Source organism: Lutra lutra, chromosome 16 (assembly GCF_902655055.1).
Source record: "Lutra lutra chromosome 16, mLutLut1.2, whole genome shotgun sequence".
NCBI lineage: Eukaryota > Metazoa > Chordata > Mammalia > Carnivora > Mustelidae > Lutra > Lutra lutra.
The window spans coordinates 53897735-54041913 of NC_062293.1; the positions used below are offsets into that span (position 1 = coordinate 53897735).

Genomic DNA, 144179 nt, shown 5'->3' on the forward strand with positions numbered 1-144179 from the left:
CAAACGGGGGCGTGGCGTGCCTCGGGGACTAGCAAAGGCAGCACAAAACTTCCAAAGGGCCGGGGAGGTGGCAGGGGGCGGGGCAGGGTGGGTAGGATGGAGCGACAGAGGCGGGAGCAGGGACTCCGAGGGAGTCAGGGCTGAGCAGAGGCTGCGGGGTGGGTCGGGAAGTCAGGCCCCCGGGGATCCGGCCGGCCCTAGCTGTCACTCAGACTACCCCGGAGCCCCGGCAGACGCCCCGCTCGCCGGAAAGGGGGCGAGGCAGCTGCGGTGCAGGGAGGGCGGAGTGGGGAAGGGGCGTCGCCCGGGTCGCCCCCGCCCTCTCCGATGTCATTGGGCCGACGCTGCGGGGTCCGCGCCACCTTTTCTCCATCCCACCCCGTCCGCTCGGCTGCGCTCGTCCGGGGGCCGGTGCGGCCCGGGTCGTTGACGTCACCGCCAAGTTTGCTGCCCTCCGCGCCCCACGTGTGGTGGCGGCGACGGTCGGGAGGCGGCGGGGGAGCGTCTGCGAGCACAGTGGCGCGGCCGCTGACAGGTCCCGCGCAGCCCGGCTCCGGCTCGCCGCTCCCAGGTGGGGACCGAAGGCAGTTTGGAGCAGCCGGGCGCGCGCGAAGAGGGGTGCACGGCCCGCCGCGGGCCTCGGGTTCCGCTGGGGCAGAGAGAGTCGGTGGGACCTCGCAGCGGGGCGCAGAGGGCGCGCCTAGGCGGCCACGGGCACGAAGGAAGGGACTATCGCTCGCAGCTGTCTGCAGCGCACGGAGCTCCGCGGCCCGGGAGCCTCGAGTGCCCTCCCCGGGACCGAGCGAGGGATGCAGGATCGCTGAGCGGGGACCCGCGCCGAGAGGCCGCTCGGGGCCGGCGCTGAGACGCACGCCTTCGCCGCCGCCGCTAGGACCCCGGCGACTCTCGGAGAACCCGGGCGCCGAGCGCGACCCCAAGGCTCGGGACTCGGGCGAGTCTAAGACGATGGTTTCTTAAGCACCGCACCACGATCCCCTCCCGCCCCCTCGACCGGAGGCAGGGATCCCGCGCGGGGCGCCCGGGGCTCAGTCCCCCCGGGGCAGCTCGCACGGCTGCAGGGACGCACGGGCGATGCGGGGCCCCCCGCAGGAGGTCGCGGCACCCGGCGGAGTCCCGGCCTAGCATGGCCCGCGCGCGGCCCGACGTCGCCTCCGGCTAGGATGGCCCCTCCGGGCCCGGCCGGCGCCCACCCCGCCTCCGCCGAGCCGCTGTCCCGCAGCATCTTCCGGAAGTTCTTGCTCATGCTCTGCTCCCTGCTCACGTCCCTGTACGTCTTCTACTGCCTGGCCGAGCGCTGCCAGAGCCTGGCGGGCCCGGCGGTGCGGCCGTCGGGCGGCGGCGACGAGGCGGGGGCGCCGGGACACGGCGCCCTGGCGGGAGGCCCGAGAAAGCTGGCGGTGTGGCCCGCGGCGGCGCACAGGAAGCGCCTCCTGCAGCTGCGGCAGTGGCGGGGACGCCGGCCGCCCGCGCCGCGCGACGACGGCGAGGAGGCGGCCTGGGAAGAGGAGCCCCCCGGGCTGGCCGGAGGTCCCGGCGGCTCCGGGGCCGGGAGCAGCGTGGCCGAGGCCCCGCCGGGGACCCTGGCCCTGCTGCTGGACGAAGGCAGCAAGCAGCTGCCGCAGGCCATCATCATCGGCGTGAAGAAGGGCGGCACGCGGGCGCTGCTCGAGTTCCTGCGCGTGCACCCCGATGTGCGCGCCGTGGGCGCCGAGCCCCACTTCTTCGACCGCAGCTACGACAAGGGCCTCGCCTGGTACCGGTGAGCGGGCGCGGGGCACAGCCGAAGCGTGGGATGGGGGGACCCCCGCTCCCCTCCCTCCGGGTTTCCTGCAGAGGGCAAAGGGTCCTCAGTGGTTGCTTTTGAGTTGAGGGGTCTCGTCCCCCCCCCCCCCCCCCCGTGCCTTCTGCTTCCAGAGAGGCGGGTGTCGAGGAAGGCGGTGGGAGGGAAATTCTGGCCTTCGTGATTTTTTCTTTAGTCCTGGGGACTTCTTTACCGTCACACAGCCAATGCCATCTTTTCCTCCTGCTCCCTGAAAGTGACCCTGTTGTTAGCTACAGGGGGGGAAAAGGAACTTCCTAAGTGAGAAACCTGTTCCTCAATCATTAGCCTTGCAGTCTACTCCATGCGCTCCCCAGAACGCCTAGTTTTTATTTCTTACTTTCTGCGGAACTAGCCCCTGGGGCTCCCGCAGTCTTTGCCCTCACGTCTTCATTTACCTTGACCCTTGGCCAGATCATTGTCCTGGGTGGTAAGTAATATCGAGACTTAGTAAAAATGTCAAGAACTCGGTAAAGTCTCGGTAGTTGGGAAATATATGTTCGCCCAAGTGCCAACAGCCAGTCAGGGGCTGTAAGGAGGGGCTCCTGGATAAAATAACTTTTGTTTGTGGTGAGGAAATGAGTTTTGGAAGGTGTTCTCTAAATTTAAAGGGAATGCTACCTTGTGTTTTTGGCCTGGCTGAAACTCCTACTAAAGATCTTCAAATAATTCTCTTTACACAAGAGGTAGCCAATTTTTTTTTTCCTTAAAAGAAGAAAAGGGGGAAAAATAAGGATACTGGTTACATTGTGAAAAAGCCTCCTAATAAAAGTTTAGGAAACAAGTGTGATTCGGATCTTAATCTTAAATTTGCCAGTCTTCTCAAATTTAGACCACCTTTAGTAATGGAATCAGCCACACGCCAATAAATCCTGGTGTCACCTGGATTTTATTTGCCATAAAATATTGGCCTGTTTCTTTCCTCTGAGAACAACCAAAAATCACGTGGCGGGAATTTTCATTTTACAAAGTTTCATCTTGTTCATTAAGCATGCATTCTCTGTTATTTTAACTGAAAAGAACATTGCGAAAGTGACAGTACAATTTAGATATATTTCAAAAGTCCACTAAACAAATAATTCATCTCCCAAACAGAAATGGACATGATCTGACAAGCTTATTTACTTGAGCCTGGTCAGGCCCGCCCCCAGGTTGATTTCGGGAGCCGAATTTACAGTAACCTAACTTAGGAGAAAACATTGGGTCCTAAAAGTCAAGTTCAAACATTAAACACTTTTAAAACAGTAACTTTCCATTTGTTGGAAAGAAAAACAACCACCTTCCCTCAATATAGAATATGAATCATTTAAAATCATCAGACACTTAAAAAATCCCCCTGTGTTTCTATCATTTATGTTGTATCCTCTGGGAAGTTCTTATAAAAATGACCTGTTGAATCTGAAAACAACAGGTCCTTCTTTTTAGCACAAAGGCAGCTCTGTTTTTTCCATCAAGGACACAAGAAAGAAGTGATTAAAGACTCCTAAAACTCTTATCTATAGTCGTTTGCATTGAATTGGGCCTGGTATAGTGCTGGAAAGGAACACATTTCAAGTCAGTTTCACGAAAGGTCTAAGACAATGTTTGGCTGTGAGGTGCCATTAAATACGGTGAAATATTTAGTACTAAAACCCTTTATTTTCGTTTTGCCATATAGACCCTATTTCCATAAAGTAGGATTGTTTCTTCTTATTCCAGAAATGAGTATTTGAGGGCACAGGATATCTACAGACCTGGATCTTATTTTCTGTGAGCCTTTCTGAGCTCACGTAAGAGAAGGAAGGTTTCAAGGTAACTAGAAACACAAGTACTAACCAAAAAAAAAAAAAAAAAAAAAAAGGGGAAGTAGACGAAGAAAGGAGAGTTATAAACTTTTAGGTCACTCTCTCTTTTGGAAACTAGATGCACGCTGTAAAGTAAATCTCTCCTTGAATTGTTTCTGCTGGATTCCAGCAGAGGAGTGTTTTAAAGCAATTTATGGTAGTTACAAAAATAACTGTACGGTAGACTTCATGGTTTGCTGAATTTAATTTTCTAAGTGTCGGAGCAATGTCTTTGTTTTACCATTTGCAGTGGTTTTTATTGGATGCATAAATTTAAGTTTAACTCAATTACATATAAAACTCTTACTTAAAAAAAAACTCCTCCACCTATGCAGCCTGGATTATGCAATTATTTAATGAAATTTTGCCACAGTTCTCTTTCATCTTGGCTCTGAACTTGGGAGTTTGACGTTTGCGAGAGAAACTGAAGACTAACTGAAAAAAAAATCTCTTGCACGGAATACTACTTAAACTATGTTAATCGCATGTTACTGCTTGTGTTTAGGTAGTATTTACAGTTAGGGATTTGGTGAGACCTTCCTGAGTCAGCCCCAAATTTGTAGTATGGGATTTTGACCACATACTGCTGACTCCCTATCCCCCCCCCCACGCCCCCACCCCCGCCAACAACAACATGAACAGAAAGAAAACTGCAGCGTTTGCACCCTGAAGTGAATTATGGAGGGAAAAAATGTGTAAAATATTTTTTAGATGCTCATTGACACGGGACAGTCCTATATGTCCAACTCATGCGTTTTTTTCCCCTGGTGACATCTCACAGTTGGCCATAATAGTTCGTTGTGGCAGTGCCCCCTACTGTCCAGACAAAGGGAGAAGTGTGTTGTTAGGAAAGCAGAGGGAAAAGCCATGGAGAATGAGTTTGAGAAAGAAAACAAGGAGGACACCATGGCTGGGATGTTTTGGTAAATTTCCCTCATCAATTTCCACTGGGAGAAAACATAAAGTACTTTGCAAATTGCACTGGGAGACCAGTATAATCAATTTCTTTCTTCCAGCAGGTTGGTAGTAAAGGCAAGAAAGTGAGTTTTTTTCAAAATCCCTTAAGAAAGGAAGTTACTCCGAATTAGTTTAAGATGTCCTAATGTTATTCTAGAACAAATGAAAACAGGCCGATATTTATATGCCAGGAAATTTCTTAACGATCACAGGGGATGCTTCACCCCAGTCTTCTGCATGTGAATGAAACTCCACCCTGATAGGTTTTAAAAAACATTCCACATTACTTAATTTAGCAGACATGATACCAGTGCAACAAATGTTTGCGGCTTGCATGTCATGGGAAAGCAATGCTTTGCAGTGAACAGTCTGCATTTCCATTGTATGGGTGGCGGGTTCATAAAGGAACGTAGGGGATTGTTGCATTTGCTTTAAAACTCTGGATCCTTTTCTGGAATGTCAAATGCCTCTATGGTAGTTCAAAAGCAGGTTAGACGTCAATAAGAAGGCCTCCCTCTCCCTGTGTATTTCTGCGCCAGCAAGGTGTGTTGTGTTGGGTTTTTTGTTGTTGCTGTTAGACAAACGATACCTATTTATAAAGTATTAAAGGTATATGTGTACCCACACATATATGTGTATATATAAGTAACGCTATTATTTTCTGTAACGTTTCCGTCTCGTCTCGAATTTGGGGGCAAGATAGTGTTCCATGTTTCTGAAAGTGCTAGTACTTTATGTGTTCATGTGTTTTCTTTAGGAATACTGGATAATTTGAGTGGAGAAGAGTATCACTAAAATATTTTACTCCATAGCATCCAGGAAGATCAAAGATCACTCAACTTGGGGTTTAGGAGTTGGTTCTCTTCTCCCCCATGTCCACCCCAACTTCATCATAATTTTAAAATTTTCTGGCCTCTAACGATCATTGCCTTGTTTTCCAAATCCACTGAGGAGGCAGATGGAACGGAGGAACTTTCGGTGCCTATCAGGAGAAACCAGCCTTTCTTAGCAGCTGGGAGCAGCTGCAAAGTACCTCCATGTACAGTTTCCCACCCTCCCGAGCGACGAGCCCCTTCTGCACGAAGGGGTGGAAATGAAATTCGAGCCAAGGGAGCTGCAGAGTCTGGCCACCCATGCAAGGTCATAGGGACTGAAGTCCAAAGAGAGCTCTTCTGTCCTTAGAGCAGCATTAAGAACAGTGGGACGGTATGTGGGGTGAGGAGGAAAGCGGGCAGAAGTTGCTTTGGATGGCGAGTCTAGGGTGCTCGTCTATAGGGGAAGAGGGTGCAGTTTCTCTTGGGTGTAAGAGTTCCCAGGAGCTCTCAGGGACGATACACTCTCTATCCCCCCAGAGGCTGCAAACAGCCCCTGTGAGAGGCCGCCGTGCTGTCATTTTGTTAGCTGAACTTCTCCCCTCTGGGCTTAGCATCCCAGTAGACGACTCCCTGTCGTCTGTCCCAGTTCAGACAGCCCAGTTCCTTTTGTGAGTATGTGTGTGTGTCCAAGTGTGCGGGTAAGAACAGGCACCGTATAGGTGTGTAAAGTGATGGAATTAGGAACAGGCAAGTTACTAAGTTACTGTCAAACTCCCGAGCACTATCAGCATTCAGGATATGCAACAGGCATATGCAAACAGCAACAACAAAAACCATGTTTGTTATGGCCTGGAACAGGGAATACCTCGCATGCTCCAATATTCCTTTATAACAATGAGATTTATCGTGTGTGGATACGTTTCATGTGAAAGGCATAACTGTCTCAGAGCAAAAAACGCTCCATAATATGGTCTGCTGCCCTCCCCTTGAAAAGAGAATCCTCCGGCCAAAATATGTGTCTCGCATACATAAGTCTGTTGATTGGCCAGCAAGGCATACATGCCGGATCTGTGTTTTGGAGGGGGTCATGGGAATAAAATAATAAGCCTGTGCAATTAATGACACGAGGGGGCTAACCTTACATAGACCAGATGCTCACATTGCGAGGGGAAGAGTGTCACAGAGCAAACAAACCTCCTTGATATAAACAACGAAAGGGCCTCCCATCTCTAAGGGGGAAACCATGTGAACAACTGCAAATTGCAATTAACCATCAGTCTAACTGCCTGGTCCTGCTGCGAACTTAACACACTTAGCACTTTTCCTTAGGGGGAGGACATCTTCCTCCCCCAAGTAATAGTAACTTGCCTGATAAAAAGTGTCCTTTCGGGGCACCTGGGTGGCTCAGTGGTTTAAAAAGTGTTCTTTCTTGGTAAGTTTCCTGGTGATCCTAGACTCCCCGCTTTTCGCAAATTGGTTTCTGCTGGGGTGATGAGTTACAATTGTGAAAAATGAGATTTCTTTCTGAAGCTATGCCTTTAATAGGGGAATCAGAGTGGTACTGTAACTACATAATGTTGTGACTCCCTGCTCCTCGCATTTGTGACAGTGTCTTAAGGTGCTGCACAGCACGTTTGCTAATTTGATACAGTTTTAAGAATCTCTGTGGCAGATCATAATACAGTTAACAGATAAACCTGTGTGAAACCAGAACTGAGAAATTGAGGAAATGCAGAGTTCAGTGACCTGACCTGAAGCATCTTCCCAGTTGCTGGTCTCTGGTGATGCAACACTTGATTTTTTTTTTTTTTTTTTTTTTTTTTTTTTTTGCATTAGTCAGAAAGGTCATGACCACTGTGCTGCCCCGTGATCCCTTGAGGACAGTATCCCAAAAGTCCAGGCTTGACCTGTTTCAGAAGCTGTCAGATGACAGTGAATGTTAAAAAAAGAAAAAAAAAGAGGGAGTGTTCATTATGAATGAAATCTAGTACTTGCCACGAGCTGTGTGATTTTCTTGCACAGTTGAAAAATAGAATCCTTTTCTGCAGACGGTGGAGGGCAGCCCACTGTGGAGGTGACATGTAGCGCCACCTAGTGGGAGGGAGAGTCAGCAAGGGACCCAGGCCGCCGCTTGAACTTGGAAAAACCTCAGTTATCAGAGAGAAAGTGCTGTTAATTAGGGAAAGCGGGACGGGTCACCTTGGGAAGCACCTGGAGTGCGGATCGCCTGTCTAGCGTGGCTGAGCTGTGCTTTGCCTGTCTGAGCTCACTCCTTCTAGGCAAAGAGTTTATTCTTTGGAGAGAAATAAAAGAGACTTGCCTTCACCATAAACCTGAGAAACAAGAAATAAATGATTAGGAGATTTTTATTAAAAATGCGCATGAGTAAAAAGGAACGCCAGATGCCCCAGATTAGTTTCGTTAGTGTATGTTTCCTCTGTTTCTGAAAGCTGGCCTCAAATGAAAATACTTCCAGATGATTTTATTTTGACAGCAGTAATGCAGCCTTATTCCTTCCTCTGTGGTGTACAGGCTCTAGAGGAGGGTCCCCAGATTCCTAACAGGCACCACATAGAAGCATGTTTAATCCCGAATGCACGGAGACACACTATGAAGATCCCACGCACAGGGGATGGTGTCACAGGAGGTTGCTTTCAGAGTCCCAAAGAGAGAATCCTTCCCGGGACGGCAGCTCCTCTGTGCCCGGGGAGGGCAGGTTGGGGGACAGGGGCGGTGGTCAGGTGAAAGTTACGCAGGGAGGAGGGGAAAAATAGGAACACTACAGAGGAGACCCTGGCAGACCCCATTATAGCCAGGTGTTAAGATTAATACCGCCTTGTTATCACACGGAGATCGTGCAGATCAGAGACAAGAGACTAACCACTAGTGACTAAACACTGTGCGGCACCCTTGATTAGATCCCGATGGAAGAATGGGAATTACAGGGCTAGTCTGTTCATGGAATGATACCAAGATCAGTTCTGGAGTTTGATCCCGGTACGAGAATAATGTGAGATGCTAACTTTAGGGGAGTCTGGGTGGAGGGGTATCGGAGAATTTTCTGCACTTTCTTTTTTTTTTTTTTTTTGTAGAGAGAGAGTGTGTGCGTGAGCAGGGGGGAGGGGCAGAGGGAAGATGCCCAACAGTCAGGGGGCTCAAGCCCAAGACCCCGGGATCATGACCTGAGCCAAAGGCAGACGTTTCACCAACTGAGCCACCCAGGCACCCTGGTGCTATTTTTTTTTTTTTAAAGAGTCTCACTATCTAATACTACTTTAAAACCAAAGGAAAAATAGCCACATCCACAAAGAAGGGAGGAGATGCCTTATGGCATCACGGGCGAGGGCTCTGATCGCAGGACTCTGCTCTGCCCGCCGGCTCCCGTCTCTGCCCTGTCCCTTCTTTCCTTCCGAAGGCCCCCGGCGTGGGCCTGCCGGCGTCCCCTGCCCCTGCCAACACCTGTCGCTTCCAGACATGCTGATCCTTCCCTCAGCTCATTCCCCAGTAGAACCGGCTCATGGCTCCCCTCCTAGTCTCCTGTCCCTGAAACAAACACAGAGACTGTTTCGTGTTTCCTTGCTTCTCTTCTCTTAGGGCTGGTGCATGTTAACGTGAAGACAAAATAAAAAGTCACCCATCCCTGGCCAAATCCTGCTTGTTCTGAAACTTTGGTGATGTCCAGGACAGGTTTAGATAGCACAGAGAACGGCAGTTAGGGGTCACAGGCAAATCCGTCGTGGGCGTCTGGCTCTTTGGCTGCAACACAGGAGAAGCAGTTGTTGGGTAGGGAAGCTGGTCATGGGGCTGAATGATTGCTCTCGTGGCTGAGGTCCGGCACATCTCAGATCTTCTTGCCAGCTTCCCTTTTCTGTCTGCTCACTTGACCTGGTGCCTTTGGTTTACACACTGTGGCTTAGGAGACCAGGCGTGGGAGCAACACAGACATGGAGTGATCCCAGGGTTCAAGGACAAGGAAGGACTGGAGAAAATCCAGCTTCTAGAACACTGGAGAGCCAGGACCTGGGCACCCAGGGGGGTTCTTCCCACTGGGACTACTGAGCCTGGATGTCCCGCGTCATCAGATTCAAACGTTCCGCCTGGGGGACACCCTGGCATTTTCTGCTTCTGGTTTTAAACACACAGTTGTGCATTGGAGATTCTGGTTTACCAGAGTAATGAAAATCTCCCTTGAAACATTGCCTTTGATATTTTTAACAACTGTAAAAATAGTGTTATCCACATTACATCTTTACTTAAGCAAAACAAAACCGGGCGCACTGACTCTTGAGACATGAAAAACCTAATGTTTCCTTTTAGTCGTTTTTCTCTTTCTTGATTGGATCAGTTTTTTTTGATTTTTAGAGACAGAGAGAGTGGTGGGGAGGGGCAGAGAGAGAGACTCCTATTAAACAGACTCCACAGAGCCCAGCACAGAGCCCCACGCAAGGCTTGATCTCAAGACCCTGTGACCATGACCTGAGCCAAAATCAAGTGTCAGGAGGCTTAACCAACTGAGCCACCCCGGTCCCCCACCAATTGGATTAGTTTTATGAACCCGTTTTGTGCAAAGAGCAGGCTAATAATGCTTGTTTCTGTGATTTAATACCATTCTCTATTTGGTGTTTGGCATCTTTCCATCTTAGTCGCTCTACACTTTTCTTCGTGCGTTTTGAACCTTTCTTAAAAATAGCAAAATATTTGAACCTTGAAATGGACGTTTGATGAAATAGAGTCTCCTAGTCTCTATTCCATTGATTTCTGCTCTGCTTTTTGTTCCTTTCTTCTGCTAACTCTGGGTGTGGAGGTTCTTTTCCTAGTTTCTTGAGATGTCACGTTAGGTTGCTCATTAGAGAACTTTCTTTCCTCTTAACGTAGGCACTCGTTGCTCTAAACTTCGTCTTAAAACTGCCTTAAGAGCACGGTGTTCTATCTCTCCATATCCATCATATTTCCAGTTTTCCCCTTGTTATTTTTTTTTTTAAAGATTTTATTTATTTATTTGACAGAGAGAGATCACAAGTAGACGGAGAGGCAGGCAGAGAGAGAGAGAGAGAGGGAAGCAGGCTTCTTGCTGAGCAGAGAGTCCGATGCGGGACTCGATCCCAGGACCCTGAGATCATGACCTGAGCCGAAGGCATAGCTTAACCCACTGAGCCACCCAGGCGCCCTTCCCCTTGTTATTGATCGCTAGTTTCACACCATTTGGTTGGAAAAGATACTTGACATGGTTTCATTCTTAAGTTTGTGAATACTTGTGTCGCGGACCAGCACGTGATGCGTCCTAGAGAACATTCTTCCTGTGCTGGAGGTGAATGTGTGTTTTTGCTACTCTGGTTGGAATGATCTGTGTATGTCTGTGAGGTCCAGCTGGTCTAAAGGATCGTCAAGGTCAGTGTTTCCTTTTTGATCTTCTGTCTGGACGGACGATCTTTTATTTTAAATGGACAGGAACGATTTAGTGACATTTGGTGAGGCCTTACCTTGTGCTGGATGTTACCGCATGTAGTCTGGATATCTTATTAATATGATGACTGTTATTAGATAAATCCTATCACTTTTTGCCTTCTAGAGATCAGGAAAGAGAGGCCGGGAAAGGTGAAGTAATTTGTCCAAGGTCATATAGCCAAGTCAATGGTAGGGCTGTGTGGGATCCTGGGCCAGCCCCTCCCCACCAGGGTATTTTGTTGGGTTCTCAGAATTACCCCTGTGTGGTTCTGCCAGTGGCTCCAAGATTGTGGGGATGGAAAGGCTGCCCATGGGATGGAACATGTCTGATCGTGGTCTTGGACATTTCGTTAGAAAATTGGGCAATGTACTGATATATGGTTGGAAAAATAAATTTTTCAAGGTAGTTCTAGACCTTTGTGAATCTTTTAATCCGTATGGAAAAACTAAAGCACTTGCGTGTTTGCTCAACTTCTCTCTCTCCAACTCTTTTTACAAAAGTAATTTGATGACAAAATCCATCTTCCTGAGTGTAGCAAAATCTTGGCCGTTCATTTGGTCCCCCTCCCCCCGTTAAATACAAACAATTTAACTATGAAAAAAAACCAAAACCAAAAACAAAACCTCTTAACTTTGAAGTGGTCCACATGAGTAAGTTTCCTCCTAAACTGCTGTATGGGAAAGCCAAGATGGTGTTGGACAAGCAGTCGGAAGGCTGGGAAGGCTATTTGCTGCTCCTGGCAGTTGGGGCCGGGTGAGCTGGGGGCTGTGTCTGGTGGCTCCCCTCATCCCGTCATTACATCCCGTCATTGCCTGTAAGAATCCACTGAACACGTGCCTGGTCCTCCTGAGTACGGCTGAGTCACTGCCAACGTCCTGATTTCTCACTCTTCCCTGTGTGTGTACATTTTTTCTCCCTCCCTCCCTCCCTCCCCCTCCCTTCCTTTCTCCCCCTCCTCCCTCCCCCTCCCTTCCTTCCTCCCCCTCCCTTCCTTCCTCCCCCCTCCCTTCCTTCCTTCCTCCCCCCTCCCTTCCTTCCTTCCTCCCTTCCTTCCTTCCTTCCTTCCTTCCTTCCTTCCTTCCTTCCTTCCTTCCTTCCTTGATTTTATTTACTTGAGAGAGAGGCAGAGAGAGCAGGAGTGAGGAGCACGGGGAGAGGGAGAAGCAGACTCCTCATGGAGCAGGGAGCCCAATGATGCCGATGATGCCGGGGCTTGATCCCAGGACCCTGAGATCATGACCTGAGCTGAAGGCAGATTAACCGACAGAGCCCCCCAGGAGAACCCCCTTGTGTACACCTTTTGTTTGACGTTTTTTTTGTTTTTAATTAATTGAGGTATGCTAATACTGCCCATCAGGGCACAACCTAATTGTCACCCCAAAGCATGATTCTGTCTATCTTCATTATTATTTTATTAATCACATCATCTAATTGCTTCACTGGCAGCCGGTCATCATGAGCGCCAAGCCCTTTACTCTAATGGTCAGGTCATTGCTACGTAAGACATCGCTGGTGATGTGAATTTCCTTTGGTTCCAGCCGATAGGATCATAGATTCTAAAGGTTGCTGGAATCAGAGGGTATCTGGGAGATAAAGACTGTCTTGCTTACAAAGAGTCCGCCATGCCTTGCTCAATGTTCAGCTAAAAGACAAGAAGGGGCTTCTAATTCTGCAGTACTGTTCTGGAGAGTACAATTAAGGAACAATTCCGGGGCGCCTGGGTGACTCAGTGGGTTAAAGCCTCTGCCTTAGGCTCAGGTCACGATCCCAGGGTTCTGGGATCGAGCCCCACATCCGGCTCTCTGCTCAGCGGGGAGCCTGCTTCCCTTCCTCTCTGCCTGCCTCTCTGCTTACTTGTGATCTCTGTCAAATAAATAAAGAAAATCTTTAAAAAAAAAAAAAAAAAAAAAAGAAAGAAACAATTCTGTATCCAGAAGACTAGAAGATACAAATTCGGTTTTGGAGACTTGGCAACTATGACAGAAACGTTCCAGAGAATGGAACAAGTTATAGCATTACATTTTGCTCTTTCCAGAATGCATGATTTAAAGCATTGAATTGAATTGAGTCAACGGTCAATTTGTCTTTCAGTGGCTGGTTTTCATCTCAGATGACTTACTTCCCCACTATTTCGGTGCGTATAGATTTGGGGACCCAGCTAGCATGATTGGCCCGTGGATCCTCATGAGTAATTTGTATTTTATGGTTGGTGCCTGCTTGGTAAAGATTAGTAGGGGAAATCCCAGTACAGACAGGAAGAAATTTGCTTTTTCTTTCTTCTTCTTCTTTTTTTTTTTTAAGTTTGCTTTTTCTCTCTTGAGTGTTCAGAGTAGGAAGTAATCAATCAAATTATGGGAATAAAATTCCTTTACCCTTTTTCAGTGTTCTTACTTGGATTAGATCTCTCCTTTCGATAAGAAATATCAAAGTTGCCAGGCGGGTTTGAAGGACAAAGTCAAAAACGATGAATGTGTTTGGTATGGTCATAAATCTTTGTAGATTCTTTCGAAGTTCATGAAGTTTAAAAAAAGAAAACCAAACAAAAAAAGGGTTAAGATATAACCAAAGCTAATTGTGTGCCTCATCATCTTTCTAAACAGGAGCCTCATCTGTTTTACCTTGATAGTTTAGAAGGTTGTGGCTCTAGGAAAATGCTGCAGATATGACATTATTTCATTTCCCAAACAAAGCTTTTGAGTAAACAAAATCTGGCCTCTGTTTCTTTTTTTTTCTTTCTTTTTTTTTTTTTTTTAAATTTCTGGTGGACTCTTAATTATTCTTGTTCTTTGATCAAATGCTGTGGGTTTTTCTTTCTTCTTTTTTTTTTTTTTTAGAAGAATTAAAAGCTACTTGTTTTTCTTTCTAATGAGATCTCACTCTTTCTTCTTGGTGTGGGAGGATTTGGGATACAAAAGTATCTGTTAAAAAACTCTCCCCAATGCCGGAGGGTTATTAGAAAGCCCTGCTAGGGTTTAATGATGGAAACAAAACAAATTGGATCTGTTTTATATTTATCTTGCGGGGAGGTCATGGGGAGCTAATGCCTGTGATAAAAATTCTTGGGATTTTCAGGTGCATTTGCCCTGTGGCAGAGGGTGGCAAGTTGGCGGCAAGCTGGGGAGAAATCGCTTCTCAGCTCTAGCTGGTGGTTACCAAGTAAGAAAGTAGACTCATTATTGCCATACCCTCTGATTTTTCAAAATAATCTCGGAATACTGACTTTTTAAAAAACATAATTGAGAAATGATATAATGATCATGAGAAACCCAAAACAATGCTAAAAACAAAATTGTGCATGGGGGGAGCTGACCAGTCTCATCTGAAGGTGAATGGTGGCTAGTTTATAACCTTTGGTCTGTGGTGAAGATGGAAGGAAGACAATCAAAAAAGCTGGGGTTAAACCCAGAGTTTCCTAAACTGTGAATTATAAGACATGAATTTATAATGAAATCCGTAGTTATTTTTTAATTTTTTTTTAAGATTTTATTTATTTGATAGAGAGAGACACAGCCAGAGAGGGAACACGAGCTGAGGAAGTGGGAGAGGGAGAAGCAGGCTCCCCGCTGAACAGGGAGCCCGATGTAGGGCTCAATCCCAGGACCCTGGGATCATGACCTGAGCTGAAGGCAGGCGCCCAACGACTGAGCCATCCAGGCACCCCCATTGTTAATTTTTAAATGAAAGCCACTATGATAGGATGAAATAGGAGTGTTGATCCCAGGTAGTAATAAGCAAGACAAGGATTATCTTGACAAAGTTGGTTCCGATGTTTACATAGCCATAGATGAGTGGGTGCAGAGAGGGTTAGTTGTAAAATGTATTTGTTACAGTGGCTCTTGTTGGGGAGAAAAGTTTGGAAGACGCTGGCTATTGTGAACAGAAGTCCTGTTAGAGAAATCCAAAATGAATGTGCCTCCGGGTCTCTAGAGAAACTAAGTGCTCCAGCTGTGGAATCACCACCTTAGTCTTCTTCAACCTTGTATCTCCAGGGCGTGAATCTCTCTGCCTGCCTCAAGAGAAACTGACTGCTAATTTAATGAAAAACTGGCCCTTGGGTCAGAGGTCAGCAATATACTATCAGAGGGCCTGATAGTAAATATTTTAGGTCCCCGCGGGCCTACCCCCCCCAACACCATGCCCGGGCGGAAGGTCTCAACCCTTGAGCCAAGCTTTTGTCGCGGAAAAGCACCCTTAGTTAGTATGTAAATGAACAGGCTGGGCTGTGTTCTGATAAAACTTTATTTGCCAGAACAGACCTTTGGCTCACTGCCAATAGTTTGCAGCCTTCTAGGGTGGGCGCAAGGCTTTGAACTGGTTGATTTCCCTTTCTTTACTTAATCTTGTTACTGGCTGGTGAGTGGCCTCCACCGACCTTCATGGTCGCAGCGCATGCGGGGTGTGGAAGTAACCTTGCACCTGAACCCAGCTCAGACGGAGCAGAGCTCCTACCTGCAGAGCAGTGAACTGCGAAAAGTTGGGTGAGATCTGCAGGTTTAGGATGGTGGCATTTCACGTCAACGGAGTTGATCATACACTCAACTACACACATTTTTTTGGAAGAGAGACCGCATGAACAAAAATCAAAGGGAACCTTTGGTCGTTTTCCCAAAAAGCTTAAGAATCTGTTCTGATGTTTCCTTGACCTTGTACTTGAGTGCATTTTCGGTTGATAGATCTACCTCTGTGTCTCCATTTTCCCTTTAGTCTTCTGGGTGCCCGGTGCATCCCGCAAAGCCTTTAGAGGGAGGACGCCAGGAGGTCATACTTCCCCAGCTGATCACCGTGAGGAGAAAGTATCCCGCTGTGTGGTTGAATTCAGTATTGTCTTTACAGATGAGGGGTGAGACATCACGGCTGGAACCAAGCATGGGGAAAGAGTTGTGAGGATTAGTAATTGGCGTGTGGGGAGGTGGGCTTTCTTCTAGATCAGCGCTAACAGAAGTATAATGGGAGGGGCGCTTGGGTGGCTTAACCTCCGATGCTTGACCTCAGGTCAGGTCTTGATCTCAGAGTCATGAGTTCAAGCCCCACACTGGGCTCTGTGCTGGGTGTGGAGTCTACTTAAAAATATATATAATATATTTATAATAATAATTAATATCAAATTAAGTATTAATTTATCATTTAATTAGAAATGATTAATATTAGTGATCATTGGTTGATTGTTAAATTATTGATAGCAATTAATATAAATGCTTATTAATATTATAATGAGTATTATACATAATATTTATATATATAAATGGGAACCACATTGGGCATATTAAATTTTCTAGGGGCCACCTTATAAGTAAGACTGAAGAGGTGAAATTATTTCAATAATTGTTTGATTGAAAGCCGAGACGTCAGAAATACGATAATTTCAACAGGTGATCAAAAACAAAGTCTTCTAGATGAGATATTTTGCATTTTTCCTGTAGAGTCTTCCAAATCTACTGTGTGTTTGATGTTTGCAACATGTCTTCCTGAGCCCCATGAAGCTGGTGGCCACCATATTGGACACTACAGCTCAGGAGAGGCTGGTGGCCGCCATATTGGACACTACAGCTCAGGAGGTGGGAATTGGGGAGTAGGTAGTGGGAGCTTCTAGTGGAGGACTGAACAGATGGCCTCAGGTTCTGCTGTGGACACCTAATCCCAGGTGGCATAAGAAAAAGGGGGAAGATGCAGATGGAGCTGGGTGGCTATCTCAGAATCCAGAGGACAATGACGGGGGCTTGATCTGGAGCTGGGCAGTGGGTATGGGAAACGGGAGAAAGATTTGCCAGAAATTTTGGTAGTAGGGATTACAAAACTTGGTATGGACTACAAGACATGAAGGAAGGAGGAGAAACTGGAGGGTATTTGAAGATTTCTGGCTCAGATGTGTTCCTGAGGACCTGCGACGATGGTAAGGAGCTTGGAAAGAAGTCACGGGCCCCGATGAGAGCAAACATCTGTGTGTTAGGCATGAACAGGAAGGGCTTCAGGGTAATAAGCAGGAGCTCATGACTGAGGTCGGACTTGGGAGCCACGTAAGGCATGACTGCTGAAGTTTTGTCAGCCGTCACATAGCCGAGAGGTGAAAATGTGCTTCAGAACACAAGGAGTGGGGCAAAGAGAACAGGACCAGGAAAACGTGTTTATATCTTTAAATTTTTTTTAAGATTTTATTTATTTATTTGACAGACAGAGATCACAAGCAGGCAGAGAGGCAGGCACAGAGAGAGGGGGAAGAAGGCTCACCGCCGAGCAGAGAGCCGATGTGGGGCTCGATCCCAGGACCCTGAGATCATGACCTGAGCCGAAGGCAGAGGCTTTAACCCACTGAGCCACCCACGTGCCCCCGTGTTTATATTTTTATACCAAGGGCATATAGTATCTATGCAGAAAGTGTAGAGTGGGAACCGTGCTGATGTCTATTAATTTTCTTTGAAACACATTAAAAAAGATACGAGGGTGAATGGATAAGGTGATGATACAAATAGAGATTTTTAAGGAAAATACATATTTAGAATTTAGTTGGAAGGCAGAGGGCGTTTGCTGCAGCATTCCTTCCAGTTTTTGCGGTGTCGAAAATTTTCCCAACAAAGTGTTAGCAGTGGAGGGGGCGCGTTTTGCGATCAGCGGTATCAGATGCTGCAAAAAGGGGGCAATAGAGGTTTGGGATGATGGAGGAGTGTTTGTCTCGTCGGGTAGGAAGTTACTGGTGACCCTGCCCCTGCGACCTGGTAGGTGGCTGTCACATGACAGACGCCAGCCAGCGGTGGGTTGATGAGTACATTGAAATGTGCCACAAGACTCAAGGTAGGTAATGAACTTGGCCCCTGTGTCTGTCTCCCTCTTCTTGTCTGGAATGGAGTCAGCTAGTGGGGTCTTCGTACAAGGCTTTCTGGCCATGACAGAGAGTCCTCATGTAGCTAAAACTGACCTTTGTAAAAGGAGGGCTTAAAACGTGCTCTGTGGGCTTTTCGTTTGGTGGTTGTATTTGTACATCCTGCCTTCTGCCTGTGGTTACTTAGGTGTGGTGACCTGATCATGACTTTCTTTTATCAGAGGCTCTTAGCTACGACTTTTTTTTTTTTTTTTTTAATGGATGCTTAAGGCTCTCAGCATTGATTATGGAACACAAGTAGTGTTGATATGCCTGTTTTCTTGGAAATCTTGGTAACTTTCCAAGGCAGTGCTGCACCAGCCTATTTGAAACTCCATTGCAAGTGTGGAAGGGAAAATGGACTTGCTTTACGAGCCTCCTTTTGCACACTCGCTTGAAAGTTCCGTGAGAGAAGCAAGACATTTAACTGCTTCGTGTTTCCTTGCTCTCTCATCAACGCTGAATTTTTTTTTAAGTTTCAGCCATCAAATAGTCTTCCCCATCAATGACATCATCTCATTTTTTCACTGTGCACACCAGGTAACAGACGAGTCATGTCCCACTCCTGATACTGTCTCCATGGTCAGATGATGATTCTTTAAGCCAGGGGTTTCCAGGAAATTTCCTGAGACCCTCAATTTACTCCCCTTTCAGTTTCCCCCATAACTGTTGTCCACTCAGTCTTTTTCAAAGAGAAACATTGCCCCTGTTTCTGGATACTGAATGGCTACACTGTCTTCATAGGATCTCATGAACTGTGTCATCTATGTACACATTATCAAAGTCGGTGCCCAGGGTTATTCTGTATGGTGATGCTAGTTTAAACATAAGGCGTTCGGAAAGACAGGTGGTATTTCAAATATGGTTTCTTATAATGATTGATTTCTCAGGGAGAGGAAACATGAAAATTACTAATCAAATCATACAATATATGAGTCATGCACTGCAAATGTTAAAAGGTGATGTTTGTGAAATGCTTAGAAATCCGCTTAGAAATCCGCTGGACCTTCTCATTCACAGGCATCCCCTTGATCGTGTAGCAGACTGCATCAGATGGATATATTGTAGTTTGGCTCTATTTTTAAAAGCATGCTTATCCCTCCTTTATAATAAAAAAAATACAGAAACAAAAACAGACAAACAATATTTCATTTAAAGGACTCTCTCCCCATATATCGGCTTGAACATGTGAATTGTTTGTGCCTGTTACCATAACCGTTGGAAAGGTTGGGTGAAATCATTGCCCTTCAAAACAGGAAGTTCTTAAAAAATTGAAAAGTAGTGAGCTATGGAAGCAATTTCGGTATATTGATTTGGGCGTCTGACTTATGTATGCCTGTTATCAGAATGTTGTAAAATATGCTAGCTTCGTTTTGAAGGGTTGGGCAAAATCATTTTCCTTGAAAACAGAAAGTTCTTTTTCTTCCTCCCCAAGGCCTCTAAAAATCTGAACTATTGAACTCAGATTTGAGTAATGATGTACGATACTTTGCCAAATGAGTCTCTTCCCTTTTTATAACATCCATCAGGAAAACGAGGAAGTGTCTCGCTGGACAAACGGTTTCCCAGGAAAAGCCTTTTTGTGTGTTTGCTTAAGTCAAGGTAACTTTAAAAATCAAAGGAAAACTTGATATGGTTCTCGGGTGACATTTACGGAGCGAAAAGGCTGGAGTTTCTGGCTTCCCTTCTGTAGCCACAGAGAAAGTAGGACAGTAGTTAAAGGAAATTAGTGTCGTCTATAATCAAAAGAAAGCAATTTGCACTGTTTCACAGCATGTGTTCATATAAAAATGACAGAGATAAGAGATATTTCACATATTTGTGGTTGTTTAAAATGCTACTTCAACAAAACATCAAATGTATTTTAAATATTTTTGTGTGTGTGAAAAATCTGAAATATTTAGGCTCAGAATGGCACGACTGGACTTGACCGTTATTATACTTAGTTCCTGTTTGGAATGCATGGAGCTCGCTAGTACTAAATCGCCGCCCCCTGGAACCTGAGCTTGTTTATTCTTGGTGCCCAAATAAATACCTTGTTATTAAGAAAAAAAGCGTCCTGTCGTAAAATCTCATCATTAGCATTGGAAATGACCCCCTGGGTTATCTAGTGCAATAGTTATCTGATAGACCAAAGTTTATTAAAACAGCTTCAGGGCTCTTATCAAGGAGTGCTGTACAGATAGGGCTTCAGAACACTGATAAAACACAACTTCTTTGAAGAGCTAAATATTTAGTCCCTCGGTTGCTGCTTTTGCAGACCCGGCTGCCAAGCTGATTCACATCTGTTTATTCTTTGTTCCTGGGACTAGGTGTTTTGAGACAGTGTAGGGTGTGTAGACGACTTTACAAATAGGATTTTATTAGCTCGTATTAAAGTTTATTTGCCTATCAGCAAGATAATACGGTCTGCTCTGCTGTGAGGCTTGTTTTGGAAACAGGAACGTGTGCCAACGTAATTAATATATTAGGAGCCCATTGTCGGATGATGCCAATCACGTTTGCTTATGCAGATTTTGGGGCACGAGGAGCGCGGCATGAATGCAGAAAACAGCAAGCGCTCAGCTGGCGCTAGCAGTGCAGGAACAGGCATGCCCGTGTGCACACACATGAGCTCAGCTCTCGCCAGCTACGTCCGTTCACTGCCCTCCACCCCAGTCACACGCACCCCTGCCTGGTAACCCGCTAGATGCAGCCCTTTGGTGCTCACTGCCACAAGCAAACTTTAGGGCTCTGTCAAGGTCAAGCATCCTATTGTAGGACGAATGACTTTCTTAACCATGGAAGTGTGTAAAACTGTACTACCGTTATTACTGGGTTCATATCTTTTTAAAAATGTGGCACGGACAAAGTTGAGAGCGTAATACTCTAACTCCGCTATCCCCACGGGCCCTGTGGTTTTTACTGTGTGATTTTATATAGTGCGGTGATTTTAGGAATGCGCCTGTTGGAGTTCACAGCGCCCCTGTGTGTGCGCTCACCCATTGCAGAAAATGCAGCAAAGGCACTAAAGACTGTCCTGGTAACCGGTCTGAAGTGCTGACTCCCAGAATCCCAGACATTTTATTCATTGTCACACAGTTTTTTAAAAATGGTTTACCTAATTTGGTTCAGGGTGTATGTATAATTTCTTATGATTTTATCATTTACAGGAACAGTTTAAATATTTTCTTTTATAGATTTTATTTATTTATTTGGGGGGGGGCATGAGCTCTGGGGCTAGGGGCAGAGGGTGAGGGAGAAGCAGACTCTCGACTGAGCAGGGTGCCTGATGTGGGGCTCGATCCCAGGACCCTGAGATCATGACCTGAGCCGAAGGCAGACACTTAACCAACTGAGACACCCAGGTGCCCCTAAACATTTTCTAACTACATTGTTAGTCCTCTTATAAATACTGTGATGACTTCTAAGTCCCCCTTTAAGAACATATCATAGGGGTGCCTGGGTGGCCTGCTCTGTTAAGTGTTGGACTCTTGATTTTGGCTCAGCTGGTGATCTCAGGGTCCTGGGGTTGAGCCCCACCTCTGGCTCCATGCCCAGCATGAAGTCGGCTTGGGATTCTCTCTTTCCCTGTCCCTCTGCTTCTATCCATGTGCTCGCTCGCTCTCTCAAATAAATACAATAATTTAAAAAGAACACCTCATTTACTTGTCATTTAGCCTTCAGGTACTTTTTAATTTGGGGCTACTATAAATAGCACTGTGATGGCTATCTTTGTTTACAGTTCTGTTCGTTACATGGAGTACAAGTTGTTTAGAAGGAACTCCCAGAAATAAGATCAAAAGGTCAAAGGCTTTGGATGTTTGATACATTTTGCTAAGTCGACTTTCAAAGTGATTGCACAAATGCATACTCCCAACAGTATTGAACAGGTGGAGTGTGGCAAACTTCCTATGTGTCCACCATTTTCAAACAACAGAGAGAAAAACTTCATTTAAATGGAAAAAGGTGTTCAGTTATACAAATGTCTTACATTTATTTTTATAAAAAGAGACACAGTGCTGGGCGTCTGGATATTTTAGAGTATATAGTTGTGCGGGATGGTCAATGAGTCTCCAACATATCTAATATTAATGTTAAAATCTTTTTCTAGGTATTTAGACATCCTACAGCTCATACATTTTGTATACTTAATATAAATGGCGAATTTCACTACCATAACGATGGAAAATCAATTTTTTTTAAGATTTTATTTATTTATTTGAGAGAGAGAACAAGTGAGAGAGAGTGTATGAGCAGAGGTGGGGGGAGCAGAAGCATAGGGAGAAGCAGGCTTCCTGCTGATCAGGAACCCCAATGTAGGGCTCAGTCCTGGACCCCAAGATCATGTCCTGAGCTAAAAGCAGATGCTTAACCGACTGAGCCACCTAGGTGCCCCCAATTTCTGTTTTTAATACATGAACTAATTCAAACGATTGCCATACTTGCAAATAATTATTTATGTTGCCATGGTGTTAACTCGATTCTGGTATTTTACTATAACAAAACTGTGGTGAATTCTTCTTTACTAATCCTTGAATGTTTACCCATGATTATTTCCTTAGGATAATTTCTCAGAAGAAAAATGTTGGGTAAAATGGCATATACATTTTTTACGGGTTTTGACAGAGAGTGCAGAATTAGCTTTGGGCAAAGTTACACCAAATGCTACTGGTGGGGGTGTGAGAGAGTACGTTTGATAGGGTTCTAGATTAACGGCCATTCTGAGAAATTCGTGGGTGTGTATACAGAAGAAATACATGTATACACAAAAGCTGTTGTCAGTATTTCTTGGGATCTTTACAAGAGTCATCAGACATGAGAGTTGAATTAGACTGTACCTGAACTTGATGTCTGTGGCAGTCATATTGACTGGGGTAGAAAAGTGTTTTGTGGTGAAGAGGTCTGGGTCTACTCTGGCTTTGTCATTGTTTAGTGAACTCATACCAGGCACTTGGTTTCCCTGGGACTGAGTTTTGTCAAAATAATGTCAAACTATGTGATTTCTGTTCACTCCCTTGGTCTACAGTTGAACCATTCTATGGGTATTCTGGACTGTGCTGTGTGAATAGAGGGGAAGCTTCTAGATTTTTCTCTCATGACCAGTATTCTCAAGCTCCCATTCTTCCTTTCTCTTAGGAGGGCAGTTGGCTTGGCTGGTTCCCTTCACAACCAGACCTAAAGGTTCTTCGAGGTGAAAGGCTGTGGGGAAGACATCTGGAAAACAACCCTGTGGACCTGTTGGAAACACAGCCCATAGTAGCTTAAAGGATCTCTCGCCTAGTCCAGGCTAGGCTGAATCAGGAGTAAGATACCTAAGTTCCACTAATTACCAGCATGCTGGGTGGGCCATTGCCCCAACACATGCCTGTTCTAGCATCTAATACTAGATAATGGAAATTGTGTTAGTGGCACTGGTCCATTTAATGGCCAAAAAAGAAAAAAAGAAGAAAAAGGTAAAGTAATTGCTTGTACTCAGAGTAACTGAGACAGCGTCCCTTGATCTCACATGCTGGAGAGATCTTAATTAAAATGGGTGCTGGGTGCTATTAATGGTTGTGGGATACGTCCAACACTGCTGTGGTGGTTTTGAAGATAGGTCTACAGATTCTTGATACTCCTTCCTTTAAGAGATGGATCTTGGTCCTCCTCCTCTTGAATGTGTGCTGGGCCCAGTGACTCACCCACAACAACAAATTCAGTATGGCAGAAAGGATAGAACGCTGCTTCTGGGGTTTCCTCATTCAGAGACTACACTTTCTAACTTGGGTGTGTTCTTGTCTCCGATGACTTGACATGGGGAAGTGAGCTGCTATGCTTTGTGAGTAACCCTGTAGATATGCCCATGTAGCAGGGAACTGAAGCCTCCTGCCAACAGCCCCATTAGTGACTTTAAAATGGATCTTTCAGCATAATCAAGCCTGTGACCTACCGCAGCCCTAGCTGATAACTCGCCTGCCATCTCAAGAGATACCCTGAGCCAGAATTACCCAGATAAGCTGCCCCAGGACTCCTGTCCTGTCAGAAACCCTGTGAGATAATCAGTCTCTGTTATTCTGAGTCAATAAGTTCTGGAGTCATGTTATATGGCCGTTCCTAACCCAACCCTCCCTTCCCCAGCACCATTCATGAAGCCAGGATTTCTCAAATCTAAGTGGGCATCAGAATTATCTAGAGAGTGCCTTAAAACACAGATTCCTTTGATGAAAGAAATTAAAGAAGACACAAAGAAGTGGGAAGATAGTCTATGTTCATGGATTGGAAGAATTGATACTGTTAAAATGTCCATATTACCCAATGCAATCTACAGATTCAGTGCATCCTGTATCAAATATCAGTGCATTTTTCACAGAAATAGCAGAAACAATTCAAAAATTCATATGTAGCCATGAAGGACCCTGAACTGCAAAAGCAATCTTGAGAAAGAAGACCAAAGATGGAGGCTTTACAGCTCACTCTTTACCAATACAGTCTCTCTCCTTTCTTTCCTCTTATTGGCAGGCTCCTTGCTAATCCTTGGCATGATCTTGCACCGTCTGGGAGTGGCTCAGGCAAATGCAGAAGGAGCTAAAATCTCTGAATGACCCATTGAATGGGCTGTCAGGTGCATGGGAGAGAGTTGAAGGTTAGGAAAGGTTTTCTAGGGCGCCTGGGTGGCTTAGTCGGTTAAGTGTCCACACTCTTGATTTCGGCTTCAGTCATGATCTCAGGGTTGTGAGATCAAAATCCGTGTCAGGCTCTGTGCTCAGTGGAGAATCTGCTTGAGATTCTCTCCCTCCACCCCTCTCCCCCCACTCACGCTCTCTCTCAAAAGAACAAAAAATCCGACGTTTTTCTCTGACAGAATCACCATAATTAGAGACAGAGAGAGAGCAAGAGCTCCGTGACTGAACTAGGAATCCACTGGGTGTGAACTCCTTTACACATTTGTGTGGTCTGGCTCCTTCTTGAGAGTGCACGCGGTTCCACTTATGATGTCTTGCAAATTTAGCAAAGGATAAAATCAGAACGGGAGCCTGGGAATTTAATTTCCTTCTGATCTCAAGTGCCATGACCCAACTTTTTGAGCCTCCAAAAGATACTTTCTTCCCTCTCAGCACAGAAGCTTGCCATTCGGTGGGGGGATTTGGGAAAGAGTCACAGTATGGGATAGCATATGCAATGTCAGGTGAGGGGGAGCAGACGGCACATAGCAGAGAATTTCAGAGCTTGAGTGAGCAGGGGAGATCCCTGTGTGGTGGGGCATTGAGGTAAAACCTCCCGAAGGAGGTAAGATCTTTAAAAATGGGTAGAAAGTAGATAAGCAAGAGGACTTTGGGAAGAATTCCGAGGTGAGGGAGGCAGGTACACTCGGGCGCTGTTGCACTGTGGAGGCGAGAAGATTCATGTAACTGGGTGGCTGTTTTGTTTATGGAGAGGATTAAGAGATAAGACAAGAAAGACAAAAATTAGAACCTCATGGTGGGGGATCTGGGACGTCAGTTGGAAAATTCTGAAATCCTTTTCTACGGAAATAGGGTAGCTTCAGAGCAGGGTAATGATGAATGCCCTTGCATGCCTTAGGAAGATGGATAGGGCCGTGAGTGTAGACTGAGTTAATCAAGGGGGTGTTGGGTATGGGGTAGAACTCCCACCAAGGAACCACTTCTGTCTTCGGGGCTAGAGCTAGTGAAGCGCGCTGTGGTAGGATACCTGTTGCATGCAAGAGGGCAAATCATCCCCATTTTGGGGTCTAGTTGGCTTGGGAGAATTATAAGGAATTAAAAGCAACTCTTCCCAATTTTTCATCCTAGAGGTATGGCGACGGGTGAAGGCAAGTGAGCATGGGTAAAGAGTTGTCGTTGTAGAGGCACAGAGTGGTCTGGGGGTGAGTTCCGGGGGGAACCTTCATCAGACAGAGGGGTCACGCTGCAGTGCAGACTTGGAGCGATCTGTTGGAAGTCTGAGAACACATGAGGCATGGATCGCACTTTGAAGAGAGGACGAGCAGGAAGCCTTGTAAGAAGTCTTAGTGGAGCCATTGGGATATTTTAAAATGCGTCCAGGAGGTCAGATGGAGGCTCAGTGGGATGCCAGGGAGGACGGTGTTCATCTTAAATGCAGACAGGCGGGAGCTAGGAGAACCAAGAACAATAAAGATCGAATGGGTCTGGCAATTAGGAGGTCAGGGTGAGCAATCTGAGGGGCATTCAGTATTTTGACTGAAATCCAAGTGTAAGAGGAAAACCTTTAATGGGAGCGGGTTGTACTCTTTCCCCAGGACCTCCCGAACTCCAAGGCCACACATAAAAATCCCCTCCTGCCCACTGGGATTGGGCTATTAAATAAGCAGGGTCTTGTGAAAAGGGTCATCACTGTTCTGCAATTCAATATGTAACCTTCTAACTCACTCTTTTCACGTCTCCTATAGCCTTAACAGGACAGTGAGTTCCTCGAGTCTGTGTTTTACTCAGTTTTTCTAAAAAAATATGTTTCCTGTGGTTTCTGGCCCAGTGCCTCACACCTGGTAGGAAATCAGAAACTAGCTGTGGAATTCCCTGGCTCCTTTATTCCTGCAAAATAAGAGCTTGGTCTGAAGATGAAGCAGGTGAGGTGACTTTAGCAGATGAAGATGACCTTAATCACTGCTGGGCAGTCTGGACATCTCCTCTAGGGAGCCCAGCCTCTATGAACAGAAGCCAGAGGTTCAGTAACAGCCCTTTATTAGCCATAGAATCGAATTCACTGGGGCAGCTCTCCCATCCCCTTGGCTAGCTCGTGGCTTTTCCTCAGCATCCTAACTTGCTTTAAGCCTCCACTGAAAGTTTCCAAACACGTTAGTTCTCCAGTTCCCTTCAGATTGAAGTCCCACAAGAAGGAGGTCCAACTGCTCATCCCCTAGGAAGGAAAGTGTACAGGGACACTGTGTCTTCTGGAACACAGGACACCTGTGTTCTGCTCCTGAACTGGCCTTGGCTTGTGCAATGGATTGATTTGGGACAAGTCAGTTCCCCTCTTTAGGACTCACTTTTGTCCTCCCCAAAAAGGGTTTGGCTCAATACTTATGGGCCACATTTGGTCATCTTTAGGGACACGGTCCGAAGAAATTCAAAGAAGTCAAAAGAACAGGGTAAGAGGATGAGGAGAACAAAGCTGAAGAGACATGGGAAAAAAGTACCCAGCAGCATTTTGTTACTTAGGAAAGCATTTTCCTGGGAAGCTCGCTCTTCTCTTCTTCTCTTCTCTTCTCTTCTCTTCTCTTCTCTTCTCTTCTCTTTTCTCCTCTTTCTTTCTTTTCTTCTCTTTCTTTTCTTATCTTTTCTTTTAAAGATTTTATTTACTTATTTGTCAGAGAGAGAGAGAGAGAGCACAAGCAGGGGGAGCAGCAGGAAGAGAGAGGAGCAGAGTCCCTACTGAGCAGAGAGCCCGATGTGGTACTTGACCCCAGGACCCTGAGATCATGACCTGAGCCGAAGGCAGAGGCTTAACCCACTATGCTACCCAGGCGCCCCTTGTTTTCTTTTTTTAAACAGCATTTTAGTATGAAAAATTGCAATATGTAGCAAAGCTGAAAGAATTTTACAGTGTGTGTGTACCAACTCATTGGCTAGATTGTCCTTAACATTTTATTTTACTTGTTGTATCACCTATCTTGCCATCTATTGATCCTCTGTCCAGAGAGAATTCTCTTCCATTTCCGTGATCCCTCAGGGCACTGGGAATCCTCAGGGCCATTGGAAAATTAGGGAAAGTTGTCAGTGAACCTCTGAGGCAAATTGGAGTTGGCAGATGGGTCACCAGCGCCATCTTGGATGTCCTCCGAGGGAGATTTTCTTCATGCAATCTTCAGAGGAGAGCATTTGCTAGAGTAGTGCATCAGCTGTGTAATATAAAATATAAAAATAAAGACACTGTGTTTTTTATAATTTGTCTTTTTAAGTGAGTAAATTTCACCAAAGCAGCCTCCAGTAGAGATATATATCTATTCCAATATTGCTGTTATGCAGAATATTGGGGTAGATTTTTTTCTTCTCACAACTGTCCAGCTCACAAGAAAACCAGTTTCATTGCTTCTGGATGGGCACACGCTGATTAGATTCGTAATCGACACTTCTCAAAGTCACCCCCCATCCCACCTCTCTCCCCTTAGTCTTGGTGGTGGCTTTCCTCTCAAAACCCATGAGTTTGTGTGGGCTGCAGTAGCAAATGAGCTTGCAGTTGGCCAAGAAGAGCTTTAATAATAAAGGGACACCTCCCGTCTCTCTCTGATGCTTGGCAAAGGTTCAAATGCCTGCATCTCCATTTCCTTTTCTGTAAGCTACAGCCAAGAATTTTTACCTTGTTCTAGTTTGAGGGTTGTTGTGATTGAAGAAAGAAAAGGAAGGGAGGGAGGAAGGTAGAGGAAGTTTAGGAACCCAAAACTCCTGTAAATACATGAAAAATTTGAACTGTATTGAAATAAAAATTATAAAGGAAAAAAATGACTGACGTACATTAGGAAACTAGTACGCTAGAATTAGTGGATGAGTGATTATTTCCTCTTCTGGTTTCTAAAATTATTTATAATGTGATGCTGTCATTCAAAAAAAGATAGTGCATGAGGACTAAGCATCCGTTCTTAGCACTTCAGGACAAAAAGCAAGAAATGATCTTTACAGTAGATAGTTGAAGAAGAAAATGACCAGTCATTTGGGAGAGAAATTGAAATACTATAGAGATGAACCTTCTTTGCTTAAGAGTAGCAGTGACTGCTGATTTATGGCTTCCATACCCTAAGAACATTCCTTTACTTCGCACCCTTGCAAAGGGGAAAGAGCGGGAATCTCTCAAATATGTTGAAAATATTTGAATGTCTAAACTTCTAGCAGATTTTATCACTTTTGAGCTATTAAGAAGACTTTTGTGAGGTGAGGTTAACTGTTGGGTAATGGGCTAACTGCTGTCTTCTGCCCTGAGCTACTTTCCGAGCAGGATTAGTGGTGACTCCCAGAATAGAATTTCCAGTGTACCCATCTAGGACACAGTTTATGTGCGCAGGAAGGTGGGAGGAATGTGGAATGTCTAAAGATCCAGTTTAGATTTCTAGAACACGCAACTCAAAAACCAGGGCAGGTCCCAAGGGAGGTGTCATTGAGATTCTTTGGGTGTGTATGATTCAGAAGTTCCATTTTTACCTTTTCCCCCCACGCCCATTTCCAAGGGATTGAATTTCCATCCGAATCTTACTTTCGGTCTTGTCTTCTGCATTAAAGTTTCAGAACCTGAGAGCTGTGAAAAATGAATGTCTTAAAAATCGTGAATGGTTATGGAGGGAGCTAGAAATTGCCGGAGTGGGCAAGGCATAGCTTGGGAACATGAGCAGTGAATCATCTGATTGATTTCATATCATCTCAGAACATCAGGCTTTGTGCACGGAGCTGCTGGACGCTTAGCCTCTCTGCTTCTGAGATGAGGGACAAATATAATCTTGTCATTAAAACCTTTAACTGTCTCAGAAACACTTCTGGCGATGAGATGGACAGAGCGGAGGAAAGATGCTATCTACTTCCCGCCTCCCTCTGACTATTAAACAATAAACATATAGGAATGTTGCATAAAATAGAACAACAGTCACAATAAAAACAAGTACACCCAGTCAAAGTTTAAAGAAAGGGAATTCTGCCAGAACAGCAAGGAGAGCTTGGGGCTGCAGGAACCCACAGAGGATAAGCAGGAAAAAGGACCTGCAGGCAGAAGGCTGGGGTTCTGGGGTTTGACTTGGGTTTGCCAGGAGATACAAATTTTGCCCCACACATAAAAGCAAATGCTTTGACACACTCCATGCTCTTTGACCTCATGGCTCTCCTGTCGGCTCAGACAAAAATGCCGAGGAAGCTTTCCCTCTCTATAGGATTTTGGGCAAAAGAAAAAAAATTCACCCACATGGAATTAAAACCACAGGTAATAAGAGTTGTATATTTGCATGTGGTCTGACTTAATACTTCCTGTAAAGTGGTAGAACCACAATCGAGGACTCAGGACCATGGAACCCTCCCTTCCCCAGCCCTGCCCCCATATCTTTGGCAGAAGAAAAACTGAAACTATTCTGGATGATTTTCATAATTTGGTTCCCTAACTTCCCCAGATGAACAACCATGATTGAGGATGCACCATTAGCAATTTCAGTTACTTGAAGAAAGATACCAACCATGAGGGAGAGGTTGTAATTCTAACAGATACTCTAGAGTGCCTGGGTGTCTGCCTTCGGCTCAGGTCATGATCTCAGGGTCCTGGGATCAAGTTCCCCATTGAGCTCCCCACTCAGCAGGGAGTCTGCATCTCCCTCTGCCCCTCTCCCTGGTCATGCATGCACATGCTCGCTCTCTCTCAAAAAATAAATAAGATCTTTTAAAAACCCAATACACGAAAAGATACAAATATGCTTATTTCAAGTTATTCAGGAAATGAAATATAAAAACCATAGTGAAAAAGCTGACAGCACAAAGAGGATTGGAAAAAGAACCAGAGAGAATATGAAACAAGAAGTAGACATGAAATGAACAACTCAATGGATAGGATAAACTGCAGATTAAAAGAACAGAAAAACCCAGTAATAATGAAAGATGAGTCTGATAAGTTTTCCAAACAGGAAAGCCAGACAGTTGAAAAATAGGAATAACTGAAAGATTTGATAAAATTATCAAAGAGATAAGGAGCTAGAAACTAAAAACGGGCAGTTTAGAGGCAAGAAGAGTAGGCTACATAGATCCAAGATCCATTTAATAAGATTTCCAAGGGAGGGGACACAGAGAACATGGACAGGGCGTTAACTACACACAGCCATTGACTGAGACCACTACTAGATGGCATACTTGGGCAAGAAAGACTTGTATCCAGAAGGGAAACGTGATGTCATACAGCAATGTTAAGGCAAAAAATTGTTAAATATGGTAGTACATCTAAATGAGCCATGAGTATAAAATTAACAAAGGGAAGAAATTGTCTGGATTATTAGTGAGAATGAAAGGAAGGTGAAGTGAGGGTCAGTGTCAAGGCATCTTAAAGTCTTTGTGTGGATTACAAGAAGGATAGCAATAATTAGCTTTTTGATTTTCTTAAGTCCATCATTGTACACAACATTTTGTGTACCACTAAAAGAATTAGAAGAATTGCCAGCTGGAGAGACAGTAGAACAAAATACAAATAAACATGGTCGTTCCAATAGAAGTTAAGGAAGGAGCAAAGAAAGAGACATAGGAAATAAAAAGCATCAAAGAAGATGGTAGAACACCAGTGCGGATTTATAACTTATCAAAATAAATGTAAATGGGTTAAACCCAAACATTGAAAGATTCGCAGATTGAGTGATTTCTGTAGAAAAACAGGTCGCTGTCAAAAAGAACCTGGGTCTTTGGGGAAGATCCTTAACTCCCTTCACAGTTTGGCAATGCCTTCCACTTCTCGTGTTTTCCACACCGAGGGATAAAAATACATGTTGTGCAGAGGCGTAATAAAATCAGCATATAGGAAAAAAAAAAAAAAGGCACTAACACATGTCCTGAAGTGTTGCTGATGGAAGAACAGCTTTTCTTGGATTAACATTAAAAACTTCCTAAAACCAATTCCAAACTCAAGCTTCCTACAGAGGGTAAGACAGCTTTTCGGTCAATGGGATGGGTCCAAAAGTTTCTTTGCATAAAAGACGATTGAGCTCCAGCTCTAATAGTTGACATGTTGTGATTTTCGCATTGCCCTCTGACCGTTAATTAAGAGCATTTAAAAAGTTCACAGACATATACTCAGGAAAGGAAGGAGCTCCAGCCATGTTGTCCAGGGAGAAACATCCAGAAAGGGAGGGAGAAGAGAACAGTGGTCTTCAGCATCACGGACATATATCTTGAGGGAAGGACATTTCCTCATGCTCTGATGGGCTTTAAAAAAAAAAAAAAAAAACAACAACCTCTGGACTCCACTTACTGATTCCTAGAGGCAGAGAACATCGGAGCTGGGAAGAACTTTCTGAATTTCCAACCCACCAACCTGCTATTGGGATGAAAAAAACTGTATGTCCTCCTACCCTGAATGCAATCGGCAGAACAGCTGGACATAAATGACATGTTCAATGTTTGCCCAGATGCCTACTACAAGATGACCTGCGAAAAAGTCCTCCTCGGCTGCCCTGTCTCCAGCTGACCTAAGGTCCTCTAAGGATGCATAGGGACAGAGTGATTCATGACATTGGTACAGACCCAACACGCAGACGCTTCAGGTTCCTGAAAGAGCAGAGAATTTGCTGCCTCCCTTCGAGGGCTGGTGCACCCCTGTCATGTACCCCCTCACATTGTGTTTTGGTTTTACCCCCTTTGAGTACCCCTGCCACCCTGAAAAGATGATCGTGCCTCTGATCTGTCCCAGGGTTCCGGTGACATGTTTGAGACATCCACAAACTGCCTTTCTTCCCTTCTAATTGGGATTCACACGTCCCTGGAGGAAGGGGAGTTAGAAAGATTGGGGAATGTGTTTCCCTTCCCCCCACCTTCCCTTCCCTCTGCAGCACACCCAGAACAGGTACATGTTTTCCCACTTCCAGCTCAACCCCTGACAATCTGTGGATTCTTGTTGAGGGACCGTTTTAAGTCTGACTCTGACTCCTCTACCCCAACCAGGTGAGCCAACAGCAGCTGCCTGCCTGAGCTTTTCAGGCTCTGTATCCGCTCCTGATACACAGTCTCCTTGTAAAAAGAAGCTAAGACCTTCCGGTCAACTGAAGTTCGACAAAAACCATCTTTTTTATGAACTCAAGTACTGTCCTGTCGTCGTAAATATAAGATGGTTTACGGTCTCGGGGTCCATCGATGGGCTTCATAAACCCTGCCTCCCGGACCCCAGCTGGGTGCCTTGATATTTGACTCTTTGGATGGAGTTTGGGCCAGTGGAAATGTTTGCCAGCGATTTCCATCATTGTAGAAAAACAGGACTTACAGCCCATAAATTCTCTTTGCCCAGCTGGGGGTTGGGGTGGGATCGGGGATGGGGGTTGGGTAGGTATGGTGGGGCTCCCAGAGAAAGGGCCTGAAGACAGAGGACGTTCAAGGACTGCCATCAGGATAATGTTTCTTTGGTTTCTGAATCTGTCTTTCACGCTGGACATTTTTATAGGGTCATTCAATCCCAGGATGTAAGGGAGATCAGAGGGGGCGGGAGGGGGCCGCAGTGTCAGGAATCGGATAGGGTTACTGTCCTGGCTCCGCTGTTTTCTCTGTGTGTGCCTGGGGCTGTCACACTGGGGACAGGATGTGAGGTGTCACAGAGTGGCCTGGGGTTGTCCCCACCTCTTGCTGCTTGAGGCCACGCCAGGGTCTGACTCATCTCCTGGCCTGTCTCATGGTGCAGAGCTCCCCTTCCCTGGAGAGGGAGCCAAAGTTACCACTCGCCTATTCCAGAAAAGACAGTGTGGCCGTGGGGATGGGCAGAAGGGGAAAAAGGGACAGAGTCCCATCTGTCCTGTGTTCTCATTTTTGGGTATTTGAAACAGCACAAACACGGGTCTTTGCTGAGGGATCCAACTGTCCCTGAGGGACACTTGGGTGCCTTTGTCAGCTACCGATTTCTCCTGCGGCTGAGCTCCCTGGCCCAGGGACCACCCATCATGGCCAAGGACTTCTCTTTGGAAGCTGTCCCTGGCCCCACATTGCCCCAGTACACGCTATCCTCAGTGGGCCCTTGGTTCCTCCTGTTCCAGCCTGCAATCCGGCCATTCGTGCTGGCAGGGTGCACGGCCCCGGTGTGCAAAACGGCTGCCATCGGCCGCCGCGTCCGTCCATCCTGCTCGAATTCCCCAGAGTCTCCAGCCTGGTGGGAGGTCCGCGGCCAAAGTGTGGAGGCATGGCAGCCCGTCAGGGTGAATGCTTGCGAGAAAATCAGCAGCGGGGAGAGAAGAATGCAGGCTGGTGTTACGTCCTGAGATAAGACACTCCACACTTGTTGGAGACGGATGGAAACGCACAGCTGTGCCCTGCCCGTGCCTGAGCTCCCGGTCCTCCAGGGCCTGGGGTCCCCATGCTCGATGCTTAGTAAAATCCCCTGGGACGCCTGTCAATACTGATGTCCTGGCCGGGGACGCCTATTGAACAGGCCAGAGGTGGGCTCCAAGGAGCCTGTGTGTCATTGACAAGGTCCCAAGATAGCTCCAGCGTGCACGAGGGACAGGGCCCCTCTGTATAGATGAGTTAAGAACCAAAACAGGGACCTGGCAACAGTATGCTCCCGGCCTCGTCACGAATCTGTTACACTCTCGTCCCCCCAGTTCAAGTTTGGGGCTCTGCCAGATGAATTTCAGTCCGGGTTTCTCCTCAGCCAGTGACCTTGAGGAATGTCCCTTTAATTTCCCGAACGTTGGTGTCTTGGTCTTGGAAAAAACAAAAAACAAACAAAAAACATTTACAAAGTTGTCCCTGAAGTGCGTGAGTTCGAAGTCCGTTTCTTCCGTGGAACTTGTGCTGTAGTGGTACGTAGAGTAAGATAGAATTATAATATTTAATATTATATATAATATTGTTATTATATATTGTATAATATTTAACTGCTTTGAGGTTCTTCTCCTTGGAGAGATGGAGTCGTCTGGTTTTGCCCCGAAAGAGGTCAGCTTACCCTAACGTGGGCAGAATAACACAAGGGTATCCAGACTAATGAAAATCCTATATTCTTTTTTTTAGTTGTAAACATCAATATTTATTTATTTTATTCTTATGTTCACTTAGCCAGCATATAGGACATTGTTAGTCTTTGATGTAGCATTCCAACAATTCATTAGTGGTGTGTAACACCCAGTGCTTATCACAACACGTGTCCTCCTTAATACCCATCACACTGTTACCCTATAGTCTAAACCCAAATCCAGACACATGTTATGACAAATAATAGTAATAATAATAATAAATTGTCTCGATGTTAAATATCCAGAGTAGGATCATGGTGTGGTTATGTGGGCGAATGTTTCTGTTCATCAGAGATACACTCAGGGGACAGCTCATGGATGGCTCATGGGGGCTCGGTCAGTTAAACATCTGCCTTTGGCTCAGATCGTGATCCCAGGGTCTTGGGATCAAGCCCTACATTGGGATCCCTGCTCAGTGGGGAATGTGCTTCTCCCTCTGCAGCTCCCCCTGCTTGTGCTCTCTCTCTCTCTCTCTCAAATAAATAAATAAAATCTTTTAAGAAGAAGATGCACCCAGAAGTATCTAGGGGTGTCTGGGTGGCTCAGTAGGTTAAGCATCCAGCTCTTGATTTCAGCTCAGGCTATGATCTCAGGGTCCTGGGGTCGCGTCCAGCCTCGGACTCCGTGCTCAGTGGGGAGTTTGCTTCTCCTTCTCCCTCTGCCTGCCCCTCCCCCTGTTCACTCACTCTCTCGCTCTAAAAATAAATAAATAAAACTTTAAGAAAAGACCATTAGTGTTGGTGGAATATAGCTTTCCTGAGCCGTCAATACTTTCTCCAGAAATCCTGCCGAAATCAGATTCCCGGCCTTAACAGCACTTAACCTTGTGCCAAAGATGCCTCAGACCATTTGCTGTGTCTTCCTTTCAGATAACTTGTAGGATTCTGTCTTTATTCTTAAAACTCAGAATGTTCACCAGGATACATCATGTGATTGTCCTTTTTCAGTAAGTGTGCCTCGTCTGTGACAAATCTCTTCCTCTCTGAGATCCCAGATTGTGAAAGCTTTTTCCAGAACATGAATTTGGCCTCTGATAGTTACCTTTTCCACTTGTTTTGTCTCTTTTAATGATTTTTTTTCACCTATCCCCTTTTTTCTTCGCTTCCTTCCTTCATTCTTTCCTTCCTTCCTTCTTCCTCCCTCCCTCTCTCTCTGTTTCCTTTTTTTTTTTTTTTTAAAGATTCTATGTATTTATTTGAGAGAGCAAGCGACAGAATGAGCAGGAGGGAGAGGGGCAGAAGTGGAGGGAGAAGCAGGCTCCCCAGTGAGCAGGGAGCCCTATTTGGGGCTTGATCCCAGGATCCTGGGATCATGACCCGAGCTGAAGGCAGATGCTTAACTGATTGAGCCACCCAGACGCCCCTCACCTATCCCCTTTTCATTTTTGTCTTTAGTCTGAGCGTTTCGCATTTTCTCTCTGCTTTTATAAAGTCCTTCCTCTATCTGGGCACATTGGGCACCTATCACTTAAATCTCATTTCGGGTTTTGTCGGTTTGCTGTACACTCTTTTTTCCTTTCCAAAATGTACCTTTGTTGTCTTCTTTCTATTTAGGTAGGGCTTTGTTCCTTCCCTTTAATTCTGTGGCTTCCCTTTCTAGAGCTCATGCCGGTGGTTATCTGTTGACTCATACTTGACGATTGAGCCTTTAATTTACTCAAAAGACGGGGTGCGTGATTCACCTCAGATAAACAGGAGGTCCAGTTCTAATTTGGTGATTCAGCAGCGGTGAGGAGGGGGAAAGAGGCCGCGGCCCAGAGCACCCACTGGGAAAACATTTCTGGGCTGTCCCTCCGACCCCTGGCCATCTTTGTGACTCTGCTGGCCAAGATGACTGGTTTCTGCTCAATGGGGATGTGTGGGTTTTGTTTGACTTGCTTGGCTGAGCCCTGTCCCTGGATATACGGTGTCGACTACCTGATCTTCCTATCCTGGCTGCTACCTTGAATTCCGGGACAGTTTCTGCCATTCTGTGGATTTTCTGCTGGGTGCAGACCCCAATACCATTGTGTTTCTGAGTGTGTGTGTGTGTGTGTGTTTTAGGACTTCTCCCTGCGTTCTAACCCTCCCTAAATTGAGGGGGATTCTACATGTTGTTCTAAGGTAGACTCTGTTCACTGCTGGCCGCAGTACACTGCTGGTTCAGGGAAGGTATGAGGTACCGTAACCCCACGACCAACCCCTAGCTTGAGTCCAACTGTGTCTGCTCTGCAGAGGGACCTGGACATCGGCTTTCTTTGAGGAGGGAGGTTTCCTGCATTTTGATCTTCCTGTGGTTGTTTTGCCTAGAATGGATGAAGGATGTGAGAAGGAGGCGTTTTCACGAAGCCAGAGGTCTCCTGTACTTTCGTGGCTTGTTTCTGTGCCTTTATACTGAGAAAAACTTCTCCAAGAATATCCGCGCCCTTGTCTCTGTTTCCAAGTCCTTGTATGTTAACATACTACAGGCACATGCGCAGTTAACTCTTCGCACACCCGCAACTCAACTTTGCCAAGAGCTTGGAGGGGCAGATGGAAATTTGTTTCCGATTTCACAGTTTCATGGTCATCCCAGCACCTTGGGCTGAAAAGAAATATTTTCATTTTCATTATTTCGCTAGAAAGTGCCCCATTTGGGACGCCTGGGGGGCTCAGTCGGTGAAGCGTCTGCCTTCGGCTCAGGTCATGATCCCAGCGTCCTGGGATCGAGCCCCCGCATCGGGCTTCTTGCTCAGTGGGGAGCCTGCTTCTGCCTCTGTCTCTGCCTCTGCCCCTCCCCGTGCTTGTGCTCGCTGTCCGTCAAAATGAACAAATAAAATCTTTTTTTGTTCAAGTGCCACATATATGTCGTAGGGGATTCATGTCTTGTTGGGGTGTTAGGTCTTAAACTCCGTAGGTAGGGGAAGTTCTTAGAGACTTAGACACGTACCTGAGACTCTCCTTAAGGTCTGGAGTGCTGGCGCGGGAGGGGATCCCCTTGGAGGGGTCCTGCGGGAAGCCAGTGTGCCTGCCGAGGAGGTGTGGACAGCATCAGCTCCCCTACCTGACTTCCTAGGGTCTGCAACCCCAGCCGAAGGTCAGTGTGGATCGCCTGCCCTATTTCGCTTATGCTCTTTTGCTGACAAGTTGAATCTAAGTGAAATGGGTGTTATTTAAGGGGAGGGTAATGCTTCTCTGTCTGCCTGTTGTCATCTACACACTGCAGGAAGCGGTGGGTTTAGAAGAGCAGGGAGCTGGGGGAGGTCTCCCAGAATGGAACCGGGGGGGACGGGGAGCTCCAGACAGACACAGGGCTCAGCAAAGAAGGAGGGTGAGGGTTCCGTCTGCGCTCAGGGAGCCGTAGGTGTTCTAGATCAGCAGAAATGTGGGTCGCACGCTGGGGAGGGGTGCGAGATAGGATTAGAGAGGCGCAGGCAGTCTGGGACTCCACTGGGGATAACGGTGAATTCCAGACTGAAATGTTCCATCAAGATCTGCTCATCACTGAATGGTTTGGAGTAATAATGCTCTCCCCAGGGGAATTAAGGAAGACAACTTTGACAGAACCCGGATGCAAGACGGACTGGAAAGGGGGGTGGTCTGCCTGCAGGGAAGCCATTTAGGAGGATATTGTCATAGTTTTCTTTCAAGATAGTAAGGCGGTCCTGGAGTTGGAGGGATGGGAGGGCAGTGGTACCTCGTAGAACCTCAGGGATGGCATCTTTTCCCACGCTGGCAGGTTTTGGGAAATCTGGGTGAACTTTTCCCCCTGCTTGGTTGAAAACTGGCACCCTGGCTCTCTTTCGAAGGAAGGCTGAACGTGCTTCGAACTAGATAGGCATCGTGGGTTTGGGGCTTGACTGGTTCCCGAGTCACCCGCGCTCAGCAGGGAAGGCTTTGATCACGGGACGGGGCTGCTCACTGATCCCTGAGCCTCTGTCCCTCAGGGACCGCACCCTGGTGACATCAGTGCCACGCAGGACCTCGCCTGGCGGGACGGCCAGTCTGGTCGTGGTGGTGACGTCTGGGAAAACTTAGTGGATTCGCCATGTCCCTTGTGATCACTTGTCTTTCTCATTTTTATTTTTAATAAGCTTGATACGTTTTTTTACATTGCTCGTTTGCTACTAAAGTTGGAACCAGTAGAGCAATAACTGGCAATTACCTCTTAGAATGCTGTGGATTTCCCAGCTGTTCTTCGGCCATCAGCAGAAGGCTTGGAACTGGGCAGACTGCTGTCCTGCCCGGAGCACAGGCTCCAGAAACGCCCAGAAACAAGCAGAACAAACACCCTCGCCCCTCACCCCCCTCCACCGCTCCGGAAATAAACCTACAATCGGATGGATAAGATGTCTTATTCATGAGGCCAGAAATCCCCTGCTCTGGTTAATTCACCAAGAATGTTGTTTTTCCTTCTGAACCTCTGATTTTCCTTGCCGAGTCCAGCCCCCCATCCTTGCAGGCGATCATGTCAGCCACGTCATGCGTGCATCTCGGGGGCTCCTTTTCCTTGAGATGCTTGCCTAAATTTTTTGTAGGAGAATGATTAGGTTATCCATTGCTCTGAAGAGCCTATATGTAAAGGGCACCAAAGGAATAAAATTCCCTCTGGATATCGTTGTTAGGGGACATTTGATAAAGATGTGGACAGGTAGGCCAAGAGTCTACTAACAGTTTTAAAAGGAAGTATTTGGGGGCCTGGGTGTCTCAGTCAATAAGCATCTGCTTTCAGCTCAGGTCATGATCCCGGAGTCCTGGGATCGAGACCTGCATCAGGCTCCCTGCTCCGCTAGGAGTCTGCTTCTCCCTCTGCCTCTGCCCCCCTGCCCCCACCCCGTGCTCTCTCTGTCAAATAAATAAATAAATCTTTCACACACACACACAAAAAAAATCTTAAAAAAAAAAGTAAGTACTTGAGGGGGCTCCTGGTGGCTCAGTCAGTTAAGCATCTGACTCTTGATTTTGGCTCAGGTCATGATCTCAGGGTCGTGAGATCGAGCCCAACATTGGGTTTCGTGCTGAGCGTGGAACCTGCTTGAGATTCTCTTCCTCTCCTTCTGCACCTGCCCCTTCACTTATGCTCTCTCTCCCTCTCTCTTCAAAAAAAAAAAAAAAAAAAAGAATAAAATAAAATAAAATGAAGTACTTGAATGAGTAAGAGTGGGGGTTAGGGATAAAGAGCTTGATTTTTTATTTTTTAATTTTTTAATCTTTTTAGAAATCAGTCTTATTTCATGTGCCTAGAAAGAACTCCGGGAGCACTGAGAATAGCAATGAGCTGTCCAGGGCACCTCAGACAAAAAGTCTCCAAAGCCAAAGTGTGCTGTGGATGGGAACTTGGAGATGTCATCTCTGAGATTTTTAGGGAGACTTGAACTGCTGCTTAGAATGTTGGTCCATGGGTGGTTTCTTGAGGAAGCAGTCTGACCTGGAGATGATGCTGTAGCAGGCACAGGACACAGGATGTGAGTTTTGGCAGCTAGGAGAGAAAGCAAGCATGCAAGGAATCTTCCTCAGAGGATCTTTACTGGTGGTTTGGTAAAACCACCGAACAGTGATGGCCTGTGGGAGCTCCCACATCCGCAGGTGCAGCGGCAGAGAGCTGCTCCTTCCTGCAAACTGGGGCTGCACCTGTTGGGGGTGGGAAGGTAGCAGCGTGTTTCTGGGCCCAGGACTTGCAGTGCCCCCTGCTGACTCTCCTGTCCCAAGTGCACGGGGAGTGCCCAGAAGGAGCCAGAGGAACGGGGCTCCAGCTCAATGGCGGAAAATATACTCAATAGTTAACAGGGCTCTGGAATTTGTATGTGCCTTTGCGCCAATAATAATTCGTGGTTACTGTGTAGACCCTGCCTTGTGGGAATAAAAAAAAAGAAGAAGAAGAAGAAGAATTTAAGTTAACTCAATTGTGGAAAGACTAGGAAGTCTTAGACCCTAGGAACCAGAAGTTCCAATGACACTAAAAGGCCTCTTTTAGAGGCAATCGATAGATCACTGTTCTCCCCGATAAAGGGGAAGGATAATGGCAGAGTCAGGAACCATGGAGGGAAGAACTCCTTGACTGGGTTTGCTCAAGGTTCAGATTGCTTGCTGTGAAAAGGTAACCCGTGGGAAGCCCTCACCCTAACCTACTGTTTTGATTCCCTCTTCTCAAGGACAAGGGCCGCTGATGAGGCTGGAAGTTGAAAAGTTTTAGCTACACTTTTCTTTGCTTTCATTTGCATTTGAAAGGGTCCCCCAGACCCGCCCAGGATGTTCCTAACAAACTGTGCACTGAGAAATCCTGAAGGTGATTTCTAACACTGTTTGTCCAGCCAGTGGGCAGAGTTCTGGAGAAAAATGCATTCCCGTACAGATTGGAACTCTTTTTTTTCCTTTCTTTTTTAATATATATAAATACATTTACAAATGAGAAAACAGAAACAGGCCCTCCCCCAGTGCACGTATCCCCTTTTGACATTGCCCTTGAGAATGCTTTCGTGGGGAAGCTATATTGATCAATGCCGCGATTGTATTTTCCCTGACGTACCCAGCACTTAGATTATAAGTCCTGTGGCCAGCCAAGGGAAAAGGAAAGTGTTCAAGAAGCAAATCCAACAGTTGCCGGTCAGACAGCCATGAATTGAAGGCGAAATCAAATCAGTACATGCCGGTCAATGGGCATCTGTGGGTGTGGGGAAAGAAGGAGGACTGAGACAAGATTCTTGACTTTCTCAAAGCCTTCAGCCAAGTTGGATAGAGTAGACTCAGACCTGGGATGTTAAATAGTGATTCCTGAATTCAATCAGATATGGAAAACATGAAAGCGAGCAAGGAAGTGCCACAAGGCAAATAGATGATTATGATAAAGTTGGTGGAGGCTGGTCCTTCACTGAGGAGGGTTCCGTATGATGGAGAAGGTTAAGAAGGAGAAGCTACGGATGGGAGGCAGTTCACGTACCAACGTACCACATAAAGATGGAAGCAAATGCAATTTATTCAATAGAATGTCTTTAAAAAAAATTTTTTTTTTTTCAGAGAATGAGAGATCTGTGTAAGCAGGAAAAAATAGTTTGGAGCCTGAGAGTGAAGGACTCTGGCTAAGCAGTTTACAGTTACCTGGGAGCCCTTTGCGCGGGACAGTTAATCTACAGCTGTGTGCACGGTGGGAGAACCCTCTCTTAGTTTTGGAAACAAGCTGCTGGAGCAAAGAAATGGGTGATCCTGTCTTTCTTTAAAATGTTGATAGTTTGCCCCCGATGGGTATTTTTTTGCACCAATTCTGATTTTAAAAAAAAATACTGCATTCAAATCTTACTTTGATCGCTGAATTTTTGGGTGCCTCCTCATAGGGTGCACCTGTGGAAAATTGTGTACTCGTCTCAGCCTGGTCCCGGCCTCGAATAAATCCCCAAATTTGATTGTCTGCATGAAACAGGGGTTTATTTTTCACTCAGATACCTGACAGTGCAGGTGTTTCGAATCAGGCGACTCTGCTCCACACAGTGATTCAGGAACCAAGGCTTCTCATCCGACACATGCCTCCAAGCTTGCTCTGGGGCTCATCCTCATTCCAGGAGCCAGAAATGGAAGAGCACGTGAAGGATAGTGGAGAAAAAGTCTTCACAGGCCAGGCTCGGAAGTGATGCACGCCATATTTGCTCTCCCACTGTTGGTGGGCGCTCAGTAACTTGCCGTACCATACTGGATTGGGTGGGTGGTAAATGAAGAGTAGCCATATTGTCAAAAAGTAAAGGGGTTCGGCTGGGTGAACTGCTAGCAGACTCCTGTGTCACAAGTTCTAGAAAGAAAATGTAACTGGAAAGAAAATACAAAATTTCAAGAGCAAAGAAAAGAAAATTTAAACTAACGCTATTCCGAGTTTGGTTCTTGCATTCTCAGTTTTTTAAAAAAATTCTGCTACCACCAGGTAGTAGTAGTGTCCTGGTAGATTACTAATAAATAGGTTTGAATATCAAATAAACTTCTAAATGTTTCATACTGCTGTATCCTTTAGCAGATTCATAATGCATGTTAGCATTTTAAAACTCTGAGAATAGGGATGCCTGGGTGGCTCAGTTGGTTAAGCCGCTGCCTTCGGCTCAGGTCATGATCCCAGGGTCCTGGGATCGAGTCCCGCATCGGGTTCTCTGCTCGGCGAGAAGCCTGCTTCCCTCTCTCTCTCTCTCTGCCTGCCTCTCCGTCTACTTGTGATCTCTCTCTGTCAAATAAATAAATAAAATCTTTAAAAAAAAAATAAAAATAAAACTCTGAGAATAAATGAAACAAGCTTGTTTTAATGACTTTATGTTCCCCCAAACATATATATGGCCATGGAACCTTCTTTTCATAGAATATCTATCAATATCCTGTGGACATTTTGGGAAATGGTGTGTCTAGAGAAAAGGGAAGTTTTCAGATAAAATCAATAAGAAATGAATAGAAGGCCCTCTAAATACCATTAGCCATTAACAGTCCTGTTAGATTTGTTGAAAAGAATTTATGGAGGGGGCACCTGGCTGGTTCAGTTGGTAGAACGTGTGACTCTTGATCTTGGGTTGTGAGTTTGAGCTCTGTGTTGTGGGTAGAGAATACATAAGAAAAAATAACAAAATGTTTTTTTTTTTTTAAGAAGAGAATTTATAGTGAGTTAATTTTATAGGCAAGTTTTGTGACTTTTTGCAGTAAATTTCCTAGAGGCTGGAATGGAAAAAGACCTGCCTAGCAAGTTCCAAGTATGACAACTACTAGAGCAAACAGTAGAGTCTTCATGGGGGTTGAGGGGATTTGCGAATGGCCCAGCTACAGAACCCAACAGAGTGAGGAACAATGGAGTTGGTTCGTGGAGAGGGATCAGTGGCAGGGAAATCTCCCTGGGTCAGTGGATTGTTGAATGTTGGGGAGCCAAGGGAATGCAGCAAGAGAAAATACCCCCATAAGAAGCAGAGACTGAGCAATGCTGTACATTATTAACTAAGTTTGTGCTGTTGTTGATGGGCGATAGGTGTAGAGTGGAGGCTATTAGGGAAGTCTTAGTCAAGATGGTAGACTAAAGGTCAAGGTTGTGGATGGTTCAGTCAACTGAAACTATTTAGGATGTTAAGAAACATGGCGGTTATGTGTTATGGGCTGAAGGTTTTCATCGCCCTCCCCCATCCTGTAATTCATATATGATGATATTTGGAGGGAACCTTCGGGATGTGATTAGGTTTAGATGAGGCCATGATGGGGGAACTACCCAGGTTGGTATTAGTGTCCTTATGAGAAGACGAAGAGACAGAGCCCTCTGTCCCCGTGCCGTGAGGGGAGGGGATACAGTAAGAAGGTAGGTATCCACAAAACAGCAAGAGCGCTCTCACTAAACACCAGCTCTCCTAGCACCTTGATTTTGAACCTTCCAGCCTCTACAACTGTGGAAAAGAAGTTTGTGGCTTCAGCCACCCAGACTGTGTATTTTATTATAATAGCCCAAACTATTGAAGACAATATATAAAAGCAATACAGGTACAGAATCGTTAAAGATGGCGGGAATGGCTATTGGAAACCATCAGAGTATGAAAAGGAGACTTGGACTTGTTAGTATAGTTCAATAATAGGGACTTTAAAAGGCAAGATGTAGGGTTAGATGCTGAAAGGAGAGAGATTGAGCTAAAGACTCCTTTCCTTCCTCTCTTATGGATGGGGATGGAGAGGTCACCTCCAGGTGGGAGACATGGTCGTGGAATCTAATAGGTCATAGAATCTACTAAATAAGAAATTTGGTAATCACTGAGTCCAATGCAGACTCTAAGAGGGCTCTCTACGAAACTTGCAGAACATGAACTCCCAGTTCAGTATGTTTGCTAAATGTTCCATATCATATGATCTTGGAGTTTCGTGTTGCTTATTAGCCCGCTACAGGGTCTGAAAGCCCGAGAGTCAAGATTAAACACATTTATCTCACCTCTCCCCAAACTTATTTGCCTATGAAATCCATTTTTTCTTTCATGGTACATGTATTTTCACTCATTGAACACATTATTTACCAAACATCTAGTCAGCACTATCACTATGAAAGGCTGGTGTTCTAGAGAACACAGTTTGAGAGATGATGATCTTGTCCAACCTCTCCATTATTCAGATGAGGAAATTAAGCCTGTGAATAGTCACTCGAGAGAGGTACAATTCCCTCCCCTAGGGAAGTCAGTGGGGGGCGGGGGGGGAATCAGTGGCACGATAATGGAAATTTGAGACGTGTGATACAGAACCAGTAGAAACAAAATTTGGGAAACAGCTACTTTTTTTTTTTTTTTTTTTGAAGATAGAGGGATTAGACAAGGTGAAAATACACACATCTTAGTGGTGAGAAGAGGGTCTGCCTCTTAGTGTCATGAACTTAGTGGAAAAGGACTAGTGGAAATTAAGTAGAGAACTACACCTACGTGATCACCCCAAATGACTAGAAGTTGGAGATAAATATTCGTTCATCTGAAACTTTTTGAGGTACTCTGCTAGATACTCTGTGTGACAAAGACACGAGGAAGAGAGCATCCCTTCCGTGGAAGAGAGGTCTTTTCTGTGACCTTCTGGAAGATGTCATGCGGCCTCAGGTCCAGGCTCGCCCACGTTCTGTGTCCCAAGCACAGCTGGGTCACTGGGGAGATCACCAGACCCCCAGTTCTAGGGCTCAGGGGACTGAGACAGAAAGTAAAAAACCTCTTCCCTCCAGAGAGATACTTCGTTCCCACGTGGAGATAGGCAGAAGGGAGAAAAGGTTTCTCAGATGTTAAAGGCAACCCAATGGAGGAAAAAATTCGAGAAAGGAAAGCTCTGCCATGATGACAGGCAAACCCCGGGACGAGCCACGGAGTGAGCAGAGAGCCTTGACGTCTCCATTCGTTGTGCACGGTCCCTCTCGTGGTGCTTTCATTATTTGAACACTATCTGGTGTCATTAAGATATCAGTGTTATTTAGGTATATCTGCATTGGCAGTTTAATTATGTCTGGGCAAGGCTTGGTATTTATTCATGGGGATCTTGGGGAGTTGTCAGACACCAGCCTGGAGATAAAGACGAGGTGCCTGGAGAATGCTAATGCCCCCCAGCTTGCCACTTGACAAACCCACACGCCAGTTATTACCAGACTGATTATTTCGATCATTAACAACCCATGCATCAGCCTCCTTCACCCAAGATCGCCACACGAATTCATCTTTTCATAAATGGTTATCTGACAAGGGCGCTGAGAATTGATGTTCTGGGGGGTGGGGGGATTGCCCGGTGCGGGTCAGCCATGGGGTGCAGCGAGCTAGACACCCTGTTAGCGACAACTTTTCATTAATCAGATTAAGACAATAAACCCGTGGAGGGGGCACCATGTTCCTAAACAATAACCAATCGGGGTGCCTTTGTGTTGCCCGCGGCAACGGCTGCCTTGCCTTTTAAGAGGATGTTGCTTTGCAGATCCCCGTGGAAAACCTGCATCTTTGCTCATCCTATCACTGCCTGCTCGCAATCATTACTCTTGTTCCAAGGAGCGGGGCACGAGGAGAGGCTCAGGGCTTGGGACACACCATCTGCTCCTGATTGCTCACCTGAGTCAGAGCTCCTGACATCACTTCTCTGCAGCAGCGTGAGCCAAGCAGAGTGAATAAAGAGGCTGGGTTTGCACCAGACACTGCGGGGCTTGCAAATGATGAGTGAGAGAGCCTTGGGGGAGAGCAGAACCGCTCCCGGGCAGGGAGCCCTTTCCTTCCAAGGAAAAAGGCAGAACGGGCAGTTATGCCCGAGTTAGAAAGGAGGCCCTCGACCCATCTAATGAAGGACTCATGTGTGTTTGCTCTGTGTCCACATCTGGTTTGGATGGTTCTCAACGGGGAAGAACCCTCCATCCAATTACATTTACAAGGATGATGTTTCCATTTAGACGATGTTCCGCTAATACGGTCTTCTTTGATTTTCATGAGAATTGGACTTGCTTTAAAAAAAATTTTTTTTTTTGGAAACTAAGTTTAAGAGACTTTATGCAACTTGCCCAAGATCACGGGCTCGTTAGTGGTAACTATTCCCGAGAGATCTCCTTAGTCGTCTTTTACCACCTTGACACTGTCATAGAGTCTTATTAGTGCAACATTACAAAATCCTATTAAATAGTGACTCATGTCAGGGCATCCTGCTTTTTTTGGGTATATAGCTCGTTTTTCTTTTGGATACCTTCAGCAGTTAAATACTCTTGTTTTATAATAAAGCCAAAGTCAGGGTGCCTGGGTGGCTCAGTGGGTTAAAGCCTCTGCCTTCGGCTCAGGTCATGATCTCAGGGTCCTGGGATGGAGCCCCACATCGGGCTCTCTGCTCAGCAGGGATCCTGCTTCCCTTTCTCTCTCTCAGCCTGCCTCTCTGCCTACTTGTGATCTCTGTCAAATAAATAAATAAAAGGGCGCCTGGGTGGCTCAGTGGGTTAGGCCGCTGCCTTCAGCTCAGGTCATGATCTCCGGGTCCTGGGATCGAGTCCCGCATCGGGCTCTCTGCTCGGCGAGAAGCCTGCTTCTCTCTCTCTCTCTCTCTCTCTCTCTCTGCCTTCCTCTCCGTCTACTTGTGATCTCTGTCAAATAAATATATAAAATCTTTAAAAAAAAAAAAAAAGAAAAAAAAATAAATAAATAAAATCTTTAAAATAAAAATAATAATAATAATAATAATAAAGCCAAAGTCTTTATCCTTCCCTGCTCCTTCTAGATTTCCTCCATGGGACACATAGAAAAATCTGATTCTCCACATGGTAGCCCCTCAGACATTTAAAGACAAAGATACGAGTCTAGAATTGTCTCCGCTTTAGGCTGATTCCAGGTATGGAGGGACGTGGTGCTGTCTCTGTCTTCTACGGTGGCCATAATGAAGTACCACAGAGATCTGTTGTCTCCCAAGCTCTGGAGGCTAGAAGTCCAAGCTCAAGGTGTCTCCTAGCAGGGCTGGTTTCACTGTGTCCTCACATGGCTTTGCCTCTCAGTGTGGCACCCTGGGGTCTCTCCCCCTTCTTACTAGAAGAGTCTCTAAGTCTTATTAGGACCTCATTTAACTTTAATCACCTCCTTAAAGACCCTATTTCCGAATACGTCACATTGGGGGTTAAGGGTTCAACACGTGAATTGGGAGCGCCATGACTCTATCCATAATAGGTACGATTAAGTCAAAGCCTCCCGTTTCTTCAGCCTAGTCTGTTACCTGTTCAGGAGGCAGAAAGCCAGCCCCATTCACTGGTGGAGAAGGACCTGAGCTGTCTGTCTGTCATTTGAGTAGCCTTCCGGATCTGTGTCCACTGCATGCGTTCTGTGTATAGCCAAGGGATGGCTACTTGGGCGTGACGCCCAAAGGCTCCACCTAAGTCAGCGATGAAAACCGTCACCCCTCAGGAAGGGGGTGTGATTCAACGAAGGGAAGAGAGCTGTCAAGGAGCACGGGTCTCCCAGAGCTGGAGATTTTGCAGCGCAGGATGGAAAATAGGAATACTTGCCCTCTCATATCTCAAAGCAACTAGACGCAGGCCTTGTTTTCTCAGAGTCCATTTGGGAAGGTGGTGAGGGTAATTTGAGCTACTGGCCCTTCCATTCCCAACGTGGATACCAAGAGTGAGTGAGACAGTGATGAATTACCCAAGATGAGGTTAGAATAATTTAATAAAAAGAGGTGGAAATGGGGTCTTTAATTCTTAACCTTTGGAGCTGTGGCTAGAATCCATTAATAGAACATGGATTAAGAAATCCAAAGTAAGATTAGTCAGCATCACCCACCAGTGAATCACTCTGGAGCTCGGGTCAGAATTAACATCTGAAAATTCTTTAAAACTTTACAGCTGAGATTGCCCCCCCTTCCCCTTGGCCTGACTTCTTTTGTAGTCTTGGCCTTTTTAGCCGGGGAGATAGAAAATGTTTGGCATCCATTCAAAGCTCATTCAAACCATAGGGTGGAACTCTAAAGGAGGCCTTTGGGGATATGTAGGGTCAGCGTGAATAGTTTATATCGTAGCTTTCAGTTAAAAAAAAAAAGAAAGAAAAAATTCTTTTACAGCATCAGTAGGGAGAATTATATCACAATATATAAGTAGATTTAGCAGAATTTACAAATCCACATGTGTTCCCTTAAGCTGTAGTTTTCAAATATTTGATGCCCTTGGAACTCTTGGCTCAAATGAAATTTTACACTGAAGGAAAACGGAACAAAACTCATACAAAGAAGTTGCTTTGCTCACAGAAGGATGTGGGGTCTCAGAGACCCTAGTGTTTCCGTTGCACTCTTTTGGGTAGCCCTTAATGGGAACAAATGCCAAGATTGTCCAAGAAGATAGATTGAATACTTTTTCTCTTGGAGAGTCTTACTCTACAGTGAATTTCTCCCCGTGAACCACAGAATATGTGTGAACGACAGCCGATCATTAAATAGTAAGTCACACCTCTCCTTGAGTTTTGAAAAATATTTTGAAAGCAATGTGGTCTTCCAACAAAAATGTAGACATTAAAGGTGATGACTTTTTCCCACAGCAGGAACGTTTAAAATGCAGACTGTTTAAAACAAACTGCTAAAAAAAAAAAAAAAAAAAAGCGAATTTTACCAACCGAGCATGTTTCTTAGACCATCAAATCATACACCATCGAAGATGGAAGAGACCCTGTATATTGAAATCAAATGAGATAATTACATAAAGGTGCTTTTAACCTATAAAACATTTTGCAAGAGTAAGCGTTGATGGTGAGGATATCCATCTCCTTTCCTTTAACCAGGGCTTTCGTATTTCTTTCTAAAACCCCTTAACTGGAGCTCAGAAAAGGCAAAATATCATGGCCAGCATCAAGCGGCCAGACACAGATAACGCTAGGATATAGATTGTTGTTTGAGGGCATTTAGATCAAGTTACAAAAGCCTAGTAATCAGGGGCCAGTCAGAAAGTACAGTACTTTCTCTTGCGTAAAAAAGCATGTTTGGGCACCTGGGTTGGCTCAGTCGTTTAAGCGTCTGCCTTTAGCTCAGGTCACAATGTCAGGGTCCTGGGTTTGAGCCCCCCACTGGGGTCTCTGCTCAACAGGGAGTCTGCTTCTCCCTCTCCTTCTGCCTCTCCCCCTGCTTGTGCTCTCTGACTCTCTTTCAAATAAATAAGTAAAATCTAGGGGGAAAAAAGGCACGTTATCTATCTATACCTGAGATGGATCCCAAGAAACTCTTCATTATCGGCACACAAAACACAAGTCTGTCATTCTGGACCTGTAAGTTTAAAACAGGTTCGTGGAGGGAATGAAGGCTTATTTGCCTAACCCCAAATGGGGGGGGCGGGCAGAGGGGCACCTCCTCTTTATAGCTCTTGAGTGAAATGTTTGGAGAATACCAAGTGGGCTTTCATCTTACATAGTTGGTGGTGAGTTTCTAAAATCAATACAAAAAACTAAACATGAAAATAAAATCAATATAGACCCTGGTTCCGTCCGTGGAGCATGTGATTCTTGATCTCGGGGTTGTGAGTTCAAGCCCCACGTTGGGCGTGGAGCCTACTTTAAATAATCCTGAACAAAAAAATAAATCTATGTTCTTTGCCACAGTGTAAGTGGCAGAGATCCTGCAGAATCAAATGATCTCCGAGAATCCTTTGGGCTCTTACAAACTCAAAGACATATCATCTATTACTTTTGTCTTTGGAAATTTGGCTGAGATGTTCCTTTTCCTGTGATGTTGGAAGCCAGGGTCTCTTTTGAACCAAGCAACATGACCTACGTATGTTCTGTGTTTTGTTTTGTGTGACCTTGATCGGCTGACTATGTGGAGGGAATTGCATAAGCTCTGATTCTGCTGTACAGATTTTCTGCTCTAGTCGCTGATTGATGGTGATCGAACTATCTAGTAACTTAAATGCAAAATGAGGACATGATAACAAATACACAGTAATGTTTATGTTTATGTTTAGTTCTTTGGTAGTGTTTCTAACTTGTTAATTGAAATTATGGAGAATCACCGTGTCTTCCCCTTCTATCTCCCACAAACTGGTCATTAGTACTCTCCCCTGAGCTAGGATCTGGATTTAGAAGAACACTGAGGATGGTTATGGGCTTATCTCCAAGGATGGCCACTAGCATTTCCTGCCGTCCGCATTCGTGCATTCTACTTCTCCCATCAAGAATCGAATTATTTCCTCCCCCTTGGAGCTGAGCTGGACTGTGACTTGTGATCCGTAGAATGAGACAGAAGGAGTGCTGTGTTGGTTCTTGACTTAGCCATGTGGAGGCCAGGTGATTTTCCCTTTTGCTCCCTTGGAGCCCTGAGCCACCGTATGTGGAGGCTGACCACCCCGCTGGAGAGAGAGGTTGGCCATCCCCCAGCTCTTCAGCCTCCCCGCTGAGGTGTCAGATGCATGAGGGAAGCCATCTTGGTCATTCTCGCCCCACCTGAGCTCCAGGACGAATAAAGCTCAGTGACTACAGTTGACATCCCATGGAGCAGAAGAACCACTTGGTCCAGCCTTTCTACAATACAGAAACATGAGCAAATGAATGTTTTGAATTGTTTCTTACGTTCCGAGTGCTTTGTTAAACAGCGGAAGATCATTGAGACAGTTGGCTAGGAAATTTCTAGGGCATTGAGTTTCGTAAACTCTTGCCAGCTATTTTTCCTTCTTCCAGATCGATTCTTCTGCTTTTCTAACCTCTGATGCTACCCAGACTTTTGGTAAAGAAACGTAAAACAGACAAAACAAAGTAAACCAGAAAAGACTTCCCCAGGATCCTGTAGAAGCTTCCCTTCTGCTCAAACATGGTGGAGCCAGTGGATGTGGCCGCCGTGTCTCGATGAGGCCCTCAGCTTTGTAGGTCACCAGTGCTGGGCGTGGTTTCATAAATTTCATTTTCTGTATTATTTTACTGGCGTTTGGTTTTCGATTCCTAGCGTGGAGGGAGACAGGGACAGGTGGCACACAATTGCTTGCCAAAGGGTTAAAATCCTCGGGGAGAAGGAGGCAGTGATAAGGATCAGAAATGGGAAATTGGACACTTAGAGGGAAAGGAAGGGTAAATGAGTTTCTAGGAAAATAAAGGACTACCACAAAAATCTCAAAAAACAACCTTTCCATGGCTTGTGTTTAAAATGGTGTATCCATCTCTCCTGGGCTACTCAGCTTTCCATCCCGATAGCTGGGAATAAGTCAGTCATAGAGCCACGTCAGCCAACGATAAAACATATTTTTTCTTGGGAGGGAGGTGGAATCACCATCTGTAAACACAAAGGATGGCTTACTCATGCAGGACCCCAGTGAGTTTAATTCCATGAAACACAGTTGCTGGATGTCTGAAGATTAACTAAGGAGACATGTCACTTCTGCTGGATAGGAAAACACTCCAAAATTGATGTGTCGCTTGAAATACACAAATGTAACACTTACAGGCCAAATAGATATTTCTTGATAGAAAACCTCTTTTAAGAGCTTGGCAGGGCCAAGCAATCTGCCCACGAATGTTTATTGTATTAGTGGGAAACTCAGTCAAATTCAGCCACGTTGTCACCCAAGGAAACACCAAAGCCCAGATTTTAACCTTACTGAAATATTGATGGCATAAAGTGGAGGCTGATAAGATAAATAATTCCTATGACTTTCAGTGCTTTGGAGTAACCTACCTGTGCAGGAGAGAAAAATGTTTCCCTCCCTCCCCAACTCCTCCCCCTCCTCTCTATCTAGGGCAAGAGTTTACCCTCTGTTGACAAGTGTCTGGTGGAAATTTTATAAGATTTTTTTTTAGTGAGGCACCAGTTGTCTTTAATACTTGAAAGAAAATTGAAGAGCCGGGTCCAGTTACTTCTATGAAAAATGAACATTCTCCCCAAGCTTTGGCCACTGCTGGTAGGCTTGTTTTAAAACTGAATTATAGGCGTAATACATTTGCCAGAGACAACGGGTATTAATTTTTCTTGAGCCGTTCAAGATCAGGAGGACAGAACAGGAGGGAGCAGAGAGAAAATAAGATAATCAGAGTTTCACGTTGATTTATTCATCCGTGTGCAAAGGAATGGGGACACGAGGGAGACTATTTCGGGGGCCTGAAGGAGAGAGGGGGGGACTGCAGAGAGAAAGCAGAGCGAGGGACAGCGGGGCAGTCTGCCAAACCCCAAGTCCCATTGTTGTTCTTAGATGATATAAGATTACTTTATTTCTCGAGCTGCTTTATAAAAACCCGTATGCATAAAACATGCCACACTGTGGATCCAGGAAACGACTGTGTTCCTAACCTGCCTGGCTCATTCCTTGAATAAAGATCAAGTGGGTCTGTGCAGAGCTGGGTAGAGGCTACGATTCCAGCGTGTTCAAGAGAGATTGGCTCACAGCCCGCCCGGGGCAGATGGGTGGGCTCTTGAGGCCCGAACTTGACTCCGTGCAGAAGTCTGTGTGTGTGTGACCTGTCTCACAGACCTAATGTCGAATCACTTAGCGGAGGTGGGAGAAGCCCTTAAACCAGGGATCTGTGGCATCCTCCCTCAGTCGGCGATGAGCTGCATGCTGGACCAGGTTTCTAATTTGCGAGCCTCCGTGCACGATGAAAGTGCAGGGCTCCTGGTTAAAAAACTGAATTTTGGGGGAGGAAGGGATGGCAGAGCATGAAACAAAGAGGGGGGCTCTTCCCAGCGTGGAGTCTGAGAGGTGATATTGGATTCCTGCCCCGAAAGCCCATCCAGGCTCCAAGACGTTGTGATAAGAATCTTCTCTCTCTCTTTTTAAATTTTATTTTATTTTTTCAGTGTTCCAAGATTCATTGTTTATGCACCACACCCAGTGCTCCATGCAATTTGTGCCCTCCTTAGTACCTGCCACCAGGCTCACCCAACCCTCCATGCCCCTCCCCTCCAAAACCCTCAGTTTGTTTCTCAGAGTCCACAGTCTCTCATGGTTCGTCTCCCCCTCTGATTTCCCCCAATTCACTTTTCCTTTCCTTCTCCTAATGTCCTCCATGTTATTCCTTATGCTCCACAAGTAAGCGAAACCATATGAGAATTGACTCTCTCTGCTTGACTTATTCCACTCAGCATAATCTCCTCCAGTGTCGTCCATGTTGCTACAAAAGTTGGGTATTCATCCTTTCTGATGGAGGCATCACACTCCATAGTATATATGGACTACATCTTCCTTATCCATTCGTCCGTTGAAGGGCATCTTGGTTCTTTCCACAGTTTGGCAACTGTGGCCATTGATGCTATGAACATTGGGGTACAGATGGCCCTTCTTTTCCCTACATCTGTATCTTTGGGGTATATAAATACCCAATAGGGCAATTGCAGGGTCCTAGGATAGCTCTATTTTTAATTTCTTGAGGAATCTCCAGACTGTTTTCCAAAGTGGCTGCACCAACTTGCATTCCCACCAACAGTGTAAGAGGGTTCCCATCTGATGTTGTCAGTTTCCATGTGTTAAATAAACCGATGGCGGTGGGGAAGGGGGACGTGGTGGAAGCTTGGTGAAGTCAGTTAGCAGTCATACTAAGTTGGATCTTCTCTCTTTTACGGAATTCAGGTCTTCATTCCAAAGAACCTCTCCCCATCCTGTTCTTTAAACCATGTGTCTCTGCAGAGAGCTGTGCCTATGGGACCTTCTTAGGTACCCAGGAGGTGGGAAACAGAAAGCTTGTGGCCATTGTTGTCTTGTAGAGCAAAGAAGAACTTAGGTAAAAAAAAAAAAAAGGAGCATTGGGGTGAAGTGTAGTAGTAGCTATCGGTGAAGTGTCTGCCTTCAGCTCAGGTCATGGTCCCCGGGTCCTAGGATTGAGCCCCACATCGGGCTCCCTGCTCAGTGAGGAGTCTGCTTCTTCCTCTGCATCCTGCTCCCCTAATTGTGCTTGCTTTCTCTCTGATAAATAAATAAATAAAAATAAAAAAAAATTTTTTTATCATATCCATAAGATAAATTCAAATCCATTCACTTGCCTTAAAAATGACTGCCTTTCTTCTAAGACCATGTAAACCTCTTCTCAGATCATGTAAACCTCTTCTCATCCCTCACACAGAAATTAAAAAAAAAAAAAAGGCGTAAGTTCATCTGTCTTAGAACTGACTTTGCAGGCAATGTTGGTAAGTTTATCTATTTGAAAAGAGACATTGAAACCCTAATGCCTTCTTTAAAGCCTGGGTTCTCAAGCTGAACCACGGGGAGATGACGGAGGGGATTCGGTCGTAGTATAACTTTTTTTTCTTGTTCTAAGCATAAAAGAATCACTAAACTTGAGCATACCAATTTGGCTTGTGAGTTTGAGAAACGTCACTCTGTGTCTGACAGCTGAAAAGTGAGGAACGCTGTGGTTCTCCAGGTCACTTGGGGAAGGTTCTGGAGTCCCCAGAAAAACATGCTTTTTTCCGTTTCTGGTCTTGAAGAGAGACTCTAACACAGTTCTGCGGATCTGCTATTTTTCCCCCTTTTCTTGCCCGGGAGAATAGACTATGAGGTCAGTGAACCCACTCGTTAGCATAAAGAAAGCAGTTTGACGTCAACTTGCTATTTTGTAGGAATGAGTGTGTTTCTGATCTGTAGCTGTTTTGCTTTTTTTGCAAGAAGGGAAAACCCGATTTGGAAGAACAGAAGCCCTGCGATACATTGGGTCTACTTTTATACATTTTTAATTTCTTTTTGCTCTTCTGCTGTCTAATCAATACAGCTGACCTTCACTACCCACAGGTTTGTCTCTGTGAACTCGTCTGCTGCTAAAATTGATTTGCAACCCCCAAAATTAATACCTATCTATCAGTTTTGGACATGCCCAGAGCAACAAGAAATTTGAGTCACTTGAATGCACATTCCCAGCCGAGGTCAAATAAAGCGACCTTCTGCCTTCCTGTTTTCAGCTCTCCTATTGTAAATAAGAATCCTTTTTCCCATCTTACGGAGTGCTGTGTTTTTCACATTCTTGTGGGTTTTTTGGTTGGTTGTGATTTCACTGTTCAAAGCGTCCCCCCTTCTCCCGCCCCGCCCCGGAGTGCTGAAGAACGCCCTTCTGTTTCTTAGTAAAGGACGGCTGTGTTGTGCTCTAGGGAGAAAATACGTGTGTTAGATAAGCTTTGTTCAGCGTGAGTTACAGTGCGGTTGACTGTGAGCTCCGTGTTAATGGGTCAGTAGTGCGTATTAAATAAGGGGGCTTTAAGCAGAAACTCATACAACAAGATTTTGTATTAATTGGTTGGCAAAAGTGTGACCACACGCTCATGAGAACCTAACCCTACATTTCCCCTGGGATCGATGGTTCAGTATTCAGCATATCCGGGGACTTTATGGAATACAAGGACCTCGGATAATGAGAATAGACTATATGGGTTGAGAGCCCACCTTGGTCAGGAACCCTAAAGTGTCACAGAATGAATCCCATCCTCAAGGAGTGTGTCTAATGGCAACAGGGACCGTGTTTAACCATTACTTATTCCAGGCACCTGAATACAGTATCTGCTTTAAATTATCTCAGTGATACCGTAAGCTGGGCATTAAACCATCTATAGGAACAAAGACTCAAGCTGGCCCAGCTCCTAAGTCGAACAGCCAGGATTGGGACCCGATTCGATTCATTGACTCCCCAAACTCATTCTCCCACATGCTTCTATTGAACTAGTCGAGAAGAAGACAAGTCAAGTGCGGTCACTCTTGGACCCAGAAAGGGAAGGGACCAAAATAGATATTTCTGCTTGGTTTTCTCGACAACACCAAGTCCATCCTAATTTCTCCCTCTGGCTTGCTTTGAGAGAGCAGCAAAAATGTTCTCAGAGAAGCTTTTCTAGAATTTACAGTCCTTAATATAAGTCCTTTGTCTTCTGATTTGTTGCAGTAAATATGAGACAAGAATTTTAAACAAGAAAAGAACTTTATTCTCTAGTCTGTGATGCTCTGTTACAATAAATAGCATTTAATGGTTTGTTTGGGGTTTTTTTGGTTATTGTTGCCCTGTTCGACCCATTTATAGACCACATCTAAAGCATTAGGAAGTTGTTTCTGTGAAAGCAACATCTTCTTATTACATACAGATTGCTCCTATTACTTATTATTTTGAATTAACCTATTTGCGATGGATGGAAGGAAGCTCCAGTAACAGATACAGAGTGGTTTCCGCTTTAAGAAAAGTTGAATAACTTTTCAGATTATGAGTTATTTGGGGGTTTTGCTGTGGTTACTGTTGTTGCCTTGAAAAGTCTGGAACACTTTTTTTTTTTTAAGAATTTTTATTTATTTTTATTTATTTATTTGACACAGAGATAGCACAAGCATGGGGAGCAGCAGGCAGAGCGAGATGCTGACTCCCCGCCTGGCAGGGAGCCCGATGCGGGACTTGATTCCAGGACCCCGTGATCATGACCTGAGCCAAAGGCAGATAGTTAACCCACCGAGCCCCCCAGGCATCCCATGGGGATTTTTTTTACAGTAGGGTCTGCGTGTCAGACCTTTCCCTTCCAAACAGAACTTAGGACAATGCCACTGTTTCCATGTTCTTCAAAGGTCGCTGTAAGGACAGAGCGGGATACATAAAAATCACCTTCAGCACTCCCCGTGTTAATAATGGGGCGCCTTCCATATTTGTTCCTTTTCTACTCCCCTTATTAAATGGTTATTTTTCTTTAGGAGTTAGGGTCCTTTATAAGGCTAGTAGTGCACATGAGCAAGCCTATCTTGTACAGCTCTTACCGTATATAATAACTTGACACGTGTAGAATTTTCTATAGCTTACAAAGCTTCCTCTCACTCTCAGATGTATTTCATTCAATGTGATCCTTGCAGCGTCCCTGAGAAAAGAACAGAGCAGGTGCCTTTGCCTTCTTCTAAGTAAGATGACCAGGCAGGGGTCTAGAGAGGGAGAGGTTATTGATTGCTGATGTCCCTGAAAATAACTCGGTATCATTCTTCCGTGATCATTATGGGTCCAGGTAAATAATGTCACCATACTGCTCCCTCGCCGCGAACGTTTCTTGGACACACAATCACCAAGACTCTAAAAACCACCAGCACTGGACTGTAGCCTGCTACTGTTCTTATCTCATGCTGCCCAGATGGCCCAGATTTCAGACTCGGATTCTAGGACGCCCGAGCACTGCTGTCTCTCCCCATCCTGTGTAGCCTGTCTGCAGAACCCCGAGAATTTCTTAATCCTTTCCTACACTCTGAAGATCCAGCTTCCTCTTCTGTGCGGATCGCTGCTTTTCCTCGTTCATTCTGACCTCTCGGGCTGTGGAGGCTCCTGGAAAACTTCTTTCCTGCCATTTTATGGTCTCCCCATCTCCTCGGTGCCAGGTCTGCTGCCTGCTTCTTCTGGAATTGGCTTCCAGTCCCCCGACGACAGCCCAAGGACCGTTTAGTGGCCAATTTGAGATCTTAACGAGGGCAAGGGAGCGCCGATGCCCCCCGCCCCGCTCTAGGCTCCCAGGCTCTTGCCAAAGAAGTCACTGCCGGGTCCATGCGGTCCGTGGCCTTTCCAGTTGAGCGTGGGCTGGCTGGGCTCGCAAAGGAACTTGATTCTCAACTCTAATTACAGCCGCTAATTCAGGCCTGGCCTTCTGATCATTCATCTTTTAAGTGTTCAGCTTCTGAATCCCATTTGGTTCTCTGTCCCCCTCTCTTTCCTACTACCTCCCCTTGATGTGGGCAGAATAGTTAACTCAGACAATTAGTAAATGCTGAATCATTGAGTCAGTGAATAATGCAAGTGTCTGTGTGAGGTATACAACTTCCTGAGTGGGTTTAATGGAAGTCTAAAGAGATTTTTCACAGATTCATGGGTTTTCAAAGGAGAAATTTGCATATTAATAAGAAGCTGTTCAGACTGATTCGCTTAATGTGTTTGGAGTAAGTATAATTAAATGTCAAGGGAGATATATCATGGAGTAATGAAGCTGAAGCCAATTTATCAAAAATAAGGTCTAGGGAGAGACATTTCAAATAATAAACAGTTCTCTAACCTTCCTTTTTAAGGTGATTTGCTTAGTCTGGGCCAAGATTTACATGTTTTTTGAGGCTCATGCAAACAAAGATTCCGGGAACGGGAGTGGGGGGCGGGGAAGGAGAATGGACATTTTTCCTATTCAGGTTTATAACAGATTCAAGGAGGTCTTTCCTGGCTGAAACACTTTAAAAGGGACCAAACCTATTTAGTTTTTCCCCTCGCAGATCATTGAGATGTGGTTAGGATCAGACCCCCACCCCACCCCCTCACATACGGCTGCCATTTGCAAACCCAGCCAGGGGAAAGGCCAGATAACGGGGGTGGCTGACCACTCAGAATTGCACCTAAAACAGAAATTGATGGGAAGTGGAAAACCCAACGCTGGGTTCTGGATTCTGAGCCCCGAGCATGTCCAAGGAGTTGGCCATTCCTGGAACAACACTCAGTCCACGCTGTGCTCTGAATTCACTTAGGAGAGAAGTCATGATAAAATTACATGGGGCCTCTTTGCATCCTTTATTCCTTAAGTTTTTGATTGAGTTAATCAGGAAGTTCGGGCTCGTGCAGAAGATGGATTCTCTTCAGTCGTCGATGACACCGAAGTGACCTCGGGAGAAGCTGCTTTCAAGCTGGGTCCAGTGGAAGTAAATACTCACAAGTGTTTCATTCTGTCGATGTGCATGTAAAAGCTGGTGAGTTGGGTCCTGGGCAGAACGGAGCCATCAGGACCCTCCCTGAGGTCTCCGGGAAAGAGAAGAGGGTTTGAATCAATGTTGTAAAACCATTGGGTGGAGGACAGCAGATGCTTCCCTCATACTCTCTTGTTCCACTAACCACGTGGAAAGCCACATTTAAAAACAGACATTGAGGGGTTCCTGGGTGGTTCCGTGGGTTAAGCCTCTGCCTTTGGTTCAGGTCATGATCTCAGGGTCCTGGGATTGAGTCCCGCATCAGACTCCTTGCTCAGCGGGGATTCTGCTTCTCCCTCTCCCACTGCCTGCCACTCCCCCTGCTTGTGCTCTCCCTGTCTCTGTCAAATGAATAAAAAACAAAAACAAAACAAAAAACCCAAAACCCTGAGAGATAGCGAGCCGACAATCCATTTTGTCTTATGTCTGGACAGATCATGGTACCCAGGGCTGTCAAAAGTTAGTTAATGTGACCCATGCCTTTGAAATCTGCCTGGCTTGGGTTTAAGTCCCAACACCCTTCCTGATCCCCTGGGGTAACTCTGAACAAGCGACTTAGCCTCTGTGAAAATGGAAATCATGATGTCTGCCTTGCTTGGCTTTGGTCAAGAGTACAGATGGCATGTATGAATTACATTGTTTTGATTATGGTGGTTTTTATCATTTGACCCTTGAGCCCACGAAGCCATCCTTTTTGGACACATCATTTGCGAGCGTCCTTCCCTCTTAAAGTGACGAGAGACATTGGACCCTGGAAACTCAACTTATTTTCAGAGTTAAAGTAAGAATAATATTGTAGGTGGGATTGTGTATATGGAACTGGGAGAATTCCTTGGGAACTTTGTTTTGGATCAATTCAGAGCAATGAGAAGGAGGGCATTTCTTTGCCAGTGATCAAGCCCCTGGTCACGTCTCTTTTTCCAATGACTGATTTACCTTCCTCTATGTGTTTGGGTAGATACATAGATTAAAGTTGTGGTTTTCAGTGTCTGTACCACTAGGACTCATTCTCAAAATTAAAAACAAACCCTGTTGCCAGCTCTATATAATAGAATCTGTGCTGATTGGAGGAAGGAGGGGATGTCTAGAACCCACCTGCTTATCCACTCTCTTCCTTAGTTGGGTTTCCCAAAAATATTTCCAGGAAGCCTCAGCCTGGTTTGAATGCATAGCTCACTGGCTTGCATTTTCCCTAGCTTTCCCTGTGTCAGACAGATTTGTATCACTGTTTTAGTAGTGTGTAATTTTTCAAGCACATCAGTGAAACTTAAAATGAGCATAAGAATATGGCACTGCAGTCCTAAAAGTCCCTTAATTTTATAGAATAGGAAATTCTTTCCCTAGATGGTTGTTCAGTACCTCAGCAAACTGTAGGCCTGGAACTTCTTCAGAGTGGGCTTCGGCTGTGAGCTTTTCTCTTTTGATCACAGAAACAGTAAATTGAACATTCCTGTCTCACCATTCACTGGACCTTCCACAACATGACCCGTTGGAAGGACTGTCCTCATATCTAGCTAGAGACAAACCCCTTTAACTTGCTAATCCGTGAGTCCAAAGGCAGCAAGTTCAAGAATAAGTTCAATCCTTTTGTTTATTGCCATCCCGTTTTGATATGAAATGCTTTTGAAACCCTCAAAGACAGCCTACGAAATGTATTCCTTATAATGTTACTTCTATAGTCTTTATAGATTTCATGAAGGAAGAGGGATTTTGCGGGCAGATACGCATGGGAAATGAATTCTTTGTTGAATGGATTTTTTTGACAGTGGACTTTTCATAGTTGTGTTTTAAGGTTCACTGTGACAAGCCAAAAGGGATTCGTCATGGGCGGTGTTTCCCCAGGACAGTGACCATGCCAGACATTTGTCATGAAAATCCGTAGGGCTGTGTGTTCCTTGGAACACAGTTTGGGAAATGCTACCTTTTTAAAAATTAGAGCAAGTTGTGATTTATAAAATCACAGGATAGTTAAACTTCGTTGTTGGAATTTGATACTGGTCTTTAGGAGGTTAATTTGGGACCAGTGCAGGTCCTTTTCTTCCCCTGAATAAGTAGACAGAGATAGGAATATTAACTGCCTATTTCTTTCCTGAAAACATTGGGCCTCGGGACTGAATTTTACATGATAGATTGGTGTGATGCTATGATGGATTCTTTTGTACCATGGGACAAGCAATTTATTTTCTCCCTAACAAATGGCAGGTGCTATTCGTTCAAGGAAACCACCTACATAGAAGTAAAATATCTTTTTTTTTTTAGGGCTGTCAAAAGTACTATGCTATGAAATTTTCCGTATTTTTATTGCTTTGGGTACCTCATTATTCTCCCACAGTTACCATTTCCCCATATCGGAATCTGCAAACCATTAAGACTGTATCAATAAGGCAGTTGTGACAGCTGTATATCTTGGACCCCTACTTTCCCAGCCACATGTCCCCAGCCCACCCTTCTGCCCCCACCACTGCACACAGCCGTACTCCATTCCTACACATGGCCTGTGACCCCATATCCAGCATCTTTATATCCTTGTGGCTTTGTGCATGTGTCCATCCCACTGACTGAAATCCCTGTTCTCTTTCTTCTACTCCCCAACTCCTCCTTCAAAGATAAATTCAGATGCCACTTCCTTCGTGACTTGGCTTGTCCCAGTGTGGTTCCAGTGGTTGGCCTTCCTTTTTGGAGTTGAACACCACATTGTTTATAATTTCTGCTTTGTCGCCATTTGGGTTTTCCACAAAGCAGATCCCTAGAGGGAGTGAGGAATATAAACAATGTCTTGGAACACTGGAACAGGAAAAGGGAAGGAAGCTGGATTGGGCAGACCCAACCTCGACCTGACAGTCTCTGCAAGCCCCACCTGGAGACCTGGAGTGAAGATTGCTCCTCAGGGGCAGTCCCAACTCGGGCAGATGGGGCTCAGCTCCTGTGCCGCCATCTTGTTCGGTCACTGACCAAGAGCCGCTTAGAGCAAAGTAGGTGCTCGTTGAGACTGGCCCCAAGGAAGGACTCCGGCAGCTAGAATCGGTCAGCTGATTATACCTCCCACAGCTGGGAGGTATCTGAAGGGGGATCAGAGTAGCCCATCATTGTCTTCTGGCTTTTTGGTGCCTTACTGGACTTTTTATTCCACGACCCATATACCCGGAATGCTAGCTTCGAAGGGGCTTTCAAGGTCATGCAAGCAAGGCTCCACATCTTACAGACAAGGAAACTGAACCCTTTGTCACCCCACTGGATCATGATTTCCTTCATTGTATCATCCATCAAATCCCCAGTCAGAAGCTGGTGGGTCAGCCCAGCTAATCCCGTTCTGGTGGCACCCAAGCATCCATTTATCTGGTCACCCAGGAAGCACCATCCTTTCTTGGGGGCCAAACGGAATAAATGCTGGTGGATGTTGGTTAGAAAATGAGGAGATCGGGCACCTGGGTGGCTCAGTTGGTTAAGCGACTGCTTTCAGCTCAGGTCATGATCCTGGAGTCCCGGGATCGAGTCCCACATCAGGCTCCCAGCTCCATGGGGAGTCTGCTTCTCCCTCTGACCTTCTCCTTGCTCATGCTCTCTCTCACTGTCTCTCTCTTCTCTCAAATAAATAAATAAATAAAATGTTAAAAAAAAAAAAGAAAATGAGGAGATTATTAGTGATATCGGTGGTAGGCTGTAGTGATTCCATAACACATTAAACAGACAAAAAACAGCACCGACGTTTTAAATATTAGGCTTTTACGATTCGAAGTCCGCAAATTACAGATGATGAAGGGACTTGAAACTCACAACAGGTCAGCAGCCGTTGGGAATCTGAACAAATTTTTGTTTGTAGAAGGAAGGAAATCAGTGGGCAGAATGGGAGTAAATGGCAAGAGAGCGTCTGTTTTCTTTTCTGTTTATCAGTTGCACTTTCTAGAAGCCGCCGTGGCTCCAAATGCACTTTTCAAGACTCTGCTCTCACTGGCGCTCGGTGCTCTTTGCAGGGGTGGTCGGGGGGGAAGGGGAGGCCTCCCCTCTCCCACAGGGGTCTGCCCCCCTCTACTGGTGACCCATAATGCCTTAATTACCAAACCCAAAGCAGGTGATGTCTGTCTCCTCGGTCCTGAGGGCTCTTGATGACTCAACTCCCTAAAAGGCAACACTTTCCACATCAATAATTAAACAGAGCAATTAGGGGAATTTAAAAAGTATAATTAGACAGAATCAACTCTCCAGTCCCTTGAGCATTCTTTTTCTTTTTCATGCTCCGTTCCCTCCCTCCCCTTCCCCTAAAGTGTTATTTTGTGGACATAGGAGGCCTCTGTTCTGTGTTTTTAAAGCCCAGGCAGAAAAGGGGGAAAAAAATGTCGATCGGAAGGGGAACTGCAGACCCAGACTGCCCGTTTCCAGTTCTTGTGACTTGTCACTTTCTCCTCCCAGCCGGCCCCAGCTCTTGGGGCTGGAGGAGTGGAAAGGGGGTAAAGTGTTTCAGGCTGACCTATCCAGTTGTGTCGGAAGTCTCTGGAAAGGGGACCCCCTGCCACCATCCTTGGAATAGTGACACGTACAACCAGAGTACGGTGTGTGGCTGCCCCAACGGGGCACCCATAAGATGTTCACTCTGTTCATGACCTTCCAGTTGACTTTGCTGTGATCTGTCGGGTGTCCTCAGGTGGAGAGAATCCCATTTTAACCCCCTACCTTGAGGTCGTGGAAATCCGTCGTGGGCCAAGCAGATAATATGAAAAATATGAAAACTGAAGATGTGTCCTCGTTCAGCACATTAATATGGGTGTAAGTTTCCCCTTCTCCTAAGTCCCTGGTGAAGGGGCCAAAGAAATGGTCAAACATTGTCAGCGATGGAGCAAGAGAAGGTCACCAGCAATGCAAGTTCATACACCAGCAAAAAATTCGTAAACTTCTCTAAGATAGAATGTGGGGAAATTGGGACTGGGGAGAGGACAGCCCATGAAGGGAAGAGAAGGGACCTTGTGGACATCCATGCGCTCAGGCACGGGGACTTAAGGGAAGGCCTGATGCTCTGCAGTGACAGGGGCAGACCCATGCCTACTCCGGGGACCACTTGGTCTACACCAAGTGCGTTCATGTCTGCAGACCACAAAGTCAGCCATGGGGCCCTGATCCTGTCCCCGGCCTGTGGCATGCCCCGGCTCAGCACAGCTCATTCCTGCTGTTGGCTTCCCCTGACTTGACTTTCCAGTAGACAAAGTAAAGCCCAGATAATATGTAGCATTTCTCTTCTCCCTTCTTCTGGCCCTGGTGGATCTCAACGGGAATCCAGAAAAACAAAAGCCATCTCAGCCCTAACTAGGGACATATACAGATTTCACCTCCAGTTCGCTGTAGGGGCAGCCTGCAGACCCAGGATCCAACCCAAGTCTCAGTCTCTTAAAAGAATCTAACCAGTTGGGGGAATGGGAACAAGCGTCTCCCTTCCTGCTCCTCCATGATATAGAGAGCTTTAGCGTGAAACAGGAGAAGACTTGAAAAAAATCTCTTATTTATTTTCTCAACAAAATTTAGTCTTCCAAGGCCATCCAAATACCACACAGAAGTAGTGAACATGGCCTTACAGGTAACCTATAAGAAAAGTTTCCCAAGGGAGGAAGGGAGAAAACAGCAAAACAAAAATCTTACAGTCATCTAGATGACAAATACAGGTTCCCCCAAAAGAAGATAAAGGAAGCTTCGGTGAGATGTCTTCCTTAAAATACCATCTTTCGGAAAGCACTGGACTCATGTTACAGAATTTTGAGGGAGAAAAAGGTTGTGACCTAAGAATTTTTAACCATTCAGATGAGCTCAAATGGCTAATGTAAAGAAAGTTAAGTTTACAGTAAAAACGAGTGAAGAAAATTGTATAGTAGAAAAGGGAATTAATAATCTGTGATGGCTGTTTGTTGTTTGCAAGAGACGTATGGAAACAGTGTGAAATAATGTTTGCAAATAGAAGAACAGCCAAACCCGACTCAGATGCATGGGCGAATGTGAAAATATGGGCACGCAGACACACACGTGTACGCATGTGTGCGCGGACACATACATGTGTGCGCACGTGCAGATATACACGTGTGCACACACAGATGCGCGCACACACACACTCCCTCAAAGAAGAAAGAGAAAGGAAATAAAAATAAGCAAGCTGGCATGACAAAACTCGCATCAGACAATGCAGAAATCCAAGCGAAAACACTTAAAATGAAACAAAAAGATCCGTTTTTAGTAAGCTTTCAACCCATCGCTTAATTTCCATGAACCTTTATGTACCAGGTGGCGTAACCACGTAGCATCAAGATAAATGAAGGGAAAGCTGTTAGTTATGCAAATAGATGCCATGGGTTGGGTTTTTAAATTTTTTTTATTTTTAAAATTTTTTTTAAAGTTTTCATTTATTTATTTGACAGAGAGAGACAGCGAGAGAGGGAACACAAGCAGGGCATGTGGGAGAGGGAGAAGCAGGCTTCCCACTGAGCAGGGAGCCCAATGCAGAGCTCGATCCCAGGACCCCGAGGATCATGACCTGAGCTGAAGGCAGACGCTCGACAATTGAACCACCCAGGTGCCCCTTTACTTTTTATTTGGAAATAATTATAGATCTGCAGGATTGCAAATAAGTGGACAGAAAAAGTTCTGTGTACCCTTCACCCAGCTTCCCTCAATAGAAACATCTTGTATGTTGTAGTTCAATATCATAACCATGACTGACATTGATAAATTTCACAGAACAGAGATTGCTTAAAAGATCACAGTACTGGTAAAATATTCCAACACATCCGTCTGAATCTTTGCCAGAGTAGTTGGGGAAGTATGAATAAACACATGGAACCCTTCAAAATACACTTACTTTTTATTTAAAAAAGAGCTATCAGAAGGCTACCTATCCTACAAACAGAAAACAGGTGGTCTTTTCAAAAGCCTGTGAAACATTTGCAGGAGTGTTTATATACGTGGCCATAGTAAGTATCTTGAAAGTTTAAATAATACTAAACTCACACTTTGACCACAAGTGAAAAATAATAATAAAAGGGAAAATAAAATTAATAGAATGCCGAGATTAAAAACTACTTTCTTTAAAATCCTTGAGTGAGAGAGGAAATCAAATCTTTGGTTAAAGGTCATTAAGATAAAAGCCAAATGATAAACTAAATTCCTACCATACTTGTGTAGTCAGTGATGTAAATAGAATGAATTCATGTCTGTGTATTTTAAGATCACACTCGGAAGGAATGAGCAAAATCAGCATTCAAATCCAAGACCTAGAAAAGGAACAGAATACAATAATTAGCAGAGATACAGCCAGAAATATCAAAGACATTAGAAATCATCCAGCATTAACATTAGAATAATGAATTTTAAATAGACTAGACATAAATTATCTACCAAAAAGAAACCCGTCAGCCAAACCGTCTGCAGGAAACAGAATGGCTTCACCTATTAGTGAAGGACAATCCAAATTCAGTTAAAAACAACCACATAAGAGCAGACAAAACTAAGCTTCAAGGAAACCATGCTTTCTGAGGGCGACAGCATTCGCCATCTTTATCATGACTTTGCTGCATTTGGTATTTGACATTTGATCAGAACGAGTTTTTAAAATGCACCCCCTTGGTTTTTTACCTCGTTGACTTCACCGTCCTTCTGTGCTGTCTTCTTCCTGAGTTCACCCCAAGTGGACCCTCAAAGGTCCAAGCTTCGTCCTACCGGTTGTTAACGCCCTTTGTCTCAAGGAAACCATCCTGTTTTCCTCTCGAGAAAATAAGGGGGACTGGCCTGATTCTTTATCTCTTCCTTATTATTCACCCATTTTCTGTGTAACTACACAACGAGATCTTGAAATCATTTTTTGCTAGAAAGGAACCTACAGAAGGAGGGAATGGACAGAACTTCCCTTGATCTTTTGCTGAGATCTTAGAGGCTGGACCCTTGAGGTCCAGTTCCTTCTCTCTCCTTTATGAACCTCCTGGCTTGTGTAACTTCTTGCTTTGACTACACCTTCTGCCTCTAGTTCCCATCTCCACCCCCATTTCTGTTTTGTTTCCAAACACTCAACATTTCTACTTCATTCCAGATGTCTGTTTCAGCGTAAGAACGTGCTCTACCACTGCCTACAAAACTCCAATTCCATGTTCTACAGTAATATGGCGTCAGCCAGGAGTGTCCCTTCTGTACTCAGTGTGTGTGTGTGTGTGTATGTGTGTGTGTGTGTTTGTGTACACACGTGTGGTCTATGAAGCTTGACTTGAAACAAGCTTTGGTGTTGTTAAACATTATTTGATCATTCTACACTTGTTTCAGTGTTTACAGGTTTACGTCCTATGTGCCTAACTGAGCAAAACCCATTTCTTATATGACTCCCAATACTCCCAATACTCCCAATACTCACCAGCAAATTCTGTGTGATTTCTTGGCAAAGTCAGGCATACATACGTGTTACTTACTAGATTTTTATATCAAAATAGATGATAAATCCTGACACAGAGAGGTCTGGCTTCACACATTTTCCTTTAGCACATAGTAGAGACTCACTAAATTGCTAGATGATCTGTGACGTTCTGTTTTGGTAATTTTGTGTACCTAAGGGGCACATATATTACCACAGTTGCCTTAATATGACAGGAAGACTAAATTTCATTAGTTTTGATAGAAAACTATATTAAATTAAAAACAACTCAAAGCATGCAGTAAACTTTTGAGGAAAAATTGGAGATTTTTTTTTTTAATTTATTTGACAGAGAGAGAGATCACAAGTAAGCAGAGAGGCAGGCAGAGGGAGAGGGGGAAGCAGGCTCCCTGCTGAGCAGAGAGTCCAATGTGGGGCTCGATCCTAGGACCCTGAGATCATGACCTAAGCTTAAGGCAGAGGCTTAACCCACTGAGCCACCCAGGCGTCCCAAAATCGGAGATTTCTAAGTGGGAGAGGAATACCCATCTCTTAAGCAGTAACACAAATAAATATTTTTTGAGAGTCAAGATACTCTATCTGTATTTTTCAAACTTTTAAAATTGTGATTCATAAACATCCAAACAAGTATGAAATATATGTTTATGAAAGAAAACTTACTCTTACTTGATTCTGTCTGATAATTTCTATCCTATCCTATTTTTTTTTTAATTCTGTTCTTTTTAATGCAGGTAATAATCTTGTAAAGCAATGATTCTGAATGGAGGGTAGTTTTGCTTCCCGGAAGGGGACAGTTGGCAGTGTCTGGAGACATTTTTGGTCGTTGTCATGCTCTGGGGATGGGAGGGAAGAAGCTACTGGCATCGGCTGGGTCGAGGCTGGGGAGGCTGCTGAAACCCCTCATTAAACTGCACATTACACAGGACAGCCCCACAACAAAGAATGACCCATCCCAAAATGTCAATAGTGTTGAGATTGAGAGACACTGATCGTGAAAGAGTTGTACCCACAAACCTAAAAACATTTCTTTGCTAGCGTTAACCAAGAAAGGGGGAACATGGCTTATAATAACATCTCGGGGTTCTTTCCAGGGAATCATAAGAACAATTTTTGTCTTTATGGGCTCCCCTCAAAGTAGACCCATTTCTTCTTACTATAGTGCTCAGTGGACGCTTTTTTAGCATTTATGCCAACTTGTGAGACTTGGGTCATCAAAGCCATGCAGGGCACTTTGAGGTTAAAACGTTAACAAATGCGTCTCTTAAGTGTCCCTGAAAGCTGATTCAGTGTTCGGGGCGATTAGCAATGTTGGGTCAGAGCTAATGAGCTCTGGGTGCCAGTAATTGGTATTTGAGCTTAAGTGGGGCATTAAGACCCAACGGCAGTCAACTTCTTTCTGACCTGCTTGGGCCTCTGTGTCTTCAAAACCCAGTAGGGAAAAAATCGCTGACATGGCAGTTTATTCCCCATCGGGCTAATTACTTCTTTTCCCAAGATCAAGACTATGGTCTGGCAACGCCGTGACCCATCTGAAAGCAGAGAACATCCTGCCTACTGGGGTGGGGAAGCCGAGGCAGGTTTTGTGCCCTTCAAAAGAATCAGGCGATTAGCAAAGAATATGAAAGCGGGGCACACGGTGGAGGGACTTCTAATGTGGTCTGGAGAATGACACAGCCAGCAGGCACATTGTGGCTCTAACCCAGAAGCGTGGGTTTTGGGAGTGTGCCACCGCGGACAGCTGCGCCATGGAGAAAGGGGACAACAGTTCGTGTGTGCACAATGGAGAGTCTGGAAGGAAGCATATGAAGTTGCTTTTATTTGAAAGGTTTGAGGCTGTCTCAACAAGCCCAGTAGAGAGGAATGTTGTTCTAGTGCTTCCTTGAAAAGCAATCTATTTTATTTATCTAAATGGAAATGTTGGGGCACCTGGTGGCTCAGCTGGTTAAGCGACTGCCTTCAGCTCAGCTCATGATCCTGGGGTCCTGGGATCAAGTCCTGCGTTGGGAATCTCTGCTCAGTGGGGAGTCTGCTTTCCTTCTCCCTGTGCCCCTCCCCGATGTGTGCATGCTCTCTCTCTCCAAAATAAATAAATAAAATTTTTTAAAAAATGAAAATATTTTGCATCTTCTTTAGCGTTCTTAGCTCTCATCACCATGGATCTCTTCTGCAGACATATACCGGTTGGGGAATGTTGGAGAAGCTGCTCTGGCCTAGAGGATAGGGTCCTAGACTTTTGTCCCTATTTGACTTATATCATGTTGGGCAAATTATCTCACGTCTCCTAGTCAGGTACTTGTAAGTATAAATTTACCTTTATGTTTAAGTGCAAATGTGAGTGTATGGTTGGGTGGTATCATCCATAAAGGTGTCTTCCCCCTTGACTATATTATGGATTTAAGAGAACTGGGTCTCAGTGGAACTGTCCTGACTACAGCAGATCTTTTATATCTCCATTCAAGTGGACACTGAAGATAAAAGCATGGCAAGAAAGGGTCCTTAATAATGAATCAAAACTTTCTGGTTCTAAGAGATAGGGAGAGGGGGCACTTGGGTGGTTCAGTCGGTTGGGCAACGGGCTCTTGATTTTGGCTCAGGTCATGATCTCAGGATCCTGGGATCGAGCCCCCTAGTGGGCTCCACACTTAGCAGGACATCTGCTGGGGATTGTCTCTCTCTCTCTCTGTCTGTCCCTCCCCCACCCACACATGTGCTCTCTCTCTAAAATGAATAAATAAATCTTTAAAAAAGAGAGAGAGATGGAGAGTGTCAGTAGCATAGTGTGTCAGTTTTTATTGATCCTTCGCCAGACTTATTTTGAAGGCAGAAGTAAGGAGATGATGGCAAATGAAAATGAATTTGATTTTCATAATGAGAGTACTTTGGTTATTTCCATTAAACAGATGGGGAAACTGAGCCACAGAGAAATTAAGACACTTATGGGTCACCTGCCTGCTAGAAAATGGGGCCATACTTTCAGTCCCCAAACCTGACCTGTTTCCAAGGTATTTTCCCATCCTACTACCTCTGAGTTCTGTGCTTCTCAACAAGGGATGATCCCTTGAGATTTTGGATTTCTGAAGTTACTTTAAATGCCCTGCAGGCAGTTAACTGTACTTGTTGAAGCTTAATGTGGGGAGAGCAATCCAAGCAAATTAATAGTGGTTTATAATTACTTTCTTTTTTTAAGACATGATAAAGGTTAAGCATTAACCACATCTTCTCCCAGAGAGTTGGTATGAATGAATGAAATGATGATATACATCAGTATCCAGCCACCTGTAAAACATCTGATTTAATTTGATCATCTGAAAGTCCAAACTAGAAGAGATCAGTTAGTTGAATGTTGCTGGGTCTAAAAATACACATGTCATCATCATCACCATCATCACCATCATCGTCACCATCATCATCACCATCAACATCATCACCATCATCACCACCACCGCCACCACCATCATCATCATCATCACCATGCTCAATACTCTCAGATTATTTGCTCATTGGTACAGATTTCAGGTAGCTTTAACAGTTTCTCATCATGGCTTCTTCCATTCATAGCAGACAATAATGATTATCTCAGTGACCCCACTCCCAGCAGAAGCCACTTGCCTCTTTACAAAAGAAAAATGGGCTAAAAAGTAGAGGTTAGTGACTCGTTCACCGATGTTCTATTAGTGTTGCAGACGGGAGCTATTCTAACGATTTTAACACTTCAGCGAATAAAGTAAGCGCTGTAACCATTTAGACTTACTCTTCTGGCAGCTTCCAGAATCAGGACCTAATTTCTTATCTAGCCCACTTTTGACATCGAAAGAACAAGTTAAAGAAGGCAAATGAATCAGATCAGGAGTACCAGTTCTGTTTCTTAGAGAGTACAGCAGGCCTTTCAGTGTTTGGAAGTACAGGCTGACCGTCAATTCCATTCCCTAGAGGTAACCACTATTAATAGTTGGATGTGCATCTGTCCAATCATTTGGTAAGCCTGTATTATAGACAAATACAGTGTATTAGTTATCTATGGCTAAAATAATATTCCATGGCACTACCACAAAACCTCAGAGACATAGAGTTCTTTATTTTACAAGGCTGCTGGGTTCCATGCTTGGTTTGAGATCTGAGCCGGCCTTGTTCATGTGTCTGTGGTCAGCTGTGAGTCGGCCAGATGGCTCTTCTGATCTTGTCTGAGTCTGGTCTCATGTATGGGAATCTGCTGGCTGAAGGCTGATTTTGGGTAGTCTTTGCTTGGATAACTTGGGTGACTCAGCTTTGTTCCATTTGTCCTTCATCTTCCAGAAGCCTGATCCAGACATGTCCTCATAGTGATGGCCAGGCACAAGAGCATGAGTGGAATAGACAAGAGGCTTTTTGAGCCTCTTCTTGAAATAACTGTACACTGGCTGGTGTCCATTGGCCAAAAGCAGGTCACATGGTTGAACTCAGTATCAGGAATGGGAAAAGAGATTCCACCACATTGAAAAGCTGCAGAATCCATGGCAAAAGGCAAGGATTGGAGAAAGGGGCAAAAAATTGGGGCCATCAACACAATCAGCCTAACAATCACTGAAACATATTTAAACACACAAGCATTTTTTTATATTGTATGTTTTTAAAAATTTATGAGATAATATCCTGTTGCTTTATGGCTTATACTATTGCGAAATTTCAGACTCAGATTTTGGTGATCTTACTTAACTTGAAATTGATTTGAAAAGATCTTAATTTGAAAAGCTGTAACTTGATCTTTTGAACATTGCAAAATGTTCCATTATATGGGTGTACCAGAAAATTCTATCCAGTCTCCTGGTGGTGGACATTTAAGTCGTTTCCTGTTTTGGAGACCTTTTTGACAGTGCTGTGGTGGATACCCGTTTGCATTAATGCTTAGGTATTTATACTGGTATTTCTGGAAATTTCCGAACCAGTAGATGTAGAACGGTGGTATCCCTCACACTTCATCCTCCAATAAGACTAAGACACTTGGAACCCCCCCACACCATGATCTCTTACACCTCTGTGTCTTCAAATGCTTTCTTCTAGAATCCTCCTGCCTCTCCTATTGACTTTGATAAACTGTCCTGAAAGCCATGATAAAGAGAGTCTGTATATAACTGGTGATGGGTTCCCAGGCTCCATATCATGCTCACTCTTCAATAACCTTAGGTCCCAGCATTTGCAGTTGAAGGGTTCTGCAGGCCACTTAGAGCTCTGCTGTCATCAACATTCTCATCTGCACTCAAGCACCACTGTATTTGGGGAGATTTCTCCACAGTCTTTAGGCAGATCCAGTGCTCCTTCTCTGAACTTAATGAATGGAGATTCCCATTCTGGAGCTTCTCCCACTGAAATACACTTGCTGTTATGTCTTTCTCCTTGAGAGCAAAAACATTGCCCTTTTATCCATAGAGTTCCATATTCTACTTGGGTGCTTGGCCAAAGGAGGCACTGCATAAATGCTAAATAAAAATATTAAACTTGAGGTCAGACCTAAAGTTTTACTGTATCATGATAGTTCAAGAAACATTTATTTGTTCAGTCATTCAATAAATATTTATTGAATGTGTACAGTGAGTTGGATATGTTTGAAATGAGAGAATGGGGAGAACATGAGTGTGCCTTCTTGGAATGGAATGGTATTTTTAGAGAGTCTGATGAGATTTCAGACTTTTTACCCAGCATAATGCACATATGCTCATGTTCACATTTTTGTACACACTTAACAGTGATTTTATTACCTCCCAATACTCATTCTTGGAGCTTAGGTTAAAAACCTCTGCCTTCAGGTGGTGGGCCTGTGTCACCTGCCAAAGGGCAGATCTGAGGACTTAAGGTTAGACCATCATCATGACTGACCCACCCATCACAGTCCTCATTCTTACCTCATGCCAAATATCCAAGTGGCCAGATTATATGGATTCTGCCATATCTAGATCTTCATCTATATTTTTGATATCTTGCCTATCCCTAAAATATTTTTTCACACTCACATATTATTTTTATAATGAGATACATATGAATGGAAACATCTATCGCAAATATGCCTCATGACTTATTTGCCATTACATTACCATAATTCTGTGTAAACACATGATCTGTTCTATTTATTGGAAGAAAGATTCGAATAACATTGCCAAATAAGAAATAAGATTTTGCATCTTCATAAACAATTTAAGGTTTGGATAAAATGTTTAGGTTTAGATAAACAATTTTAGGATTTAGATAAAATGAAAAATCAGTAATCCACTTAAAATAGCATGAAATAGAAGCTATTCAGGGATAATAGCAACAAGAAGTATACACAACTAGTCTGTAAAAAGCTTTACTGAGGATTTGTAACCAAGAGTTCGTAGATATGGTACCAAAAGCATAATCCGTGAAATACATGGGTAAATTGAACTACATCAAAATTAAAACTTTTGTTCTGCCAGAGACATTGCTAAAAGAAGGCAAATACTGTGTGGTATCACTTTTATGGGGAATCTGAAAAGAAAAGTCAAAATTGTGAAACAGAGAGTAGAAAAGTACTTACCAAGGGCTTGGGTTGGAGAAGTAGGGACAGGATGGCAAAAGGGTACAAACGGTCACTTGCAAGATAAATAAACTCTGAGAATATAATGTAAAACATGGTGACTATGGTTGGTAACACTGTTGAAACTTACTAAGAGAGTACAACTTAAATGTTCTCACCAAAAACCAAAAAAAAAGTTGGGGGGGGATCCAAACAATGTTCAAAATTTAATCATCACAGAATAGTCAAGCAATTATGAAAAAAAATAATGAAAAGACAAATTGCAGACTGGGAAAACATTTAAAAATTCTGTTGCCAACAGAGGACTTCTAGTTATAATATACAAAGAACTTTCAAAATTCAACAGTAAGAAAATTAACAGCCCAATTTTAAAAATGGGCAAAAGGCTTTCACAAACATTCAACAAAGAAGGGTATTAAGTAAAGGAAAAGATATTCAATAGCGTTAGCCATTAAGAAGATGTAGATGAAAACCAGTATGAGATATCACTGTGTATCTGTAAGAAAGGAAAAACAAAGAAAGCCTGACAGTACCAAGTGATGACAAGGATTAGAGCAAATGGAACTCTCATACATTGCTTCGGGAATGTGCATGAGAGGGCCACTCTTTAAAAATTGGCAGTTTTTTATGAAGTTAAATATATAACTCATCAAATAACCCAGGAATACATCTTTTTGCTAGTTACCTGACAGAAAAACTGCTATTCACACAAAAACCTATATGCCAAATGTTTTTAATAGTTCTAGTCATGACTGTTGAAAGCTGGAACCAAACCAACTGTCCTCAATGTGTGGATGAATAAAAAACATTCCACACAGTGGAATACTATGCAGTAGTGAAAAGGAACTGACTCTTGATGCATGCAGGAGCTTGAATGGATCTCAGAGGCATTAAGCTGAGTGAAAGAAGCCAGGCTTAAAAAGTTATGTGTCATAATTCTGGGGTGCCTGGGTGGCTCAGTTGGTTAAGCATCCAACTCTTGATCTCAGCTCAGGTCTTGCTTTCAGGGTGGTGAGTTCAGGCCCTGTGTTGGGCTCCATGTTGGGCATGGAACCTAATTCCAAAAAAGTTACTTGTCATAATTCCACTTATATGATATTCTCAAAAAGTCAACACTATAGTGATGGAGAACAGATCAACATTTGCCAGGAGGTGGGGAGGAAGAGAGGGTAAGACTACAAAGTAAGAGCACAATGTGGGAGCGATGGATCTGTTTTACACTCTGATTGAGGTGGTAGCCAAACAGACCTAGATACATACTGAATTTGATAGACCCCTGCTCCAAAAAATTCAGTTTTCGTACATGTCCATTTAAATATAAAGTTTTTTAGGAGTGTAAAGATCTGTGCACATGAAAACCATGTCGTCTTTCTAGACTGACAGACTCAGTATAGCAAGATGTCCTTTCTTCCTGAATCAGTCCTTAGCGTGTAATGACATTCCAGTGCCAAGTGGAAGTGAAGTTGATGAAAATATTTTATAATTCCTTCTTTTGGAAGAAAACCCACTTACTAAAAAATACTCAAGGATAGGGGCACGTGGGTGGCTCAGTGGGTTAGGCCTCTGCCTTTGGCTCAGGGTCCTGGGATCAAGCCCCACATCGGGCTCTCTGCTCAGCAGGGAGTCTGCTTCCTCCTCTCTCTCTCTGCCTCTCTGCCTACTTGTGCTATCTCTCTCTGTCAAATAAATAAATAAAATCTTCAAAAAAAAATACTAAAGAATAGAATATACAGGCAATTTCATGTGAGATTGGAGACATAGCCTAAAATTACAATAATTGAAAACGTGTTCTCCTGGTGCAAAAATAAATCTAGAATAGGTTATAAACTTTATATATAAACGTTATGTATAAAGTAACGAAGGTTACATAGGAATTCAGTATATGGAGTAGATGGCCTATCAGGACTGGATAAAAAGCCAATTATCTGTCATTTTTTAAAAAGGAAAAAAGTCTAGAATTCAGTATCAGCAAGCATTTCAAATGAATTTCAAAATAAAATAAAAATCAGAGGTGAATACTTATTTAATGTTAACAGAAGAACAACCGTACTTAGAAAACATTGTGAGGGCAGAGGGAATGTCGTAAGAAAAAAATCTGACAGATTGGAGAACATTACAAAAATTTGAAGTACTATAAACAAAGAGGACATGAAAAATGATAAACTGGAATTTTTGCTACATTAAAATGTGTAAATATTGTAAAGAAAATTTAATGGTGATTAAATTAAATCTTACTAAACATTTTCTGAAAATTGGAACTATTCTGAAGTCTAGCTTTCCATGTCCCATCTGGCTGCCCAGGGAAAGACTTCAGCGTTGTGCTTTTCTGCCTTTTGGACCTTGACCTGTATACACATTTAAAAAGTTTTGCATAGCCCCTTTTGCTTAATAGTACAAAATGTCCCTCTGCCTCCGGGTGTAACTGTTGCAAGCAGCAGGCTAGTGTGTGAGCACCTCCAGGACCATGAATTGGAACAGGAAACAAAGCAAAGGAATGATCACTCAGTAACACTAGCAAATGATACTTCATACCACGAAGGTATACCATGCTATCTGATTTGCTCTATTTGATAACTGACTTGTTCTTTCCCTCCATGACCCACTTCTCTCACTCAGATCTTCCCCAAAACGGATCCGTGTCCCCCCTCCAGTGTCCGCAGTGACTCAAAGCCATGTCCTGTGTCAGCATTCAGACATTTGCTTGGAAGACACAGGGCAAGAGTTAGGGAGAAGCTTTTCCCTGGAACCTGAGTAGGGTTAGTCATGAGAGTGGTTACTTAGGGTCGTGGGTTGCCTAAATGGGACCACAAAGTTAGGTCTGTCACAGGAGGACCTCCTGCATGGCGGGGCTCTGAGCAAGGATGCTTCTTGTCCAAGGGCACTGCTGATGCTGTGCCCCGGGGTCCCTAGTAGAGCGGCGAGAGTGCCCTATGGCATGTCCACGCTGACGGACTGTGTCTAATGGATGCTCATTGATTGCTTTCCCAAAGTTTGTTTTGCCTGCACGCCTCATTTCACGATGAGGTCATATTCTGGAGGCTTTCTTTATAGCATACAAGTGAGATGATTTGGGAAGTTCCGTTCGTGGGACAGAAGGTGTATCTTTTTCTGCTGTACGAAACTGGGGACTGGGTCACCTGCTGGCAATTTTATTTATTTGTCTATTATTTATTTATTTATTTGAGAGAGAGAGGAGAGATCACACAGAGAGGGAGAAGCAGGCTCCCCGCTGAGCAGGACCCTGAGCCCAATGCAGGACCCGGGAATCAGGACCTGAGCCAAGGCAGACGCTTAACCCACTTGAGCCCCCCAGGCCCACACCTGCTGGCAATTTTAGAAAGAACATCCAGGCAGTCTGGCACCCTGGACCATGTTAAAACCACAGGTTCGAGTCGCCTTTCCTGTTTTAAACTTGAAAGACCTACTGACTTAGCAGCTACTCTGCGTCCAGAACCTAAAACAAAACAAAACAATAACAGAAGGAAAAAAAAATCAAAGACACCAAAAGAAGCACACGCCCCACTGATCCAAAATGTAACAAAGGACCGTCCTTCAGGTTTCCCTGCACCTGTCTTAGTATCCCCCACTGTCCTTAGTTTCCATTCCCAGGCAAGGAAAGCACGATTCTTCCCTTATCTCCAGCAACACATCTGCAAAGAGCTGATAATTCCGGGTTAGGAGAGGGCTCTGCTCGGAAGCAGCTGTCCACAGTAGCATGGAGCTGATAGCCCGGGTCTCCCACGAATCATTTATAAAACTCCCGTCAGGGCCAAGAGGAACCTTGATGGGGCTTTGTCGGGGCGGCCGCCACAGAGCGGGGAGGGGGTGCCCACCCTCCGCCCACACCTGCCCACGTCCATGAGGAACTCCATATTCCCCTTCTAGACCGTTCATCTTCTATCATCGGTTAAAGTACCAGATAGGAGGACAAAGAAAACCCGATTCTCCTTCTACTCAGGGTTCAAGTTCAGTGTCACTTTCTGGTGTCAGACACAATGGAAGGGAATTTACCCTCCACGAGGGAAGTTTCTTTTCCAGGGGCTTGAAATGTGAAGGTGGTCCAGCCCAGTGCATCTTGTTTCTAGAAACAGGGAAGAAAGCTCTGTCACAGAAAGAGAGTGAACCAGTGGCAGCGGAGGGAGGCCAGTGGACCAGCATCTAAGCTAAGCTTTGTGTCCCCTGGGCCGCCTGACTTCTCGGACCGTTTGCATCTGAAATGAAGGGGCTGGATTCGGGGATTTCTGAGACTCCTCCCATTCTCACGTCCAGGGGTTCTGCTGCCCAGCAGAGTAGTCCTCCCACTTTTTTTAAATCCAGAACATTCTCCTTTTAATCCCACCTTCGTCTTCTCTGTAATCAGTCTTCCCCTACCCACCCCACACCTCCCTTTCCCTCTCCCTCTCTCTGTTTTCTTTCTCTCTTTCTCTCTCTCACACACTCTTCTAAGGGTTTGTAAATATTTATCAGACTTCCGATCCCGACTAATTTAATTATGCTTCATCTCTGCTCTTTGTAGTCATTTCTTTACAACTAGCTGCTGAATCACTCTTTAAGACTTATTTCTATTCTGATTGTAGATGTCCCCTCGGTTTTCTTATACATGGACTTCTTTATTCTTGAGCTTTTAATTTTGCCCTGTTGTTCAACCGACGTGAAACTTCAGGGTTTTTTCCCCAAGGTCACGTCGATGCTAAGGTTTCTGAATCATTGAATATCTGAAAATGTTGTGTTGATATGACTTTAAATGAAATACAGCTTAGCTCAGGATAGGAGTTCTTCTCTTTTTAATCTTTAACAACCTTTGGACACTTCCTACAGAAGTGTAATTTCAACCCTCCCCCCACAACCCCCCGGCCTTGACCTTCGTTTTTTAAGTAGCTAGTTCTAGTGTTACTGCATTTGCCTTTCTATATGAATGCCTATGAAATGCTTTCTTTCTCAAACACCCAGAATTTTGCAAATAGTTTTCAAAGTGTGGATCTCTACAAGGGCTTTCTGTGATGGTTGTCACTTTTTAGTTTGGTGCCTCAGGAGTGTCTAAGGTTCAGGGTCCTTGGTGGCTTAGTCGGTTGAGTGTCTGACTGGTGATTTTGACTCAGGTCATGACTTCATGGGTAGTGAGATTGAGCCCCTTGTCTGTGTGTATGTGGGCGGGGGGGGTTCCATGCTCGGTGGGGGGTCTGCTTGGAATTCTTTCTTGCCCCTTCCCTCTGCCTCCCCCCCCACTGGAATAAATAAATAAATCTTTAAAATATATATTTAAAAAAGAAAATAATGTCTAAAGTTCAGAGACAGACCCACTGTGGAGAGGCATGACAGGTTCCTGTCTTTCTCTAGATGATTTCTTAGAAAAAGAGAGAGTTGTATGTGAATTTCAGGTTTTTTTAAAAGATTTTATTTATTTATTTGACAGAGATCACAAGGAGGCAGAGAGGCAGGCAGAGAGAGAGAGGGGGAAGCAGGCTCCCCGTAGAGCAGAGAGCCTGATGTGGGACTCGATCCCAGGACCCTGGGATCATGACCTGAGCCGAAGGCAGAGGCTTTTAACCCACTGAGCCATCCAGGCGCCCTGAATTTCAGTTTTTCTTGTAGTTAGGTTTTGTTTTTGTTTTTGTTTTTTTTCCCCCCTGGATATTTTTTGGCATCTTGATAGGACATTGGGAGAAGCACATCAGTTCTCGAGAACCAGACCCCCTTTTAAAACAGAATTTGGGATCCATGGATATAGAGTTAAAAATTATATTTTAAATCTTACAAATGCACAAATTCCCCCAATGGAGTAAACCTGGAAGGAGAAAATCAGGGTGAGGCATGGAGCCTTGGGAAACACTGGTCTATTTCTGTATTTTCTCAGTCCATGGATGAGATAATTCGTGGCCTGGCTTGGGGAAACCAAGGCATGCAGAGACATAAAGGATTCATGCTTGAATCTATGATGTAAGATAACTCTTGTTCCTTCCCTGTCAGGGTTCTTCTCCTCTCTGACCCAGATACAGATGTATTTTCTGCCCTATTATGATCCCCCCCCCCCCCAAAAAAAAAAAACCCGATCAACCAAGAATACTTGACTTCTCTCTCCTTCCCTGGAGCACTAAGGAACACAATGGGGCTTTGTTTGGTTGGTTGGTTGGTTGGTTGTTTTTCAAAGAAGCTTTCTTCCTTTGTCATAGAGCCTGGGGAGAGTTAGAATGCTTTCTCTTTCTTTACTTTATCGTTCACAGTTTTACCGGGAGTCGCCCATCAATGGCCGTGGGACACCTACCAGCCTTTACACGTGATGTTGACATACCTTGACGAGGGTTGGGTTATTAGAATCGTACATCTAGACTGGGTCAGCGTGGGGGCTGGTTCAGAAACATAAGCCTTCCTCCCCGACAGAAGCCAACTCAAACAACTCAAGGGAGTTTTCTTTCCAGCCTTGCAAGTCACGTTTAGAGTGGGGTCCCACATCACAACAGCAGGAAAAGAAATACTGATGCGGTTGGACCTTGGCCTGAGGGATGGCGGGCTGACAGCGCTGGGAGTTTGCTGGAAACTTCCCCTGCTCCAGGCTCACGCCGTCGGGGACCCCTGGGAGCCACCTTCACGCCAGGGCCATGCAAAGAGCATGTTTTTCCTAGAATTTCCTGCTGCCAGAGGCTTCCAAAAACAGACATGTTGTTTCTGTTGGGTTGTATAGACAAAGCAAATGTGTGCTTGCGAGAGCCAGATTTATTGACTCCTCAAGGTAAATTACCTTTGTGTTACAACTCCGGGGACATTTCCTTGTAGTGTGACCTTCCCTGACGGAAGAAAGCCTTTGACAAACATGTTCCGTCTCTTGCCTGTTTGCAAGATTCCAAGCAGAATGATTTGCGCTATGTGATACATAGAGAAGTAAGTGCATTGAATGCTCATATGTTTTGACAGAATATCGAAGATTGCCAATAACCCCCACCACAGGGGTCCTGCTTGTGCTGCCTGGGTGTCTGGGGAGGTTCAAAGAAGATGCACATGAAAGCTGAACAAACCTAGATTTTCATTCTGTCTGTTTCCCTCATTGCTGTGTGTCCTTGGACAAGTCGCATGACCTCTCTGAACCTATCTCTGCAACCGTGCAATTACGTTAGTAATTCCAGCTTTTCCCTGCTGTTAATGACGCGAGAAATCTTTATCGGATCTGGGTCTGTGGTAAATGCTTGGTGAGTGTCCATTGGCTTCTGTCTCCAGACACCTCCATTTGAATTCTTGGTTGCCCCTGCTTTGAGACCACTCATCTCCTGGACTTCCTGGTCTTTCTTCTGCCTCCAAGCACCAAGGGAACAGCAAGGGAATCTTCATTGGGACTAACCCCATTCTTTCAGATCTCATTGATTTTGAATGAATTCTGTTGATGCAGATTTGTCCTAATGATTTATACAAATCTTTTTTTTTTTTTTAGATTTTTATTTATTTATTTGAGAGAGAACAAGAGAGATCACAGAGGGAGAAACAGATCCACAACTGAACAGGGAGTCCCATGCGGGGCTCGATCCCTTTTCCCCCAGATCATGACCTGAACTGAGGGCAGATGCTTAACCGACCGAGTCACCCAGGTGCCCCTGATTTATACAAATCTTTTGATGTGATTGGTAGGGTTACACTTCAGAACAGAGCAGTTGTGAGGCTGTGCAGAGTCGTAAGCCTGACAAATTAACAATGAATTTAAGTTCTGAGCCATACATGGAGTCTTAGAGGTGGGAAGACCCTAGAGACCCGGAGGACAATAGTCTTACTGTTTTGCTTATGAAGCAGCCAAGGCCCAGAGTAAGAAAGTGATTTGCTCAAGATCACACAGTTTAGGAACAGCAGACTCAAGATGGGTCCACATTCCTATTCCCAGTTTTGAGTTTCTTATAAAATGATGTTGTCTTTATGGAGACATAGATGATCCCTCGGTATTATATTTTATAATAAAATCAATAATGTTTTGCCCTCATCAGAATTCTTAGGGAGAAATCTTAACTTTAAAAAATAAAAAAATTTAGCCTCTTGGCACCTGGGTGGCTCAGTCGGTTAAGCGGCTGCCTTTGACCCAGATCATGATGCTGGAGTCCTTCAGTCAAGCCCCATGTCAGGATCCTCCCTTAGCAGGTCCTTGCTCCTTCTCTCTTCGCTGTTCCCCCTCCTTGTGCTCGCTCGCTCTTTGCCAAATAAATAAAATCTTGTTAAAAATTTAAAAATATATAAAAATCAGTCTCAACTCTCCTTAAAGAGAAACATTCTCCCCCCCCCCCTTTTTTTAGAGGAAGGGGAGCTTCCTTCTTTTTTCAAAACAACTTTTTATTGAAGTATAACCAAATTCAGAAAAGAACACAAATCCCACGTTACACAGTGGGACATGCCCACCTCTCCAGAAGCACCTTGTGCCCACTTCCAGTCACTCATTCTCCTAAGGGTAGCCACTGTACCTGACATCTAACACTGTAGGTGGGGTTTGGCTGTTTTTGAAATTTTATAAGAGAAATCATACAGTACATACATTTTTGTGACTGGCTATGTGTGTCAAACACAATGGTGTTTATGGGATTCATTCACAAATGTTGAGTCATTCATGCCAATTCTGTATTTCATATATATCTTATTTATATATACATATATGTATGTAATACATTGATTATGTCATCAAAAAAGATATACACACACACACATATATAGACACGTATCTACATAGACATACATAAATATATACATACATCCTTCTGTTTTTGATGGGTCTTTAGGGAGCTTGCCTTTGGGGCTGTGATGATTAACTATGAGCATTCATGACCATGTCTTTTGATGGGCATATGTGTGATGTCTGTTGCATATACTCCTGGGAGCAAAATAGCTGGGCCATATGTATATATATGTGCAGCTTTGGTAGATCGTTCCAAATAGTTTTCCAAAAGTCATTATGCTAATTTATACTCAGACCAACAGTCAATTGTTCCGCATCTTTGCCACATTTGGAATTCACTGTGGTTTTTATTTTAAGCCATTCAGGTTGGTGTAGGTTACTGTGTTTTAATTTGCAGTCCCTTGGAGACTAATGAAGTGCAGTATGTTTTCATACATTGATGGACTCTTTGATACTGCTTTTCGTGTGCAGTGCCTGTTCAAGACATTTGCCCATTTCTCTTTCCTGATGTCTAGTTTTTTAACTCATTGATTTGTAGAAACTCTTTACATATGATGGATGTAAATCTCTAGTCAGGTATTTGTATTTTAAATATTTTCTATCATTCTCATGCTTGTCTTTTTACTCTCTTATTGGTATCATTTGGTGAACAGACATTCTTATTTTTCATATAGTCCAACTCATCATTCTTTTCTTTGTGGTTCTTCCTTTAAGAAACTTAAGAGGCTCTCCTAGGTCTCCTTCCAAAAGTTTTATTATTTTATCATTCGTATTTATATGTACCAGCGATCTGGAGTTGATTTTTCTATATGGTGAGATATCAAGATTTATTTTTCCATGTGGATAATGCAATGAAGGAGGGCAATTTTTTAAGGAAGAAGTACCTGAAGTGAGGGCTAATAGCAGTTCTGGTGGAAGGTTGCAGGCATGGGAGGACAGTATGAGGACAGAGGGAATTTGGAACAAAGGAGTAGGGTGAAGCACATGAGGTAGGTTCTTTCTTACCCATTCTTGAACGTGTGGTATGTGCAATGAATATGTGTTGTTCATTGCCTTCGAGGGCTGCCTCTTGGTGGTGCCCCTGACCATGCAAATCATGGTGATGCAGATGGTGGTGACCTTGCCTCTGGGACTATCAGTGGGGTGCTGTCATGGAGGCAGATCTGTCCTGTCCACAGTGTGGCAGGAGGAAGGCCTTCTGGGTCACCTTAGTACTCCTACCATAAAGTACTCAGTCGACTTAGGGCTTAAGTAAAAATAAATTATTTGGCAGGTGTCTCTTGGTTCGTACTTGGCCATTTCCTATACCATAGACCACTAGAAAACTATTCGAATATCTGTAGGCCCACAATGATTCAACCCAATGTGATTGGTTGGATCCAAGATGAAACCCCCAGGACATCCAGGAGGCACAATATCCTGAGTCACATGGAAGTGTTACCAAACAGTTCCCTTCTGGAAATAACTGTGCCACATGGCATGGGAAGAAACTGATTCCCCTTAAAAACTGAGCTCCCGTCTCCCACTGTAATAGGCAAATAACTTGATTTTGACAGTTTGTGGCCTTCAAACCAGGCACTGTCACTGCTGGAATGTCGTACATATAGGGTCTCTAATGGACAGGTGTGTGGCTGTCCCAGGAACATTTCAGAGGGGCTCTGACCTTCTCTTTACTCTTGTGATCTGGACTAGATGGGGCTCTTCTGGCAGCTGAAAATTCTAAACACCAGGCATCACCTTCTTTTTTTTTTTTTTTAAAGATTTTATTTATTTATTTGACAGAGAGAGAGAGAGAGATCACAAGTAGGCAGAGAGGCAGGCAGAGAGAGAGAGAGGGAAGCAGACTCCCCGTTCAGCAGAGAGCTTGATGCGGGGCTCGACCCCAGGACACTGAGCTGAAGGCAGAGGCTTAACCCACTGAACCACCCAGGCGCCCCAGGCATCACCTTCTTGAAGAACAGTTCTTGGTATGCTCCTTCCCCTAATGGTCATGTCAACTCTGCTTATGGTCCAGATTGCCCAGCCCCTTGGCTTGATTTTTCGGGTAAAGTGAGCTGAGATTGGAGAGGTTGGATGACTAGCTCGCAGTCACCCACCCAGTGGTGAGCAGACGCAGGCTAAAGAACATTATTTCCTAGTCAGACAGTTCCATAATAGCGCATAAATTATTATATTCCCCTTTGGTCCAGCAAGAGGAAAGCAAAACTGTAGCCTCTTTCAGCATCTTGTGCTAAATGTTTAATTATCTGCAAAATCAAAAAGGCTCTTTTGTCTAATTAAATTCTACTGATGCAGTTGAAGACCTTGTCTTCTTGGTGAGTTTTTTTTTTTTTTAAACGATAATACAATAAAAATAGATGTAACGTAATGTTTACCATTTTTAAGTGTGCCATTCGGTAGTCCTAAGTGCATTCACACTGTGGAGCAATCATTTTACAGAACTCTACCTCTCGCAAAACTAAAACTCCATCCCATTAAACAACTCCCTCCCCATCTCTCAGCGTCTGGTAACCACCATTCTACTTTCTGTCTTTATGAACGTGACGACTCTAGGGGCCTCATATATGTGAAGTCACATAATGTTTGTCCTTCTGTGACAGGCTAGTTTCCCAGAGCAGAATGTCCTCAGGGTTCCCCCATGTTGGAGCAGGTGTCAGAATTCCCTTCCTTTTTAATGACCGAATACTATTCCATTATGTGGAATATTTTGTTTCTCTGTTCATCTGCTTATGAACTGTTGGGTTGCTTCTACTTTTGGACTGTTGTGTTCTTTGGGGAGAAAGAGCACATGTGTGCAACCCACTCTGTAATAATCCTTAATTTGCTTGTGAGATCCCTTCTTAACCCTTGCCTTCGGAGCAAAGAACAAATAAGTTTTCCTGATTTTTCCTTATCATTCTGGTTTCTATCCATTTCCACATCCCCATACCTACCCTTAACATCTCCAGATCTGCATCACTATTTAGAAGTGAAGTTACGTTAGCATCACCTGGTTAGCCAGGATATTAGGGCCTCCTAGGAGCCACTCCTCCCATCGTCCAGTCGGATTTCTCACTCCCCACCCCAACTTGTCCCATCTTTAGGGAAACTTGATGTATCTTACTATACACACCTTTCTTCTCCCTTATTAGCCTGTCTGGTATCTTTTCCAAGCTTTCACGATACTGGGATGGCTTTTTTTCTGACCATTCGGGCCCAAGTCCTGGCACAGAGTAGAGTCACAGTGTGTGTCTCTCTCAGGTAAGGAAGGACGATTTGCAAGTTTTCAACACTTTGAAAAACAGTATTCCAAATGACACACGCATTTCGGTTTTTGTGATAGATGAGCTCTACTCTAAACATGGAAATTCAAATTGCGGTAAGAAAATGAATAAAGAAATGAAAAAGGAGATGACGATTTAAAGAATCCTATTGTGAGTCCTTCTACAATATAAGCTTCATTAAGGATTTATTTAGACTATCACTTCTTCCTTTTTGAAAAAATCAGCTTGCAGGCAGCTTCTGGTTTGCTGGGACTCCCCACTGTTGCCCTGTCCCCCCACCACCCCATGCCAAACCAGTCCGTTTTCCACATCCCAGAGATGACAGTCATTAATGTGTTTTTCTTCTGAAATCCTATTTTAGCTCTTTCCTCTTCAAATGCCTATTTTGGATTGCTCTTTCCCCACTCTATTGAAAGGATGGAAAATATGGTTTCTTTTTTCAGAGATGTTAGTGGGATTTCCTCTCATGCAGCACAATCTCTGGCCAGAATCTGGGCTGAAAAGGGCTGCTGGAGATCTCTGTGTTCCTCTGAGACAGGAGAGAGGAAGATTGAGATCCCCAACCAGTAGCTTCTGAGCAAAGTATTTTCTCTCTATCTTATGGGCCAAAAAAAGGAGGTTGAGTAGTTAAAAGTCAGAGATCACAAGAAAAGAGGCAAGAATGCTGACTTTTTTTTTTCTGTTTTAATCACCAAATATTCTTTCTTATCACTTTTGCTGGTGCTTAGTGTTTGCTTTTGCTAACCCAGACTTTTTTCACAGAGTTGATCAAATTTCCTTCACCAAATTATTCCAACAATGTCTGTATGGATCTCCTGGCTCATCTCGTAAAGGTGTAAGCTAAGCTTCCACAGAGGGTTGGCCTCGCCAGTTTCTCAGTTCTCTGTGGGGAGAGGCACAGTGATGAGGCCATGAATTCAAGTCGTGCAGTGACACCAGTGTGAGCGTGGGCAGTGACTGCTACCTGGGTCTGCTTTGCGGCAACGCTGAATTTTGGTTGCTGCTTGATCTTCCCCAGACCCAAAGGTATATTTAGGGAGTGGGGGATGGGTGACATGAAAGGTTCTTTTGCAAAAAGAATTGCAGGTTTCTGGAAACAGCAAAAAGCAAGAGAAATCAGATATCTAATTATCATGTCCTTCCCTAAGGATAAAAGCAAACATAACCAGACTAAAATACCAAAGACAACAAAAATCTGAGAATCCCAGCATCACTGAACTAGCCAAGGGTCAATGGCTTATTGTACAGATGTTGAGGAATTTGTGCCAAAAATAATGACAATGGGAAGCAGAATGGGTCTTTTAAAAGTTCTTACATAAATTCCAGTTAGGTAACATATGGTGTAATATTCATTTCAGGGGTACGCTAGAGTGATACAGCACTTCCATAGGTTACCTTCTGCTCATCACAAGTGCGCTCCTTAATCCCCATCACCTGTTTCATCCGCTGCCCCCCACTCACCTCCCCTTTCAGTTTGTTCTCTATATTTAAGAGTCTGTTTCTCAGTTTGTCTCCCTCTCTTTTTCCTTTGCTCATTTGTTTTGTTTCTTAAATTCTGCATATGAGTAAAATCATGTAGTATTTACCTTTCTCTGATTGGCTTATCTCCCTCAGCATAATCCTTTCTAGTTCCATCCACATCACTGCAAATGTCAAGATTCCATTCTTTTTGATGGCTGCGTAATATTCCACTGTGTGTATAGATCACATCTTTAGCCATTCAGCAATCAGTGGACATTGGGCTACTTCCATCATTAGGCTGTAAGCATGGGCATGCATATATCTCTTTGAAAATTAGCATTTTTGTATTTTGTGGGTAAATACCTAGTGGTGCAGTTGCTAGGTTTTAGGGTAGCTCTATTTTTAACTTTTTGAGGAACCTCCATTCTCTTTTCTAGAGTGGCTGCACCAGTTTGCATTCCCACCAACGGTGCAAGAGGGTTCCCCTTTCTCCGCATCCTCCTAGCACCTGTTGGGGGACCAGAATGTCTATGAACCAGTTGATGTGATGTCTGAGACAGACTTGAAAGTAGCTCATTTGTGGAGGAGGGAGTAGAAAGGGAGGGGGTTATGAATGAAATGAAATTGGCCACCGGTTGTTTTTTGAAGTTGAATGTAAGGTATACAAGATTGACATTACAATTCTCTCTACTTGGGGTTGTGTCTGAAATTTTTCTTAATATAAAGTTAGCAAATAGTGTAAGTGGGACTAAATTATAGGAAGTCAACAAAGGCAAATTCACATAACACAAAGTACATTATTTTCCAACCATTAGAATTAAAAGTAAAAACAAAAGCAATCCTAGATCACACCAGGGTTATAAAGGAGATTAAAAGTACAAAACACAATTAACTAAGTAAATATTTATGAAAATGACAATAGTACATGTCAAAACATGAAGTTTGACCAAGTTTGTAGGTAAAGAGGTAAATAATAGCTTCAAAATGCTTTTATTATGTGCAAAAAGGGATTGAAAATAAATGAAGCATCCTGCTAAATAAATTAGGAGAACAGCAGATCGTTAGGTAGAAGAAGAATAAAGGGGAGCATTAGGAAGGTAAAATGCAAATAAGTGAATTTAAAAAGATAACAGAATAGGGCACCTGGTGGCTCAGTGGGTTGAGCCTCTGCCTTCGGCTCAGGTCATGGTATCAGGGTCCTGGGATCGAGCCCCACATCAGACTCTCTGCTCAGCAGGAAGCCTGCTTCCCTCTCTCTCTCTCTGCCTGACTCTCTGCCTACTTGTGATCTCTGTCTGTCAAATGAATAAATAAAATCTTAAAACAAAAAAGAAAGAGAAAATTATTTTGCCAGGCGCTTGGGTGGCTCAGTCAGTTAAAGGTCTGACTCTTGATTTCAGCTCAGGTCATGATCTCAGGGTCTTGAGACTGAACCCCAGGTTGGGCTCCATGCTCAGCTGGGAGTCTACTTCTCTCTCTCTCTCCCTCTGCCCCCACCATGATCTGTCTCTCTCTCAAAGAAATAAATTTTAAAAATCTTTTAAAAAATTATTTTGCTACTTACACTCCTCTAGGATAAAGAAAAATGTGAAACATTTCTCAACTCATTTTATTGGTGGAATAATTCATATTTTAGCCAATGATTAAGCTATTGATCTCAAGAAAAACTACAGGAACATCCCATTAGTGAATATGAATGAAAAATGGAACAAAATAATTATGAACCAAATCCAGGGTAATATTAGAAGAAAAATCTATCAGAATCAAACGGAAATGGCTTGTATTCCAGGAATAAAAGTGAATCCTGTATAAGAATATGTAGAAGTTTGATTCTTCTCACAATGGATCAGAGGACAAATTTAGTGTGGTTATTGAAATAAGTCCCAGCTATATTTATTCTAATACTGATTTGAGCCGAGCTATTTCTTATAAAACTTGGGATTAGAAAGACAGTGGGTTACTATCGAATAGTGGATGTAATGGTAGTATGTTTAAATTGGAAGAGTAAATAGTTTTGTCTTTCTGGCTCATCCTTTTTGACTGGCCCTGACACCCACCAGTTCTCAGTAGGTACTGTTTGCTTGACCTAGGTGGGAAAGTATGCTCTGTCAAGACCCCAGTGGCGTATTTTTCTTTCCACGGGGCAAAGTGATCCTAACGTTCGTTCATCAGGAAAAATAAGCAGACAAGATTCAAGAATGTTTAGAACGGCAAAGAGCCAGAATTCACTTTGTCGTGGGGAAAATACATGATAATAACAACAACCGGGCCCAGTCGAGAGGAACCAAGATCTGCAGACTGTCGCAGTGATGGCGTTTCAGGTTCGATAAATGATGGATTGTTTAATAAGTTTTGTTTGTTAACAGGAAAATTTAGAAATTCTAAAGAAAAGTAGTGTTGCGAACCAGGCAGTGGCTTTATGTTAAATAGAACTCCTTTGTTTGTAAGAAAAGTACAGAATAGGGGGCACCTGGGTGGCTCAGTGGATTAAGCCTCTGCCTTCCGCTCAGGTCATGCTCTCAGGGTCCTGGGATCGAGCCCCACATCAGGCTCTCTGCTCAGCAGGGAGCCTACCTCCCCCTCCCCCTCTGCCTGCCTCTCTGCCTACGTGTGATCTCTGTCAAATAAGTAAATAAATAAATTCTTTATATATATAAAAAAAGAAAACTGTAGAATAGGCTCAGGGTATTTTAATACCATCTCCTAGTAGTGTGATCGTGTTATTATTAGGATAGTCTAATTTACCTAAAGAATTTGATGAAGGTGACTTTCTGACAGCAGTGTGGGTTACAGATAAAAATAAAATAAAGAATTACGTAGCACTTAAACTCTGTGCCAGGCCCGCTTCTGAAATATTGAAGGATATTATATTAATTTAATCGTCCCAACAATCGTATGAGATGAATATTACTATTTCCCATTAAATACCCAAGGAATGGGCTCCTGGGTGGGCCGAGGGTCTGCCTTGGGCTCAGGTCCTCAGCCCAGTGTCCTGGGATTGAGCCCCATGTCGGGCTCCCCACTCAGTGAGGGAACTTGCTTCTACCTCTCCTCTTGGCGGGTGCACTCTCTCTCTCTCTCAAATAAATAAATAAATAAATAAAATCCTTAAAATAAATAAATGAATACACGAGGAACCTGAGAAGTCTGTGCAACTTCTCCATCTAGGAAGTGGGAGGGTGGGCACCGCAGCTCAGGCCCCCCCACCAGGCTCCAGAGTCTCGAGGACACTCCCCTCCCTGCAGTTCGCTTTCTCTCTGTACAGCAGGGAAGGTCGCTCCCTTTGCAGCCTCTAACAGGCCCTTTTGCTTTTTCCCCAGGGACCTGATGCCGAGGACCCTGGAGGGCCAGATCACCATGGAGAAGACCCCCAGTTACTTCGTCACCCGCGAAGCGCCCGCGCGCATCTCGGCCATGTCCAAGGACACCAAGCTCATCGTGGTGGTGCGGGACCCGGTGACCCGCGCCATCTCGGACTACACGCAGACGCTGTCCAAGCGGCCCGACATCCCCACCTTCGAGAGCCTGACGTTCAAGAACCGCACGACGGGCCTCATCGACACGTCGTGGAGCGCCATCCAGATCGGCATCTACGCCAAGCACCTGGAGCACTGGCTGCGCCACTTCCCCATCGGCCAGATGCTCTTCGTGAGCGGCGAGCGGCTCATCAGCGACCCGGCCGGCGAGCTGGGCCGCGTGCAGGACTTCCTGGGCCTCAAGAGGATCATCACGGACAAGCACTTCTACTTCAACAAGACCAAGGGCTTCCCCTGCCTCAAGAAGGCCGAGGGCAGCAGCAAGCCCCACTGCCTGGGCAAGACCAAGGGCAGGACCCACCCCGAGATCGACCGCGAGGTGGTGCGCAGGCTGCGCGAGTTCTACCGGCCGTTCAACCTGAAGTTCTACCAGATGACCGGCCAGGACTTCGGCTGGGATGGATAACCGTCTAATTTAAAAAGAAAAAAAAAATATCAAAATATAATATATTTTTTTACCAATCGGTAGAGGAAAGGCAGTTTAATATTTGTGCTGAAAATGTTTGTTTCAGTATTTTTTTGTTTTTTGTTTTTTGTTTTTTTCCCAATGAATGTTAAGAGTGTTCTCACCTCTGCTCCCATCTTTGTGGGTCACCGGCACGGAACATTTGGATAAACAAAAAAGGAAAACCTCACGCATTGAAATACTTGGCAATTTTCGATTTCTGTTTTATGTTTTATATGCACAGTTCTAGGCTCTGAGCATCGGTCGCCGTGAAAACTTTCAAAGAAGTCCTAAGGGTAAATCAGTCTCTGTTTCTGTCTCTGCTTCTCTCTTTCTGTCTCTTTTCACAGGTCCCAGATAAAACTCTCTCTCTTTATATTTCCTCCCTTTTAGTTTTTTTCCTTTTCTCGAAAACCATTTCCCAGTTAATAATACTGCACGTTTGCCCACCATCTCACAGTTAACCACGGTGTTTTCAAATAAAACACCTTCTTCCATCTTTATGCGATGCGGTAGAAGAACGTAGCAGAGATGATGATCCCCATTTTACAGATAAGGAAACCGAGTCTCAGGGAGGTTGGGCAGAAACCCCATCGTCCACTTGTTCCCTTTTCCATGCCCCTTTTTTCAGAGAGAATGAGAAGTAACACAGCTCTACGTTTAGAAACGGTTGGCTAGTTTGTGAGGCAGGACAGAGAGGGTTTCCTGTTGCCTTCGAAAGTTCCTGGCCAGCCCTATGACGCTCTGTCATGAGGAGTCACCAGGGTTCAAGGACACCTGGGCATAGTATCTTTTAAGAGCCAATCTTGGCAAGTTGAAATGCCCTGAGCTTGGAACTCTTGGCTTGTTTGAGGCTCAGAGAAATTACTGGATTCTTATTTGGAAAACGAAATGGACAATCACACTAAGAACAGGACAAAAAGTATTAGGAACATAACCTAGTTTTGGTTTTGACTTTTTTTTTTTCTAAAAGAAAAACCCACTTCAGTAAGAGCTTACTGAATGAATCTCATTTTCCTTTACCTCTTTATTTAACAAAGAAAATCTGCTTCTCTTTGTAATATCTCATTTCTCATCTTGGAGCTAATACTAAAAAGATGATTAAATGTTATTATTTTTCATGGGCAGAGGACTGTCACTTTGTCACTTTATTTTTCCCCACTTCCTGTTCACACCAAGAATAACGGAATATTCATGAATATTTGGAAAATATTCTAAGAAATACAGATGTGGGTAAAAACGGAGGTTTTTCTTCTCCCTTCTAGTTCTCTCATTCCCCATTTAAATAGCTCGAATAAATCAATAGTTTATTAACAGTATTCCTTTCCTCTCTGAGTGGGCATTAACAAGATTAGCATTAATGGGAATTAAATTGGTTTAGAGAGAAGCACATATGCACAAAATATATAAAACATTTATAATTAGTCTGTCAGCAACATTTTATTACAGGTTTAAACCCAAGAGGAAAACGTCTCCTATCTTGTGGAAGTTTTCCATATCTGCTGAAAATTTAAAGGCGCAGACACTATGGTATTCTTAAGTAATTATTGTTTATTTCTCCGGGGTTGTCAGTCCAAGGAAACTAAAGTTGCTGGAAAACATGCAGAGTGCAAATGTGCATCGACCCTAAAAGCTGCATCAGGTGAAATAAATCTTTCCTGAGAGGGCTAACACGGGATTAAAATGCAGGGAAAAAGGGAAAAAATTTCTTAAGTGTCTAGATATTCCAACATTGCTCCCAACCCTTGAATTTCTGTGTGACTATTCCATTTATGAGAAAAAGAAAAATAATTCCCAGGTCTCCTTTGTCCAGTAGATTTTCTTCCCTTCTGGTGCCCTTAGTTTTCCAATGCAACACCCTGTTTTCACTGTACTTAAATCATCACTTCTAGAAACAAGATACTCCTCTTAAACTCTTTGCATTTTTTTCTCTTAACTCATTTTGTTTGTGCCTCTGATCCTTTTGTAAGCATTTGCTTGGCAATAGGCAGATGAGGCTTGCACAAGGAAAGGAGTGCATCTAACAATTGTATTGGGCAATCTTCCTCTTTCTGTGTGAATAATAAAAGAACAGAATTGAGTTCAAAGCTCCTCTTCTTGTACGTAGATTTTTTTTTTAATTCTTATTTTATTTTTTTAAGATTTTATTTGTTTATTTGACAGAGAGAGATCACGAGTAGACGGAGAGGCAGGCAGAGAGAGAGAGAAGCAGGCTCCCTGCTGAGCAGAGAGCCCAATGTGGGACTCGATCCCAGGACCCTGAGATCATGACCTGAGCCGAAGGCAGCGGCCCAACCCACTGAGCCACCCAGGCGCCCCTTTAATTCTTATTTTTTTAAATAATGAATGACTCTAGAGCCTTCTAGGAAAACTTTGTAACTTAAAGGTTGTACGAGTGTCGAAAGTTGTAGATCGCAGCAGAACATCTAGAGACCTAGAGTCCATTCACTCGAGTTCTTCCAGAACAGGAATTCTACTTAGTCCTGCTATGTGTGGCTTCAGATTTCTTTTGTCCACGTAGCTGTACCAATTAAAAGGTGTGGTTCTTGATTTGAACGTCTTAGCCATGCTTCCTCTGAGCCATCGCCTCCATGGCCATGCCACTGACCTATGTTCTTGGTTGGGGTAGAACATTCTTTCTCTCTAGAAGAGCAACTAAGGTCTGGAGTTTTATCCTGAACAGTTTGCCCTTGAAGCCCCATCTATGGTGTAAAAATTTGTCTCAGTCACTTAGTAACTTTTAGGGGAAATTCATTTATTCTAAGAACTGGAGGTTAATAAGCTGCTAGAGAATGAATATTTATTACCCAAGGAGTATTACTCCTCCGTAGTTTTCTTAATTTCCAAGATCTTCAAAGTCAGAATACATCTAGTGGATCAAATCGCCATTTGGCCCTCAAATCCTTTCTTTAACCAGTCGCATGGGGGTTTCGAACACAGACGTGTCTGGGAATTCTCCTCTCTTGATTTTGCTGTTGTAAAGAGGATCAGCTTTCCCCCACACCGTCTTCCGGTTCCAAGGGCTGAGATCAACCAAATCTGTTACACGTGAAGATACTTACAACTCAACGTGTGGATACCTACAGGTGCACGTATAATAATGGTGCATTACATTCATCTAGCAGATTATCCTTTCATTGCCCCCTTAAACCGACAGCCACTCTCCGCTCTCCACGAGTTGTATTTTCCAGACGAGCAAGTGAACACTTGGGAGAACAGTGGTTCCCCACCAAAGACCACTCTGCCTCCCAAGGGGATCTCTGGAAATACTTTGGTTTTCCCAATGCTGGTGAAGTGTAGGGTGCTTCTAATGGGCGGTGATGCCCAGGAGAGCCACCCCATAGCATGAATCATCCTACACACCACCAGCTAGTGCGTGTCTGAAACAGGTCTACAAACCGGATTCTAATGAATGCTTGGCTGGGAATTCTTAACCTCATCACCCTAAGTTTTTCCCTTGCAACCTTTTCATTCTCCCTCTCACTCCGTGAATGATTCCATCATAGTAAGCAGATGAGTGTTGACCGTCATGTCTTGCCAAGAGGAGCGCTAACAAGAAACTTCATCGAACTGGGTTTTTACAGCCAAGATCCAGGAGCCACTTCCAACAAACAGATAATTGAGTTTCTGTGAAGTGGAATCTGTCAACTTCAAGTGGGAACCTCACAGGCTGATAAAAAATTTCTAAAAGTGTTCTCAAGTTCAAGTCCTGCAGTTTCAATTTGCCTCCACAACAGTGCCGTTGACTGTATTTCATGCTACCTGACACAACCATCGTGTCGAGAGAGCGAGAAATAAACACGTCCCACTTCTGTTAAACAGCAGAATTCAGATGGATGTGTTAGGACTTACAAAGGGCCCCGAGCTGCCAAGTAAATTGCAGAGGAAGGCAAATTCTTTCTGCCGTATTTTCTAGAAACCCCAGGACTTTGTGTCTAATTTCCATTGAATCAGGGAAAGGGAAGAGCTTATGATCACCAAACATGGGGAAGTGTTGCTGGGGTTCGGTCCAAGAAAATTCTTTTTGTAGAAATAAAAGACCCTACCTATTCTCCTGGTGTATCCTGTAATCACGAAAGAAAAATGACTCTTTTCAAACCCAAACCTCAAGGCCTGTTGGGGAAACATCCCCATTATCAAAGCCTGTCTGGTCCTTGAAACATCTTCAATGTGCAAACGGATTTGCATTTTAGAGTCTCAATTCTCTGGGTGAAAAATAGAGAGGGGGAAATCTATAAACCCGTGTGTCCCATCATGGAATGTTAGAGTGGTAGGCCTTCCCTTTAAAGCTTGAAGAAAGGGTGAATTTGGAGAGTTCACAAGGCAGTGCAACTTTATACGCAGTCATAAAATTGTGGATTTTCACTATGCCAGGAGGAAAGAAAACTGAAAATAGAAATTGCTTCTAATATATGGACCCATTGTGGGGTATTGGGAAATGTCAGTATGTCTCAGACTCTTTTCAGTTCCTTTTAACTGTCTATTGTGTTCTTTTAATAGCTATACGCTCAACAACTTAGCCTCCTTCCATTTTACCGTCAAAATAAAAGCTAGCAATAAATGGGGAACATGCTTTCTGCTAGGACTCCTTTCCATCCCACAGTTCCTGGGTCTGATGTTTTAGGTGGTTCTGAAGGACCGGATGTGATCGGGCTGGATTTTTAGCGTGGTGTTAGCTGATGACTCAGAAGACGTTTAGGGCACCGTCTGGTTCACATAGGGACAAGAACTACTCTCTGCTTCACGTCCCTCCCAAAGTCACTTTCTAGTAAGCCCCAAGGGTTTAGACACCCCTGGGGGGCTGTCTTCATTGAAAACAGGACTAATGTGCCTTTTTCCTTTCTCACTTCCTCTCCGTGCTTCCTACGCTTTCTAGTGCCTTCTCTCCATGTCCTGCCTGTGTTCTGTGATTGCTTGTATCCCAGCCTCTACCGACCTAAGCCTTTTTGTCTTCAAACGCACTGTGCTCTATGGTGTCTACTTCCTACCTCAGATTCCTGGGAGAAATGGCTCTCAGCTTCGACAGCTCTAGAGAAAGTAGTGGGACTGATGGAGACACTGGGATGGGTGGAGAGCAGATGGATTTAACCTGCCCCAAGAGTGTCTATATGAGGAGAAAAGGGCCCAGAGGAAGACGAATGAAGCCAAATAAGAACCAGGGCGCTTCTTTTGACAGGGGACGGTGGTGCTGTTGGAAGGACACCTCCCAGTCCGGTTTCCAGCACCCCACCCCTCACCACACACCTGAAGAACAGGGTTGGCACCTTGGCTTTCCCCTTCTGAAGGCCTATTTGCCTCTGGTCTGGGCAGTAGCATTTTTCTCCCACCTGTTTTCCAAGAAGTCTTATCCAAGCTCATATTTCTTTATTTCAAACCCACAACAGCTGGTCAGCCAAAGAACAGGAGGAAGCAAGAAAACCTTCACTGCCATTTTTCAGCATGAACAAAAGTTCTTAATTGCCTTCCATCAACTGATGCCTTTAGAGCTCCAACCCGATTCTCCTTTCAGACTATTTGATACTGCTCTTCAAATCCCAGATCAGTGCTCTACTAGGAAAGATGCGACTAACTATTCTGTCATAGCAATAACTTACTTTATATAAAATGATTCAAAGCATTTTTATATCCAACTTTAGCCTGGAATATCTTTTCCTTTGTTGGTTTTCCTCTATTTTCCAGATGAGAAAAAAAGAGTTTATAATTATCACATTTTCTCATTTCTAACAAACCACATTTCCCCTCAACTGAACGACTTGCAAATCATATCATTTCTTCTGACCGTATCATTTTTCTTCTGCCTGAAATTTTACCCTTTAACATTTTCATATTTTCCTGTACTCAAACCCTTCAGTGAAAAGCCATCTTGCGTATTTATTTTTGTGTATTCCTCTTCGCTTTTCAACGAGACCAGTAACTGTGCCTTCCCCCACTTTTTGCTAACCATCTGGCCCCAGAATTATACCTTATTTTTCATTTCAAAAGTTGGCCATCATTCTACCTGCTTGGATTCCCCTTTACTTTTTCTCAGATGGTGCCTCTCCATTTTAGGGCAAGTTCTCTTTAGAGAACCATCTCCTTTCCACCAGTCTTCCAGCCTATGGCATTTGGAACTCTCAGGGGCTGGAGATGCGAGACCCCCTCCTTACCCACGAAAGCACAGAAGAAGCAAACAGCATTGGCTTCCAACTATAAAATGATTTCCGTTATTGAACACCCTAAACTCTTCTACCTAGCCATAAATAATGAGCTCTTTTTCAGGACTCTTAAGCCCCTGCTATTTGAGGAGGCCATCAAAAAGAAATTCTGTATCAAACCCCACTTGCCCAAGCCATATATAATAAATATCCAGGGAAAAAATGGAAGCAGATCTGGTTCTACCAGCTGCATCTTGTCTTCCAACTTGGATTGCAAATCTCCCACGTGGGGTGGATGCCCAGTGTCTGGTTTTCAAGTCAGTCCTTCAATGTGTGTGCTGAGGTTTCCCAACCAGTCTTCTGTGCTTTTCCATGCCCATTTATTCCCACCATGTTTTCACTGAATTTACTCTAGCTCTCATTTCTCCAGCCTAATGACCATCCATTTCAGAATCATTGCTTTATTTCTACTCTTACCACTATGACAACTTTTTAGGTGTCTGTGCTGAGTGTGCCTTTCCCTGACGCTCTCGCATCTTCACCAACACCTCCTTCATCAACATCAAATAAATAAAGTATTTAAAATGTTCGTCCATTTGCTGAGTCCTGGGATCTAACCACATGATAAATCATGTGATTATGTATTCATTAGACTTTCCTGGCACGTCACACCTCTATGTACCTCAAAAGGAAGCCAGACTTTGTTCAAACCAACCATTTTCTTGATCCTACTTATTTTTTTTTTCAAAAGATGATGTTCCTTTAATCCTTCAGCTCTTCCTGTGCCTTAATGATGAAACCCCATATCTTGTGGATAATTTGGGGGATAGTCTTAATTCGACCACAAATAAGGAAGTCTTACATGAATCATTCAGACTGCTAAACTTCAGTGTGTGTGTGTGTGTGTTTTTTTTTTTAACTAAATAAAAAAATGCAGAAAATAAACTGTTCATTGCAATCAAAATGTCTGGAAACATTTTATGGCAGGGGTCATCACTAATTATTTTTCTTCTCTCTTAAAACGGTTATCATTAGATCAATCACTTTACCTCTTTATCATAGGCCACTGGAAACTATAACCAAACTGTGTTTTTATTAGTAAGATTTAGTGCTGGCTGGCCACCAAAATTTTCTTCCCTCTACCACTTGGGTCACATTTGTCAACGTTGGAGGAGTGGTAACTGCATTTGAATTGTGGGTTTCTTCCTACTTTCCTTAAAGTCCAGGCATTATCATTGCTTCTCAACTCCGAGGCTGTATCTTTTCTGGATTTTGAAAAAGTTCTGTTGGGGAAAAAAAAGTCCTTAATCACAGTTTCTAAATTGGGCCTATCTTAATCCATCCATATTAGCCTCTTTAATTTACAGACCACCTCCCACCTGGAACAGTAAAATATAAAGAAACTCATTCTTTCTTGTGCTAACCATTGCTTCCATCATTACTTTGATCTGGTCCAGATAAAACATGTCTTCCCTTGGACATCTGCTATTTTCTGCAAATTTTTATACCATGTTTTCCCCACCCCCTGCTCCCTTCCTTGCTTTTGCAAAAGAAGGATGTAGCTCTCTTCCTCTTTTATAACCTTTTATAACCACTTGAAATTGGAGAGAGTGCTTCTGGCTTCCTGGTCAACCCTCAAAATGCCTTCTGAGTCTAGGATTTGCACAAGGAGTGTCATCGATTAATAGAAAAGGCAATTATATGTTGCTTTGGGTCCTTGCCTATATGGTCCTTACAATAAAATCCAGCCGGCTTTCATTTGTGGCAATTTACTTAGGTCCCAATGTGTCTTTTGAATTCCCTTTTACAAAGAAAGGAGGGTCATTTAAAAAAATTTTGGTAAAATACACATCCCATAAAATTTACCCTCTTAACCATTAAGTGTATAATTCAGTGACATTAAGTACATTTGCCATGTGGTTCTGCAACTGTCACCCCCATCCATCTCTAGATCTTTTTCATCATCCCTAACAGAAATTTTGTACCCATTGGACAATGACTCCCCATCCCATGGCTTTCAGCCCCAGGTAATTTCTATTCTACTTTCTAACCCTAACCCTTCCTTCCTTCCCTCCCTCCCTTCCTCTTTCCTTCCTTCCTTCTTCTCTTCCTCCCTCTTTTCCTTCCTTGCATCCTTCTTTCCTTCCTTCCATCCTTCCCTACCTCCTTCCCTCCCAAATAATTATCATCATCCTAGTAGGTGTGAAGAAAAAAGGTGGGGTTTTTTTTCCTGTTCTTATTCCTTAACTTAAAATCTTTGGATGCCCTTTTACTTCTTCTTCTTCTTGATCGTTTTTCCAAAAATAATACCATCCAGACTCACCTCTCATTTTCCTTGCCTTTTTGTGTCCTCCTTCCCCTTCCTTCAGATGAAATAAGCTTCTCCCTTTTCTTTCAACAGCAGGAAACTGCAGCTGCTCTACTTTTTAAAAACTGCTTCCTCCGCTTTCTCTCACACTTCCCACACCTTGTAACCTCCCCCCGGTCATCTATCATGAAAGCATGTGGTGGCTTCATTTGGATGGACCCTGATTTCACCCCATTCTGGACTCCTGAAGCTGACCAACTTGTTCCTTTTTCCTTCTCATCACAGTAAGCCTGTGGTAAGGGTACCCACATTCATGAGCGCACACACAGCCTTCCCCCAAAGACCACGTTCAGTCTCACTTTTACTCCAAGTATTGCCAGATTCTTGTTTTGAACATTGGAGATGATTTTTTGTTGGCATAAAACACTCAAGAGACCTCTTCAGCCTCCTCTGGACGTTGAGTCCATTAATGAGTGAGTGGTCTAGGTCTTTGACTACCAGCCATGACCAAGCAAGTTCCAGAGAACAGACATGATTTCCTTCCTGCCACAGTCCTTTTGCATGTAATACATTCATCAATACAGTCTCGGGGATGACTTCTTGACCTCACCAGAATTGTAAACATAGTCAGTGCTTCTTTCCTGGGTCACAGTATCTCCTTTATTCCGAAGGGATAAGCAAAATTTAAACCTACTTAGTAGGATCACTATGAATAGAAGTGATTCATCATTTTCACTTAAAAACAACCAAGTATTACCATGAATAAAGAATCTGCATGAGGGGCGCCTGGGTGGCTCAGTGGGTTAAGCGTGTGCCTTCGGCTCAGGTGGTGATCTCAGGGTCCTGGGATCAAGCTCCGCATTGGGCTTTCTGCTCAGCCGGGAGCCTGCTTCCCCCTCTCTCTCTGCCTACTGCTCTGCCTAATTGTGATCTCTCCATCAAACAAATAAAAAAATCTTAAAAAAAAAAGAATCTGCATGAATTCTTGCTGCTGTCTCTTGAAAAATGTATCTCAGAAAAATGCCACTAGGAACAAATTCAGAGCCACCCCAGGTTCATAGCCCAATCCTGTCTTCAGATGGGAATAGATGCCTACATCCTAAGTAGGCAACCACACCCACTGAGGTCCCACCTGCCTTGACTCCTTGTTCAACTTCTAACAAGTAGGCTCATTTTGATTTTCTGTAGTCAAGCTTCCAATCTCAAAATTCAGCCCAGTTCCTAAATGTTGTCTTCTACCTCTACGATTGGGTGTCTGCCTTTCTACTCTCTTCCTCCAGTTAGTTCAGGCTCAGGAGGTATGTCCAAATCTGTCTCTTTGACCACATTCCTGATGTCACCTTCCTGGCTTTATCTACCTAGGCAGGTCAGGTGATGGGACAGTAAATTTCCATTTGAGTTTGCTGGGGCACCTGACCTGTGCCTTTAGTATTCTCTATTTATTTGATTATCTAAGTGATGTCACTGTTGACCTGTGCTAAATTCAGGAAGCCTAATTCTAAAGAGCATGTTTCAATGACCATGGCTCATTTCCTTTCTCATACATTTTCTAAGGCAAATATGTTTCCACTCTCAAGTTGAATGTTTCTTGTAGGAGTTTGAAGGGTAGCTTATGTGGCTTTGGCTCCTTCCAAATTCGTTGATATTCCCTGGGAGGCTGTTGATTCTCTTGAAGGGTGTTCTTGCAGAAAGCTCCTGTCTACCTGGGTGCACAGACCGCAGTGCTTTCTGTCCTCTCCTACCTTTACCCTCGAGTGGGTGAATTTACCATGAAGGAAATAAAATTCAAACTTCAGGTCCCTCATTGGTGGTAAGACCCTTAAAGAGTCTTTACGCAACTTTAGATCTACAAAATTGTCTGAGTCTCAGGCCCCATGAAACCTGTCTCCACTTCTGCCTGTGTGATTCTTGGGGAGGATACATTTGCCACATCAGCCAGATGTGATTTCTTTCCCATCACCCCCCTCTTGGTAGCACACCTCAAATTCAACCCTTCCTTAACCCCTCAGTTATATTGTCCAGTTCCTCATCCTCTCTCTACAGCACCTAGAGGTAGCTCTGACTTACAGAGAGACCTATGGATCCATGTTAGAAACAATGCCAGTGGGCTCCTGGGTGGCTCAGGTGGTTAGGCATCTGCCTTTAGCTCAGGTCATGATCCCAGGGTGCTGGGATTGAGTCCCGCATTGGAATCCCTGCTCAGCGGGGAGTCTGCTTCTCCCTCTTCCTCTCACTCTGTGATCTCTCTTGCTCTTGCTCTCTTCAAATAAATGAATGAATCTTAAAAAAAAAAAAAAAAGAGTGTGGGCTTTTGATTTGAATTCTAAATTTGCCAGTTTCTAGCTGTGTGACTTTGGGAAGCATATTAATCTTTCTGATCCTCAGTCTTCTAACGTGTAAAGAAGGGGTGATAATAGTAACACTCACAGAATAAGGATGGTAGGAGGACTGAAGTGTTAGGAGAAGTGCTTATATCAATGCCTGGGACACAGTAAATAAGATATTAGTTCCAGCTTTTATTTAGAAGATTTATGTGGGTTCCAGAGAATGACTGTAGTTTGCATGAATATATTTACACACACAAGCATCCTATCTTCCTGTGCACTCCCAGGCCACTTCATACGGAGATTACGCAACCAGGAATCACAGCATTACACTTTAATATTGTTTTCCCTTGAATTAAAAGACAGCTCAGATACGCACCAAAGGTTTCCAAATCTTAAATCTGCCTAATAACTAAGTAGAAATCAAAAGGAGCAGGATGGGGGAAAAATAAAAGGAAAAACAAGAGCAAGTAATAATTTAAATTCACAACAGAGTTGATGTTTGTCATTCTATATTTGCATCCCCATATTTTGCAGAAACAAGTCATGGGCAGGAAAGACACCAGCTAGGCTTCTTTGTCAAGTCATCCAATAGAAGGGGAACACCTGGGGCCTCTGGCTGGCTCCGTGGGGAGAACATGTGACTCTGAATCTCAGAGTTGTGAGTTTGAACCCCACCATAGGGGTACAATTTATTTTTAATTAAAAAAAAAAAAAGAAAGAAAAGAAGGCAAACACTCAGGGTTACTTGGTAGAGTGACCCACGGTTCTCCCCACTGCGAAGCTGTGAGGCTTTGGATGGAGAAGCCTGTAACCAGCCCTGGAGTTTTGCTCTGTCTGGCATGATCCTGTGACTTCCCATAAATCCTCAGAGTTTCCGTTTGCTCATCAGGGAGTAGATTAAATAGTTTTGAAGGTCCCTTCCAGCTGTGAGCAAATATAAATGCAAGTTTCATCAGACTGTTTACTTGGGGAATTCTAGTTGATGACACATTTCATTTGTAGAACACTTCAGGGTTTGCACAAGTCTTTTAATGGCACAGGCTACGCTTTTTTCTTTCTTTAAAAAGATTTTATTTATGGGGCGCCTGGGTGGCACAGTGGGTTAAAGCCTCTGCCTTTGGCTCAGTCATGATCTCAGGGTCCTGGGATTGAGCCCCCCATCCAGCTCTGTGCTCAGCGGGGAGCCTGCTTCGTCCTCTCTCTCTGCCTGCCTCTCTGCCTACTTGTGATCTCTGTCAAATAAATAAATAAAATCTTTAAAAAATTTATATTTATTTAAGAGAGAGAGGGCATGAGCAGAGGGAGAGGGAGAAGCAGACTTCCTGCTCAGTGGAGAGCCTGATGCAGGGCTCTATTCCTGGGATCATGACCTGAGCCAAAGGCAGATGCCTAACCAACTGAGCCACCCAGGCAACCCCCACTCCCTTTTTTTTCTTTCACAGTCAGTGTTCCTAAAGGTGGGATATTTCCATCTCCCTCACTCTACACTCCTAAAACACCTGAGTTCAATATTTCCCAGTAACGCCTTGGTAGCAATATGGCAGAGTATTTTCTTTACTTAAAAAATCACTTCATGTGCACAGCAATCAGGTAGATTAAACCGTCCATGCCACACCATAGTTCCGCAATCATCTAGTCTAGAAACAACTTAAATGCAGATTGTATATGTTGGTTAGCAGAGGAAGAAAGATGGTGATACTGAAGTTAAAAATCTGTTGATTTTTCAAGTGATAAGCTTTAGGGGAAAAATGAGTGATGGGATGTGATTCATACTCTGGCAAGGGTGTTGTTCAAACCCAACTACTACAAAAAGTACATTAATCGGGGTACCTGGGTGGCTCAGCGGATTAAGTGACAGATGCTTGATTTCGACTCGTCATGATCTAGGGTCCTGGGATGGAGCAAGCATCCCGTCACCTTACATCGGATTCTATGATCCATGGAGAGCCTGTTTCTCCCTCTGCCCCTCCCCCTGCTAGTGCTTACTCTCTCTCTCTCTCTCTCACAGATAAATAAATAGAAATCTTTAAAACTAAGTTATTCAAATGCGGATGCTCTGTTTGTCAGAATGTTTTGAGGTCATGGAACAAATTCACACCTACAGTTGCACAATTTCCACAGGATGAAATAGTTGTTAGCAGTGGTTTCATAAGATGACAATACTTACCATGAAGTCAGACTTCTATGCTGTGAAATAAAGCTTTACAAGGCTCTCAGCTTTATAGACTAGGGAGATTAGCATTTTATGTATCTATCAAGTTGGTTTAAACAGTTTTAGCTTCCCTCCCTTTTTTTAAATTTAAGTTACAGCTTTCCAAGGGCAAATGTGGGCTTCCCAGGGATTTTTGCAAATATATTAAAGTTTATTAAAAAACAAGCAAATTAATAGTTTCCCTTAATGGTTTGGTTCAGTTAAACCAATTGTGCATTTTTGTTTATTTTCTTCGCCCTATAGTGGAAAAGGAACTGAAAGATCGTTTGTGGTGGTGGCTGGTGATTTGATGCAATTTGTTTTCTCATATTTGTTGAAGTAGTAATTATATTTATGCATATGCTATGTTAAGGAGGCACTGTATTTGAAGTTCCAAGTTGTTTGACCATATTTGATGATGATTTACATTTTAAAAAGCTCTTTTCAAAGCTCCTTTAAAATATTTTTCTATGACTAAGTCATCAAAAAGGTAGCTTTCATGTGTTTCAAGTCTTTGATTTTTTTTTTTTTTTTAAGTATTGCAAATTTTGTCCCATCTGAGAGAACTCACCAGTTTCTTTCTCTGAGGAAATACAAATTCTTCTCTGGTTTTATGTTGATCATTCTTGATTATTTCTTACAATAGTTGCAAAGGTCTTTTATTCAAAATGCTTCTCTCAGAATGTTCTTAATTCTGTGACTTTTCCACTCTAGTAATTTAAACTGGGAACTGTTTCATCTATTAAATGTAAATTCACTGTGACAAAACTACCAAGAAAAGTATAGACAATAGCAACAAATTACAAATTTAAACTTAAAATTGGAAAAATCCCATTTTAAAAGTATTTATTAAATTGCATCATGACACCAGGTTTTCTGTCTCCTCTTATGTAAACAAAAATATGTATGTTTTCTATGATAAAGGTTTAAAGAGTTTAAAACATGTGTCTTCATATAATGTTTTGTTGGACATTTTCCCTCAGTGTTATTTCTGTTTAAGAAAATAAATTTGACTTGTGTTTTTATTTTACTTAATAAAAGGCACCTGTTCAATACAACACAGTTTAGTTGCTCTCATCTATTGATTCCTGTTTATACAACATAATGCTTAAGGATCCTAATATTACTGCTGGGGTAAACATTATTTCAAAATTAAAATTAATCTTACTTTCTTTGAAATGAAAATTACCAGAACTTTAGACTTGCATATATTCTTATCCTTCCTTAAAATCAACTGTCTAATTTTCCTTTGACTCAAAAGCAAGACATGGGAGCGTTTGGGGTTTTCGATAAAGCAATAATGTTGATTTATTTATTTTTTGTTCATGTTATTCTTTTGGATATCGAAAATACTTTTTAACAGCTCTATTGAAATACAGTTGAACGTAATAAACTATGCATATTTAAAGCATTTGACCTGATAAGTTTTGAGATATGTAAAAACCCATGAAACCATCACCATACTCAAAATAAAAAATATACCCAACATTCCAAAAAGTTTTTTATTTCTTCTTGTAGTTCTATCAGATTTTGTTTTATACATTTTGAAGTTCTGTTATTAGGTATGTGCACATTTAAGATTATTATATACCTTTGATGAATTTACCTTTTCACCATTATGAAATAGCTTTCTTTATCCCTGGTAATATTATTTTCTTGGAAATACATTTTGTCTAAAATTAATAGTCATTCAAGTTTTATTTTGATTAGTTTGGTAAGCCTTCCCCCCATCCCAATCTTTTTCTTTTAATCCATTTGTGTCAAAATATTTCAAATATTTGTCTTGTAGGTAGCATATTGTTGGGTCTTCCTTTTTTAGCCATTATGTCAGTCTCTGGAGTTTAACTGAGGTATTAGACCATTTACATTTAATGTGGTTATTGATATAGTTAGGTTTAAATATATCCTCTTGATATTTGTTTACTATTTGACTTTTCCTTATGTAGTTATACCTTCTTTTGGATTAGTTGACTATTATTTATGATGCCATCTTGTCTTTGTTGGCTTTTGGAGTGGATTATTTAGCATAATGAGTCTTGTTTTCTTCTTATGTGAGATGTCCAAGAAGTGGGATTGTCACATTGTCTAGTCTTTATAGTTTCATGACAAAAATATTTCTTCCATGTGACATCTGGCCTTAAATCCTACCTTCCCATCTGCTCCTTATTGAGGTTGATCACATGTGGTTTAAATGAACATGTGTACATACACACGCACGCAGACACGCACACACTTTATCTCTCCACTGCTCTCATTTGGTCTTGCACATCTCTAACTCTATCCTGGGATCTCATCACTTTAAAGAACTCAGTCTAAGGAACCTTGAGAATTTGGGTCAGTAAGTTTACTATCAAGGTATTAAGGCTGTCCTAACAAATTACCACAAAATGAATAGCTTAAAACAACAAAAATTTAATTTATTCTCTTATACTTAAGGAGTCCAGAAGTCTGAAACCAAAGTTTTGGCAGAATTAATTCCTTCTGTAGACTCTGAAGGAGAATCTGTTCAATGCCACTCCTAAGTTCTGGTGGTTTCCAGAATTCGTGTCGTTCCTTGGTGTATCACTGAAATTTCTGTTTCTGTCTTCATATAGCCATCTTCCCTCTCTCTGTGTCTGTATCCCTCTTTGTCCAAATTGCCCTATCCTTAAAAAACACGAGTCATTATGTTCAAGGCCCACTCTAATCTAGTATGCCCTTAGCTTTGCTTTTTTAATTGATATATGTGTATATATATATACACATGTGTATATATATATATATATATATATATATAAAATTGATATATAACATTATGTTAGTTTTAGGTATACACCATAATAATTCAATAATTGTATATATTGTGAAATGATCACCACAATCAGTTATCACACAACCATTATCAGTTAATCTAGCTAACATCCATCATCATACACAGTTAAAATTTTTCTTATGATAAGAACTTTTAAGATCTACTTCCCTAGCCAACTTTTAAATATATAATACAGTATGATTAACTTAGTCACCATGCTGTAAGTTACATCTCCATAACTTATTTATTTTATAACTAGAAGTTTGTACCTTTTGATCACCTTCATCCATTTCACTTACTCCCCACCCCATGGCCTTGGCAACTACCAATCTAGTCTCTGTATCTGTGGGCTTATTTTTTGTTTATTTGTTTGCTTGCTTGCTTAGATTCCACATATAAATGAAATTATATGGTATTTGTCTTTCTCTGTCTGACTTATTTCATAATGCCCACTAGGTCCATCTGTATGGTCAGAAATGGCAAGATTTCATTCTTTTTTAGGGCCAAAGAGTATCCATTGTGCATGTTGTCCATGTTTGCTTTATCCACCCATCCATCGATGGACACTTAGGTTGTTTCCATATCTCGGCTATTATAAATAATGTTGCAATGAATATGGAGTTGCACATATTGTTTGGAGTTAGTGTTTTCATTTTCTTCAGATAAATACCTAGAGGTGGAATTGCTGGATCATATGGTGGTTCTCTTTCAAATTTTCATCATTTTTAAATAGGATGACCTCATCTTAACTTGATTATATTCTCAAAGACCAAAGAGTCCTATTCACAGGTAAGTGGATTTCATCAGATCTTGATGGGGAAGCATAATTCAGTCCCAAGCAGTACCATAAATTCAGAGGACTTAAAGTAAATATTTACTGAGTTACACTGAATTCACCATAGACTAATGATTTGTTCTTTGGGGCTGTGTGTGTGTGTGTGTGTGTGTGTGTGTGTGTGTGTTATCTATTGCTGCAGAACAAGTTGTCACAAGTTCATTACCTCATAGTTTCTGTGGATCAGAAGTCTAAGCAGAGCTTAGTTGGGACTTCTGGGGTCTCACAAAGTCATAATCAGGCAGGCTACCCTCTTATTTGGAGGCTAGTCTGAGAAAGGATCTGCTTCCAAACTCATACAAGGTGTCGGCAGAATTTTTTTTAGGTGCACCAAGGACCCAGTTCTTGCTGTCAGCTGGAAGTCACTCAGCTCTTAGAAGCCTCCACAGTTTCTTGCCATGAAGATTTTCTCAACATGCCTATGTACTTCATCAAGTCAGCAAGGAGAGTCTCGAGAGTGAGTCAGCTAGCAAGGTGAAATCTTATATCGTGTAACATAATGACAGGAAGGAGATCTGTAACCTTTGCCATAGTCTGTTGGCTAGAAGGAAGTCCTGACCACACTCGAGGGGAGGGGATTACCAAAGGCATGTACACCAGGAAGTGGGGGTCTTGGGGGACCCCTTAGAGTCTGTCTGCCATGTGTTTCCTCACCTGATGAATGAAGGGACTAAAGTTGGTGTGAAGATTTCCTTCAGCCCTTGTATCTAAATGTCTAGGGAGATCCTTCACCCCTAAGTTTGCATCTGCTGGTAAACTCTTCCTCCATCCATCACGTCCCGCTTTTGACTTCTAAGCACAGAGCCATTCATAACCGTGTCCATGTTTTCATCAATAAAAGACTCAGACTTCTCAGCTACATTTGCTAAGACGGGTAAGCATTCACAGAAAGGCTTCTTCAACCAACATACGGGGATTTTTAATTCCTGCATAAAACAAGACTTTCACTTTCCTCTGACTGAGTGGAATAACTTAAATTTAGAGCACTCTTGACTTGTTTATTTTTTTCTTGATACTCTCTCTTGTGTAGTCTCTTGAGTAATAAGAGCACTTTCTTTGCTGATCTGAGGTTATCCTCAAATCCCTTGCTTCTGAAAAGGTGAATTACAGAACTACGACTTTTTGAAGTAACTTACTGATGGCCAAGAAGGTCACTATCATATTGTTTTTCCTCTCCCTGGGCTGTTTTTAATCAGACCTGGTCTCCACGTGACTTGTTTAGAAGGCTTGTTTCATAATCCTCCTCTGATCACTTGCCACCAGATTCCCTTTGCTTACTCTGCTACCTTCTTTCCTCCTATTTTCTCTTCTCTCCAGCTACAGCATTCAAATAAAAACAGTAGCAAAATAACACACACACACACACACACACACACACACACACACACACACACATACACACATACAATCCTGAAGTGCCCACTGCCTTTATCTTTTCTTATATCTGTGTTGGTGCCCTTAATCTTCATCCTTTCCCAGCACCTAGTTATATGCCCACCCTCCTTTTTACTATAGCATTTCTGAGTTTAAATGATGCTCTCTGGGAGAGAAGAGCTCAGAACTGACATGTCCCCACCCCCACCCAGGACACTAGGTTCTTTAGTGCCTGATTTAAGTTGACATGGCAGTTCCTGAAGCCCTAATACCCTCTTCTCTCCTCCTCGGCCTGCTCTACACTCCGTGCTCACCCCCAACCTACCTCGTGCCTCACTGGTAAGAGAAAGACATTCTCAAACCTGAGATACAACAATACAGAGCTGGATCAGTTTTACCTCGAGATTTCAGTTAAATACTTCCAACTGGGGGGTCAGTATCTGCTGAAACTCTTCTTTGAATCGCCAGCCTTACAACAGTGAACCCATTCCTCAGTGTAGTAGTATATGAGAGTACCTTCATAGGATGGATAGGGTTATCTTTTTTAAAGAAGTATTTATTTATCTTAGAGACAGAGAGTGGGGGCAGGGGCAGAGGAAGAGGAAGAGAGACAATCTCGAGCAGACTCCCCACTGAGTGTGGAGCCCAACATGGGGCTCGGTCTCACACCCTGAGATCACGACCTGAACCAAAGTCAAGAGTTGGATGCTTAACCGACTGAGCCACCCAGGTGCCCCTGGATAGGATTATTTTTGGTGGTGTGAGGGCAGGAGACAGCGTAGTATCACCACAAAGAAGCTTCTCAGAATACATAAGTTAATAAATGAGTTTATTGTCTCAGGTCACTCGTGAACCATCAACAGAGATACAATGACACCGCTGTGAGAATGGAGATTCCCTGGGTCACCTGCGTCGTATTTTTCCTCCATGACCGCAGAAGACTTCACTAACTGATCACAGTACTTTGACATACTGAACCCCTGATTTGCCCTGAAAATCCTCCCCTGCCAAATACTTTGGGAAACTACTACCAATTGATTAAAGCTGGCATGCGCGATGAAATCTCTTTGCCATCCTTGCTCTACAGCTCACGGTATATAATGCGATAAAATGCAGAAGGAGACTTATAAAGGAAAATGGACAGGATTACAGGGATCTCAAATGACAGCTTACTCTTTCTTATAGTATGATTAACTTCACTGCACTTCAGCCTCCCAGCCCTACAACTGAAATACAGGCACCCAGAAGATACCTGAGTTCATGGAGACTGCAGAGCCAGATTATAGTGTTTTGCTTCATTTTCCTTTGCAAAAATTTCCTTTGCAAAATAGGAGTAACAATGGTTTCAAATCAGGAATTACTGAAATCATCCAATCAAATTATGTACATCAGGTTCTTCAGAGTAGTGCCTGGTATGGAGTAGGTACTTGATATATACTAGCAATATACATTGATATTGATATTACTTAGGATTTCCAATAAGTTACCCTTTTGATGAGATTAGGAAGTCTTTTTTCCCCACCAAAACAGCCTCCTTTGTGTGGGCTGGGAGAAATTCTGCCTCTGCCTCAGGGACCAGCCATGGGAAGGAACCGGCAATCTTGCTTCCCTCTATATTCACCGTGTCCCAGCAAAGTGGCTATGTCGGCCAGGTCCACAGTGTGGTGTGAATCATAATAAACTTCCCGAATGCAACCTGACCCTGGCCCCTCACTGTGCTTCCCGTTAACTTTTACTTCACCTCAGAAAGACCTTCGTGGGAAATGTGGTTTTAAAAGTGCTGGAGGAATTTGTCATGAGGGACCTCTTTCGTTACAGAGCCCAAGTGAAGTAACCAGGGCAGGAAATACATCTGTTCCGCAGGACCAGGTTGCCCCAGTAGGTGCACCGCCCTCCAACTCCAAGGGAACTTTTCCTAGCGGCATCCCACTTCATAACCATCTGCCCCAATAAATCCTGCACCTAGGGCTAGTTAAAACCCATGGTATCTGGGGACGGAATGCTCGATTCATTAGTTACTGATGAGGCTAAGAGTCAAAATCCTTCTTGGAAATCCTTCCCTTTTCTGCTGCATTGCATTCAAGAGCCATTAAGAAAATTAATTTTGTCATCATGTTCTTGGTGACACATGGCAGTTTCAGTGGGCTTAGCTGTAGCCTTGAAGCAAAAAAGAGTCCTGGTTTTCTATCACATGTTCAGGGTAGAGTGGATGATGGTCATTACCTCAACCTCTTTGCCTACCTTTGTCTCCATGTCACTGCCTAAAACTAAAAAGAATGGATGAAACATCATTTCATTGCTCCTTTCAAAAGAGCAATGAAAGATGGAGCCAGCTGGCCCTCAGGGATCTTCTTGTGGCATAATGGGGTCATGCTACTGGTCTGAGAGCCTTGGAGGCAAGGTGCTATTCAATCTGGCTGAGGGACTGCAGACTAAGTGTTGCCAACAGGCATAAGGGAGAACCATGCCCCCCACCCCGCCCCCCAGATTTATGAAGTGTCCTGAGATTTCAACTTCCATTCCAGACCTGGAAGGAACATCATTCCCTCCTCCTTGTTCCCTTGGGCCTCTCACTGTAACATTCCAAAGGGCCGTAATAGGAAAGGTGGATTGATATTAAAGAATTCCGCAAATCACAGTGTGTGTGTGTGTGTGCATGCTCTAAATAAATATATATATATATATATATATATATATTTGAAAACAATGAAAAAAAAACTCAATGAACTCGCTGATTCCAATTATTGCCACTAAAAATGTTTTGTTTAGATCCTAATTATATCCACAACCTATACTACTCTCTTTCATGAAAAATGGAAGATGCATTAATTTTTAAAGTTTTCCAACAACTTAGAATTTTAAAGACAGCAAAACAATCTGATCTTTTCCCCAACCCCCTGGACCCAAATCCAAGAATTCAATATGATTAGCCAGGGGCATCAACAAATGCACAGAACTGTCAATAAAATGTCAACTGCAATACAGAAAATCTTAATTAATTTTCAATTCAATTTAATCTTGGAATTCAAAGAGATCTTTGGGGTTAGTCATTCCAGCTTTGTTAAGACCTACACAATGCCCCCCCACCAAGGGTCTATCTTGGTCCTTTTCTCCAGTGGTCACATCCTGATTCTCTCAACCTTCTAAGAGAACATAGGAAGAAATCCTTTCAGCCCCTCTTGCTCTATTAACTATTCCAAATAAAGGGAGATTCTAGATGCACCCTCCACGGCAGAATAGGAGATTTTAACTGTATTTCTGCAACTTCAAACACTGCATCTAATAGCACCATGGAAACATTTTTAGATTAGAAGGGGTGGGGAGGGGAGAACCCAGTACTTCCAGTGGAAGTTGCTGGTTACCACAAACAATTCCATCCTTCAGTCACTCTTGGCTTTGCCCTCTGGGTGTACATCCAGACCTGCTTTGGTGGGCTCTATAATTTGTCCAAGTAATACCATTTGGTCTGACTTTCTTGCTAATCACATGTTGAGCTCCTTGCCCCTTCTCCTGGCCGCTATGCTCCTAGCCACAGCAGCCTGGAAGTTACTTAAATTGTCTGCTCAGTCCTAGGTTCTTTCTGACTTATCTTGGGACTCAACACAGAAAGCATCAAAGCATTCACCAGCAGGAAGTGGAGCTTCAGAGTCGGAGGAAATAAATGAATACCACTGCATTGTGTAGCATGCTGGGCTCAGCTCAAGGGTTGGCATGAGACATTCTTCCTGATATTAACGCAAACCACATGTGGTATAGGGACAGAGTGAGGTCTGATCCAATTCAGAGAGAGGTCTGATCCAATTCATAGAGCCAGAGTCTAGTACAAATAAAGCTTTAGTTATAGCAAACAGAATGCTCAAAGTTTGAAGGAAATTTACTGCACGCCAAACTCACTCTGATGAGGGATGGCATGAGTTAGGTGAGAGAAAGCCAAGAACAAATAAAGATAAGACAGTGTGCAAAGAGCATTCCCCAGAGGGACTCGGGAAGAGATGAGAAGATCAAGATCGTGACATGTGGGTTGATTTCATCAGTAAGGCTCTACTCCTTAACTCCTGGCATATTCCAGAAGGATATCCTCTCCAGCCACAGGATGTCACCCCAACAATCCCGGAAGTTCCTGGCAGATGGAATGACTAAGGTCTCTCTGCAAAGAGTCATCCATAGAGGAACTGAGTGTATGGCCCAACTGAGTAAATTAGGAAATTGCATTTCTTTTCAAACTATCTACACAAGTATTGCAAGGAGTTGTAGTAGTCAACCTTGGTAGATGGGAGACTGGCCTTATTTTTAACACTTTACCTACCTCTAGAATGATCATTAATACCCTTGGTTCTGACCCTAGTGGGTGTGTGGCTGGTTTCTTTTGTGAGTTTTCTGCAGTTTATTTCTGGCTTCACCCACGACACCCTAACACATGACTATCCTAAAGGATATCACTCTTTGGTGGTGGCAGCTATCATCCCAGGCACAGTCCCCAGAGGCCACACCCCCATTCCAGGAAACGTGCCCACCCACAGTGCCTTCTGCAAACCTTTAATCCCCAGCTATGGAGCTATCCTGCTGCAGAAAGCTGAGTATCAACCACTAGCAAGCCTTTTGGGAGATGACATAATATCCGATTTCTGCATTTGCTTTCCCACACATCAAAACCTTCATTTCTCTGGTTCTGTAACTTGATCTACCTTCTGATTACTCTTTTAGCCCCAACATTTTCTTGAACTATAAATTCTCACTTCAGTGAATCCCATCACCATGTCTCTGAAGGGAGAAACCGAGCTGATTCCTTTATAACATCAGTGAAATGAAAGGGGTTATCAATGACAACTCACGGGATTCTGAAATGGTTCACATCAACGCTCTTTGGCACCAAAGGACACATGCAAGAGGTTCCCCAACTCCTGTTCCCCTCCATCCCCTCCAGCGTCTGATGTTCCCCTCTTATCTGGGCTGGTGGTGGTTCTGGGGCATCACACGGGCAAGGAGGAGACAGAGACTGGGCGAAGGTCTCAGAGTCTAGCTAAATATCCCTCAGGGTGAACAGTCGCAAGATGAGAAAATTAGAGTCTCATCAGTGACCAAAGATGCGATGTTTGGTGCAAAGGATAAATTCTTGGAAGACCTGCATACCATAAGGCAAGAGGAATACACCCCTGGATTCCACAAATCTATAATCACTGAAAAAGGTTTTGTTACCATGCTTCCGGTACTCCTCCAGTACTATCGAATATTCTGTAGAGGTCTTTTTTTTTTTTTTTAATTTTTTATTTTTTTTCAGCATAACAGTATTCATTATTTTTGCACCACAACTAGTGCTCCATGCAATCCGTGCCCTCTACCATACCCACCACCTGGTGTCCCCAACCTCCCACCCCCCACCCCTTCAAAATTCTCAGATCGTTTTTCAGAGTCCATAGTCTCTCATGGTTCACGTCCCCTTCCAATTTCCCTCAACTCCCTTCTCCTCTCCATCTCCCCTTGTCCTCCATGCTATTTGTTATGCTCCACAAATAAGTGAAACCATATGATAATTGACTCTCTCTGCTTGACTTATTTCACTCAGCATCATCTCTTCCAGTCCCGTCCATGTTGCTACAAAACTTGGGTATTCATCCTTTCTTTTTTCTTTTTCTTTTTTTTTTTTTTACAGCTTTATAAACATATATTTTTATCCCCAGGGGTACAGGTCTGCGAATCGCCAGGTTTACACACTTCACAGCACTCACCATAGCACATACCCTCCCCAATATCCATAACCCCACCCCCCTCTCCCAACCCCCTCCCCCCATCAACCCTCAGTTTGTTTTGTGAATTAAGAGTCACTTAGGTTTGTCTCCCTCCCAATCCCATCTTTTTCATTTACTCTTCTCCTACCCCCTCAACCCCCCATGTTGCATCTCCTCTCCCTCATATCAGGGAGATCATATGATAGTTGTCTTTCTCCGATTGACTTATTTCGCTAAGCATGATACCCTCTAGTTCCATCCACGTCGTCACAAATGGCAAGATTTCATTTCTTTTGATGGCTGCATAGTATTCCATTGTGTATATATACCACATCTTCTTTATCCATTCGTCTGTTGATGGACATCTAGGTTCTTTCCATAGTTTGGCTATTGTAGACATTGCTGCTATAAACATTCGGGTGCACGTGCCCCTTCGGATCACTACGTTTGTATCTTTAGGGTAAATACCCAGCAGTGCAATTGCTGGGTCATAGGGTAGTTCTATTTTCAACATTTAGAGGAACCTCCAGGCTGTTTTCCAGAGTGGTTGCACCAGCTTGCATTCCCACCAACAGTGTAGGAGGGTTCCCCTTTCTCCGCATCCTCGCCAGCATCTGTCATTTCCTGACTTGTTAATTTTAGCCATTCTGACTGGTGTGAGGTGATATCTCATGGTGGTTTTGATTTGTATTTCCCTGATGCCGAGTGATATGGAGCACTTTTTCATGTGTCTGTTGGCCATCTGGATGTCTTCTTTGCAGAAATGTCTGTTCATGTCCTCTGCCCATTTCTTGATTGGATTATTTGTTCTTTGGGTGTTGAGTTTGCTAAGTTCTTTATAGATTTTGGACACTAGCCCTTTATCTGATATGTCATTTGCAAATATCTTCTCCCATTCTGTCAGTTGTCTTTTGGTTTTGTTCACTGTTTCCTTTGCTGTGCAAAAGCTTTTGATCTTGACAAAATCCCAAAAGTTCATTTTTGCCCTTGCTTCCCTTGCCTTTGGTGATGTTCCTAGGAAGATGTTGCTGCGGCTGACGTCAAAGAGGTTGCTGCCTGTGTTCTCCTCGAGGATTTTGATGGATTCCTTTCTCACATTGAGATCCTTCATCCATTTTGAGTCTATTTTCGTGTGTGGTGTAAGGAAATGATACAATTTCATTTTTCTGTATGTGGCTGTCCAATTTTCCCAACACCATTTATTGATGAGGCTGTCTTTGTTCCATTGGACATTCTTTCCTGCTTTGTCGAAGATGAGTTGACCATAGAGTTGAGGGTCCATTTCTGGGCTCTCTATTCTGTTCCATTGATCTATGTGTCTGTTTTTGTGCCAGTACCATGCTGTCTTGAGGATGACAGCTTTGTAATAGAGCTTGAAGTCCGGAATTGTGATGCCACCAACTTTGGCTTTCTTTTTCAATATTCCTTTGGCTATTCGAGGTCTTTTCTGGTTCCATATAAATTTTAGGATTATTTGTTCCATTTCTTTGAAAAAAATGGATGGTACTTTGATAGGAATTGCATTAAATGTGTAGATTGCTTTAGGTAGCATAGACATTTTCACAATATTTATTCTTCCAATCCAGGAGCATGGGACATTTTTCCATTTCTTTGTGTCTTCCTCAATTTCTTTCATGAGTACTTTATAGTTTTCTGAGTATAGATTCTTAGTCTCTTTGGTTAGGTTTATTCCTAGGTATCTTATAGTTTTGGGTGCAATTGTAAATGGGATGGACTCCTTAATTTCTCTTTCTTCTGTCTTGTTGTTGGTGTAGAGAAATGCAACTGATTTCTGTGCATTGATTTTATATCCTGACACTTTACTGAATTCCTGTACAAGTTCTAGCAGTTTTGGAGTGGAGTCTTTTGGGTTTTCCACATATAGTATCATATCATCTGCAAAGAGTGATAGTTTGACTTCTTCTTTGCCGATTTGGATGCCTTGAATTTCCTTTTGTTGTCTGATTGCTGAGGCTAGGACTTCTAGTACTATGTTGAATAGCAGTGGTGATAACGGACATCCCTGCCGTGTTCCTGACCTTAGCGGAAAGCTTTCAGTTTTTCTCCATTGAGAATGATATTTGCGGTGGGTTTTTCATAGATGGCTTTGATAATATTGAGGTATGTACCGTCTATCCCTACACTTTGAAGAGTTTTGATCAGGAAGGGATGCTGTACTTTGTCAAATGCTTTTTCAGCATCTATGGAGAGTATCATATGGTTCTTGTTCTTTCTTTTATTAATGTGTTGTATCACATTGATTGATTTGCGGATGTTGAACCAGCCCTGCAGCCCTGGAATAAATCCCACTTGGTCGTGGTGAATAATCCTTTTAATGTACTGTTGAATCCTATTGGCTAGTATTTTGGCGAGAATTTTTGCATCTGTGTTCATCAAGGATATTGGTCTGTAGTTCTCTTTTTTGTTGGGATCCTTGTCTGGTTTTGGGATCAAGGTGATGCTGGCCTCATCAAATGAGTTTGGAAGTTTTCCTTCTATTTCTATTTTTTGGAACAGTTTCAGGAGAATAGGAATTAGTTCTTCTTTAAATGTTTGGTAGAATTCCCCCGGGAAGCCGTCTGGCCCTGGGCTTTTGTTTGTTTGGAGATTTTTGATGACTGTTTCAATCTCCTTACTGGTTATGGGTCTGTTCAGGCTTTCTATTTCTTCCTGGTTCAGTTGTGGTAGTTTATATGTCTCTAGGAATGCATCTATTTCTTCCAGATTGTCAAATTTGTTGGCGTAGAGTTGCTCATAGTATGTTCTTATAATTGTCTGTATTTCTTTGGTGTTCGTTGTGATCTCTCCTCTTTCATTCATGATTTTATTTATTTGAGTCCTTTCTCTTTTCTTTTGATAAGTCTGGCCAGGGGTTTATCAATCTTATTAATTCTTTCAAAGAACCAGCTCCTAGTTTCGTTGATTTGTTCTATTGTTTTTTTGGTTTCTATTTCATTGATTTCTGCTCTGATCTTTATGATTTCTCTTCTCCTGCTGGGTTTAGGCTTTCTGTCTTGTTCTTTCTCCAACTCCTTTAGGTGTAGGGTTAGGTTGTGTACCTGAGACCTTTCTTGTTTCTTGAGAAAGGCTTGTACCGCTATATATTTTCCTCTCAGGACTGCCTTTGTTGTGTCCCACAGATTCTGAACCGTTGTGTTTTCATTATCATTTGTTTCCATAAATTTTTTCAATTCTTCTTTAATTTCCTGGTTGACCCATTCATTCTTTAGAAGGATGCTGTTTAGTCTCCATGTATTTGGGTTCTTTCCAAATTTCCTCTTGTGATTGAGTTCTAGCTTTAGAGCATTGTGGTCTGAAAATATGCAGGGAATGATCCCAATCTTTTGATACCGGTTGAGACTTGATTTAGGACCAAGAATGTGATCTATTCTGGAGAATGTTCCATGTGCACTAGAGAAGAATGTGTATTCTGTTGCTTTGGGATGAAATGTTCTGAATATATCTGTGATGTCCATCTGGTCCAGTGTGTCATTTAAGGCCTTGATTTCCTTGTTGATCTTTTGCTTGGATGATCTATCCATTTCAGTGAGGGGAGTATTAAAATCCCCTACTATTATTGTATTCTTGTCGATGTGTTTCTTTGATTTTGTTATTAATTGGTTTATATAGTTGGCTGCTCCCACGTTAGGGGCATAGATATTTAAAATTGTTAGATCTTCTTGTTGGACAGTTCCTTTGAGTATGATATAGTGTCCTTCCTCATCTCTTATTATAGTCTTTGGCTTAAAATCTAATTGATCTGATATAAGGATTGCCATTCCTGCTTTCTTCTGATGTCCATTAGCATGGTAAATTCTTTTCCAACCCCTCACTTTAAATCTGGAGGTGTCTTCGGGTGTAAGATGAGTTTCTTGTAGGCAACATATAGATGGGTTTTGTTTTTTGATCCATTCTGATACCCTGTGTCTTTTGATTGGGGCATTTAGCCCATTAACATTCAGGGTAAGTATTGAGAGATATGAATTTATTGCCATTGTATTGCCTGTAAGGTGACTGTTATTGTATATTGTCTCTGTTTCTTTCTGATCTACTACTTTGAGGGTCTCTCTTTGCTTAGAGGACCCCTTTCAATATTTCCTGTAGAGCTGGTTTGGTATTTGCAAATTCTTTCAGTTTTTGTTTGTCCTGGAAGCTTTTAATCTCTCCGTCTATTTTCAATGATAGCCTAGCTGGATATAGTATTCTTGGCTGCATGTTTTCTCATTTAGTACTCTGAATATATCATGCCAGCTCTTTCTGGCCTGCCAGGTCTCTGTGGATAAGTCTGCTGCCAATCTAATATTTTTACCATTGTACGTTACAGACTTCTTTTCCCGGGCTGCTTTCAGGATCTTTTCTTTGTCACTAAGACTTGTAAATTTTACTATTAGGTGACGGGGTGTGGACCTATTCTTATTGATTTTGAGGGGGGTTCTCTGAACCTCTTGAATTTTGATGCTTGTTCCCTTTGCCATATTGGGGAAATTCTCTCCAATAATTCTCTCCAATATACCTTCTGCTCCCCTCTCTGTTTCCTCTTCTTCTGGAATCCCAATTATTCTAATGTTGTTTCGTCTTATGGTGTCACTTATCTCTCGAATTCTCCCCTCGTGGTCCAGTAGCTGTTTGTCCCTCTTTTGCTCAGCTTCTTTATTCTCTGTCATTTGGTCTTCTATATCGCTAATTCTTTCTTCTGCCTCATTTATCCTAGCAGTGAGAGCCTCCATTTTTGATTGCACCTCATTAATAGCTTTTTTTATTTCAACTTGGTTAGATTTTAGTTCTCTTATTTCTCCAGAAAGGGCTTTTATATCTCCCGAGAGGGTTGCTTTAATATCTTCCATGCCTTTTTCAAGCCCGGCTAGAACTTTGAGAATCGTCATTCTGAACTCTATATCTGACATATTACCAATGTCTGTATTGATTAGGTCCCTAGCCTTTGGTACTGCCTCTTGTTCTTTTTTTTGTTGTGAATTTTTCCGCCTTGTCATTTTGTCCAGATAAGAGTTTATGAAGGAGCAAGTAAAATACTAAAAGGGTGGCAACAACCCCAGGAAAATATGCTTTAGCCAAATCAGAAGAGATCCCAAATCGTGAGGGGGGAGAAAGGGGATAAAAATGGGTTCAAAAAGAAAAAAAAAAAAAAGAAACTATTTAAAAAAAGAAAGCCGATAAAGAAAAAATATAAAAAGAGGAAAAAAAATATATATATATTAGATAAACTATTTAAAAAAACGTTAAAAAAGAAAACGGTAAAAGTTTAAAAAAAATTTAGCAGAAGAAGAGAAAAAGAAAAAAAAATTGAAAAAGAAAAAAAAAATTAAATTAACTGCAAGGCTAAAAAATCATGGGGAGAAAGCCATGGGTTCCGTGCTTTGCTTTCTTCTGGAATTCTGCCGCTCTCCTTGGTATTGAAACAGCACTCTTCGGTAGGTGAACTTGGTCCTGGCTGGGTTTCCCGTTGGGGGAGGGGCCTGTTGTAGTGATTCTCAAGCGTCTTTGCCCCAGGCGGAGTTGCACCGCCCTTACCCGGGGCCACGCTGAGTAGCTGAATAATCCGCTCGGGTTTGCTTTCGGGAGCTTTTGTTCCCTGAGCGCTTTCCGTAGAGTTCCGGAGGACGGGAATGAAGATGGCGGCCTCCCGGTCTCCGGCCTGAGGAGCCGATAGTCCGGGGCCCCACTCCTCAGTGCGCCCTCAGAGAACAGCGCCCAATGACTCCCGCCACCCTGGCCTCCGGCCGCGCTCCGAGCTGACCGAGCCTGCGACCGGTCCAAGGCAACCCCGAGCTGCGAGTCACTCTTCGGCTCTGTCTCTGCAGCCGGCTTCCCCGTTCTAATACCGGTAAGCTCTGCGACACTGAGACACCCCCGATCCTTCTGCGACCCTGCGGGACCTGAGGCTGCGCTGACCCCGCCTGGGCTTCACCCCAGTTAAGCCTCTGGAGCGATGTCCCTCAGCGGAACAGACTTTTAAAAGTCCTGATTTTGCTCCGTTGCTCCGCCGCTCGCCGGGAGCCGGCCCCTCCCCCCGCGGTCCATCCTCCCGTCGCTTTGGATTCACTTCTCCGCCAGTCCTACCTTGCAGAAAGTGGTTGATTTTCTGTTTCTAGAATTGCTGTTCTTCTTCTCTTCAATCTCCCGTTGGATTTGTAGGTGTTTGCAATCCTTAGATAAGCTACTTAGCTGATCTCCCGCTACCCGAAGTAGTCTCAGCCTGCTACTTCTCCGCCATCTTGACTCCTCCATCCTGTAGAGGTCTTTTTCTGAATAACAGCTTGACGTAGCATAAGGCCTATCTGGCCTTTTTCATAGCAATGTGTACCATTTAAATTCCACACCTAACCTACTGATTTTCATGTGCAATTTTTGGAATAGCATTAGTACTACCACTTAATGAATGTTCAAATGACACCTTCATGAGATTAAAAAGGATTTGGGGTTGGACTTACATTGCGTGCTAAAACGGAGGCACACCAGTTACCAGTATCGCTTTAGAAGTTTCCAGGCACAGAAACAACAGCAAAGCACAAAGAACGTGGACAGAAAGTCCCACAAATGTCTGTTTACAGGTGAAACAGGACTGCTCATCGTTATGGGGATGGTACATGGGGGCTTTCGGAGTGATGTGGTTCTTCATTTGATTTCTCCTGCGATTTTTCAAAATTCAGCTCTTCAATTCATTTTTTCCGAATAAAGTGCAACTAGATCAGTAATGTGTTCATAGGCTATCTCAGTTTGCACAAATGGGAGATGCTCTGCCTTCCATGACAGGGAATAATGTTCAACAGGGAAGATGGGAGAATCCTAAGGCATTGACTCAACTCCCAACACCCCTCTGCTCTTGGGAGAAAGTGCCCCTGGTGGTCTTCTGCCTGGTCTAGCCCGCCCTCCAAGCAAGGAGTCTCTCCTTTCTTAAGCATCTCTTTGGACAAGCTCTGCAGTCCTAGGATGCTTGTCTAGTAACTCCTCTTTTGTTGTTTTCGTTTCTGTTTTGGCTCATAAACTTTACTGATGCAAAAATGAATTCTCTTCCAAGAGCAAGATAATGCCGTACCAAATATGCTCAGAAAAGCAGAAAAACACATGGAATGTTCTGACCTTTTACAGCGAGAAGCAAATGAACTTGAATTTAGTCCTCGATGAGAGGAACATCTTAGAAGAGAATTCAAATCTCCTCTCTCTCTTTCCTGTCTGTTTCAGTTCAGAAAAATTTCAATCTAATTTGGTGAAAATCCTTCTCCTTTCTCTCCCCTCCATACCCTCATCAAACTGTTTGGGCTATACCCACGGATCACATGTGTCTGAGTATCACCCTGCCCCTGCTAGCATTCCCGAAGGTAATGGAACTTAGAAAGATGTTCTAACCTCTGGGGAAGGACAGTGAGAGGGGTAATGGATGACCAGAGCAATTTTCCAGCGGTATCCTGACAACCTACTGGGAGCAGGCCATGTACAGTAGTTCACATCACTGTGCATTGCTGGGGGAAATTGCCAAATGAAGTCAAAGAAATTCTTAGAATGAGTGTTCCAAATTCTGTATTCTTCAGAACTCCTATCTGCATGGGGCAGGGGTTAGGGAGGAGAAGAGAACCTTATAACACATTGTTTTTGCTCCTGTCCCATTTTGCATTTCCCACATCGTAAGCCTGCCTCCCACTCTGTGAATTAACTATGGTACACCTATTAATTTGGTCTTTTTTGAAAAACATATTTAGGAAACTGTATTAAAAAAAAAGAGATGAGACTTACTTTGGACTATGGGGAATTTCTGGAAGAAAATTCTCCTATCCTCATTCTCCCTATAACTGGAGAATGACATTTAATTCCGCCCCTCCTCCCCGTTTTAGTAATTATATAGTTGACATATAACTTTGTATTAGTTTAAGGTATAACATAATGGTTTGATAAATACCTATATGATGAAGAAATCACCATAGGTTTAGTTAACACTCATCACCCCGCATAGTTACAATTTGTTTTTTGGTGATGAAAACTTTCAAGATCTGTCATACACTATTGTTAACTATAATCACCATGCTGTGTATTATGTTCCCATGACTTATTTATCTTAAAATTGCGCGAATGGCAGGTCTTTTTGAAGAAAGCTGGACTGAGTTGGAAAGTTCTGAGGATAAGTGAGAGATAGCACATTTTGAGTGAGGAACAAGTAGATAAAATGAAGTCTTCTCATGAATTGTATATGCACATTGGTTTAAGAGAGAGAGAAAGAGAGAGAGAGGAGGGCAAATATATATATTGTCCTGGAGTAAAATCAGCTGCAGAATAGAAAGTACTATGGATTGGAGGTGAGAAAAGACACCCAAAGTTCTTCCACAGGCATGTTGTTGGGCCATCCAGTAGCCATGGAGATGGGGGCACAGAACTCTGTAGATCTCCTTGTGTTTCTCATGCCCAGTAAGACACACCAGCACAAAATGAAGCATCTTTAAAGTTTTGTTTAAAACCCCATTACAGATGTTGGAGGTAGCCTAAAAATGTAAAAGAAGAAGGAGGAGAATGAGGAAGAGGAGGAGGAGGGAGAGAAGGAGGGGAAGAAGGAGGACGAGCAGGAGAAGAGAAAGAAACAAAGAAGGGGGGAAAAGGGCAGGAAGGCAGGCAGGCTCTAGCTGCATTTAAAGGCCCACTTAGACAATAAAGGAGAGATGTTCTTGGAAGAAAGAGGTAAAGACTCAGGAATTCTTTATGCTCCTGTTAAATAAATGCATTCCATCTTCCCATCCACCCATGCGGTACGGGAAGGAATTTAGTTTTGCACGGTATAGGGGAAGGGCATGCTCAGTGGTCTAGAGCAATTCAGAAGACTTTCTGGGAGTCTAAAGGCTCCAGAAAGACCTCCAAAGACTACTTTGACAAGAGAACAATTAAAAGCCCTTATTGTCCACAGACAAAGATGGGCATCCATTAGACAACTTCTCTTACGAGCATCAGCATCGCCACAGGTAGAATCTGGAGGTGTGAACATGTCCCGCCTCCATTCTGGATGTTTCAGGATATTAAGAAATGTCCAGCTGATATAAACAAAGGTAAACATTCAGTAAAGAGATGTTGATAGGTATCACTGGCTAGTATTTATTAAGCGCTTATTATGTATTAGGTTCTATTCTAATTTCACATGTGGGTTCACTTAGCATTCCCAGCACCTCAGCATGAGTTTCTGGAAGAGGAAACTGAGTCATTGAGTAGCTTGGTGCATGTTTAAGTTTCCAAAGGATGCAAGCGATAGCAAACCAGACAGTCCGGCTCCAAAGCCTTCACTTGTAGCTCATTGCTCTCTGACTCCCGGTACATGACGGGTACCTCATCACAGAGGACTTTGTACTTGAAAGTTTCAAAGTCAAATGAGTCATATTTGGAAAGCATTTCTAAGCCGTTCCTATAGTTATGGTGCTAGATGGTTTTATATTACTTACTTTTAGCAACCCTCTGATGAATCTATTGCGTTTCTTCCAAATCGTGTTCTTGGGAGAGAAGGTTGATGAGAGAAAGGATATCGTTTCCTCTGGAGACTGCACTTTTATAAAGAAAACCCAGAAGAACAATTTAGCGAGTGAATCCTATTATCTCCACTTCCTTCGATTACCCATATCTCATTCATACTGTCGTAGGAACCACATTTCCCCCATGGCAGTTACCCAAGCCCTGGCAAGATGTCCATGCTGGGTTAACTTACCTCCAGAGCTAGCATTCCACATCTCTCATATCCTTTTCATCGATGCCAGATACCCTATCTGTGGTCATCTTTTAATACAAGCGGCATTCTGATCAGAAAAAGTTTCAGTGTCAGATTGTTTCTGGGTGAAATAGGATCTTACTTCTTTTATGTTCCTGGCTTCACACTATCACCACAGTCATCTTCCAGACATTCTTGGAGGGACTCCCTCCTGCTCAGAAATTTTCATTAGCTCATTATTCGTCTTCCCATGATCCAGTCTGGGTTTTTTGTTTTTTGGTTTTTGGGCTTTTTTTTTTATGTTACTTTTTGTGATTCCTTTCTACTTTTCCTGTGCCACATCTTACTGTACATACCTGCCTGATTCTTATCTGCTGGCTCACTCTTTCTGGAATGTTCTCCCATTTTCCCCACCTCCTAATTTCGCTGCAGGTCTTCCTACTGTGAACCCTTCCAGGCCAGGTTGCAATGCTGTATCTTCCATAATTTCTTCCCCAATCATTCCATACTTTTAGCTCTTCTCCCTGCTCCCACAGTCTTTAGTGGACACTTTGGGGATGAGTTCTAGGCTATTATTTCTGTACTAGTTTTATATAAAACTTATATTCCTAAATTGCAGGTTCCTTAAGCACAGGACTGGCTTCACTCTGTGATAGAGACAGACATGGAACCATGAGGAAGGACACAAGGCAGGAGAGCCAGGCTATGGCCATTACTGCACTGGATATGCGTTCCATCTCACAAGAGCACATTTTCACATTTCTCAGAGAAACATCTGAGGGCAAATGACTCAAATCTTCTGTGTTTACATTTCTATGCTTTCCCAAAAAGGACCTGATTGGGTCATTTTGCCACTAAGCTGTATAAGCGCCCCCCACAGGCTGATGTTTGTCCCAGATCACCCCAGAGGCCATTGCGTTCCAGTGGCCCTGCCCCATATACAGTTGCGTTGAATCAAGCACAAATCCTAAATCAGTGGTGAGCAGGGAAGTTCAGATGCTTCATGCAACTTTACTTTGGCCATAGCAGCTTATACACAAAATGACTAGCGAGGATCCTTTTTCTTCAAAGGCAGTTAGATTCATTCTCCTGCCTGCCCAGCACGAGACAATCTGGTGGTTTTTATTTTTGTTTTTGTTTTTCAAGGCTGGGTGAATAAGGGTTGGTTCCCAATTCTGTGTTTCTTCATGGTATGGCCAAGCCTAAGCAGGAATTTGAGGGTCAAGACCGGAGAGCTTGGCCTGTTCCCCATTGCCCGAGTCAACATCTTGAATGGCCAGTGAATGGCTCCTCTTACCTGTTTGGTCTCAGGCTGGAGCAAAATCCATTATGTCAGCTAGATTGGGCCAGTCACGCCAGTCACGCCCCACGTCCTCCCATTCCCGCCTCCTCTGTCACTTGGATTAAGAGCTTTTATTATCTGTGCTGGCTTGAAGAATACAGGTCAAGAGGAAATTCCTTTGCCTGTACCCATCACACAGCTTTGTATAACCAGCTAACAGGTTCATGGGCTGTGCTGGAGCTGACTCCTATTGCCTCACTGGAGGGATTCTTTGCATCTCTTCCCTCCTTCACAGGCTCTGCATTCAGTGATGTCATGCCGGTGCTTGAAATCAACCATGGTGGGAGTATTCCATGAGTGTGGAAATCGGCAAACACTACAAATATGGCTTGTCTTCCTTTCTTCCTCCCTTCCTCCCTCCCTCCTTCCTTGCCTTCCTTCCTTCCATCCATCCTTCCTTCCTTCATTCCTTCTTTCCCTCCTTCCTTTCTCTCATTCTCCTTTTTAAGAGAGTTGTTTTACCAAATACCACTGAAGTAAGCCAAAATGACTATTCCTAACAACAAATATTAGACAGAACACACGCTGCAAAAGCATTATCCCATTTCTCCAAACACAGAAAATGCATCCTGTTTCTTCGAGGCCAAGCCCAGACGAGGAAGGTGAGATACAGCTGATTGCTCCCAGGGAAAGAACATGGAATGGAGCTCTAGAAATTAGCTAGATTGGCTCGGTTGGCATCTGAGTTCTAGCCAGAGCCAGCCTAAGGTACCAAGTCTGTCTGCCCCAAAGAGTCAGAAGAACCTAACCAAGAGGGGGAAGAAAAAGCCAAATGGACTAATTAACTTTTTTAAAAGGATAAATGAAGTCAATCAATGTTTGGAATGGAAAGAGCCGCTCCCATTCCAGGCCTCCAGGAGCCCCTAGTACATTTCCATGTCATGCTGGCTGTAATGGGAAGTGACAGCTGATGAAAGCTGCTATTCACGGTCATCTGAAACAGCTTTTCCTCCCAGATGAAATTCGGTGTGGCATGAGTCTAAACACAGACCAAAGGCTGGGTGAATGTATTCCCCAGGTCCCCCAGGGCTGGCAGAGGTGACTGTTTGTGAAGTGGGCTTCCTGACCGGGCATCAGAGAGGCCCAGCGTAAACAATAAGTCTTTATGACCTCCTCTGCTTAGGCCAGAGATGGTGGTCCCGACCCTATACTCTGCCCATCTCACGCCCTCCTCTTTGTCTATAACCAGCCACAGGCACTCGGGGTGGCTTTGGAGTTTTGTGACCAGTATTTTCTGCCCCCATAATGAACAAAGCCCAGATTTATCCTCACTGCCTTCTAGGTGAACCATTTTCCTGGAGGCAGCAACGTCAGGGTGGCTGACATGATGCGTGAACTGCTTCAGTTTTGAGCTGACTGGTCTGACCCCTTGTCTGGAAGTACCAAGAGCAAAAGCAAGTCTAGCAAAAGGGTTTTTGTATGGAGTCGGGAATGCCGAGTTATCCCAGCAGCCTATAGGACTGATCTTTCTCAGCCTAAGGCGAGCAAACACTCCTTGGAACAAGAAACCATAGCTTCCACTCCATGTCTTGCCATCTGACACTGACATGAAGTTACAAGCATATGGTTTCCATCAAAACAGAGCTGGCGGTGTTCCATTAACCTCAGGGAGCTAGGGACTTACTAACTAGGGTAGCTGGTAGCTTGGTTGCTAGAGGCTGGGCACTTGGAATAACAGCATCTGGGCCAGAAGACAAGTCCTTCCTGAGAAGCCGATACACAAACTACATGGGAGTGAGCACTGGACAAAGTGGCAAGATCAAGAGTCTAGGACGAAGCTATCTAATGTGGTCCCAGAGCTTCTGCTTCTGTTCTGAGCCACCTATCAAATGGTTCTTTCTTGGTCTGAGGTTAAACTACCAGAGGTCTGGCCCGAGGTTGTCCGTCAGTGCTGGAATTCATTGAGCTGACCTGGTTCTCATCATTCCTGCAGTTATTTGAACACTTAACTTGTTGCTTCATCCTTCTTGTCCCTCTTCTCACACAGTCATGTGGCTCCCCAGTATTGGCTGTGGTTCGCTGGACAGTGCAAGGCAAACATTCAGCCATTCTCCAGTGCCATTCTGTTTTTTTTTTTTTTTAAGATTTTATTTATTTAGTTGACAGAGAGAGATCACAAGCAGGCAGAGAGGCAGGCAGAGAGAGGAGGAAGCAGGCTCCCTGCTGAGCAGAGAGCCCGATGCGGGGCTGGATCCCAGGACCCTGAGATCATGACCTGAGCCGAAGGCAGAGGCTTAACCCACTGAGCCACCCAGGCGCCCCTCTCCAGTGCCATTCTTAAGCCTCAAGGACTCTAAGTAGTTGGGACACACACTACAGCCCCATTACTGCGCTGGGTGTCAGAGGACAGGGTTGTCATCTCCCCAAGCTCCACAGGGGATGGAGTCAAAATGGCACTGCCTTACTTCTCCCGACCCATCTGTAGGTGTTGTCATGCTGACCTTGCCTGAGGACCAGGTGGTAGGGAGTGTGGCAGGTCAACTCCTAATCGATCTATAACTTCTTCCTAACCTCCATTTCCCTCTCCCCTCCTAGCCTATGAAACCTGTCTGGTGTATGTGCAGGATAACCCACTCTTCATCTACTCTTTAACGGCAGATACATTTATGAGAATATTTGCTGTACCATGCATGCCCCTGAAACTCATCATTTTGAGGTCCTTGTGACTTAAAAATCTTTCTTTTTCCCTGAAGACCCTTGTTCCTGCCAGGAGCTTCAAAAGTCAATTTTGGTCCGAAGCTGACTCAATTTTTCTTCCTCTTGGCATAGCTGTTGAAATATTCCCCTCCTAAGACATGGAAGTGGAATGTTCTATCTGTCCAGTTACAAGAAGTATCACAGAGTAAAGAAAAGTGAGGGAAAACCTTTGGCCAATACTTCAAAATGTTATCCCATGTTATATGGTCCTTTTGATCAGTGGGATGCAGTAAGCTTCCCACATTTCATTGCCTGTCCTACGGCTGCCACTCCTGTGACTCCAAGGGGCCCTCAGGAATATTTAGGAGAATGGTCTGACATCTATTGCCTATATTCTGAGATTAAAAAGAACCTGAAAAATAAGGATCCTGTCAAAAAGTTTGGACAAGAGATAAATGGGCTCTGCATTTCTCTTGCAGTCTCTCAGAATGGGGGCTGGGGTGGTGGCAGTCTTCCCATAGCACATTTTCCTGAGGAACAGTTCAAGAGTCTTAGGCTGCCTGTCATCCTAGTACATTGTAGTACTTAACGCTTGAGGGGAGGGGGCAAGGTCCTTCTTTCCAAGGTTTGTGGATTTCAGGGTCTCTTCCCACTGGTGGGGAAAAGAAATAGGGAGGTTTATGCCAGTTTTCCATTCTCATAGAACTTTGGAGTTGCGAGGCATAAATAACCAAGGTTTAGTCCTGTATTTCAACCCTCCTTACATGTTCGTATTACTGTCTTTTATTGTCAGGATATCCACTGGGAGCCTTGATGAACAACCAAAAGACTAACATCTAATCCAGGAGTTAGCAAATTTGCCCAAGTGTATCACCAAGACCATTGCCTATTCCAGAGCAAGCAAGCACATGAGTCTCAAGATATGTACGGGTGGGTGGTTGGCAAGGGTGGGGTGTGTGAGTGCGTGTGGTGAGTCAGTGATGGATATACGATGATGTTAGGAAAACCACTTTTTTAAGATCTTCTCAGTATGGCCTCAACACTGCTGGACAGTCTTCACTCCTGTCAACAGATGGGCTGAATGCAACTCATTTACAGGTATCTTTTAAAATATATATAAAGAGGGGCTCCAGGGTGGCTCAGTTGGCTAAGCATCTGACTCTTGATTTTGGCTCAGGTCATGATCTCACGGTCATTGGATTGAGCCCTGTGTTGGGCTCCCTGCTCAACGGGGAGTCTGCTTGAACTTCTATCTCCCTCTCCCTCTGCCTACCTTCCTGCACATTTTCTCTCTCTAAAAAGATAAATAAATAAATAAATCTTAAGTATATACATATATATACATATGTGCATATATATATACACATATATGTGTACGTATATAAGTACACACACACATACGTGCCTAATTGGCTCAGTTGGTTAAGCATCTAACTTGATTTTAGCTCAGGTCTTGATCTCAGGGTTGTGAGTTCAAACCCTACACTGGGTTCCATGCTGGGCATGGATCCTTCTTTCAAAAAAAAAAAAAGGTGGGGCACCTGGGTGGCTCAGTGGGTTAAAGCCTCTGCCTTTAGCTCGGGTCATGATCTCAGGGTCCTGGGATCGAGCCCCGCATCGGGCTTTCTGCTCAGCGGGAGGCCTGCTTCTCCTCTGTCTCTGCCTACTTGTGATCTCTGTCTCTGTGTCAAATAAATAAATAAAATCTTTTAAAAAAAAGGAAAAAAAGAAAATATATACAGACATACAAAATTTCTATATTTATATTTATATATTTAAATAAAAATATATATTTATCCCAAAAATGTAAAGCAAAATTTCAACCATTCACATTGTTGTATGAACTCGTTTCTCAGAAAATGCTTTCAGTGTATAATAAACATTATAAACTAGATGAGAAATTGGAAGCCAAGGGAAATGAAGCTATTTATCCAAGATCTTCAGCTAGTTAAAGGTGGCCTCCCGATTTCCATCGAAATTCTCTTCCCACTTTGAGTTTAATCAAATTTCTGGCAGGTGGAATAATGGGCACTCATGGAATAAGGGTATTTAAATGGATTTTAGATGAGCACCAAGAACACATTTGGGTGGTGAGAGTTCTGATTTGTGCATGGTAGTCAGGGTCTTAGAAAATGCCAGAAGGAAGCTGGAGGCCATTGGATATCAGAACGTGCCTGAGGGGTTATGTAAAGAGCAGTGTGTGTGTGTGTGTGTGTGTGTGTGTGTGTGTGTGTGGTGAGGGGGAAAGAGCAGACATAAATTTTGTGGGGTCTTTATTCACCAATCACTACAACTATATTAGAGTGACTCCAGGTGCTAGTAATGATTAATATAAAGAAGAATAAAATCAGATCAGGTAAAATTTAGATACAGCAGCCTATAAGTGTTTCACCTATTTTTTGCAAAGTTCATGCTGATTTTTACTGTTTTCTTAGCTTCATTAGAAGGGTCCCTCTGGCCTATGAGGGGGTGGAGGAAGGAGTACAAAGACCTACCCTGCACAGAATAGAGACCAGGAAGGCAAACCAGTTGTTTTGCATGTGTTAATGATTTAGGCTTAGCTAGGTGGGATATGTATTTCTTTCTGATCTGCCACCCAAAAAGAAAATAAGGAAATAGAGCTATTGCGTGGGCAGATATAGGATGTGTGGCTAGGAGCCTGGAGGAGAATGAAGAATGAGCGTAAGAAGGAAGCGGAAATTTGGAAATCAAGTCTGTCGGTTCAGGTTGTCTGGAAAGCAGACACTAAAAATGGAACAGGAGGAGAGATTTTCGGGAATGGGGGGCAGAGGGTGGGATGGGATGCCTGTTCATCTTTCGGTGAAGGGGGAGACCTTTGTCAAAGAGTCTGGGTAGGAAGAACCTCCAGCTTCACTGTAACCCTGAGAAAGCCACTCTAATGGGAAACCCTAGAGCAGAGACTCCCATCAGAGGAGCTCCATGTCAGGAAGAAGTGACCTGCCTCCATCTACCTTCCTCTCCTGCCACCACACTCAATCATCTGCCACAGGCAGCCAGGGGAGAGCGAGGTCTCAGCACACATGCTGCAGTGTGTCCAAAGTGGATCTCAAGGCTCTTAGCCAACTATTCTCCACTCAGTAGGTCACCCAAAGGGAAATGCGAGCCATGCTTCTTTATGGAGACCACACCTGGCGTGAGTCGAACCAGCACAGGGGGTCCGAGAGTAGACTAGTCCCCTAGAGGTGCTGGGTGAGGAACCCAAATGTTGCCCTTTGCTAAGGGGTGCTGCTCAAATGCCTCAAAGCCGTGTTGGCTCAGAATCTTTGCCAACCAGCCATGCAAACCTTCAAGGACAGGACCTTCACACCAGTCCTGTCACAGGAAGCCATTGAAAGCTGGCTGGAAGAGGAGGAATTTCTGGTGACACCACAGATCTTCCCTTGTTAACAACCAAGGGACTGCTGTGCATGGATCCGAAGACCAACGAACCCCTGGGGGTACCTTCACAGTAGGCAGTGGACATCTCTTTTTCAGCTATTTACAGTTTCCATACAGTCTGTAGAAACCAGATTGCCCCATCTGGCCATGTGAGGTGATGGATCCAGAATTCATGTGAAGGAAAGGCAGTTGAAGGGCCAAAACACACCTGAAAAATAACGCCATCACCCTCATCGTGCCCTCCCTAGAATGAGGATAAGTCAGCAATGCCTGAGAAGACGTTGGCTTCCAGGACACACTTAAGTGATTTTGTGAAGTAGTCCTTCTACTTGGGGGGAGGGGGAGGGAAGGCGAAGACCAGTGAATGAACCAACTTCCAAGATCCATCTGTCATAACTCCTGGGCATTTGACAACAGGGCAATGGAAGGTTCAGATGAAAATGGTATAATCAACTAGAAGTCTATCAAATGTACAGGTAGGTTACCACAACACCACCCACTTCGAGAGAGAACATCTACCACAATCAGAAAGAAAATTACATGCTTTAAAGTCGTAAGAGCCGACATGCTTCATATCCACAAAAAGCCCTACCTGGAGACAGGGAGTTCTGAATAAGTAATGGCTGATTCCTTCTGCTGAATGCACAATGGATTTTTGCATCATAAATAAATGAGCAACCTTTTATTTATACAGTGGGACCTCCTCTGCACACACACAGCACATCATTCTTGTACCACCATGATCACTTAAGGGCTCAGCAGCTGTGTGCTCTGTGCTCTGTGGAGCAGGGGAAACGGTTCATGCAAATGAAAACAGCGAGGACGTGTCAGCATTGGAGACAGTGAGGGTCTTGACTCTATGGTATTTTATGATAGTTCCTTCAACTTCACATAAAGAAAACTGGAACGCGGTATTCTGGAAGATGGGCTTTATACATCTGTATCGGGGTTTGCAACAGTTCATGAAACTCTCAGTTTAGACGTGAGTGGCAAAGGCAGGACTCGAGGGGCAGATGGCTTGTTCCTGAACATTCTGTTGGCCACCAACTGAACACTCCTGCTTTGCCGTGAGCTCTGGGGGCCACATGACAAGGTCTGTGCTGCAGGATCAAGGGCTTACGTTTTCCTATCAGTGAAATAAAATGCCATTTAAGTCATCAGTCAAGGGAAGTGTGGTGGTTTGAAAACCTCACTAGTAAGTTTTTGACTCGCCTGGCATGGCCAGGTGGGAGCTGTGTCCCCTTTCTTGAATCTGGCCAACCTGAGGGCGGGGTCAACCCAGGCTGTGGGAAAAGCAAGGCTGGATGGCTCTGGAAACTGGTCATGAGATACGAGGCTTTAGCCTGGGGCTCTGGAGCACTCAAGCTAGCACAAAATCCTCCTACTATGACAACACCAAAGGTGGCCAATGTGGGAAAAGCACACAGAGAAACCCTGAGACTAGACAAGGAGAGAGAGAAAGAGAGAGACATTCAGAAGCCTGTTTGACTGACATGAGAGACCTCAACCCCGGACTGCCTGTCTGAACCCTCTCCAAATTCCTAACCCTCAGAAATTGCCAGAGATAATAACACCATTGCCTTGATAATAAGCCACTACATTTCGGAGTGGTTTGTTAAGTATCAATAAATAGGAATATGAGTTAATCATAAAATTATCATTAGAGCATTGGAAATTATTCTACTTGTTCTCACTTCATTATAATCTACTGCCCGGACCCTGTTCAGGATAGCCACACCATGCCATTATGAACCAGGATACTCAACTGGGATTTCAAAGCTTCACCCTGCATCAGGCCTCTTTTGGGGCAACTTAAGGCCTTTATATGGTCTTTCCTGAGCCTTCTTCAAGCCAGTAAGAAGAAAGTCTGCATTTTCCCTTCTAATTTCTCTGCTTGCTATCCCTATACTCGTGTGGGAGGTTAATGATTGCCATCTTTCTCCTTCGATGGCGTGCCCCCCATCCCCAGAAATCTAACTGGGAGCCCCTTTATGTACTAGATTAATTTAATTACTTAAGAAAGAATCCCTCCAAATCCAGCGGCCTATTAAAAGGATTATATACCGTGACCAAGTGGGATTTATTCCAGGAATGCAATGGTGGTTTAACATATCAACATCAGCCAATATAATGTGCACATTAATAGGAAAGAGGGAGAAACCAAATGGTTTTCTCAGCTGATGAAGAAACACCATTGACAAAATCCAACATCTTTTCATGGTGAAACACTCAGAAACAGGAACAGAAGACAATTTCCTCCACCTGGTAAAGGACATTTATGTGGGGGGGAACACATTTAGCATCAGACCTCATGGTGAAAGGCTGAAAGCTGTTCTTACAAGACCAGAAATAAGACAAGGACATCTACTGTTGCCACTTCACTGAACATAATACTAGATGGTCTAGTCAGAGCAATTCGGGAAGAAAAAGAAATAAAAGCACTCAAATTGGAAGGAGAAAGTAAAACTATTCACTGATGACATGATCTTATACACAGAAAATCCTAGAGAATCTATTTTTTAAAAATCCATTAGCACCAGTAAACGAAGAGACCAAGGTCTCAAGGTGTAAGATTAATAAGCAAAAAAAAAAAAGGACATGAATTATCTAGCAATGAACTAGCAACAAGTGATCCAAAAAGGAAATTAAGAAAACAATCTCATTTACAATAACATCAAAAAGAATAAAATACTTAGAAATGAATTTAACCAAGGGGCCAAGACATACACACTGAAAATGATCAAAAACATTGCTAAAAAGAAATAAGACCTAACGAATTGGAAAACAGCCCTGCTACAGATTTGCAACACTTCATACTATCTAGATGGTAGTAGGCTGCAAAGCAACTCATAGATTCAATGCAATTCCCATTAAAATCCCAGTGGCCTTTTTTCCCCCAAAATGGAAGAGTCAGTGGTAAAACTCTCATAGAATCGCAAGGGGCCCTAACTAGCCAAAACAGTCTTGGGAAAGAAGAACAGAGTTGGAGATCTCATACTTCGGGAATTAAACACTTACATAATCCTTGTCATCTTAGGGCCCTTTGATAGGGCATCTTTGAACACCACCCTAGAATTGGGCTTTCCCTCTATAGCCTCATGCCCTCTCCACTTTCCCAGAGCCCTTGTCATGTTTTGCCTGTTCTAATGGTCACTTTGTACAGATCTTATTACTTACCAGGCTGTGGTGTAGGATCGTATGACATTCAATGTCTCACCAGCTCTTCAGGGGATGCTAGAATGTACCCTTGGATCATGGGAACCAGAGGCTTGCCTGTTGTGGCTTACTGTTCTCTGCTGAGTGTTCTAGGGGACACAAAGCTAGTTACGTGGTGGTGATTCAGTATCTATGTGAATGAATTAATGAATGACTTCTAAGACCCTTTCTACCACCAATACTTGGGTCTCTCGCCTTGTACATGTATGCACCTTCAAAGTGCTTAACATAGTGTCTTGGCCATACTAGGTGATGACTGAATATCTGTGGAATGGAATGGACTTGTAAGTCAGATGGTGAATTGAGGCGCAGAGGCAGAAATCTGGGAATCCATCAAATGAAAGCAAATACTTTTCCACTCCAGAACAGAGACATTGTAGAGGCATAAAAGTCATCCATGGGATATTTTTGGAGATTTTCTTTTTTTTTGAAGACTTCTTTATTTATTTGAAAGAGAGAGAGAGAGAGTGCAGGCGAGTTGGAGGAGGGGCAGAGAGAGAGAATCTCAAGCAAACTCTATGCTGAGCACAGAGCTGGGGTTGATCCCAGGACCCTGAGATCATGACCTGAGCTGAAATCAAGCTGAAATGCTCAACCAACTGAGCCCGAGGTGCCCCAGCCGTATATTTTTTTAAGCATCTTAGGACAATATTGTTTTGGCTGTTACTATTGGAAATTTGATTTTCACTGCGGTTTAGCTGGTTTTATCCACTGGAGGCCTTTTTGTGTCCATCCACATCGTCATTAAGCCTCTGGGTCCTCCTATGCCTGAGGGATGCTCTGTCCGCATTTTATCTCAAGTCCTCTCCTGCAGGCAGAGGCACTGGGATGGATGTGAGATGCCTCCAAAGCAAAAAATCAATCAATCAATCAATCAATCAGACCACAGAGAGAGTGTGGTCCACTCACTTGCTTGGTCTACTCTTGAATCCCCGCCCCCTACCCCTACCCCCATCCGGTGGGGCTGCCGCAAGCACAGCTCTCCCACGGAATGCCCAGCAAAAAGGACAGCTTAGAAAAGGCGTCCTTTGATTTGGCTATTTATACCTCCTTGTCTTCTAGACTCCAGCAGTTCCAGGCTCATTTACTCCTATTCCTAACACACCCTTGTCTTACACAACAGCTCGAGGCTCTACCCTTTAATAACCCCGGCTTATTTTTCTGTCTTTAAAAAGCCCTGGGAGGACCTAGTTGGTACTCTCAAGCTTCACAGAGGGTCTTTTTTTTTTTTTTTAAAAGATTTTATTTATTTATTTGACAGACAGAGAGATCACAAGCAGGCAGAGAGGCAGGCAGAGAAAGGGGGGAGGCAGGCTCCCTGCTGAGCAGAGAGCCTGATGCAGGGCTCGATCCCAGGACCCTGAGATCATGACCTGAGCCGAAGGCAGAGGCTTAACCCACTGAGTCACCCAGGCGCCCCCAAAGAGGGTCTTTTAAGTTCAATCTCTGCCTTTTGGGGGGATAAATTACAGGAAAAACATTTTTCATAAGTTCTGTTTGCCCCCCCCCCCTTTTTTGAACCAGTAGTAAAGATAACCTGCCTACAATTTAGAAATATTAGCTGTTTATCTTACTTCACTCATCAGTCTGGAGATCAGGGAGCTATGAATCCTGGCTGGGAAGACAGGGAGTCCTTTAAGAGTTGGAACTGTGTTTGCCCTGAGGGACTGGCTGGCTGGAGGGTGGTTCTGTTTGCTGGTTTTAGGGCTTTTGTTGGCTTGTTTGCTCTGTTGGGCTGCTACAGCCCCTTGATTGCAGGCAACCTACCTTTGAACTAAAGACGCCCTTCAGCATGCATCTGCTGACTTCCTGGCCTCAAATACTTTCAATTACCCTGCAAAACACCAGGAGGGAAGCAAAGAGGCTTAAATCTTCTGTCTCCTGCACAAGCCCCCTGAACTTTAGTATTTGGGACTATGCTGGGCCAAAAGGTCCATACAACTCAGGCAATCCTGCTCATACCCAGCCACATAAACTGCAGACTTACTCATTCCCTTGGTCATTTACTGAGTGTCAACCATGTGCTAGGCGCTACTACCCTAAGTGTTGGGTATGTAGGAACAGAAAGAAAAGACCCGGTCTCTTCCCAGAAGCGCCTTTTTACTCCACTCTAGGGAGACACATGACAGAGAGGCAGAACAAGAATCTCAGGATAAACATAAATTAATATTAGTTAATTAATATATGAATAAATAAATATTACCTCATTCATTCAGAGCCTATTGCTTCACAACTTGTGAGGTCCTGGATATGGGATGAGCTCGTATTTAACTGAGAAGTGTCCGAAGAGTACACAACTTACTTACAGAAAGAGGGTTTTCAAATTCTGTCCAAAAATCCACAAAAGTAGTTCCAAAAAGTGTGTTTGCACTTGGACTGCTTCCAAGTCTCAGCTGTTATAACTAAGGCAGAACATGGGGCTGCTGATGTCTTTTTGAATTAGTGTCCTTGTTTCCTTTAAATATATACCCAGAAGTGGAATTGCTGGCTCATACGGTAGTAGTTCTGTATTTCATGTTTGGAGGATCCACCAAGCTGTTTTCCATAGTGGCTGCACCAAAGTGCATTCCCACCAAGACCTTAACAGCATCACTTGGTGAGCTTGTGTAAATGTAGACTCTAGATACACGATTGAGAGGAGAAAAAGTAAGGGACAGAAGAGAAAATATTTTTTTTTAGTGTGTGCATGTGTGTGTGCACGTAGGTTTGTGTGTATGTAAATGCTTGTTCAAGTATAATACTTCTGAAAGGATCCATGAAAAACAAACAAACAAACAAACAAAACCAACCCCACTTCCTGTGATTGTGTTGCAGAAGGGGAGCCGGCGGGCGGATAGAGGGTGCTAGAAGGATTTATTCTTCTTGGAATTCCTGTTCGTAGGCTTTGAATGCTGTGGCATGTGGATGTGTTTATTACCTAGTCCAGAAATATGTACATTTTTTTAAAAAAGTGGCATATGTATAATTATTTAGGTAATAAATATACATGTTCCTGGGTTCTATTCTAGAGAGCTGGATACCATAGGTATATGTGTGGTAGTAGGATAGGGTAGGGACCTAAAAATCTGCATTTTTAATAAGCATTCCATCTTGAGGGTTGTGCTTGAGGGACTACACTTGAGAATCATATCTCCAGAAATGTTCTCCTTCAGGGGTAAGTCATAAGTTCATCAAACAACGAAGAAGGCATACCTATCATGTTCCAAGCCTGTGATAAACATCAATGACCTAAGGATGAGGTGAGAAATGCAGCATCTGGAGGGCAGGACAGACACACTACAGTGATGGTTCTCAAAACTCAGCATGAACCAGGGTCAACAAAAATGCAATGTCTGCTTTTGTTAAAATGCAGACAGCTGGGGGCCCAACCCCAGGCTTTCTGATTCAGTGGTCTGGAGAATCGGCATCTCTAACAAGGCCTCAGGTGATGATGGTGGTGATAATGCTGGCCCAGGGACCACGTTTTGAGAAATTGTTCCAAAAACACTCCTGAAAAGTAGTTCACTGGACTCTCTCGAATGTCTTTTAGGATGTCATTTAGGATGCGGAACCCAATGATCATGCAGGAGACTCCTTTCATGAAAGATAGAACAAAACCACAAGGTTTCTCTCTAACTACCATTCACATACACTCTATAACCACACAGACAATGTGTCCCCCTTGCAAGTAATTGGAGAAAACAACCACATTCTCTTTTCTGTTAAATCTCTTCTCAGGTTGAAAGTTTTCATTTATTTGGGCCAGTCCTCAGAAGGCTTAGTTTTGAGTCTCTTGGTTTCTCTTCTCTGTAGACCTTATGACGTGTTAGTATTCTTCTTGAAATATGGTTACCCAAAATTCATGAGGCTTAAGTCTGAGGTCTTACCTGTTCATGGTAAAGCCATCCTTGACCTCTTTATTCTGGAGACACAGAATATGGTGGTGGAAAGAGCTGTCTGGCCAGGATCCCAGGTCCATCTCCAGCCCATGAACTATCTGAGTTCATCAAGCTCTCTGAGTCTCATCCGAGTAATAAAGATTATGGTGTCAGTTGAGTTGATAGGAGGACTGAGCAAAGAAACAGATGCAAAGTGCCAAGTGTGTTTTACACTTAGTACGTGCTAACAGATGTCACTGCCAACACCTCCCACCCTTCGAGGGTTGGATGGAGACTCTTTCTCTCTCTGTCCCCTCCATGTGCCCACCTCCCTTCTGTCTTTTGTCCAAAACAAAATTTCTTGTTTTCGTGTTTGCATTTCGTGTGCCAACAGAGGCAGCTCTGGTTGGGTTCAGCTAGGATGCTCTGTAACATCAGCGTAATAGCGTAGTTCAACCTGACCCTTGGGGGAGAGCAAGGTGATGGCAGAATCCATGACAGGGAAAGGCCCGTGATAATGTAAGACACAGGGTAGGAAAGAGAGTATTTTCCACTTTCCTGCTCTTCCCAGAGAACTGACTGGTGGTGAGGTATCTTTGGCAAAGCTTCCAAAGCAGGAGAAAGGGCCAGTTATCTCCTTGAGCTGGCTTTTCTGCAGAGTGGGGCTGGAGTGAGGGAAACAGGAGTTGGTGTGGTCCCACAGCTGGGAACTTTCTCTAGGAGCTCCCAGAAAGAACCATAAGAGGGGAGGGCTGGCTGGAGTCCTACCATTGTGAGGGTGGGGCTGCCACCCTACTGTCCCTAAAGCCTGGTGATCTCAGGAGACGCTGGGGTTACAAAGACAATGTTGGTTGCTCTTCTCCCCCTCCCCCTTATTTTTCTTTTATTTGCCACTAGTGTCTTGCTTTAAAAAAATATATTTTTGCATATATTCAGTAGTTAGGTGCATTGCTTTTTTTTTTTTTTTAAAGACTTTATTTATTTGAGAGAGGATGAGAGAGAGAGAACACAAGCGGGGTAAGGGGCAGAGGGAGAAGCAGACTCCCTGCTGAGCAGGGAGCCCGATGCAGGGCTCAACCCTGGGACTACAGGATCATGACCTGAGCAGAAGGTAGATGCTTAACCGACTGAGCCACCCAGGCGCACCCCCCCCCAGTGTCTTTTATTTTTCATAATACTTGTGTCAAAAAGCTAATTTCTTAAACCTTTTGCCCAAATCTGCTTTCAAATGGAAATCTCATAATGATGCCCCCCCATTGCATTTATTAATATTTATACACGAATGCACACATACACACACATAATCCTTAAGACATTTTAAAGTTAGGTATCCAGGGCACCTGGGTGGCTCAGTTGATTGAGCATCTGACCCTCGATTTCGGCTCAGGTCATGATCTCAGGGTCGTGAAATGGAGCTCTTTGTTGGGCTCCACACTCAGTGGGGCGTCCGTTCGAGATTCTCCCTCTCCTTCTGCCCCTCCCCCCACTCACTCTCTTTCTCATTCTCTCTCCAATAAAATAAACAATTTTTTTAAAAAGTTAGATTTCTCATGGAAATTGAAATTCAAGATTCTCTTTAAAACTCCAAATACCTGCCCACGATGGGTTGCTATTGGCTACAATTGTTGCTGTAGACAGAAACAACTTATCTTTTACTGGGAATGTCCTTTCCAGTCCCTAATCATACCCATCTCTTTCACTGGGCTTGCCTGTGTCATTTACATCACCTACCATGTCCCTGTTTATTGAATTTGGGGTGCCTAATTGGAAGTTTTCTTTTTCTTCCTTCTTTCCAATATAAGTGACCCATAGCCTGCCTTAACCTGTGCATCTCTTGGGTTCTATTCTCACCTTCCTATTTTCATGGGCCTTTAGAGATTTGGGGTGGGGAAATTTGTACTTGTGTGTGTGTGTGTGTGTGTTTTCTTTTCTTTTTTTTTTTTAAGGTTTTAATTTATTTATTTGAAAGAAAGAGGGAGAAAGTACAAGTAGGGGAAGAGGCAGAGACAGAGAAACTCAAGTAGATTCTGTGCTGAGTATGAGGCCCAATGCGGGGCTCAATTCCATGACCCATGAGATCATGATGTGAACTGAAACCAAGAGTTGAACACTCAACCCACTGAGTCACCCAGGCACCCCTGTGTGCGTGTTTTCTTAATAGAAACAACTGTTCTGGTCCCTTCTCACTCCCACAAAATTGGTGTATGCCACAATGGCAAGCCTTGAAGTCTTCAGGCTTTGGGGTTTCTGTATAACAACACCAGGTCTTATGGCCTGACCTGGGAATCTCCACTGAGGGCTTGGTGGCCAACAGGAGTCTTAACCTAGCAGGTAATGGAAGCCTCATAAAGCTAGCTAAGAAAATGAGGCAGAACGTTCCACGTCATTCCACACTCGGGGCCGTGTTGGCTTTGAATAAGCGTTCAGAAAAAAATGAGGCTAGTGATGATAGTAGTCACGGAGGTTAATGTGCTCTTTTCCTAAAATGATGGCACAAGCTGAGAGAGTGATTTAAGGGGCATAGCTTCAGATGGGAATGTTCTTGAACGTGGAACATTTCTAAAGGCCATTATCATTAACACGGCATCATCCTTTCAATGAGTCCCATGGAAAACAATAACTTTCTCATTCCCCAGTGCAATACCATAAAAATATATCTTTGAAATTTATTATATTATATATCGAATTGATGACAAGAACCAAACAAAAATAACCCCACAATCACAACACTTAATGCCTTTTAAATGCTGTTATGGAAATAGACGAAAATAGCCAGCATCTGCTCAGCACAGGGATTTTCAAATTTGATACAATAATCATAACTTTACGTTTCTCAGGGCGCCCTTCCTAATGTATCAGAAGCCACACAAAATTTAAATAATAGAGTCAATCATCTGGCAAATTTGATTTGGAGGAAAAGCGTTTTCATTAGATTGTTTTTGGGAGATTCCAACTTGGTACAACCCCCACTCTCTGGATTCAAAACCCAGACAGTGTTTTGTTAACAAACCATTCGAGCAGCAGGTTTTTATAAACAACATCAAGGAATTCATAATCAAACACACTAAAGAACTGCTTGGAAGCCATAACAGCAATGTGGGCAGGAGCCGTAATGTCTAAAATAATCAGTTTTCGGAAGCAAAATCGAAATCACAACAATTCAAGGGGTTATTTCTGTTGGAGTCTAATTAGTCAATTTTCCAAGTGTCGTCAGAACCTGGGGGAGCGATTTACTCCAGGTGGATCTGGAAGACTCAGCTCTTGTACCTATTTATTGGACAGAAGCCTTGAGTTGAGCAGAGCACCATGCACCAACCCCTCACTGTCAGAGATCCATCGCAAACGTGTAGCTGTTTCTTGACTTGGTTTGCTAGAGGTGCCGTTCCTCTGCCTTCGTTAGCACAGGAGATGGTGGTCCAGTATGCATCCTCTATCTTCATTGCCCCTTTTAGCAGCCACAGCAGCAGCCACAATTATAGTAATATAATAGTACTAGTAGTAGCAGATGGCAGCAACAATAGTGGCTTTTGAACAATGCAGGGTATGGTTCCTATTATTAAATTAAAAATAAAACCCAAAGGGGGTGCTGGCGTGGCTCAGTCGGTTGAGTGTATGGCTCTTGATTTCGGCTCAGGTTGTGATCTTGAGCTCGTGGGGTCAAGCCCTGCATTGAATTCAATGTTCAGTGTGGAGTCGGCTTGGGATTCTCTCTCTCCTTCTCCCTCTGCTCCTCTCCCTACTCACTGTCTCTCTCTCTAATAAAGACATAAATAAAATCTTTAAAAAAAATTAGGGTAAATAAAACACAAGGAACCAAAGAAACCAAAGATAGTGAGATAGAAAAGTTGTGTTGTCCATCAATGAACCGGACCCCACATGTTTGCTCAGGGGCATAATGTTCTGGGGTAGAGAAAGGGGGCAAGTCTTTCAAACCCCAAAGGATGAGAACGGTCTCTACCCCATGTCAAGGGGACAAAGTCTACAAGTGCTGCCGCTTGGCTAGGGGAACTGTGGGCTATAAGGGGAAGTTACCACTAGGCCAGCCGGAGGTGATCTGCCATGTACAGAGAAACACACCTTGGGATCACAACGACCAGCCACCCAGGTTATGTTGATGACACCTAAGAGTTGGGAGGATGGACCAGCAGCCTAGGAAGATAGGTCAGGATTTACATTGCCTTGAGGGACTTGGGGCAGCACAATTTTTCTTTTTTTTAATTACTATTTTTAGTATTGCTTTTATTATTATTATTATTATGTTATGTTAGTCACCATACGGTACTTCATTAGTTTTTGATGTAGTGTTCCATGATTCATTGTTTTCGTGTAACACCCAGTGCTCATTGCAATATGTGCCCTCCTTAATACCCATCACCAAGCTAACCATTCCCCCACCCGTTCCCCTCTGAAACAAATATCAGTTTGTTTCATGGTCCAGAGTCTCTGGTGGTTTGTTTCTCCCTCTTATTTCCATTTCATTTTTTCCTTCCTTCTCCTAACGTCCTCCATGCTATTCCTTATGTTCCACAAATAAGTGAAACCTTATGATAATTGTCTTTCTCTGCTTGACTTATTTCACTCAGCATAATCTCCTCCAATTCTGTCCACGTTGATGCAAGTGGTGGGTATTCATCCTTTCTGATGGCTGAGTAATATTCCATTGTTTATACGGACCACTCATGTGTTGAAGGGCATCTTGGCTCCTTCCACAGTTTGGCTATTGTGGACATTGCTGCTATGAACACTAGGGGGCATGTGCCCCTTCTTTTTCCCTACATCTATATCTTTGAGGTAAATACCCAGTAGTGCAATTGCTGGGTCATAGGGTAGCTCTGTTTTTAATTTTTTGAGGAACCTCCATACTGTTTTCCAAAGTGGCTATACCAATTTGCATTCTCACCAACAGTGTAAGAGGGTTCCCCTTTCTCTACATCCTCTCCAACATTTGCTGTTTCCTGCCTTTTTAATTTTTTCCATTCTAACTGGCGTAAGGTGGTATCTTAATGTGGTTTTGATTTGAATTTCTCTGATGGCTAGTAATGTCAAACATTTTTTTATGTGTCTGTTAGCTTGTTTTTTTTTTTTTAAGATTTTTACTTATTTTAGAGAGAGAGAGAGAGAGAGCACGTGAATAGGGAGGAGGGGCAGAGGGAGAAGCAAACTCCCAGTTCAGCAGGGAG

At 43.7% G+C, this 144179-nt stretch overlaps 1 protein-coding gene across 1 annotated transcript; it reads left to right on the top strand.

Annotated features, from left to right (window-relative positions):
• The first annotated feature begins 1160 nt into the window (after window positions 1-1160).
• Window positions 1161-93233, top strand: HS3ST3A1 (heparan sulfate-glucosamine 3-sulfotransferase 3A1). The gene is made up of 2 exons (XM_047708926.1): window positions 1161-1780; window positions 90511-93233. The coding sequence occupies exons 1-2, from the start codon at window positions 1182-1184 to the stop codon at window positions 91130-91132; spliced, it is 1221 nt and encodes a 406-aa protein (XP_047564882.1). The 5' UTR covers window positions 1161-1181; the 3' UTR covers window positions 91133-93233.
• The last annotated feature ends 50946 nt before the right edge of the window (window positions 93234-144179 follow it).

What these genes read in the sequence shown, in the direction of transcription:
- HS3ST3A1 (XM_047708926.1), top strand. Translation starts at nt 1,182, where the DNA reads ATGGCCCCTCCGGGCCCGGCCGGCGCCCACCCCGCCTCCGCCGAGCCG. An exon ending in AAGGGCCTCGCCTGGTACCG is followed by an intron (nt 1,781 to 90,510) that starts GTGAGCGGGCGC and finishes CTTTTTCCCCAG; the next exon opens with GGACCTGATGCCGAGGACCC.